The 144,179-nt window shown below is 33.7% G+C and overlaps 4 protein-coding genes and 1 non-coding gene across 6 annotated transcripts; 3 read left to right on the top strand and 2 right to left on the bottom strand.

The window, feature by feature from the left end:
• Positions 1-5,592: 5,592 nt before the first annotated feature.
• Positions 5,593-11,131, bottom strand: LOC136990898 (uncharacterized). Its single transcript, XM_067289352.1, has 2 exons — positions 10,742-11,131; positions 5,593-7,085 (listed from the first exon to the last, which is right to left on the bottom strand). The coding sequence occupies exons 1-2, from the start codon at positions 10,988-10,990 to the stop codon at positions 5,793-5,795; spliced, it is 1,542 nt and encodes a 513-aa protein (XP_067145453.1). The 5' UTR covers positions 10,991-11,131; the 3' UTR covers positions 5,593-5,792.
• Positions 11,132-41,149: 30,018 nt separating this feature from the next.
• Positions 41,150-47,419, bottom strand: ash1 (histone-lysine N-methyltransferase ash1). Its single transcript, XM_067289343.1, has one exon. The coding sequence runs from the start codon at positions 47,114-47,116 to the stop codon at positions 42,014-42,016; it is 5,103 nt and encodes a 1,700-aa protein (XP_067145444.1). The 5' UTR covers positions 47,117-47,419; the 3' UTR covers positions 41,150-42,013.
• A 173-nt stretch (positions 47,420-47,592) lies between these two features.
• LOC136968073 (DNA-directed RNA polymerase III subunit RPC4-like) lies at positions 47,593-125,826 on the top strand. Of its 2 annotated transcripts, none has more exons than XM_067262047.1 (9): positions 47,593-47,611; positions 59,097-59,225; positions 75,671-75,775; positions 89,581-89,738; positions 100,699-100,826; positions 121,040-121,166; positions 123,834-123,968; positions 124,045-124,185; positions 124,521-125,826. In XM_067262047.1, the coding sequence occupies exons 2-9, from the start codon at positions 59,140-59,142 to the stop codon at positions 124,778-124,780; spliced, it is 1,140 nt and encodes a 379-aa protein (XP_067118148.1). In that variant the 5' UTR covers positions 47,593-47,611; positions 59,097-59,139; the 3' UTR covers positions 124,781-125,826. The 2 variants fall into 2 exon arrangements, with proteins under 2 accessions (XP_067118148.1, XP_067118138.1); XM_067262037.1 differs by lacking the exon at positions 47,593-47,611 and adding an exon at positions 47,637-47,775.
• Positions 125,827-137,064: 11,238 nt separating this feature from the next.
• LOC136968126 (U6 spliceosomal RNA) lies at positions 137,065-137,171 on the top strand. Its single transcript, XR_010879610.1, has one exon. It is a non-coding gene; the product is annotated as a U6 spliceosomal RNA (small nuclear RNA).
• Positions 137,172-139,936: 2,765 nt separating this feature from the next.
• LOC136968089 (inositol-3-phosphate synthase 1-A-like) lies at positions 139,937-142,300 on the top strand. The gene is made up of 6 exons (XM_067262053.1): positions 139,937-140,015; positions 140,138-140,260; positions 140,336-140,497; positions 140,577-141,110; positions 141,186-141,509; positions 141,608-142,300. Exons 2-6 carry the CDS (start codon positions 140,150-140,152, stop codon positions 142,139-142,141), a joined length of 1,665 nt encoding a protein of 554 aa, XP_067118154.1. The 5' UTR covers positions 139,937-140,015; positions 140,138-140,149; the 3' UTR covers positions 142,142-142,300.
• Positions 142,301-144,179: the final 1,879 nt, after the last annotated feature.

Genomic DNA, 144,179 nt, shown 5'->3' with positions numbered 1-144,179 from the left:
TGTACTAGATGCAAGATGAGATAAGCAATAACAGATCCAGAAATCTTTTAAAGTGGGGTGCAGATGCACCCCTTTTACTTTCCCGGTTGTTATATATAACAGAGGAAAAGTATAGCGAGCGGTCAAAAAATCATTCCCCCAAAATTTAAAAATTTTTGGACTCGGGACCTTGAAACGTCGAGAAATGCAAAAAAATTCGGGAATAATTTCTGTATGTATGGATGTTAGTTATTGTGTGTGGGGGCACGATTTTGTTCACCCTGTTTGAAGCTTAATAACTCCTGTGCTTTTTGTCGAAAATTTCTGAAATTTTGCAGAGAGATTTGTGTATTAGGCGTATTGATGATATTAAATTTTGGTGGTTTAAAGGTCGACGGGGTGGAGAGATAAAGGGGGTCGTGTGTATCTCCAGTAGGGTCAGATATAATGATGATTTTCCTCGTTATTAGCATTTACAATTTTTTTTTTTTTTTATAAAACCCATCACTAGTCTGAAAATTAAGCTTTTTGCCATTTTATAATAGTTAAAAATTACTTTAGAGATTTTAAAATTAGATATTGTAACAGATGGCGCTCAAAATGTTGCCGAAAAAGTTAAGCAACTCGTTGCCGGATTTTTTGTTTCTCGATAGCATTCTTTTCTTTCTTTTTGTTCACTTGTCTACTGCTGTCAGCACTGTTGGACATAGATGTTTTAAAGTGCTTAAGATAAACACGAAGTAGAAACCCAGTGGAGAGTTGCTGGTTATGTCCTCTTTCAATACATGTAGATTACGTGTAATTTGTTTTCCCACTGCAGTAGTACAATAATGGTATCGTGACCTTTGTACCACTCTTTCCCAATAGTAAAATGAGATACTATTGTAAGCATACGTATGTAAATCAAGTGATCACTCCTCTCTAGAAATTTTACAAATTGCACACGTGAAGAAAACCCAGAATATTCACGTGGCCAGGCCGTTGATCAGACCCAAATTCACGACTAACCTTCTATCCATTCAGGCAAGGATAGTGAAGGATGGGATTAGTATATCCGGGATAAAAAAAATCCCGGAATACCATTTGGAAAATCCCAAGATTCCTGATCCGGAATAGACCGGAATATAAAACAACATTAATGTATATTTCTAGTCATAAATTTTAGATAATCGGGTTTTCTTTCCAATCTTGGATTTTCCATAGGGCCTCACAATTTTTTAAGACTCAGACACAAATAAACATATTCTCGTCGAAATTCGATCTTGGTTCAATATTCTGAAGCTACGATTCTAGACTTCGTACAATATCTAATATTATATAATACATCTATATATATAATCGAGACGAGTTGATAATAATAATAATAATAATAATAATAATAATCAGTGCAGAGCCAAAACGGTAAGGAGTTGAAAGTTGAAATTTGGTACACAGTTAGGGTACGTCACCAGGACGCACACTAAAAAGGGATTTTTCGAAATTCCTCCCCACGGGGGAGTGGGACAGGATTAAGTCTTAACACTTCCATCAACAATGGAAGTGTCAAGTAACAATGGAAGTGTTAAGTAATAATGGAAATGTCAACAATGGAAGTGTTACGTAACAATGAAATTGTTAAGAGAAAGCGGCGTGCAAGACGCAGATGCGGTTTTTTCGTTTTTGCGGGAAATCGAACATATTTTTAGACCCATCTAACAATTTTCTAATTAGTCTAGAAACAGGGGGACCCAATTCTTGCATTCTGTGAAAATGGGTAAGGTTGACTATAACGTAATAATCTTAATCTTCGCTACCGTTACTGTTGCCCGAGCAACGCCGGGCCTCCCTGCTAGTATTATAAACGTTATAAACTTACAGTGTGTAAACTTTCATATTGATAAAAGGGGCCCCGAGTTACGCTTATCTCGGATTTCTCACATCCTAAACTGTGATGGCTGATAAAATTTTCCTCGTCCGAATCGAAATTAAAATCAAACAGAAAGTGACATCACAGTGTAGTTGTGATATAATTATATTACGTGCTTTGTAAATATCAGTGCATAGAACTTTTATATACTGATTTATAAAATAATGCGCAGTATTTTAATTCTATAGAATAACATCGATGTTGGTATTTTACAATGCCGTAGCTACGGGGACTCTAGGAGTGGCTAAGCTTTCTAAAAAATATAATAGTCCACAGCTTAGTCAGCAGTGACTATATACAATGATATATATTAATACTTTCTCATACAAAGCTACTGTTTCTCTTTCACACATGAACTGTAGTTTGTGGTGCTGGCTGTAAAAAAGAAAAATACCAGTCATTCAAACAAACAAAATCTAACACCTTATCTTCGCTGAGAAAGTTTAATTTTAAACAAACGTTTTCGGCCTATTCTATAGGCCATCATCAGGCTAAAAAATCGAATAGTATCGTTCCATAAGAACGAATACAAATATTTAAACTTTAAATTAACAACGGATTAATACAAATATTTAAATTTAAAAATTAACCACGGATTAAAAGATGATACATAATAAACTAATATCGTATAGAATTAAAAACAAAATAAAAAACAAAATAAAAATCAAAAATAAACTCAGAAAAACTTTTAAACACAAGCATAGAACCATAAAATAAACATGTAAATTAAGAGTTCCTTGCAGAGTTCTTAACCATATACTTCCAGGCCGATGGAAGGCCCTCAGCGTCCCTCGCATTTATACACGCCCCTACCAGCTTGCTCTTGTAAATCTCTATTTTCTCAGCGGTCCTCGCCAACGTTGGGGAGCTCACGGGTTTTATAATGTCCGCTTCATCCCATTTAACTATCGAGCTTTCGGTCTGAGCCATTTGGGATAGTACCGTGGCGTTGGAGCTTTTTCTGATGTTATACTTGTGCTCCTTGAGTCTTACACTCAAACTCCTTGTCGTAACGCCGATATAATCTTTCTTAATTCCCAGTTGTGCGTTCTCGTATGGTATCCTATACACACCCGCTTTTTCTTCCTTCCTAATGCTATCCTTGTCATTCCTTAAAATCTTAAAATCTCAGGGATTCTGCTGAACAATAATTCGAGTAGTGCTTCCTTGCATGATAGAATTCTTATGGACGGATATAAGCTTTCATAATCTAATACCGTTCCTACTTCATTTTCCATTAACGATATGTGTTGAATTTCCTTAACCACAGTTCCAGGATCCTCTGCCACTAAGAATTCTATCATGAATTCTATCACTGTCCATAAGAATTCTATCATGCAAGGAAGCACTACTCGAATTATTGTTCAGCAGAATCCCTGAATTGTTACATTACAACAACGAAGTAGTAGAACTGGCTAACCTGATATGCTACGAATCTATCTTCAGCTATGATGGACAAGCATATAGACAGAAAAGAGGGGTTCCAATGGGAAGTCCGATCTCAGGAATTCTATGTGAGTTGGTTGTGAGAAAGCTGGAGAAAAGAGTTTTGTTTGACTTCCGTAAGGATATAGTATATTTTAAAAGATATGTAGACGACATCTTTATATTATGGAAGAATAACCGTAAGATTAATGAGTTCATTGAAGGCATCAATCGTAATAACGACGGCCTAAAACTGAAATTAGAACAGAAAAGTTCCGTAACAATTCATTTTTTAGACATCAACATCCAGTTCAAGAACGGGCATTTATCTACCAGTGTTTACGTTAAACCAACGCACAGTCCGCTTTATATCCCTTCGCAATCAAATGATCCGTATCATTATAAGATGGCGGCATTCCGGGCTCTAATCCGAAGGGCCTTTCTATATTGTGATAACGTTATGGACAGAGCAAAGGAAATTAACAGAATTCTACTGGTAGCCGAAACCTTAGGATACAGGAAAAGCGCAATAACAGGAATGGTTAAAAGGTACGAGAAGAACGTAGCAAGAGGCTCTAAACAACGTCCCGCTAAGATCACTAAATTCACTTATAACAGATATGCCAAAAGCATTATGAAAGAAATTGCGAACCGCAATGAGACATCAATAATTCTGAAAAGAGCCCCGAACCTTTATAAGATTTTAAGGAATGACAAGGATAGCATTAGGAAGGAAGAAAAAGCGGGTGTGTATAGGATACCATACGAGAACGCACAGCTGGGAATTAAGAAAGATTATATCGGCGTTACGACAAGGAGTTTGAGTGTAAGACTCAAGGAGCACAAGTATAACATCAGAAAAAGCTCCAACGCCACGGTACTATCCCAAATGGCTCAGACCGAAAGCTCGATAGTTAAATGGGATGAAGCGGACATTATAAAACCCGTGAGCTCCCCAACGTTGGCGAGGACCGCTGAGAAAATAGAGATTTACAAGAGCAAGCTGGAAGGGGCGTGTATAAATGCGAGGGACGCTGAGGGCCTTCCATCGGCCTGGAAGTATATGGTTAAGAACTCTGCAAGGAACTCTTAATTTACATGTTTATTTTATGGTTCTATGCTTGTGTTTAGAAGTTTTTCTGAGTTTATTTTTGATTTTTATTTTGTTTTTTATTTTGTTTTTAATTCTATACGATATTAGTTTATTATGTATCATCTTTTAATCCGTTGTTAATTTTTAAATTTAAATATTTGTATTAATCCGTTGTTAATTTAAAGTTTAAATATTTGTATTCGTTCTTATGGAACGATACTATTCGATTTTTTAGCCTGATGATGGCCTATAGAATAGGCCGAAAACGTTTGTTTAAAATTAAACTTTCTCAGCGAAGATAAGGTGTTAGATTTTGTTTATATAATTTTTGCTGGGCATGTTTTATTTAATGATACCAGTCATTCGTCATAACCTTGTTCCCTTTGTGTCGTGTTTAAGTCTTAATTTTCGTATTGTGAGTCCAAAATGTTTCTTGTATTATTAGGTAATATAAAACAATTTTTATCCGGTAAACTTAATACTAATAACCCATTCCAAGCTTGGAAAAGAGGGAAATTAAAATAGTAAAGTTGAAGGTGTTCGTGTAGGCAGTTCTACTAATACCGGAGCTATTTATAGGTTTATATAAATTTTCTCAACTTGCCCCATATTTATTAATATAACCCCATAATTTATTCATGGCTACGGGACTCATATTTTACGGTCATTCAAATGGCAGATCCTTGTATCTAATCAGTTTTTAACATGGATGCGAGAACAAAGATGCATTGTTTCTGCTAAGCTCGTGTATAATATTTCGAAAGTCATTTCTCCCGAATGAGTAATCATTAATGTGATCTATGCTGGCTTTTTGCCTATTGAAATACTTTAAGGTCTCCTTCAATAGACTCATCCATCAAATTGTAGGATAATCAGATGCGTGCTCCAAGTTGGCCTTTAATCAAGACACGCGATAAAATTTCGAAAAAATATTGTAGCAAGGTCGATGTATCTTAAAACTAACAAAATATGGTGTAGTGTATGTTACAAGAGGTTGCTCATCATTAATATTTTGCCACGTATTGCCTACCTTATATATTTTACGTATCTGGATTTATTTTCCTAGAAAAATAGGTAAAAATACTTAAAATTTAATAAATAATTTATTTAAAACATAGAATAAAACAAGAGAGAATTTAAAAAGTTAAGTATTTGATTGTGTGCCAATAGTTTACAAGTACAATATCAATCAACATAATTGCATTTTATTCTCTATAAATTAATTGTGTTATGTACTGTAGTACAAGAATAACAAGATAAATGTATACATATATAATAAGTACAGTAACATGATTACTCATTAGATAATAAACAATAGAAATATATTAAAAATAGATCAATGTCTACTGACTTAAACACACCCTTTAAGGGATAGCTAATTTCGAATTTTTAACAAGCATTTGCACCATTTAACGACGTCAAGTTAATATCCATGCGAATTATTCGACGACCATTCGCAAAATTGCTTTCATTCACTTCCCAAGTAATGTATGGTAGAAGAGAAGTCGAACACAGTGCCAAATCCATGATTCTGTTACCGAATTTTTCATCGGAGGTTGGAATAAAGTTGTTGAGTAACTGAAAATCAGATATCTTTAAAAATTCTTCCACGTTTTCACCAATAGAATTCGTGAAACAATCGCCCAAATTCTTGGAGAATGCGCTGAAGTCTCCCAAGACTATACAATTTTCACTTGAAATTAACGGTAATCGAGTTATATCAAAGTTCTCATTCAAACAGTATGGATTGTAAATATTAACAATAGTCAATTCGTATTCCTTTAATTGTAATTTTAAAATTTGATAATTTGTAATTTTATCACGAAATGAATTAGGACACTCGAGTTCTTCGGCATTACGACATACATTTTTACTGAGAAGAGCCATGACGTTTTCACCGGAGTTTCGGAACACGAAGTAACCAGGATAGTCAAATTTATTGAAATGAGTACCTTGAAGAAGAAAGATATCCAAATCTTCCTGATTCATGTATCTTACAAATTTAACTTCTTTATCTTGTAACCCCCAACAATTCCAAAATGCTATTTTCAAATTATTTCCTTCATTAAAGTGCTCCTTAAAAGGTAAACAGCACTGTTTGATTCTAAAGAAATAGTCTATAAATTTCCAAAAGCAATTCGCGAATTCTTCATATTCGTATGGAATTTGCAAAGCGTCTTTAAAACTATGTTGGCGCATAGATTGGTCTATAGAGTTGAAAGATATAAAATTATCAATGGCAGAAGAAAAGTTAAAAACAAACAGTTCTTTCTTTTCATAAATGGAGTATTTATTCATTTCCACAAAATTATCCACAAAACTTTCATGAAGTGATTTGAATTCTTCGTATTCTTTCACGAATTTTCTGAGAAGTTCGTTGAGTATATTACAACCACGAACAGTGTATTTGTTTTCTGTTAAGTGTTTGAATTCTTTCTCCATCCAAATGAATAAGTTAAACATGGCATCTTCGATATTATTCATGATTAGAATGTTATCTTTCAGTTTCTGGTAAACCTTTTTGCTCTCTTCTAAATCCAATTTCTCATGGTCTTTTCTATCTATCACTTCCAATTGTTTATAGTCTTCCATAAAGTCCTCTACTTCCAACTTCTCACACTCCTTTCTATTATTTACTTCTGACTGCTTATAGTCTTCTATGGAACATCCCATTTCCGATTCCTATAAGCATTCGAAATGTTCAAGGTTCGAATTTTTCGAACGTTGGATTCGAATTATTCGAAACGTTTGAATAATTCGAATCCAACGTTTTTAAGTTTCGTTCTGACATAAAGAATCGTTATTTTGAGTATACTAAAATATTTAAGAGTAAACTTATTTTACTGGCCGTTACTCCTTCAGTGGGGATTGAGCCTAGGGCCAACAACCATACCTCGGGAAACAACAACAACGGTGTTATGAAACCGAGAAAATCGAAAAACAGGACTGATCAAACGACAGCGAAATAGAAACATGGAAAAAACGTGGGACATGGAATGTACGAAGTCTATGTACTACGGGAGCATTAAAAAGCACAATTGAATAACTCCAGAAATACGACATAGCTATTGCACTATTTTAAGAAACGAGATGGACAGAAGAGGGAAGTCTCATATCTGGGCAGTACACAATATTGTTTGGAAGAAGCAACAGACATGAGTTTGGCACAAAGTTTGCATCAAGAATGAATTCATTTCCGGCATCTGGTTGAACTTAAGCATAATTAATATCCATGCACCGACAGAAGACAAGACAGATGAAACTAAAGATGAATTCTACAGTACTCTAGAAAAGCTTGTTGACAGAATACTGAAATATGATATGACAATGATAAATGGGGATTGTAACGCAAAAATAGGAAAGTTTGGAATTGGCCACAATGGCAGACATAACTTACATGCCGAGACCGATGATAATGGAATGAGATTAGTAACCTTTGCAACATCCAAGAACACGATTTTTAAGAGTACTATGTTGCCTCATAAATCAATTCACAAATAAACACGGGTTTCGTCTGTCGAATTTACAAGGAATCAACTGGATCATGCACTTTTTGACTATAGATAGCATTTATCCATACTAGATGTTACATCATACCGAGGTGCAGATAACGGATCAGATCACTTCCTGGTAGTAGCGAAAGTGAGAAGCGAAGAACAAGTAAAAAAAACTAAAAAAAAAAACTTCCCATAACTTAAAAATATGTACAAAAGCGCTAAGGGAGAAGGGAAAAGAGGGGGCATACAAACAGACACTGAAAGCTAAACTACAAGCTACATCAACAGATGGCGAGAATATTTAAAAGATCTGCTAAGCGTCATAGAAAAAGCTAAGACACGAAAGGACACAGATACTGTAAACACGCCAGTAGAACCATCGATCAACGAAGTAGAGCTCGACTGAAGAACTACAAGGCGCCGGGAGATGATGGTATACTTGTCGAGTTGCTCAAATCGAGAGGCAAATGTCTCCATAAGGAAATCCGCAAGCTCTTACTAAATATTTAGAATAATGAGAAGCTTCCAAGCGAATGGAAAGAAAGTATCATTTGCCCCATCCATAAAAAGAAAGCAAAGAGCTATGTAATAACTACAGGGGAATATCATTACTGAATACAACATACAAAGTACTGTTGATGCTTCTCAAACAGCTAACATCTTATAAAGATAATATCTCAAGAGACTATCAATGTGGGTTTAGAGAGAATCGTTCAACCATTGATCAGATATTCACCGTAAGATAGTTGCTGAAAAAAGTATAAGTACAAGCAGGAGTATACCAACTGTACATGTACATAGACTTCACTAAAGCATATGACAGCGTCAATGCGAAGAACAATGGCAAATAATTTGAATACCCAAGAAATTAATAAAAATGACAAGTGTGTGTATATAAAAACTAATCAGCAGAGTCAGGATTGGAAACAAACTGACAGGCAAGGAGACGCTCTCTGTCCCATGTTGTTTAATCTAACACTTGAAAAAGTTATTGCAGCAAAGTGACAAAGTAGTAGAACTGAACGGCCACCATCAAGCATTGATATATACAGACGACGTTTGCCTGATAAGTGAGACTCGTGGAGACCTAATCGAAAATGCATCACTATTACTCTCAGAAGCAGAGAGGGCGGGCTTGAAAGTAATGAATCAAAAACAAAGTATCTGCTACTATCAAGAGGACATCAGAAGTGAGGGAGCTAACAACCTTCTGGTGGAAGAAGTACACATTAGAGAGGGTCAACGACTTCACTTACTTCGGACCGTAGTGGACAATAACAACTCCACCACAACAGAAATTTACTCAAGGCTCCATAAGGCTAACGCATCATACTATAGCTTGCAAAAAGTGCTCTAAAAGAATCTAAACAAGTTTCCAGAAAGGTAAAGTTAAGATCGTATGAAACCATTATCCAACCAGTGTTGCTTTGCGGCTGTAAAACATGGCCCGTACATAGTCAACGAACACAAATTGCGAGTGTTTGAAAACAAAGATCTCGGGAAGATCTTTGCACCCGTGCGAGAGAGTAGAACCTGGTACTCGGAGAAAGTTGAATAACGAGGAACTACATCGCAAAGTTGACGACTATGTTAATACAAACTATAGCCGAGAGACGCACCAGAACTGACACAATCGACATATACACAAAGTGCTGACTGGGGAGCATCAGGGTAAACGACCTATTGGACATCCTCTAGTGCTATAGAAAGATGAACTGAAGAGGGATCTACAAAGAATGGGTGTACTGCCTAGGTGAATGCAAGAGGCACAAAACGGAAAAATGGAAGGAAATTGTCGAGGCTGTCAGTGCCGTAACTAGGCAGATGCAACAGGTGCACCCGCACAGGGCCCACTTGGAAGGGCAGGGCCGGATTTACCAATCCAGAGGTCCTGGCACAAATTCGGTGGGGGTCCTCCCTTTAAGAGTAGGCAAATTTGATGATTTAGAAAATTTGCCTACTCTTAATCCTAAAATACTGTACTTTCAATTAGATTTGAACTAGGAAGTTGTAAATTTCATTTAAAAATAAGGTTATTGTAAACATACATATATTTTATTGTGTAAAACTAATTATTTTAATTTAATTGAAAAATACCTATGTGAAATTTTTTCCCGAAATTTTCCGATGTTTCATAGGTTTTCTCCCGGGTTTAGTTTTCTCTGCCTGTTGCCCTCATGATTAGGCCACACTAGACTGTTGCGGTAATAGAAAAAAAATTTTGTTTAAACATAATTTTTTTTTAGTTTTGTGGGGCCCTGGGAACAGGCCCCAAATGCCCTTATGTAAATTCGGCCCTGTGGAAGGGGGGCCCAAAATGCATGTATTTGTTTTATTAATTTCCCAAACTAAATTAGTTAAGGGGCTTAAATGCAAATTCTTGTACAGGGTACAGGAATGGCTAGTTACGGCACTGGAGGCTGTTAAGGGCCAGAGAATCAAATAACCATTGAATGATAAAAGCATTTAAAGCTATTTTCTACTTCTGATTTCTCAGAATCTTTTCTATTTAGCATTTCCCACTATTCATAATCTACGTCATCCTCTATTTCAGATTCTGTAAAGTTCGTAATGTGACGGCCGGATGGCCGAGCGGTAAAGGTGGCAGCCTACCGCTCTGGGGGACCCGGGATCGAATCCGAACGGGTCGAATAATCCCCAGGAATTTTTCGGGGGGTGGTCCGTTCGGATATGTCGGGCCCCGTCCCTCACCACCCCGTCGCCCCATTGTGGGCCTGGCCGAACCCATAATGGGCCTACTAAAAGAGGCCCTCTTAGTGCCCACAGGGCGGAAAGAGTTAAAAAAAAAAAAAAAAAAAAGTTCGTAATGCTAGTTATTACCTTCGAGTGTTCACAGGCTTTAATAGCATTCTCTACTTCCGCTTTCTCATAATCTTTAACGCTGTCTGATTTCTCACGAATTTCTTTTGTAGCTTCTACTTTTAATATTTTATTATCCTCGCTGCAATCCTTTCTTTCTACCTTCACGTAGTCTTCAATGCTGTCTTCAGCTTCCACTTCGTCATAGTTTTCGTTGCAATCTTCTATATCCAGTATTTCAAAATCTTCTGTGTTTTCTACAGAAGCCATACCTCTTTTCTATTCACAACTACAGTAACACCATTTCGAAATTGTAAACGCGTCAGGTTTCATCGATTATTCGCATAAAACATCAAATTCGAAACTACAAGTGTTTAAATATTCCCCATTCCAAAACCGAAACTATTTACGCTTAGTTGCGCAATCAGTTATTTCTCATCATCTCTTACAATGTGAGTCATCGAACAATTTCCATTGGCACAAAATTAAATCTTTTGCTTGTAATTATTAATTAATTAATAAAATTACTAATTAATAATAAACTTATTAATTTTATGTTATTTATAATATTATTCTCCCTAGTAAGCTATAAAATACAAGCAAATTAAAACAATATATCTATCAACGTAGGTAAACCCGGAAGCTATTTTAATCATGTGACCAATAGACTGCAGCGATAGTCAGCTTTATTCCGATCTTCGTCGAAGTAACTTTTACACTCGACAAATTAAAATTATCGTCAACATTTACTAAAAAGTAAGACAATTATACCCAGTATGCAGCAATTTTATACGTAACATACAATACATATTCGGTCAATAATACAATAAAATCTCGATAAACGGATAATTATTAATGAAATACTGTATTTTAAACAACTGTTTTAGGAAAAGCTTGTAGTTTTCTCTTGCTTTCGAAAATGTCTGAAATTGTCTGCTTATTCATAGAAATTTCTTTATCATCTTGAGATTTTCCATCTTCAGAAAAAATGGATTGAAAGATTTGTGCAAGGATCATTTCTAAATGTTGACTATTATGAGTTGTTGCACAATGGAATCAATCAGCATAGATATGGTCTGATAAAATGGTACAGCAGAGATATGGTGGTTAATGTGGTAGATGATAATGACTATAAATAATTTTATTATACCAGGTGTTCTTTTTTTTTAACTCTTTCCCCTTCTTTTAGCAAGTAACCCACACCTTTGACCATAGGACACTTTAGGTGAGTTCATTAATACAGGTCACTGAGTGTCTGCACTATTATGGGTGTGAGCTGCTGTTTGTAGGCATTTGGAAACGACGGTAAAAGAAAAAAAAAGGTGGTGCCCATACCATAGATATTATTGTGATGGATCCATGATTTTAAAATATGCGTTTTTAGAGAGAAAAGTTAAAAGAAGGATCCCAATTGTAAAATTTAACCATAAAATGGATTGTATTACCGACAGAGCATTCAGAGTAGCCAGAAAAAATTAGAATGCCTGCTATCATTCAAAAAAATTTGATGACACATCACCATGTGCTTTCACAACTTCTAAATTTTCATTCATAAAACTACCCTGAAAATGTGGGTACTAGAGGGCCTCTTTTAGCAAGCCCATTATGGGTTCGGCCAGGCCCACAATGGGTGAGGGACGGGCCCAACATATCCGGACGGAACACCCCCAGAAAAGTTCCTGGGGATTTTTCGCCCTGTTCGGATTAGATCCCGGGTTCCCCAGAGTGGTAGGTTGCCACCTTGACCGCTGGCCGTCCGGTGGAAAATTATAGGGGATTGTGTATCATATCTCAAGTATGGTCAAACTTAATCAAGATTTTACTTGTTATTAGCATTAACATTTATATATATATATATATATAAGCCACCATCCCTACCATTAAAATTAATATTTTTGCCATATAATAATTAATTATATAAAAAGTTTTAAAATAAAACATCATAACAGATGGTGTCTTAAATGACATTACTGGTAAAGTTAAGCAACTCGTTGCTGGACTTTTTGTATTGATGCGATACTGTATTCTATAATATGCTTAGGAAAAAACCTAAAAATTAAATAAAAATTTATTGATGTCATTATTTTTTTCTAACCTTTGCTCTCCTTTGTTTTATTTGATTAAAGCAAAGTGACACATGAGCGATCTGCCAAGGGAGAATGTCTCCCGGGAGGCCTTTAATGGGAAACTGGCCCCTATTTAGGCGCTACTGACGTGAAGAAAACCCGGAAAACTCCACGTCGCCAGCCCATTGGCAAGGTGCGAACTCACCACCAATTACCAGAGTTCTTACCCTTCCTGGCAGTAGCATGTTATAGATTCATGGGTCCCAGGCAAATTTGAATTAGAGGCCCCATGTCCAATGTTGACTTCAGACAGAATTTTTGGGAAATATTTTCTTATAAAAGATTTGTTTGAGGCCTCCTATTGGAGGAGGCCCCAGGCAGTTTTCCTTTTTGCTCATAGGATAATGCACTACTAATCTCTGCAGACACCTAGAATGACTCTGACATACTCTAATGTAGAGTATGTCAGAGTCTTCTATTAAACAGGATGAAGTAAATTGATATCACTGAAGATGCCAGAATATGTCTTTTTTGCTTTCTTACATTCATTTCTAAAATTAAGTCAGTCAATATTAAGTACTGTACGTACCTGTTACTTCTAACAAAATTGCTACATATTTATGGATCCATTTGTCATTTAATTTGTGAACCAACACACCCCATCATATTTAGAAATGGAAAATGCATGTCATTAGACTAAAAAGTTTGACTTTGGTTCAAGAGCTGGTCTGATCACTTTACTTGTTTCGTTCTTTGTTCACATATCAGAGATGGAACATGACAATACCTATGTGGTTCCCATTCCAGCTGATATTTATGTATTTAGTGATAGCTTATGATGTGAATAAAATTTACTTTGTTTAGACCCATCTTGATTATTATTTGTATAGAATCAGACAATCATTTTGCAGATGCAAGTGGATTGCTGTAGTAACCTACCATAAATTATATTAAAATAAGCCTCAATCTTTTCCTTAAAATAAGAAAAATAGTAGTGACAATATTCAGGGCTGTTCCTGGTAGAGGTGCAAAAGGTGCCCCCTGCAACTGGGCAGCCACAGATTGTTTATACATAAAACTGGCTAGTAAAAATATAAAACTTTTTTGATGATTAACTGTTTAAAACTATGTATATGTGGATTTAAAAGTAAAATATCTATTCATATCAAATTCTAAATTAAATAATACTAAATTAATAAGAGTGGTGATATTGTTTTCACACCTGGGAAGTCAATAGCCCTGACAATATTTATATCAAATTGATAATCTAAATTTTAAGTATAAACATTTATTCATTGTTTTCTAAAATAAATGCTAAAGAGATAACTGCAGACTGTTTGGTTGTAGCATAATTAATGTATTCCTTGTGTAATTATTGGATCTAACTGTCTTAATGACAACTGTCGTATTGTTGTAATCATGTATTTCAGTATGGTTCTGGGTTAATTGTAACTTACAAATATGACTAATGTATGAACTGTCATAAACAAAACCTTTTTCACCAGTATTGAACTAACTTCTGAATGTTTTCGGCCTTCACCAAGGCCTGCTTCAGGTGAACTAAACTGGCTTCCTACTTGTACCATTGTATGAGTATGGAAAGTTTACAATAAATAGACTAACTTAATATTCATTAGATGATATTAGAAACTATTTATGTAAAAGTATTTTTAGCAAAAAGTTTAAAGGAAGAGAGAGAATATATTTAGCTGCATATATTTTTACTTGTAAAGTGCAATGTTTTAAGTTGTTAGGTTCAAATGAAAGTTATATGTTCTTTGTTTTTGTTAACTTTCTAATTGTAGAAATTAATTCTGCAAAAGATAACACAACTAGAAAATACATTATTGAAATTTTACTGAGTGATTCATTACCTATATGAAGCAAAGGATATATGCAATCAACAACTGTATCCATTACAAGAAATCTGAATGTGTTCATTCAGCATGAATAAAATATGGGAAATGACACTAATTCATGTTACAAGGATAAATTACAGGGATCTGGTCAGATTTGAAACCAGATTCTTCAAACATAAGCAAACACTTTTCTATGCAACCATCAGTCTGACCATTAAAATTTGATATTTAAAATGCTCCGCCACTATTTGTTCGTTTTTTTTTTTTTTGATTGTATATATTGTATATTATTAGACTTAATTTCGCGTCACTGTATCGGGTTATTATCGCGTTATTACTGTATCGAGTTATTATCGCGTTATTGTGTATCGGGTATTATTTTATCGCGTTTTCTTTGTAACGGGTTATTTTTTCTTTGTTTCGTCATTCTTTGACGACACGTGTCCCTTTTTGTTCCACCTTTGAGGGACGCGCGCAAAAGGGGCCTTTGGATTGGTTGCCGAAGGATCACGTGGGAGACGGCAACAGCGAACGGTATATATATAGAAGGTCCTGACGTAGAAGGGCACCTTTTTTCCGGATCTTTGGAGGCCGAATGCTGTCCGTTGGGGAAGACCTGTGTCAAGCACGTGAGCGAAGATCGGGAAGCCCCCGGAGAACAAAGGAGAAGTGTTTCAACAATCGAATTCCATCGGAGCCGTATGAAAGATTAATGAACTAAAGTGAATCAGCACAGACATAGGACAGTCCAAGGTACAATCTTGAACGATTATATATGTTTTTTTTTCTCCACGCGAGAAAATTGTCGGTACACTTGAGGCTGGAAGGGAATTTGTATGTACGCTTTCTTTGTTCACCAGTTGGTGTTAGTTACTAATAAACACGTTTTCTGTAAGCCGACTTATTCCTTTTTTTTTTGTAGACCGGTAGACCTCGGTCTAACCTCAGGGTCTTAACATTGGCGTCCGCGACAGGATAGTTGTTTGCATTGTGTGAAGTCGGCCGGTATTATATTCCCTTCCTCTCAAACCTTTCTAGTTCGGGTTAGTGCTACTATTTTTTTTTGTGTATTACTGGTTGTGGTGTTTTCCCTGGAGATGAACGGCGAAGTTAGTGGATCGGTAGCAGAAATATGCAATGTTCCCATTGTTACGGGGTTCATGGGAATGATACCATGTTTTTCAAATTTGCCGGGCGATACCCTAGACATCCATCGGTTCTTCCAGACTGTAGAAAATGTAGCGGCTTTAGCCGGATGGGAGGAAAGGGTCAAAGTGACCGTAGTCCAAGCGAGACTAAAAGGGGAACCGTTATCGGTATTTTTTGACTTGAAGGATCAGGGGGTGACGCTATATGACGAGATAAAGGAAGGTCTCGCAAAGTGTTTTGATCGTAAGGGGAAGGAGCAGGACCCGTTTGATCAACTTTTGAAGATGTCACAGAAAAGAGGGGAAAAGGCATGCGAGTATGGTATACGCATAAAATCCTTATTTTCTCGGGCCGTAGCGCGGAATCAAAATCTGTCTACCTTACGTGATAACACCATCAAGGACTGCTTCATGAAGGGCTTAAACCCCGACATTCGGAGATCTGTTATACAAGGTCGTCCTGAAACTTTGGACCAGGCTATCCGGAGGGCAGAAGAGGAGGAAAAGATCGAAACCGCGTGCGGAAGAGGGCCCGTTAGTGAAGTATACGCTAACTCTGACCAAAAGAATGCACCTTCCGAAAAGGAGGATGAGACGCATAATCGCATCGTAAAACTTGAGAATCAGGTACAAGTTTTAAGTGAGTCCATTGCCTCACTGGTTGAATGCATAAAGGAGAATGGGGGTTTTAGGAAACGGGAGAAAGGGGATAAAAGATGTTATTCGTGCGGCGAAAAGGGCCATTTTTCCCGACAGTGCGGTAAAAGGAAGGATTTAAACTAGATGAGGGTCATCCGGGAAGTCAGGCGGATGACCCGATCGTTAGGCTTAACCTGACAAGAGGGGTACGATTATCTGAGAAAGGGCTACCCTTAGTGGAAGGAGAGATTGGTGGCATAAGAATTAAGGGGCTGGTGGACACGGGGGCCGAGAGGACGGTGATTAGGAGCAAACTGACCGAATGCATGAGGTCGAAGAATAAAGGGTGGGTGACATCGGATGATTCGCGAATAAGCGGGATGTCAGGAACCCTAATCGAAAGCCATGAAGCCGTTATGATTGAATGCCTTTTCGACAACGGTAATAAAACCCGAATTAGAGCACCTAGTGTTAATTTTCCTGGATACGCACAGTACGATATAATAATAGGCATGGATGTTATCTGCTGTAATCCTGAAGTGTTAACCGAAGTTAAATCTGTGGTTATACCGAACCAACAAATTGTCCAAGGAAAATTTCTCATTAACATCAACAGTGAAATGGGTATTAGCAAAAACGGGTGGAAATTAGATCACCTTGATAACGACGTTAAGAAAAGGGTGCTTGAAGTTTTGAATAGGTATCCCGATTCCATTGCTAATGAATTATCCGAATTACCCGGTACAAATAATTACATGCATTCTGTGTCCCTAACCACAAATCAACCTGTTAATGTTAGGCAATACCGGATTCCTTTTTGTTATCTTCCTGGCCTCAAGAAACAAATCAGTGATTTAATGAAGGCGGGAATATGTGAGGAGAGTTCCTCCGATTGGAACTCGCCTATACATATTGTCCCCAAAAGTTCCGGCGAGATCCGCATCACCCTAGACCTGCGGAAGGTTAACGACATAACGAAATCTCAAACGTTCCCCATGGCCAGAATCGATGACATCCTGGCCCAACTTAACGGGAATAAATACTTCTCCGTGTTGGATTTAAAAGCTGGCTACTTTCAAATCCCTCTTGACCCCAAGGTGAGGCATGTGTTTGCGTTTACCACGCCTTGGGGTAAATACCAACTATGCAGAATGCCCCAGGGGGGAAAGAACAGCGGCAGATTTTTCCAATACGTGATGACCAAGATTCTGGCTAGGTTCATGGGGAACAGCTGTTTCGTCTTTCAGGACGATATAGTCTTGTTTTCGCGGAATTTGGGGGATCACCTTGAGCTGATAGACCGCGTGATTAGCACCTTAACAAACGAGGGATTAAAGTTGAACCCGGATAAGTGCCAACTACTGGCACACGAGGTTAAGTATTTGGGCCATATTATCAACAGTGAAGGGGTGAGACCTGACCCTAGTAACGTCGAATCTATTGAACGTCTCGACGCACCTAAGAATACGAAGGGTGTCCGCAGCTTTCTTGGCATGATGGGTTTTTTTAGGAATTTTGTCCCATCCTTTTCGGAAATTGCAGCCCCCCTCACCGAACTCACAAAAAAGGGGAGGAGGTTCTTGTGGGATGCAAAATGTCAACGGAGTTTCGAGAAACTAAAAGAGGCGATAATCAATCCTCCCACCCTCGTGCACCCTGACTTTAATAATCAATTTTTTTTGCATACCGACGCTTCCGAGACCGCAGCGGCGGCCGTGCTTGAGCAGCGTAAAGAGGGGGGGTTGGCCCCGATAGGGTATTTTAGTAGACGGTTCCAAGGGGCGGAAAGGAACTACTCAACAATCGAAAAGGAATGCCTTGCCATTATCTTAGCCCTGAGACATTTCAAATTCCTGATATTGGGTCAGAAGACGACGATCCTTTCTGACCACAAACCTTTAGTGTTCCTAAGTAATATTCAGAATGGGAGCAAACGGTTGACTCGCTGGGTTATGGAATTGATGGATTTCCATATTGAGATCGAGCATGTTAAGGGCATAGATAACAAGGTGGCGGATTTCTTATCTAGGAATATTGACGGGGTGAACCAATTCAACGTAGAGTTCGCCAAGACTGCGTGCGTAAGCCGTGATGAGATTCGTTCATCCCAGGATTGCGACGATACCTTTGGCCCCATCAAGAGGGACATAACGCGAGACCCCGATAATGATGTTTTGAAACGGCATCTGCCTCAATATGTCATGCTAGATGATTGTCTTTATCGAAAGAAATTTCTAAGGTCTCGTGACCAGTACGTAAACCAACTATGTGTAGGGAAGAGTCTCGCCGAAACGTTGGTCAGGGCGGTGCACGAGAATAAGTTATCTGGGCACTGGGGGGTGAAAAAAACTATCAGGAATATCGAAAAACACTATTATATCCAGAACCTGAGAACTAAGGTAGAGCAAGTCGTCAAAGTATGTGCTAAGTGCCAAAAACATAACGTGCATAAAGGCAAATCGCCCTTCCAAGAAAATGAGAAAGCTGAGTCACCCTTCCAGAAGTTGGCAATCGATATAATAGGGCCCATCCGCACGACAAGGAACGGGAACCGGTACATCCTCGTCATTATCGACATTTTCACCCGTTTTGTTGAGGCGCACCCCCTAAAAGATCAAACGGCTTGGTCTATTAGCAATACCATCTTTAATGAGGTGATCTGCAGGTATGGCGCACCTGAAGTTATTATCTCCGATAGGGGAACAAACTTTTTGTCCTCACTTTTCTCAGATTGTTGTAAGTGGTTGGGGATCCATCGTAACATTACAACTGCTTATCGGCCATGTTCTAATGGTATGTGTGAAAGGGTGAATAGATCATTAATCGAGATGATAGCTAAATCATCCGCCAGCGGGGGAGTGGAGTGGGATGAGATGGTTCCCTCAGCTTGTTTCACTTATAATAATTCCCATCACTCCGCTATTGGTGAATCGCCAGCTTTCCTCCTTTTTGGCCTCGACCCCCGCGTCCCGAATATTGATCATGTTTCCGAGCGTTGGACCACCGACGAGCGAAGGGCATACTTGGTAACCAAGCTTCGTTCGTTGAGGGATTGCGCGAACATGCGGGCGAGGAATCATAATCGTAAAGTAAGGGACTACCGAAATAAAGGTAGGACTTTAACAAAATTTTTAGAAGGGCAAAGAGTCTGGGTTAGGAAGATGGGCGTTAAGAAAGGAAAATTTTCCAGCAATTATAAAGGCCCGTTCCGGGTCACAAAAGTACTAAGCCCAACGACTTACCGTGTGGAGAGTTGCGACTCTAAAGATGTGGAGACCATCCACGTCGATCGTATGAAGCCCTGTTACGATCGGATAATTGTTAGCAAGAGGAAGGCAAAGAGAAAGAAAGACAAGAAAGTTGAATCGGAGAATGAGGAGGAATTGTTTGACGACAGATTAATGCAGAGACGCGGCGAGACGGTCACTACACAGAGTGACCAACACGAAGCGAACGAGGTGACTAACATCGAACCGCGTGTTAGGCCGTATAACCTGAGGGAGCGGGCAATTGACTTCCGTAGATTACACTACGGGAAGTAAGTTTCTTTTGGTGGGGAGATATGTAGTGCTCCGCCACTATTTGTTCGTTTTTTTTTTTGATTGTATATATTGTATATTATTAGACTTAAGTTCGCGTCACTGTATCGGGTTATTATCGCGTTATTACTGTATCGAGTTATTATCGCGTTATTGTGTATCGGGTATTATTTTATCGCGTTTTCTTTGTAACGGGTTATTTTTTCTTTGTTTCGTCATTCTTTGACGACACGTGTCCCTTTTTGTTCCACCTTTGAGGGACGCGCGCAAAAGGGGCCTTTGGATTGGTTGCCGAAGGATCACGTGGGAGACGGCAACAGCGAACGGTATATATATAGAAGGTCCTGACGTAGAAGGGCATCCTTTTTTCCGGATCTTTGGAGGCCGAATGCTGTCCGTTGGGGAAGACCTGTGTCAAGCACGTGAGCGAAGATCGGGAAGCCCCCGGAGAACAAAGGAGAAGTGTTTCAACAATCGAATTCCATCGGAGCCGTATGAAAGATTAATGAACTAAAGTGAATCAGCACAGACATAGGACAGTCCAAGGTACAATCTTGAACGATTATATATGTTTTTTTTTCTCCACGCGAGAAAATTGTCGGTACACTTGAGGCTGGAAGGGAATTTGTATGTACGCTTTCTTTGTTCACCAGTTGGTGTTAGTTACTAATAAACACGTTTTCTGTAAGCCGACTTATTCCTTTTTTTTTTGTAGACCGGTAGACCTCGGTCTAACCTCAGGGTCTTAACAGATATTTAAAATGAAGCCATTGGCTTATAAAGTTTGATAATGTTACTCTGAAATTCATTAAATGATTACAGCAGAACCTTGATTATCTGAGCTTCAATTAACCAGGGTTCTGCATTATTTGAGGCAAATCTGCAAATGAAAACAGTACTTTTCTTATAATTTGTAAAAGCTTTGCTGTGAATGCACCAAGTGTGTAAATACTGTACTAGTTTTTATCTTGACTGTACTGAGTGAATGACTTATTTAAAACACTTCATTTTATGATTACTAAGAGAACTTTTTTCATGTCCATTGTGGATTTAGCCAGATCTGCAATGAGGGAGGCTGGGTGGTTAGGGGCAGAGCCACAGACCCTGACATATCCAGGACAGACTGCATACAAAAATGCTGACATGACTGCAGAACATTGTGGCAAAGGGAGAAATTTAAACCATATGTGCAATGACAGTTTACAAATTATTTGATCAAATGCTGTTTCCAAAAATTTTGAATATTAACAGACTCAAATACAAAGATAGATATATATATATAGAACAAAGTATTATAAAATAAAATATAAATAATAAATTAAAAACGAAAATATTAACAATAAGTACTCAACTATTAGTGCAGGTTACAAAGTCTTTGTTATGTAACCAGACAAGGTTTCAAAAATTTTTTACATTATAACTGATTATGATATAATGATAGATAAGTAGATTAAAATATTAAAAAATAATTATAAATAATAAAGTTTCTTTCAAAGACAGGAACTTCTACAAACCTAAAAACACTAAAGGACTTTTTAAAGCAAGTTTAAAATGATAACAAGTGTTACAAAATGATTTCTTTCTGTTACCTTTTATCATTTAACTTCAATGTGAAATAAATCATACATTTTAAAATGTAAAATGCAACTTTCAATAATAAATATTTTATTCTTAAAACTATTCTGCTTTTCAGTACATAACATCTGTATAATCAATGATATATAACATTTTATATATGATTAAATTCACTAAAGACTCGTTCAGACATGTCCAATAATTTGGTTGAGTGGCAATATAGTAAGTTATTGTATGTGGACAGTGAAATTTAGTCTAGTAGTTTTGTAAAAGGATTTTGTTTAGTAAATCAATTTAAGTCTATTTTTCTGATTCTGGTCCCCATCACTGTCACTAACCAACTAAACACGTCTGGATAGAATTGCTTTTGGTCAAATTCATTAACATAATCATGTGAGGGGTCGACTAAAAGGGACGAAATTGGAGATTTCCATTGTTTAATGGAAGTTTTTTTTTTGTATTTAAAACAATGAAAGATGCGAATTCGAGAAACGCGCACCGCGAAAGGAATAAAGTTGACCTCTCCCGCGCCCTCCATCGGGTTTTGAATTGGCACCAGGTGACAATGAGAGACCAATGGAGAGGCGATTTGGGGGAGAAAGATTATAAAACCGTCATTTCAAGGACATAAAGAGTTCTTGGATGCGCGAGTTTCCTCCAGTGGTGGTGTGTGTGCCCGTAACATCAGAAAGAAAGGATCCCTTCCGAACCCTGAGGAAGCACCGTGGATGTGTGATAGCCTAGCCATCTCTAGATCATTGGATCGCATCGAGCTTCAGCAGCCAGAATATGTGCCATCCGCCCCGGGGCCTATCGTCTTCTCGTTGTCCCGTCGAACTGCCGGACATTGGAACACGAACTTTGGACGAACTCTTTTGGGGACTGTCAGTTGCGCAGTTTTGTGTGGTGTTACCTCTTCGAACAAGAGTAACTTGTAAGAAAACTTTTATGTTTATTAAACGGTTTTTGATTGACAACCAGTCTCAGTGAGTCATCCACCCCCACATGACCGTCTGACCGCTCGACCGCCTTTGCTTTCACCCCCTCCTGTCGGCAAACCCTACAATCATACATGAGCTTAGGATTATTTTTATTTGAAAAAATATTTTCATAATCAAAAATCAAGACAATACAAACAATGCTCAAGTCCTTTAAATCCTCTTTCACTCTACAAATTCATTAGTTCAATATTTACTATAGCATTATTCAGTCCCATATGAGTCTGTCCATCTTGAAGCTTGCTGCATGCTCAATTGTACTAGTCTAGATCATGGTTAGTTGCTACTAACCATTTGACCAAGTTCCTGGATATGTCTGAATGTGCTTTAAGGTATAGAAAGATGTTTAAAAGTAATATTTCTTTGAAATCTTTTATATTCATAACTTTTAATCTGAAATTGCTATAGCCATCTGTTTTATCTGAATTTTCAGTTACTGAGATAACAGCAGTCCAATCAGAGTTCTAGTCTACTTCTACACAGTAGGCTCTTGTTTTGTATGTGGTTGATATATCTCACCCCATCAAGAAAAGTGACACAACTCAAAAAATGGCAGTTTGAGATTATGTCATTGAAAAATATGTATGAAGTGCCCCAAGATTTACAACAAGCATACATCTCTATCTTGCAAAATAACAAAATTTTTAGAAAAGCAAGAAAAGTCATAACTCAAAGACCTCATCTATATTTAACTGATAACACCTCACATTTGACGAGAGCAGAGCTACAGATCCATAATTACTATACTATAGAATATAATAGAATTTACCACCATAAATACCTGAAATTTAAAAGCAGCTTATACTATAAGTTTTATAGTATTCTTTAAGTAGAGTTTTCTCAAATACTGCATTTTTGAGTTATGTCACTTTTCTTGCCTGGGTGCAATATGTGAATTATGTTTATGCAGGTGATGAATTAGTGTTGCCATCAGACCACTTTTCACTTGGACAAGCCGGTTTTTAAATTCATGGTCCAGATTAATTATTAATTTGTCCAGTTTTTGTAGAAATTATGAAATTATGATGAAACAAAATAAATTTATAAAAATATTTGTATCTTATTTTAATGGTTAAAGCCTTTAACTTCATACCCCCACCCAAACTTATCCCTAGGCTAAGAGTGACAGAAAATGTACTTTTAAAATTCTAACTTGCAAATATCTCTGGCAAATATTAAGTTTGTTCCTACACAAGTCCCTAACTGGCTTAGAACTAGCTTGCACATTATTCTTCACATGGTAAAATAACATTGTGCATACATCAGGGACTTCTGTTCGAACAAACCCGACCTGCCATCTGGGTCAGCAATTTTGAAAAGGTAGCAGCACTATATAAGTATTTTTTAGACGTTACAAATTCTTTGAAAACACATTTTAAAATTATTTGTGACCCTTTCAGGTTAAACACATTTTGAAAATACTAGTTTACACAACTACTTTTCATCCATAGAATCTAGACAAGTATCTTTAAAAAATCATACTGATGTACAATTAATGAAATAATTAAGACAACAATGAATTTCAACATATCTGGACAATATTTCTATCTACAAAAGTTAAAAATTCATCCAAGATGCATAATATGTATTTTATTCAATTAAAATTTTATTTTCTTCATTAAATCTTAAAATATTAAATTTTGAATTTGTAGAATTAACAAAAGATAAGCAAAATTTTTAAATTTTTAAAATTTTCGCTTTAAAAATTTTTTAAATTTTGAAAAATTTTTATTCAGGAATTTTATCTATCACACAGAATTTAAAGTAGAAGGCATTTACAGAAAATATTTTAAAAATTATCTTACATAGGATTTTATTCTACAGAAATTTACACTGAACCTTTTATTGTCATGTTGAGATATCATACTACCTTAAATTGTTGCATATAAGTAAACTTGGTATGTAAGTTGATTTCAAAACTCTAGTTTAGGCTTTCATTTGTTGTCAGGGACAATGCTAGGTTGGGCAAGGACAGGCTCTAGCCCATCCTAAAATCTCCTTGTCCACCTTGAAATAATTTATTCAAGTCTACATATACTGATCATTATTAGAGCTTCTTTAAATATGAATTGATATTCACCAGTAATTACACATTCTCATTAAATTTTTCTCAATTCTATATCACTGAAAATCAATTGCTAAATTTTAAAAATCAGTTTGTTTGAGGATAAAATATGCAAATATCCACCCCCATTAAATCAGTATTCTGTCCCACCACCACCTTTCCAAAATGAAAATCTTAATGAATCTGACTGTCTTATAATTCAACTTTCAAACATGTAGTAAGTTACAACTGAAATGTGGATATAGTACACAGAAGTTTTGTTGGTTAAATATTAGAGATTTTTCAGGTATGAAAAGTCTGCTTACATATACACTGCAATTACAATAACTATCACTAGGGAGATAATTTTTTCTCCAATATATAGCATATCAGATTATCATTTTGTTTTTAAGAAATAGACCATTGTGTGAAGCCCAAGCAATACTCAAGCTCAAGTGTTAAAAATATCATAAAAATGTCAAATCAAGGGATCAGGCTTTGATTCTAACGCTCATAAAAATTGGAAGAAACCTTAAATGAAATCGGAAAATAATAAAATTATTAATTGAGAGGAAAAACAGTTTTTAAATAACCTTAAAAGGAGATGCAGTGCTGATATTATGTGTCACACTTATAAGAATTCGAAACAATTAAATACGAGCAGGAGTTTCAAGTTGTGATTAATTTTCCTTGATCGGATTAAAACACAGTGTCGAATTAAACCTTTGGTAGCCTGAAATGGTCTGTCATCTGTTTAGATACAGAAAACCGACCAATCAAAAGCTGGAGATCTGGGGAAGAGAAATCTTATAAAAACCAGGATCACAAGGACAAAGGAGACTTTTTCCCTGCTTCCCCTAGTAATGTTAAATGTAGAGACCTCTTCCAGATTTCTCCCAACTTCTGACAGCGTCGACCACTGTTCAGACTTTTCCCCACCTCCACGAGTGGACACCATCCTGATTGAACTTCAATCTTCCTCCCTTCACCACAACCTCCCATACCGTCGAGCATCAACTGACTGCCCCGGGACCAACAACTGAACCATCCGGAGCTACCAGAAGACAAGACACGCAAGACACACTAGATTGTAAGACAGTATAAATAAACGGGTCTGTTTGTCACTGTAGCTATTTGCCTCAAATTCCTTCATCCCACATATGATAAGTCCTGACATTTGGATATAATGAATTTGGCAACCTCATAATTGCTTAATTAATAAAAATATGCTAAAACGATGCTTTAATGTTAATTTCAAACTGAACAGAATGTGAGACAATGCAGTAAATGCTATTAAATTACAGAACTTATTCAGGAAATGTTAAATAGTTTTATGATAATTAATTTTTAACATAAATGTGTCATTTACTTTTTTATTAAAAAAAATTTGATGCATTAACATTAGCATCTCAAAATACAATTAAAGTGAAATTATTAAAAACAATTTTTAAGTGCTATAATTTTATTCAGTAAAATCAATTGAAATAAAAAACCCAAACTATTAATAGACTATAATAGAGTTATGTAGTTAGCTAATTAGCCAATAACTTATTCCAAAAGATAGGTAGTTAAGTTTTTTAAAGTAGTATTTTTAAAAGAAATTCTACACAAAATTTATATTTAAATACTCTTATTAAGAACATTTTGGGGATTAAGATGAGCCATGCAGAAGAAAGATTCTATTGAGTTCAAGTTTTGAATGGAATTTATTTCAATAATTTGAATTAAACTTTAGTTTCTTTTATTTAATTTAATAAATTATGACTTATAGTTATTTGTCTATCAAATTAATTTAAAAAGAATCATATAAGATAGTGTAAATGGTAGAGTTATTGATCACAAGAAAATTTTTATTTTAAAAGTTCTATGACATAACAGAAAGATTAAATTAGGAAATAATATTAATATATTTACTGATGAATTTGTTTCTTTTTTATAGTCTTTTTACTTCCAACATTTAGAAATTACAAATGCCAATTATATAATCCAAAATGTACCTTGTTTTGCAAAATGCTAAATTGTGTAGTCATATGCTTGTGGCTAATAGCAAAAATTTCCACAAGAAAACCTGTGAGAATTTTTGCTACCTACTGACACTACTGTATTAATACTGCCATGCAATATTTCTAGAGTAGCTTTTATAGAACTCTTATTAAAAAGATTTGAATTTGAAATGGCCAATAATTGTACTACTTACCCTACTTTTGTTACTTTATTTTATAAAATATCTTCCATATGATTTTGTGTGTAATAATACCATAGACAAGATCCGAAACAAAATATATTGGATGTTTCATTATAACTATAGCAGAAATCATCACTTTATAAATGATTTGTTCATTATCTGTGATTTATTATTTGTTAAACAAAAAACTAATTGAAAATTACATGAATTGAAAGGCTTGTGCAATTATCAAATTGTGGAGTTAATTTAGAAAGAAATTACCTTTTCTTTTTGATAAAGTCAGTAACTTTGATGTCTGAAATCTAATGAGTGATCTTAATATTAGTTATTTATATAAAATTTGAAAAAATGTACAGGGTATCTGAAAAGTGACTGTGCAGTGAAAAAAGTTTTAAGTGAAGTTTTACATGATATTGCAATTTCTCCTACAATAAATACTGTAAATGTTCCCCAGGAGATTATGCAATTGGCAAAGAAGTCTTCGAAAAACTGTAGTCAAAAAACCAGATCATCTGTGATGCAGCAATGTCATATACCACAAAATAGAAATGCTGGACATACAACTTGTGGGTCCCGTAAGCAATGCTGTATGCATACTTTAATGTCATTACAAATTCCTCAATGTACGGTAACTGTTTGGAACCCTGTATTTAAGGATCTGTAAATTATATCAAGTTGTTGTAGTGCCTCATTTTCTCAATCATCATTAAGAATGTTTGGAAAAAAAATTTTGACTGTTGTGGAAGTGGGTTGAAGTAATTCAACCAAAAGTAGTTGTTGAACTTCTCCTAGAAGAGAGAATGGTCAATAACTACTAATTAATACTGGTCTACTATTAATATTTGAAAAGTGATCCATGTTGGATGGGTTGTGATGGCCCTGCATGTGATCAAAGTTGCTAACCTTAATGTCCGAATGACTTCATATAAAACTTGTTTAAATAAAAAAAATCTTGTAAAAATGCTAGAATAGTTGTTTTTATGTGATAATAAAGTGTTTAAATTTTGGTAACAGATTGTATAAACTATGTGCAAAGTATGTTTTTTAAATATTGCATTTATAGAAAAATTATTGGGCTACAATTTGAAAAAATTATAAACCTATAAATTCCGTCTGTCATTCAGGCTGTCTGTCCTTCCTTAATCTCAAGAAAAGAGGTAGATAAATGAAAGTCAAAACCAGATGTGGAAAGCTTATGGCAGGAGGCCCAGATTAACTATATAAGAACTTCCAGTTTGGAAGTTACTTAAATTCAAAATTTTCCCTTGGACAGAATTAGATAGATGACCGACATGACTATTGCTAACAGGAAAAGTATGATGTACAGGGACAACACCACCACTAAAAGAATTGAGAACATTGTGACAATGTCACAATAAATAATCCCTTGTTGGAAATTTAGTTTGGTTTATTTTGGTTACAGCAACATGACATGTAAGTGATCTATGGAAGGGATGCATCCCAGGAAGACTTTTATAGGAAGATGGACCCTATTTAGGTGTTACTAACTTAAAGAAAATCCAGAAAACTACACATACCAGCCTGTTGGCCATGCCCAAACACATGAATAACTACCAAAGTTTGGTGATTTTATTCATTTGGCTACTGGAGGGTGCTTATTAGAATTAAAAATTGATTCCATACAGGCAATAATGATATATTCCACACACCTGTCTCAATAATGATATAGCATGTCTATTTTGTGCTAGATCATTGTTGCAGTAATTAAGTGAATATAATATATATTTTTAAAAATAATATCCTTTTTATTTATAAGAATTATATTTACTTTATTATTTTGTTAAATTTTTTATCAATAGATGGTACTACGTATAAATCAGCAAATCAAATGTAGATAGAAATGAATTGATTTACAGAAATCCAATAGATATTTTGGGGTGGGATGTACGATATTAATTAGAAGTATGAAAATGTAACTGCCAAGTTTTGTAGCAATTGATTGAACAGCTTAGGAGTGTGTAGAGCAGTGCCATCACAAGGTGAAAGGTGTGACATGAACTTTTACATATTCTATTAATTTCTAGTTTTATTTACGTATTTTTATCACCGTTCCTGTTTTTCTTATGCTTGTATTTCATTCCCTGCTCGGTGTCAACAGAGTATAACTCACAAACAGAGTAAAACCCAACATAATAATAATAGATTTATGGCATTATGAAATTCTGTTAATGGTATCGTATCATATATTTTTGAGGGGAATAACTTATTATTGTGCCGTGTTGAGTCATAGGTGTGCCTGAGTAGAAAATGGTTGTGGAACACTGGTATAGAGAACAAACAAACAAACATCTTCATTTTTATATGTTACAGTTAAAACCCATTTTAACTAGTTGAAACTAGTTTATACTGGACGTCTTTGTTAAAACCCGTTTTGTCTAGTTAAAACTAGAATTTACTGCTGTACATGTTTTGATTTTAGATAAAACTAATTTTAATTTTTAACATTAGTTAAAACTAATTTTAGCTACATAAATATGTTTGGGGAAATAAATAAAGTTATGTATAGTGATTCGGGGAAGCTGCCTAACATTTTGCTTATGAAAGAAATTATAGCGATAATTTGGGTTTTGGAGGCTGTAACGAAAATATCATATTCTTGAGCATGTTTTTCAAATAAAACTTTGGAGTATATGAAAAATAATTGTATATTGTGTTTGCAATGACAACTTTTTTACTGTCTGGCATTTTAGGCATCTCACCCCAAGTATCCAGGTGAGATGCCAAATGCCATTAGGGTAAGATAACAAATATAATTGCATAAAATTAATTTTCAAATATCTTAACCAAATTTAATTTATTGCATATGTAGTACAAAGTACTTCATAGTAAGTATAACAGCACAGTATAAGTATTGTTAAGTTTCCGCCAGTTCTAACGTGCTCTATAGCTAGCTGAAAGCTTTTTTCAGTCCAAAAACCTTTTTGAAAAGTCCTTATATAATTTCTATGCATATCTTGCAATAAAACGACAAAACAAAAATTTATTAAAAATAGGCATATTGGAATTCAATTAACAAAAAATAGGCATGTTACCCCAAGAAAAATGTGGCATCTTTTCCATTTGTCAGAGTAAGATGCCTAGTGGTGTCACATGTTCTAGCATGTCTAATCAGGATCAGCGGTAGCTCACAATGGAAACTTTAGAACCTTAACTACATCACACATTAATTGTTTTTCACAATTTTTAATAAATTTTATTTTAACTTTTAGTTTTAAAATGACTCTAGAAACATTTCACAACAAAAACTTCGTTCTTATCTTGCTTTTATTCTTCTCAGATGTAGAAAATGAGATAACGGTAGCAAACTACAGCTTTCTGCACTCAATATTGGCCCAACGATTCATCATACAAACACATGACAATATCTGACGTCACCGTTTGAAAATATCAAAAAGTCAGCATCTTCCCTCTTACCATCTTATCCCAAATCACTCTATACGTTGCAGTCAAAACCAGTTTTTAGTTAGGATGCATTTTAACTAGTTGAAACTAATTTATACTGGATGCCTTTGTTAAAACCTGTTTGTCTAGTTAAAACTAGAATTTACTGCTAGTCAAAAATGAATTTGAGTTAAAACTAGTTTTAACTAGACAAAACAGGCTTTAACAAAGACATCCAGTATAAACTAGTTTCAACTAGTTAAAATGCATTCTAACTAAAAATGGGTTTTGACTGTAACATATATATATATAGATTAGCAAATGTGAGGTGTTAGCTTAAAGCTTTTTTTATTGAAAGTCACATCCGACTTCAGAAGAAACTTGTAAGTCCGCATAATGTATTTGAAAGTTGTGTAAGTGTATGCTTTTAGTATATATTCACTCACAATACATATAAATTGTACTTTGAAAGATGTCTTTATTGAGGAATTTTACCATTTTATATTTTATCAGTCCATGCTAGAAGCCACAAAAAGCCATATGTGTTTTAAGGTTGCAAGTTTCCCACTCCTGTACTATACTATACTCCCACTGTGTTCATTGTGGATTCTATACTAGGGTCAGCAACCTGCAGCTCTGGAGTCACACAACTTTCTGAGAATTATCTGTGGCTCCCAACACCTACTGTCCTATATAGGACTCATTTGACAAGACAAATCATTAAGCCAAACAAATACTAAGTCATAGCACAATGCTTTCTATGCTAATTTATATTTTAAAGAACATAGATAAAATAATGCAGCACAATATTTTTTTCACTGGTGGCCATTTATTGTTTTGTCTTACAGGATTAGCTTTCTAAAATTACATTTAAAAATGTATGTCACAGGAAAATCTTTATTTTTTTCTTTATGTACAATCATGACTAATGTAAAAACTGTATAGATATTATAAAGTTTGTGATCAGTAGATGTGCAGACTTTAATGGCTTAAAACTTCATTGTTTATCACAATGAATTTGAAATCACCAATATGGAATTTTGGAAAAGGCACATCCTAAACTTGTAATTAATTTTTAAAATATAAAAGATCCTGCTGAGGAAGTTACTGAAGCTGTTACTGATATGGCAAAGCAAGTGGATCTTGAAATTGAACCAGAGGATGTTGAATAGATGATAAATTCTCACAACCAAGAACTAATCAATGAAAAGCTCTACCTGACAGAACTCAGAAAAGTTGAATCTAAAATTGAAGATTCTTTTCCTCCACATATAAACATTCAATCTGTAATCTGATTGGGCTGCAATTTGAAAAAATTGTAGACCTATAAATTCCCATTGTTGTCTGTTTGTCTGCCTTTCCTTAATCTTGAGAACGGGGTTAAATAGATGAAAGACAAGACCAGATATAGAAACCTTAGGGGTAGGGGCTCTGATTAAGAGGTGGGGTAGGGTAGGGGCCCTGATTAAGGGGGAGTAGTTCTTATACAGGGCCCCTACCCTTAGGGGCCCTGTATAAGAACTACTGAACCATTAATAAAAAAGTTGATAAATCTCTAATCCTGTTTGGTTATACGGTATGGAAGTGAGGGTAACATGGCTATTGGAGTGGTTTTCCCAAACTTAAATTTGCATGCTGTGTAGATGAATTCCATATACAAAAGCTATAATACAGTGAAAAGTTATCTGTGAATGATCATTTGATCTCCCTAAGAAATCTTATAAATTTGTAGAATTAAAATCAATATAAAAATACATTTCCACCTTAAGCAAATATAAAAACTTATAATAATTAAATATCAAAATGAATAATTATTTGACATGATACTCTAATTTTCCATCTTTCTTATATAGGCCATTCAAGTATTACATCAGCAAAGATTTGCCATTCTGATCTCTCACCTATCACCACCAGTCATCAGAAATCAAGATACCCTCTGCCTAATTACATAATCAGGCTAGAAGTTAAAACTACAGTAAGACTTTTGAAAGTTAACCACTCAAGGGACTGAAAGAAACTGGTCAACATATGGAACAATTGTACTGATATGTAGACCTGCTTTGTTTTATTGTATAGATTTTATTAGAGAATGTCATACAGAAACACACTGTGAAAACACAGGAAAATCATTCATACAATACTGTATCATAAAAAGTCAATACATTTACATGTGTATTATTTCTTGTAGTTTGGTCATCCTTTCTGAAAAAAAAAAAAATCAATTTTAGTCTGTTTTTTATTATTTATATGAAGGTAAGCAGAGAAAGTACTCTCAATACTGGCTACACTACTCAGCATACCTGGGCATTTTTTCAATGGCAAATGACTAACTGCATTATCAAATAATGACTGACATCCTCTTCTTTCAGAATATCTGCAATTTCTGCATTCGCCTCACTTAATTCTTCTGTTTCATCAGTTGCTTCAGACACTTTTCTGCTGGATTGTAGTTTGATCAATACTGAGTGGAAAATTTGCTTCTGTGCCAGGTTCATTGCAGGTTGTCATGTCATCATCCAATGGAACAAAATCTTCAAAATTTACTCTCTCAAATTCTATCATAGAGGTGAGCTGTCTAGTGGGGCTGCAACACCTTGCTCTCGGGTTGTAACAAATTCAGCTTTCTAAAAACAGTTCTGAATTGTTACAGGTTGAACTTTATTCCAAGCAGAACTAATATAGAGAACAGCATTCAGAGCTAGGGTTACTCTATTAGAGTAACCCTAGCTCTGGATCCTGGCTGTTTTTTTAACCTGGGATATTCGCTTCATCCCAGGAAATCCTGCAAACTTCTTAAATGTTCAGTTTTTTTCTTATTTTGTGTTAAAGTTGAGGAAATTTTGCAAGTAGGAAGTATAATTAATTCATAAACTGTCAGAATACATTTGTATTTATTAATTTTAAGCCTGCTTATTTGTTTTTTAAATTTTTACTTGTTATGGCATGTCACAGATTGTCAATAATCAATATGTAGTCTATTTGTGGAAAAAGTGAAAATTCTTTACTTGTCAGAACTTGTAATATCTGGAATAATTGTGCTTACACTGTCTTAATTTTTAACCATGCCCAGTAGTTTCAATAACTGTGTAACACCAGGGTGTGCAAATTGCGCTAGGATACAAAAAAGTATGAAGTCTGAAAGTATGAAGTTTTTCTTCACAAACCTGATTATTAAATGAATTATCGGGGCTATAAGCTTGATGCCACTATTAAAGCATCTGAGGTAGACAAATCAAGAATACTAGAGAGCAAAAGAAGTACTGTAACACATTTCAAAAATGAACTAGAAATCTTCAAGGCTATGGGTGAAAAAACACACATCATCTGTCTTCTCTTAAATGCATTAAAGACGATTCCACCCTCATCAATTGAATCGGAAAGGGCATTCTCGGTAGCAGGACATTACAAAAATAAGAACAAGATTGAGTGATCAGAGTATTGATCATCTTTGCTTTTTAAAATCTTATTACAAATTTTTATATTATGTTTTATTTAAAAAACAAAAATTGCCTTCTAAGTTAGAGGTTTGATTCAAGTTCATTTTTTTCTTTAAATTTTTCAACTCAATTCAAAGGCTTTTTTTGTTGTTATAAGCAGTTTCCAACAAACTTTAATACATTTTTTCTATTTGTGAAAATTTCTACATAATTCAAAGGGAATTTTTAATACATATTTTACACAGCATATTATTATTTTGGAGGTTGCAGGACATTAAATTGCTTAAAAAAATGAAAATTAATTATAAAATAAATCTTGAAATCGAATGATATATCTTAAAGATAATTAATTATATCCTAGGATCCAGGGAGACAGTTCACTTTTTTCCCAAAATTCCAGGACAAGCAAAGAACTGGGAGATGAGAAACTCTATTCAGAGCAGTAACTGTTGCAGCAGATGAATTTGTTTCTATAGATGGACCATAAATTTGAGTTTTAAGCAATGACCCACTGCAGAAGGTGAGCTTGGTAGTGCATTTTGAATGTTTTAATTGTGCATTGGTTGAGAGTTTGAATTTTTTACATACTGTTTGGAGGCAGAAATTTCAGTTTTATATTTTTAAGATGTTTCACTTGAGGATGACTAGGACAATTGTCCACTACCAGGAGAATGGACTGTTTCTTCATTTCTTGGTTGATACTTCTTACCCACTCCTCAAATAGGGCACAAGTCATCCATGCAGATTTGTTAGATTTCCAGGTGACGGGACATTCTTTGAAAAGTTTTCCACTCTTACACTTGTCACTGTTCATAATGAGGCTCCCATCAGGCATTACCTTGAAAAAGTATCCACACTCATCAGCATTAAAGATGTCATCGTCTTTGAAACTTCTGGCAAAGTCCAGAAACTTTTCAATGACTTCCACTGGAACTTCATTAGATTCATCACACAATGCTTTCTGAGATCTTGTGTCACATTTTAAATTTTTCAAGCCAATCACTCGATGCTTGGAAATCTGATACCCTGAGTTCCTTTGCAAACTTTTCAACAATTTCTTGGATCATGGGCCTGAGATTCAGGCATTAACTGCCCTCAATTGTTTGAACCAGTGCAATATGGCTTCATTAACTTCATCCAGTGAAGCTTTTCTCCATTTTCTGAATTGAAATCAAAAACTGTCATATTCTCTGATATTCTTGAAGAAATTCACTACTTCCAATTCTGCATTTAATTTTTCTTGCCCTTGGTGCAGACTGGACTCAACTGGTCAAGTTTTAGAGAGTAAATTAATACTGTATGTAATGTCCAGATGATCAAGATATAACTTACAGAAATGGTCAATATAGAGAGGTTGGATTCCTATTATGTAGTGTATGTCCAGTCTATTAAAAATCAGGTCAACTTAGAGAGATGGTCAACTATGGAGGTTTCACTGTATTTGCAAATACACAAAAATTATTTTCAGGCAATTTTCTGGTGACAAGAGAAAAATAAACAATGGATGCAATCTCACATCATCAAAGAATCATTCTATTCCCTCCCCTCAGTGATGACTTAACTACCATGTAATGCTCCTAGCTTTAATAACATTCGTGACCTTGCCCTCTGTCCCATCCTTTGTTAAATAGAATAAAGTGACATTAAGTTATGTTAAATAAATTAAATAAAAATATCATTGTAACAATGTTTTCTTGTTTCTTTTGCTCTCAGGCCTCTTCCCTTCTGAGTCCCTAGGTACATATGAAGAAATTAAAAGTAAGTGTTCTTTGATCAAAACAATTTTGATTGCTATATTTGCTCTATGCAAGTATTTTAATTAAATTTTAAAAAGTACTTTTAATACATTCCAAAGAAAAATTTGTCCAGTTGCAGAAAATAGTCTTTAAAAACATAACAAGCAAATATTTATTGTGACATTATCATAATGCCAAGCTGCAATTTGTAATCATATTTTTAATTAATTTAATTTAAAATATATGATCTCTACCTCAAATTTAGTGTCTTGCCCCTGTACATTATACTTTTCTTGTAGAATAGTCATGTTGGTCTTTTAACTCCTTTCATGGGTAAATTTTTGAATTGAAACAACATGACTTCCGGTTTGCATTGGAAGTTCGTACATACATACATACAAGACATCGGCTGTACACAAAGTGTTTAGCTGGCAGAAAAAGGGGTAAGGGAAAGGGGAGAGGAAGGAGAGCGAGGAGATAGATAGTAGAGAAAAGTAGGATTCCTCTGAATGGCATACATATCGCTACAGTACCCTCTATGTTTGATGTTGGCGTGCAGTTTTTGTGTTTCAAGGCCATAATCCCCCAAAGGGTCTAAAAGAAAACCTGAGTGTAGCAAACACCAATAATTGAGTGCTGCCATGAATAGCTAAGTATAGAAGTTAGTGCCAAGTGGCTGTTAGTAGGAAGACTTATATCTACTTAATACTAATAAAACTGAACGCGATTGCAAATCTTAATACTACTTAACAGCTAGACAGACAGTGCAAAAAGGAAACGAACACAATGAGAAATTAGACGAGACAAACGGACCGACAGAGACAAATGGGCAAGACCCCAATTTTTTTATTATTATTATTTATTTTATTTTTAAACATTAACTTACTCACTAACTAAACTAACCTACCATAACCTAGGACAAACCTAACCAGAGGACTAAAGTTAACAAACCCTAATCTAATTTAACCTAACTTATCATATCCTAATTGGAAACCAAGCTAAGAGTCCCTAATCTAACTAACAATTAGGACTAACCAAATTTAGACTGAAAAAGAAGACAGAAAAAAAAAATTAAAATAAAAGTTAAAAGGCAGCTAAATGCTGACAGTTGAAAAAAATTCTTCACTCCACGAAAAACCTTTATAATCCAGTGATAGTTGTAAAAAAGAAAAAATAAGGAAAAGCTAATTGCCATCCATGCCCCTGGAGTGAGTGCTCTCAAGAGCCCCACTAAGGGATATAAATGTGAGATGATGGAACATTGTACGTATATGAATGAGTTGGTGTGGATTGCAAGGCCAGTTGTACCCTTCAAGAATAGCAGCTCTCATTAAACTATCCCTAATGTGATTGTACAGTACCTATTGCAGCGAAAAACTAAGTGAAGTGGTGTTTGGCCCTCCTGAATACCACAATTACATTGTGGATTGTCCCCAAGGTTAAATCTATGCAAGTATTGTTTAAAGTTGCCGTGTCCAGTAAGTAGTTGAGTGAGGGTGTAACTTGGGTAAAAGTGACCCTACTTTCAGTTACATTCCTACCTCGTACATCAACAATCACGTCAAGAAGCAAATCTTCATTCTCTGGCCTGACACCACTGGTAGATTCATCTACACTTTCATCCCCAAGGTTGACAAAGAATCGCAGTAGTGTCAACCTTGGGGATGAAAGTGTAGGTGAGTCTACCAGTGGTGTCACGGTCCCAGCTGTCTTGCCAGAGAATGAAGATTTGCTTCTTGACATGATTGTTGATGTGCGAGGTAGGAATGTAACTGAAAGTACTAGTGACTGAAGACTTTGCAGCTTGTTTGGCAAGACGGTCAGTGGTCTTGTTGCTGGGAACCCCTGCATGACCCGAGACCCATTGGACATATATTCTAATGTTGTTGTCTAAGTGTCTGAGAATGTGGTGTATGAGATGGACAAGTTTTAAGCAGCTATCAGACTTCGCAATCCTGTGTAAAGCTACTCTGCTGTCAGAAGAAATAAGTTCGTATATAGTTAATCAGGGCCTTATGCCCCTAAGGCTTTCCATATATGGTCTCAGTTTTTATCTATGTAACTCCATTCTCTAGATTAAGGAAAGACAGACAGATGGACAATGGCGGAAATTTATGGGTCTACAATTTTTTCAAATAGCAGCCAAATAACTAATCTTGTTTCTCAATTTTTAAACTCTGTAAATGCTAACTAATGTCGGAAAACATTAAAATCATAGCATTAAATTAATGAAAAAACCACGAATGAAAATTTGAAATTTGAGACAAAAATAAAGCAATATCTGAAAGTAATCAGTTAAATAATTAAATGCTGGAAAGCATAGATTAGTTTTATATTGAAAAAAATTTTAACCACAAATTATATAAAATGTAGGAAGGTCAATCATGTATAAACCACATTACTGAATACTTGCCAGAGATATTACAGTGCATCTATGGATTAAATGAACTAAGCTTTGAATCAAATTAAAAGCTTTGTTCAGTCAACATATTCTTCAGTCAGTTTCTCAAGATCAGCATTATAAATCAATAATCCAGTAGTCATATTTTATCTTTAACAATTTAATAATTAACTAATCACTTATGACCTTATATTCTGCTTTATAATTGATATGAATTTTCTACTGTGACTGTATAAAATGCTTTATTTTTCTACTTCCATCTCTGTATGATATTAAATATTTAAAACTACATTTTCAGCAATTTAATTTCAATTTATAGTATTAAGCATATGGAAATTGATGTATTGTTTTACAAGTTTTATGCAAACCAATTATGTTGTAAAAGTAGAAATCTATTATATATCACAGTTCTATACCTCAACTGCTGCTCCTTCAAAACAAAAATAACAGTTTAAGCATATTGGAAAAATCAGTGGATACATTCCAGTACACATCAAACAGTGCATCAGTGAACCGCAATGTACTAAAACGTGTTCCAGTGAGTTCACTAGTGCAGTGACCAATGTACATGTACTGTACATTGCACCCATCAGGCTGTGGGTACAGAAAGTTCTAATGAAGCAATATGGTTACCTCCAAGGTTATATTATTAACACCATTTTGTACTATTTGTTGTCTGAATGAATCCAAAGTTATTTTGAAAAAATAAGTTTGAATATGCCAATACAGCATTGTTTGCATCCACCATCTAACAGGATGGTGCCAGATGTTCTAGATAAGCTTATTAATAAAACTTTCATCAATGCATTGGTTATGGCTGAAACTGATACACAGTGGAATGTACCAAATATCTTTTAAATAACAGTAAAACATGTTATATATATATATAAAATAATAATTTACAAAAAGTATGTTACCTTTTCACAAGATAAAATTATGATGATAAAACTAAAAAAAAATTCATTACAGAATCTCAGAATCGAGCATTAAAACAACAATGAAGATAGAATAATATAGAAAATAATAAACAAATCTCCACTAAATATTTCTATTTTTTTTGTTTTGTTTTAGAATTTATTCAAAAATTAATGATTTTGTACAAATAAAATGGATTAGTTAACAACACATTGATTAGATATATGTAAATTTTTATCTTATCACAGTCAGTAAGTAGGAAATCTTAAAAGACAGAATGAATTTCTAGAATTATTTAAATTTGTTATTTTATGTACGTATTTCTTATATTTTATTGTTTCCACATAATAGTTTGTAATGTAGACTAGTGGTATCCAAACTTCGACTCCAGTGGGACAAATCTGGCCCACTGGAGTCGTTTCACACATCACTTATGATAGAAATAGACCTACTTTTTGTATAGTACTGTACATAAGGATATATAAAATATTTGTGGACCACCTACAGATTTATGTGCAATTTGGCCCACCAATTGAGAAATTCAGACACCACTGATGTAGCCCATTAAAGATTCTGAAAATAATATTGAAAAACATTAGACTTGTAACCAAAACTAACTTTTCATTTAGAATATTTTTGTATGTTTACATATTAAGATTCATTGGTAAACTAAGTTGTTAGATAAGTTTGGTTCATTCAATAGAATTCAATTAGCTTCCCAAAAATTAATTGAGATCCATAACTCAAAAGATGTACCTGAAGAAGAACTGTTAAGGTTCGAAAACGTTTGTAACTAATTGGTTTAAAGTGACGCACACCGGTAAAAGGCTTTTAGATACGTGAAACTGTATCCCTAACTCAGTCGTTGCTATTCATCTTTAATGATTTGGTAAATAACCAGTTGTAACGTTATATGTAATCTTTATGCATACAATTTAATGGAAAGATCTGTGGAGACTCAAGGAATTTAGTACCTTGAGGCTGCACAATGTTCTACTAAATGTTTAATTTCCAGTAACACATAGAACACTGGTTATCTAATCTGGTAGTTTATATATTTAGTACCTGAAGATGGCCAATTCAGGTTCACATTATGCAAAAAAAATTACTTTGATTGTTGTTTCTGATATCATATCACTCACAAAGTGTTCACACTAAATGATTTTACCAGTTCACTAACTGGAAACAAACTACTATTTATGAAGTGTTTTATAATTTCAGTTAACTAAAGAAATAAACAAATTTTTATTAATCAATTTTCTTTTGAATATTCATTTATATATTGATAAATGAATATTCAAAAGAAAATTGATTATATTGTTACGTTATTATATTGAATAACGTAACAAAATTTTGAGCTACCATCAATTTTACTCAATTTTTTTGTCCTAGGCCATAAAGAGAAAAATAGTGATTAATATTAAATAAATGGAAAATGAGCATCATGTGGTTTATAATCTTAATGTTCATTGTATCTATTTTCACATGTAAATAGGGTTCAGCTGATTCAACTTTGTCACTTGTTAGGCAATTTCTGTGTTGTTTATAGAGTCAAACAACAAAAATTGTAGTATGAATGTAGCTTCAGTTAGCTAAAATTATTTGTTCATTTGCAAATTATACATTGAAAATTAAACATTTAATTTCCTAAGTTAATTTCATTTGGTTGTTGCTTACATTAATCCACAATGGCAAAGCATAAAATCATCACCACTAAGTTAGATTGGTCTTAAAACTTAACTATGTATTATATATACATACATACTTGCCTAAAACTTAAGGACGAACACAATTGCTAGTGGTGATAGCTAGAAAAAGTCACTTGGTGATGAGTCCACTATGACACAGTGCTGCATCACAGTTTGAGGTGGACATATGCCATATGACAGGTCTCCCTCTGCCTGAACATCGATAAGTACTTTCCATCTTCCATGTATATCCAACTCTGTATGTATCTTTTTCACCAAAGACTTACTTTTATTTCTTTGATTTGTAAAATCCTACAAGTTGTTAGATGTTTGGTAATATAGTTCTTGCCATAGTTATCTGCTTTCACCTACAGTTCTCTCTATTCATGTACAAATGTCATCAGTCCTTAAGTTTTGGACAGATGTATATTTAAATTAATTGTAATATATAACTGTTTTTTTCAAAGTTAAAAATAAATTATCTGCAAAATAACTTTAAATTAAATCTTAAAATTCAAACAGGCAAGTAAAATTATCATTCTAGATTTTATTAAAAGAACATTAAAAAAGAAAGATAAATATATATATATATATATATATATATATATAAATATAAAAAAAGACTAACTCCATCAAATACAATAATTTTATTTTACATTTTGACTTTCAGCCAATTTGTTTTTATTTATTTAAAATTTAGCATAAAATTCAAATCATTTGATTACTTTCTGGTGTTTTTTCTAAAATAATAATAATAATTAATAATAATAAAAAAAGTAAACCAACAAAATTTAGAATTTTGTTTATAAAAGTTTAATGCTCTTGGGTTAAAAATTCTATTATACACTGTATAACAAATGTAAGGTGGAGGACACAAACACAAAACTGACAATAGATGGCGCAAGTGCAAAGCTACACAATGAAGTTTCGTTTTAAATCCTTTACCGAGAAATGGCATAAAAGTCTAAACAATTTTTAATATATGCACAGTCTTCATTTTAATGTTGTCACTATACTGGACAGAAAAATCGTAACAAAATAGTTTCCCCTTTTCCTTGCCGCATAAATATTCTCTCGGAGTCATTCTTGGAATATCATTTCGGACCTTGAGATTCGATCGCTTTCCCGTGCGAATCGGTAAGCACGAGCCTTTGTCTATTCTAGTTTCGACCGTAAACTGCCAGGCCAAACCAAAGTATATTGTACTCTGGTTCAGATGAGGGGAGAATACTGTTTGTATTTCATATATATATATCTACTATACAAAAAACCAAAATATTTAACCACAATTTAAATAATTTTATAGCACACTCAACAGGTTAGAAATAACACATTATACTTGGAAAGAAATGTAACTTTCCAGGTCCCCTGAATGATGGCAGTAAAGTTATATATTTATATATATATAATTTTTTTTCTTTGTAATTCATTTCTTACATTGGTTTTAAATGGCAAACAGAACAAATGGTAAACCATATATGTGCAAACTGTAGCTATTATATCAGATAATAAAAATTACTACATTCTGTACATAACACAACACCGAATTTGCACGCCAATTTAAAACAGCGTGACACTCTTGATATATGGCCGTTAATATTTTATGGAATCAACCATGTTTTTAATGCCTTTCGTCCTATTGTGTGCTATAAATTAAAATGTCAAGTTTCGGAGGGTGTCCGGGAATGGATTTTTACTAAACCCGTGCTTTGTAAAAGTGCCATTTCTTGTTTTGTGAGCTGCTTTCTATTTTTCTGTGAAAGCATATGTAGGTGCTCCCGTGCATATCTTACTTTTTGATAATTTCTTAACAAAAAGCAGCGATGCTTCTGAATGAAACATCTTTGCTGATGAGATATAGGTTTTAATGATAGTGCTGGCGATGACTTGGTTGTTGGAACAATCTTTGGTTTCCGTTTAGTCGCTTGTACTTTTTTCCTAGATCCCAAAGGTGGTCTTCCTACTTTTTTCTTCTTCTCATTTCTAGTCTGTGGCTGCTGGACCTGAGTTGTAAATCTCTGTGAACGGCCTCCAATGAAACCTCTACATTTTGAACTACCGCATTTGCATTCCTGTAATGTTTCCATATTGAAATTATGGAAATTGTAATCATAACAAAGTTCTGTATCGGGAGGTATATCTTTAAGTGCAAATAATCCTATCCTGTAAACTCCATTCACAGACCATTTTTGCATTTCACAGTTTGGTTCACAGGAGTGATTCACAAAACGTCCTTCTCCACCCATGCGATAACCATCAATCACCATCCCACTATCTAAATTCAGACAGTAGTGATGACGATCATTTGAGTAACGTTCAATCATGCGCTGTCGGAACTGCTGCTCACTAACTACTTCACCAAGATATTCTAAAATAAAACTTCCTGCTTTTATTGCTTCTGTAGTGCGAATTCCCCATCCACGATCTGCAGTCATAAAACGTTCCAAGCCTGGACTCCATTCATGTCTTTGTATTCTTTCATTGGAACACTGGTCACCACATGGACAGAGTTGAGGATTACATTCTACATACATGATCCTATTCAAACAATCTGGTCCACAACCTTTCTCAGTTGCTTCTTTGGGTCTGATACAATTGCAACTCTGTACTTCAAAACGGGAAACAGGTTTGATATCTACATAAACATTTGTTCGTGTCTTTTTATAATTAGTTGATGGATCAATTTGGTATAGGAGTTGTTTATGTTTATACAGCCACCACAAATCATAAGGTAGCAGAAAATCTGATTGCCTTTCACGTAAATATCTTCCAACATGAATAGGTGGTGGTAATAAACATTGTTCACATTCATTACTTATCTTATCTTTAAATTTTGACTTTTTGCCATTTTTCTTATAGATTTTTCTTGAATTTGCTTGTCTTTGAGACCATTCTTGTAGAATGTTCTGATCATCAGGATTTAAATTAGCAAATTCAGCATTTTCTCCCTGAGAAGATCCATCTTGTTTAAAATATGAAGAATAAAGACCAGCTTTTAAATATTGCTTTTTTGGCATGCGAGGTTCTTTCTTACAAAGTTTTTTACCTTCACTCTGCCCAGAACTACGACCAGTTGAAGATTCAGTAACAGTGATAACTTGAGGGTAATCAGGCTGTGTATGTGTTTCATTTGGATACAGTTTTGGTCTTTTTACAATTGATTCCTCAACCTCATCTTGTACAAAAGATTTTTCGGTAACCTCATTGTCATTTGTAGCTGATTTTACTACATATTCAATTGTTTCTTCTATTTTATCATTTTTTGAACAATAAACATCAGTGCTGTTTTCATATTCTACATCTTCAAAGTCTAAAATACTTGAGTTGGGAAACATATTGGAATTTTCATCAACTGGCTTTTGTCTCTTTATTGCACGTCGTGTACGTTTCATTTTTCTTGTTCTTAATTTAGGTGGAGGTTTTACTTCCTCTGAGGAAATCTTTTGAATGCAAATCTGACTTTTTAAAAGTTTCATTTGCCTTTCTTTTAATGCAGCAACTGTTTTATTAAATTCTCTATTATCAGTTTTAGGAGATAAACATGCAGAATCCTGTTTCTTTTTACTTAATTCAGCTAGTGTTGAAAGAGGAAGATCATCAGAGTCTGAATCATCAATTTTAGTATCTTCATTAGTTACTTCAAATGAAACACTTTCAGACTGATCATAAATTTCAATATCATCACAAGAATATTTTTGAATGCAGCTTTCAATTGCTTCTTCTATAGAATTTGAATCTTTATCATTCATATTTTCATTTACTGAATCTTCTTCATTTAGAGAGGTAGTGGACACCACATAAGGTTTTTGTGAGACATTACCTCTTACAGATTTTTGTTTACATGATACATAATTATCATATATTTCATTTTCATTACTAGTCATATTTTTTACATATCTATTGATACATGCTTCTATTGCTTCATCTACAGAATTCTTATCTTTAACCATCTGAGTTGACTTTCGCGACGAAATGGATTTTATAGACTTACTGTCTAGCCGAAAATTATCTTTTCGATTACACTCACCATCATGTTGCAAGATATCAATTCGATGATGTCGCTTTTTAAGAGGCAAACAATTTTCACTAACTTCTACCTTTTCCTCAGATACTGGAAGCAAACTAGAATGAACAGAATTTGATTTTCTTCCATTTTTCTTAGGTTTTTCTTTAACTCCTTGTTCATTTTCAATTGTATTTTCCAAAGAAACATTTTTGTTGTTACCAGTTTTATGATGATCCTCTTTATTTATTTTTACTAAATTTTTAACCCTGAAAATTGACGGCAGTAGGTTTTCTTTATGTTTGAGTGAATTATTAAGCAAACTTTTGGATATATAACAAATCTGAAGTAAATTTATTAATTCATCTAAATCTGCTAAAAACACAGGATCATGTTTTGTTTTAATGTGCTTCATTTTCTTTTTCTTCTTAGTTCCTTCGGATAGTTGTGTCACTTGTTCTATTTCAGCAGAATCTTCCAAACAATCTAACATATTAACTTCTTTTTCATTTTCTTCTGTCTGATCTGTAACTTCAGTTTGTTTATTTGTAACAACTTCAGCATTTTCACTGGTATGATTATCCAGCTCAACAGTTTTTAAACTTTCAGATTTCATATTTACAGTACTAACTAAACTTTTATTTTCATCATTTGTTGAATTTGGTGAGGCAAGACATATAGTTTCACTCCAATAACCTGTAATTGTTGCTGGTGAAGTGCTAACATCAAAATCATAATCATAAGAATTACATTGTTTATCATCATATTCATTCAGACTTGATTTTCTACTTTCTACATTCTCAAAAGGCATATTGCTACCATTGCTGCAGTCATCACTCTGTGCTGAACACATCACTGTATCGGCACTGAACTGAGTATCGTCTCTGTCATACATTGCCACTTTTGAAGAATCTTTATCATCAGTAAAAGACTTACCTATTGAATTGTCATTAAAATCTAAATCACTTAAATCATCAGATTCTATATTTTGAAACTGTAAACTAATTGAATCTTGTACATTTTGAATTAATTTTTGTAATTCACTGTCAGCTTTTCCAGTATCAGCATGTCTTTCATTTGAAGAATTTCTATGCTGTTTCTTTTTAACAGAATTTTCTGAGGACTGATTATTACTAGCATCACACAAATTTAATTTTTCACTATTATCAAAATTGATAGATTTTTTTTCTTGGTTTGAAATTTCCTTTGATTCATATAACTTATCGTCGTCATCTACAGCATCACTATTATACTGATAATCACTTGGAGATTTTACCTGAGGAGTATGACTCATCTGAAAATCTTCTGTGGAATCTTGAAATAATTTATTTTCATTAACATTAAAATTTAATTCTTCATTTCTCTCTATGGACATCACAGGAGATGAATTTATATTATTACTTTCTTCGGATCTATATTTACACAGTGAATTTGAAGAATAAATATTAGAATAACAACGTTCCGGAGTGCTTTCGCCCTCCTTTACATGTTGAAATTTACTTTCTGTACAGGTTTGTGATGATAAATCTGCATTAGTATAAGAAGAAACATTAAAAAGACTGCATTCACTTGTCTGCAGAGGAGAGTCACCCGAAGATTGTATTCCACTGTCCGGAGAAACATTTGACATTGTATTTACAAGAATAGTGTCACATTCTAAATTCGAAGAATGGCATGCACTATATGCCAATACATTCAAAGGTTCAACGACAGACTCGGATTTGGAATGAAATTTTCTATTATTCGAACAATTGTTTTTATCAGAAGTAAAATTATCATTATCTACATACCTTTTAATTACCGAATTATGAATGTGTTTTCCCTTAGACGAACTTGCATCACATGCTTTATAACCAAAATTAACAATTTCTATATTTTGAAGATAATTCTTTTTCTCAGATTTTCTCTCTTTGGCACTCTTCCCCCTATTTTTCTTCCCCAAATTGTATTTGGCTTCCGACGAGAGAATTAACTCCGTGTCGGAATGATGACCCATCTCCTTAATGCCGTGTTTGACAGCAACAAAGTCAACCGTCTTACTTTCCGAAAACACCGGGCGTTCAAACTTGGAGCGCCTCTCGTTTAACTCACTCCTAACCGTTTTACAATTCTCTCTGTTGACGACCGGAGAGTTCTTCTTCTCTCTCTTCATGCCAAATTTAAATAAAACCTCGGAACACTCTTTAGAATCAGATCTATAATTTTTATAATTCGCATTTACATCATCACTATAAAATTCGCCTTCCCGACTAACGGCACTGCAGTTGATCACCGAAGCAAACTTCTTACCGGACGACTTGGCATCGCCTTCCAAATCGTTTCTGTCGGCGTCTTCGTGACGGGAATCTCCCATGCTAGCCTCGAAAACCCCCGCACTCGACACGTTATACTGCGAATGCTTTATGACCATCTTCAGAGACGGCCTGGCATTCTCAGCGGTAGATTCGACGACGTTAGCGTCTACCTCCGTAGACATTTCGAAATTGGCCGGATGGCAGGTTGTTTTAATCCTCCTTTTAGCGATTTTTAGTTTTAATTGGCCACTTGAGTAGCCTTCACGAACAATGGAGAACTCACGTTCGTCCGATGAACTAGAATAAGTACTCTCACCGTCCGATTTTCGTCCAGTCGACGTATTTTCGTAACGTTTCTGTTCTCTGCCTTTTTTCTGATAATGTTTTTTGGTCGAGATGCCAACTTGCTGTACAGTCTTCATGGTAGTACCATGCAAACCTTTCTGGGCGATCAGGCTCTGTGCCATTCTGAATCATTACCTTTTATTAACTTCACAAATATCTAAACTCACATCAGAATCGTCATCTTTCGTCGTCAAAATTTCCCCTTTCCTTCAAGTTGATGATGGCTAGGCTTAGCACCAACATCTTGAATACGCAATATTCTCGATTAATATCGAGCTAAACTTACTTATAACAGTTACCGTATGCATTTTGGATCTTTATCTTATCACTGTTATAACCATGCACATAAACCAATTCATCTTTTTAACTCAAACGAAGGTTTTTTTACTCTACTATCCAAAATGGACGACATCGGCCGAAAGGTGGCGTTTATCGTGATGTATACCACTTATAATTCACATTATCCGCATTAAATATTCGTTTCTAATTAAGAAAATTTCGTAACTTTTTATGAAAGTTATTAAAATATTTTAACAATTCTTATTGTTTTCACCTATCCGTTTTCTAAATTATGTCACGGGTTTTACGAAAGATGCTATCAATAGATGGCGCTTCCGGTAATGTCGTTTGGTCGCTTTTAAATTTAATCGTCTGTAATTGTTGACAATTTACTTTATTTATTTATTTATTTTTCTTAATTTTATTTTATTTTATTTTTAGAATAAATGAGTAAAGTCTCTTTAGTACTTATTTATCGAATAATTCGAGGATAAATAAAAGAGTAAGATTAAATTTCATTTTTATACATTTTAATCACTGAACGATTAAAAATAATTTGAAAATTAATATTAAAAAATGTGAAAAATCTACAATTTCCACTGCAGATGATGCTTTGAACTTTACTTATTTGGGGTATTGCCATGCCAACAAGAGCAATTATTAATTAAAGTGTATTGTCAAACTGTCTTATAGTGTTAGGAACTTTGAAGAGAAGAAAAATAGCTTAAATTTGTTGAAAAATATTAAAAACACACAGGAGAGGATTAAGATCTGGGGCCCCCTAGTCACTGAAGATTGGGCCTCTCTGCATAATCTTACATTATAAACTCTAACTATAACATCTAGTAGTAGTGAATGTTAGGTGTGATGATAATTATGCTAATGTGAATTGACCGTGTCAACAGGATTTGTCTATGTCCATTATACTATATGGTAAAAAATGTATATAAATGTCACTTTCTGAAAAAAAAAACTTACTTTATTCAATGTTTTAAACCATTTCTGCACCAGTTATTACTTTTATAGCATTTAGATTGAAAATTCTACAATTCACTATCTAATTTTCATTTCTTTGATGCGACTAGACCCTTGTATCAGCATATTACTTGTTATTTTACATTTAACATTTTAAATAATTATTTATGCATTATAACATGTTTGCTGTAAAAAAACTAAAATTTTCTCATATTAATGGGAGATTTTATAATATTTCTTTTTAGCTGTCTGGAAACGGAACTCCCACTATAGCATGTAACTCTATTGCTAGATTTTTAAACATTTAACTTTCATATGCTTTTTTATGAACATGTTTACGTTCCAAAGTTGTATTAAATATCTACATTAGTTTATAGTTCAAATGAAGTTTTGGAATTGTTTAAGTTTTCATTTTAAATCTTTCAGAATTTGATAATATTTTTATTTTATATTGTTTAATTGTTTGTTAATTATGCTTGACCTTTACTATATCAGTTTAAGCTTACTGCAAACGTACTACACCATTTAAGTATCCAGTAGGAAGTTTTATTAGAATAAAAATGTTTTCGGCCGCATTAATCAGCCTTCGTCAGTTAACGAATAACAAAAACGAACAAAACCCGCTTAAACCCGTTAATGCGCAAGCGCGGTTGTTTGTAAATTTCGAACGCTTTTTTTTTGTAATTTTGAATTTTGTTCGTTTTTGTTATTCATTAACTGACGAAGGCTGATTAATGCGGCCGAAAACGTTTTTATTCTAATAAAACTTTCTACTGGATACTTAAAAGGTGTAGTACGTTTGTTTTACAGTCCAGTAAACGTTTCTCTTTTAAGCTTACTGCACCATATTAATTAATCACTATGAAAATTATATTAATTAATGTTATATATGATATTTCCAAATATTTGTTTAAGATATAATGTACAAATACTTACATATGTAAATGAATACATCTGATTAATATATGCAGTTATATTTACACATGGTTTCTATTTGCTGCTAGTAAAATAATTTTTATGAGTAAAACTGTTAGTCAAAGTTGCAATATGATAAATGTACAAGGACCATGTTCCAAATTCTTGTCTATTGGTACACAGTAATTGACAACTACTCCCTTTTGTTCTGTAAGTTGGACATTGGCCATTCATTAGTAAGATGTGAATTGTCATTTCACCACATTAAGACAGTTCAAATCAGTAATTGTTCAAACAAAAAAAAATATTAGTAGTCTTTGCATCTTCCAATATAATTCAAAAGAATGTAACAATGATTTTGTATTATTGTATTATAAAAACTAATAGTTTCTACAATACAATAATACAAGTTTATAGTAGCTTCTGTTCTCAAGGAATGAGGATGCATCAAAATAATGCTATTTGTCACATGTAACAAGCCCTAGACATACAAGAACTTGTATCTGGTTTAATGCATCTGAGTAAGCCCATATTATAAATAAATTGCAGTTAGAGAGTTGCACAGAAAAATTCTGATCTTTGCTGCAGTGTTTCTCACTTCAGCAAAAAGTCAAAATACTCCCTGTATTTCTTTCTTCCATGAAAATCCTTGACAATCCAGTGTTAGGTGTTTACGCAACTGCTAACGTTTTCAACCCCGTTGGGGTCTTCTTCAGGCACAGCACAAAGGTAGTTTCATCACAGCACAAAGGAAGTGGCATCACAACATGGTTATGATAGGAACATAGTGTACAACATAGCACGCAAGTACACACGGGGAAATACTCGTAACAACCCACAAGCTGGGGTAGCATCCATTGATAATAGTGCTAGAAAAATAGTTGAGTATAACCACCGTTTAGATGCGATATACAGAGAAATCGCATCCAGCACCCGAAACAAAATAGTTTACAGGAGGCCGCGGTCAGTATACAGCTTACTTCGAAATGAGAAGGACAATTTAGACATGAAACACGCACCGGGCATATACGCGGTTCCCCTGTGGGATGACAGATTTAATAGAAGTCTGGTCTATGTGGGTTCTACCAAACGCTCCCTCCATCAGCGCCTCCAGGAACACAGGTACGACATTGCCAACAATAAACTATCTATCACACTGGCAACGTATGCCACACAGCAGGGAATCATGGCCAACCTCCAAAATGCTCGTATAATCAGAATGTCACACCACACGGACCAACTCAGAACGCTTGAGACCCTAGAGATATATAAAGCGGTTTTGCACAACACATGCATCAACTACAAGGATGCAATCAACATCTCGCAAGCCTGGAAATATTGCTATGAGGGAAGTGCGCACCCACAAATAACTTAATATTGCATTAATTCGTTTTACATCCAAAGATCAGCAAACGTAATTGTACGCATGCGTAGATAACATTCCAGCTTGAGCATAATGTTTCATCTTATCTTCCAATTCCATGATTCCAAAATTGGAATAGAATTCGCTTTGGTTTCTTGGTTCCATTCACTGGCATTTGAAACTACCTTTGTGCTGTGCCTGAAGAAGACCCCGACGGGGTTAAAAACGTTAGCAGTTGCATAAACACCTAACACTGGATTGTCAAGGTTTTTCGTGAAAGAAAGAATTATAATTCATCCAGTTTACAGTAAGAAGTATAGTTGTTACTCCCTGTATGATTTTAACTTCAAAAATTAAACTTTTACCTATTCATATATTATTCTGAAACTTTAATCAAATTTGTCTACATTCAAAAGAGAATAATCTTTTATTAAATTATGATTTTATGATCTGAAAATGGAAATGTTTGAATTTATGGTATTGTTTCAAAACATATTTTTCACTTCCTTCAATTATTTTTACCTCTTTAATTAAGTGATAATAAATCGATTCAAAATAGAAATTCTTTTGATCAATTATTTTTAAGATAATAATTTTGATCTCAATATTTAATATTATTTTAGAAAAGTTTTAATTGATCGTAACATCTGTAAATTGTTTATGTTTTGAATAATAAACTATGACTAAAGATTTTTTTTCATTTTTGATATCTCTGTTGTAACATATGTAACAGATGCACTTTTTAAAACAGAAAAATATTTTAATTTACTTTGTAAAATTAAATATTAACCCACTGTTACTTGGTGATGGTGAGCACTGCACTCAGTTTCATTTTAAAACATTTGTAATTAGAGCTTCATGGAAGTTTTATGACAAACTTTTGTCTACCTTCTTTCTTGTGAATTCTCTTCAACAAGATACTGGAATAAGAAATAATAGTCATCACTAACATTCTCAGTGTGCCTTTGTTTTAGTCATGTTGAGAAGCCAGTATGGTGTTCATCCACGAGCAATTGTGTGTTTTTTTCTCATTCAAAGTAGTACAATTCTAATATAAAGAAAATTGCTTTTTGCCCTTGGTATAATTAAATTAATTAAAAATCTACTAATGTGAGGTAGATAATAAGGACTTATCATGTGATAATAAGCACAAACACCCAGGTAACAACGGAGTATATTTAATAAAAATGAAAAGGGTTGTACATTAAAATTAAGGTGACCAAATTTTTATAATGAAAAGGAGGACACATAAATTGAAGGAAAAAATATTGTAAATAAAAGAAACATTTTATTCATTGCAATAATAATACACTATAATAATCTCTACTGCATGCGCAGTGGCGTAGCTAGCATGGGTGACATCCGGGGCAGATATCGTGGTGTCACCCCAAGTCATACCGTGGGTGTCACCCTTCTTAACTGTTTTATAAAACAGTATCGGATTATTGAATTGTAACATGCCCGCACTCGAGCAAACTTGAACGCTATATTGAATAAGTGATATCATCACATAGGTTTATATTGACTAGCGTGAATCCGCTGACCTTGTTTTTTTTTTATATTTTATTTTATTTATTTTATTTTATTTTATTTTTTTTAGTCATGGGTTGTTGAGTCAGTCGAACTTACCATGACTTAATGTTAAAGCGCATTGTCAAGGTTTATTTTGCAACTTATTTTTTCACAGTCGGGTGTCGAGGGAGGACAGAACTTACAAAAGGAGGACATTTAGGAGGACACTTTTCTAGGGAGGACAAAACTTACGAAAGGAGGACGGTTGGTCACCTTATTAAAATTGTGATTACATGAGCAATTAACATGAAATAACCAAAATGCATTTTGGACTATCAGAATAGTCCCTCTTCAGTTGGTATACATAAATAAAAAAAGGGAAGGCTATAATACTTAAAACTATACAATACAAAGGAACTGTTATAAAGGTATGATCATTTAACATTAAATGGGTGTAGAGAAGACAGGCTTAAGGTGGTTTCATAATGTTATATGGTAACTTGATGTAAGGGTTACTATTATAAACAGTATTAAAATTAGCTGAATAATAAGGTAATGATGTTATACAAAACAAATTATATCTAAATACCATAACAGTAGTAAGATGGAGTTTAAAGGTGCAGCATAGTTATGAGGGAGGTGTGGCACAGGCAACATCTGGAGAACAATATATTTTATATATGTATACCCACTGAAGAGGGACTATTCCGATAGTCCGAAATGCATTTTGGTTATTTCATGTTAATTGCTCATGTAATCAATTTTAATGTACAACCCTTTTCATTTTTATTAAATATACTCCATTGATACCTGATAATAAGCACTTGTTTGTGCTTATTATCACTGTTGTGATAAGTTCTTATTATCTACCTCACATTAGTAGATTTTTTAATTAATTTAGTACAGTTCTAATTGCAAGATGATATTGTATGTATGTACTGTACTTTCACAGAACATGACGAAATCATTCTGAAATGGCTTGATGAGGAGTCTGAGGAAGAAGATGTAGGCTCTTTCCTTGCAGACATATCACATTTTTAAAATTTACAATTAATAATGATGGGCATAACAATTACTTTAAGAGCTACTTTATAAACCTGGGTGAAGCTGGGCATAACAAGCTAGTTAAATTTAAATAAGACAGTTTATATTAATATTGCCATGAGTTTGACAAAGAAGCCTAAATACTTCACATAAATATGCTGTTTTGTTGTTTAGGAATTAATAAAACTCTATACCGAAAAAATCATCATCATAGTTTTCTCATAAATTTTTCAACAGGATCTTATATATGTGGAAAACATGTAAACTTTTAATTCAAACAAATTTTTTCTAGTAATTTTTCTGGATTTTATGTAGACTAAATGTCACATTCATTTTCTTTAATAATTTATGTTGACTCTGTGTGTTACTAAAGTTTTACTTACAGCAATCTGTAATAATGGAAGTTATAACAAAAAATTTTTTTAATTAAACATATATTATGTATTTTTTAGATATGTTATTAAATATTACATAACACATTAATAATGCATAAATAGCAAAAATATCAGTTATAGGCTAATAATTAACTTGTAATTTGAATAAAGGTGTTTCTAAAATCAAAACCATTCACCCTTTTCTAGCAAATGGGTTTAATCATTAAATGAACATAAAAATGTTTTGGTTTATTTTATAAAGCTGCCTCAGGTTTCGAAATACAAAATTCTGAAATTCCAAATTAGAATGCTTCAAATATTTGATGTTTGTTTGTATGTTCATTGTATTCAATGTTGTTTGTTGTATGTAAGTTGTAAATGGTTTTGATTTTAGATGTTATCTGTTCTGGATTTTGAATAAAATTGTTTTTACTTGTATTATTCTTATATTTGTTGCTTATTTATATATAACAGAGATAAGTTAAAGTTAATGCTTTTATAAATAATGTTTTAGTCTTGTTGCTTTTGAAAACATCATTCTCAAACACTCCAGCAATTCAAAGCATTATCATGGTTACCAAAATATAAACAAAACATATACTGTGACAATCGTTACATAAACAATTTGTGAAACTTGACTGGTGTGAAAATGTAATATTTGGGAGTCATGTTTATATAGTCAATTATCATAGTTATAGTTGATGATGAATGCTTTGCTATTTCTGGAAACACTGTAATATTTCAAGCTGTTATAGCTTTTCAGAATAGATATATATGAAGGCTATTTTTTAAATGAGGTCCGTTTTTTAATAAGAAGAAAAATACATTAAAATATATTTTTCCCATATTCTACATACTTTTATCTACTTTTCTACATAATTCCCATTTTTGTTCAAACATTTGTCATACCACTCAACAAGTTTTTGAATTCAAAGTTCAAAGAAATCTGCCACCTGTGAAAAAGCCCAATTCATGATTGCAGTTTTCACTTCTTCGTCGTCGATGAACCGTTGACCTCCAAACAACTCCTTTAAGTATCGAAACAAGTGAAAATCACTGGGTGCAAGGTCTGGACTGTAAGGAGGATGATCTAGTTGTTCCCATCCAAAAGAACTGATTAGACGTTGTGTTTGTGCAGAAACATGTGGACTTGCATTGTCATGGAGCAGTAATGGAGCATAATTTAGTTTCTCTGAAACAATGGTACACAAAACTGATCTTGAAACCTGTGGAAATTCAATTGATAACATTGAAATCATGAATTGTCGGTCCTGTTGAATTTTGTTATCAACATCACAAACCAAATCTTCAGAAATCAGAGAAGGTCAGCCAGGGCGTGGCTCATCATGCACATTAACCCATCCATCCTTGAACATTCTCACCCGCTTTAGAATTTTACTGTCACTCATAGCATTATCACTTAAACTTCACAAATGTGATGTTGAATTTCCACTGCTGCCAAGTTTCTTGCACTCAAGAATTGAATAACAGATCGTATCTCATAGTCAGCAGGTGACTCAACTTTCTTAAACATTATAAACTTTTACAGTTCAACACACAGACAGACGATACAGCTGAAAATGGTGTCTAAACGTGCACAAAGCATGTTCAGAGCAGACGCACATACGCACTGCCGCGATCGTGTGTCATTCTCATTCACAAACGGACCTTATTTAAAATATAGCCCTTGTATAATTTAGAAGTACTTGGATTACATAAGTGATTTTGTCTGTAAATTTGAATTTGTAAATTCCAATGTAATGAATTTAAAAAACAAATTGATTTAGATTACTCATCTAGCTGTATATCTCAGAGAATTGGTAAATAAAATGAAATAGCAAAAGTTATGTCATTAAACGATCCAGTGGATTTTTTTATGGCATATATTAAAGCTAATTAATAATCTGATACAAAGCAATTTGACTAGAAGATACATTCCCATTTCAGACTCATTTTTTTTTCAGAATATTCTGAATTGAAAATTAATTTATTTTTAATTATTAAATTTATCGTAAGATGACAGCTTAACCATCTATGTCTGGCCAAATTCCTTTGTATCTGATTATTAGTTAGCCTTAATATAGCACGATAAAAAATTATGCAGATTTTTTTGGTACTACAAATGTATCAGGTTATTGTATATGTTATTATGTCATTACAATGTATCTGAGAAAGCAGATAACCTCTGAGGAGATATACGACGTACATAAATGTTTAAATCACCCTGTATATAATAAATATTTTATTAATGAATCTGAAAATACTTCAGATGATTGCAATGACAGATGAATGACTAGTTCAGAATGTTACTGATGACTCGTGCACTAGAAAGAGTAAACTTTTTTAAAATTGTTATTATCTATCTCTAAGTATCATATTTTGTGGCATGTAAAACAACTTTTGTTTAATAAAAAAGGTTGAAAAATCACTCTGTGTTTTATATGTGAAATTGCAATCTCATACAGGCTAATGAATTTTCCAAACAACCTTCAATAGGATACAGGTAATTTCTACCTAGCCCAATTATTGAATAAAAATGTTATTGTTTAATTAAATATATTATTATTACAGCACCTAGTACCATCTGTTAGTGTACTACAGAGATTGATAGTCATGTTTAATCACGTTTATGGACAACTACCATTTCCTGTTTTGGAATGATACCTTCTACTCAAAACAGTTTTTCAGACTGGAGTGAAAGAACACAGTACCGAAACACCTTGCAGAACCAAAATAATGTTAGTAAATAATCACAGACAGAAGGACTAACATTTTATATCCTTTCCATGGATCTTCTTCAGGCCAAAGGTTTTGAATCAGAATGCTATTCAAATATCATTGCAATCAATGCAAATATTCAAATATCATGGAAGAAAATCCATGGACAGGATATAAAATGTTAGTCCTTCTGTCTGTGATTATTTACTAACATTATTTTGGTTCTGAAAGGTGTTTTGGGGATGATATCATAAGATGAATATCTTGTTGGTACAATCAGTAATGATCATAACAAAATGGAAACATCTAAGCTATATTTGTTTGTTGCTACAACTAAGCAGCTTTTACATATATTCATATATTCATGTAGAATATTTTAATGGAAAATTTTAATTGCAAATTAATTTTACGTTTGTTTTTAACCAGAATACAGTAAAAACTTTTGGGACTGAGTGCCAAGAGACTAAATACTTCTTCCTAAATAAATAACTTACTCTGTACTGAAATAGGGATGTGTCTTATATGCCATAAAATAGAATTAGTGTTTCTCAAACTATGGGTTGCACTAAAATTTTAATGGCTGCCATTTCCATAAAATGTAATATCAAATAAAATAGGAAGATACTTTTTAGGGTTAAAAATAGTAGTAAAGGTTTTAAATCAACATCTGGAAATATGCCTCTTTTTTATATTTGTAAGACATTAATTTTGAGTGTAGTTAGCAAGCTCATACTAATGAGCAAAATTAAGATATTGGAACAATGAAGATATTGGATTGAGGCATCCAATTTATTGTAAAGGGTGTATCAGTACAGCGGTTACAAACTTTCAGGAGAGATAGAGTACGCCTAGATGATGGGAAATCACATAGCAATGCATGGTCAGAAACGCTTTCCTGGTGCAGTAGTGACGACACAAAACACGAGAAAGGAAGGACATGAACAGGGTGAGAAAACATGTTTATTATTCTTAGTACAGCAAAAATGCTGGGACGTCTTTGGCTGGTGTATGCAATAGATATCGCTATGTAAACTGAAGCATCAGATGACGTTGCATGTGTGCATGTGTGCATGTGGTTGTTGTGGCCGTGCTTGCTGTGAAGCTTCATTTCGCATGCCGACAGAGTGGTAGTAGGATGGCATTTTACACGAACGCAGAGTTTGCTGATATGCATCTGGCATATGAGGCTGCTGATTGCAATGGGTGAGCTGCACAGTGGTTGTATGCCCAATGTTACTCCAGGAGGCAAACTCCCTGCCACATCTTCTTTGCATGCTTGCATCAGAGGTTGTCCTACAGAGGATCCTTCAACGAGGACACACAGCAACGTGAGCGAAGAGTAAGAATGCCAAACAACGAGGAGACTGCTGGGTCGGGCAGCGTGGTCCAGTGCATTGGCCTGCTCAATCGCCAGACCTCAGTTGCCTTGACTACTTTCTCTGGAGTACATCAAGGCATTGATGTACAAAACTCCCATTAACAGTGCTGAGGAACTTCTTGCACACATTGTGGCAGCTGCTAGGGAAGTCTGGGACATGCCTGGTATTTTCGACAACATTAGATCTTCAATGCACCGGAGATGTGAGGCCTGTGGTCATACTTTTGAACACCTTCTTTGATTTTTGCTGTACTAAGAATAGTAAGCATGTTTTCTCGCCCCGTTCGTGTCCTTCCTTTCTAGTGTTTTGTGTCATCACTACCATGCCAGGAAAGCATTTCTAACCATGCATTGCTACGTGATTTTCTATTGTCTAGGTGTACTCTGTCTCTCCTGAAAGTTTGTAACTGATGTACTGATACACCCTTTACAATAAATTGGATTCCTCAATCCAATATCTTCATTGTTCTCGAGTCTTTATAATAATTTGATTGGTCCCTCATCTCTTTTCATGTGAAAATTGATATCATCTTGGATTGCAAGAAACATTGACATCAACATGAATTCAATGCCAACTTCAATCTTAACCAGAAATGTCCTAGTACCTGATCCTAGTACCCTCATTGTTTTAAACCAGACAGTGTGTATGTCTTTAAACAACAGTTGTTGTTCTCAGAGACTAAATGCCATCAATAAATTTTGTCAGGAAAATTTTTAATAAGGGAGATCCAAAGGTGTGTCCCTAGAATTCTCAAGACTGAGGTCTCCCATTACTGTTTAGAAAATATTTAATGTGTTTAAAACTGTTATTAATAATAATCCGTAATTCATTTAAATGTAAAGTGGATCTGATACCAGGAATAGTAAATTCCAAAACATTTATTCTAATTATAATAATTATTCAGACTGCTAAAAAAGATTAAAGTATTTGTTTTTTGTTTGTATTTGTGAAAATTGTTCATAATTTGTTCTGATTTATATAAAATATATGTAGAATATTGGTATCAAAATTGGAACTATATTTGGTAGAGATTTATTTGAAATTATTACTTTGAATTTAAATCATTTATGACATTTAATTAAAAATTTTTTATAAGAGTAATATTTTAATTTTATATTTAAAAAGTTAATAATTTGAAAATTATTGCTAATTAAAACATTTTTTGTTTATTATTTATAAATTGATATTCATACAATAAAAAATTTATACAGAAATCTTTTTGAATTTCCAATTAGTTTATTATACCAGGTGATCAAGTGAGAAGTTTTCTTGAGGAATAGATTTGACAATGCTTTGAATCAGTCCAACTTTTTGTCTTGTTACATATTGTGAGAAACATTTAAATCTTGAATTGTATAGGCTTACTTGAGGAAATTTCACCAGCATTGCCAAATCTCCTCTTCAGAAATAAATGTTCTGTATGATTGCCACATATTTTCAGAATTTATTTTAATGTCTTGAGAGTATTTTTATTATATTAATTCAAAATACATAATTATGAATATGTATGGTATATATGGTAAAATTTATTTTTTAATTTCAGATGTAATATATGATGTTTAGACTTGTCAGATCCTGATACAGATATGGAAACTAATCCAACTAATAATTTAAATAAATTGCCAAGAGGTTTAATTGGAAGAAGAGGATTACCTATTGCGAGAGGAACCAGGTAAATACTTATCTTGAAATATATATATGTATGTATATCTATATATATAATCGAGTCGAGTTGATAATAATAATAATAATAATAATCAGCGCAGAGCCCAAACAGTTAGGAGTTGAAAGCTGAAATTTGGTACACAGTTAGGGTACGTCACGAGAACACACACTAAGAAAGGATTTTTCGAAATTCCTCCCCACGGGGGCGAGGGACAGGATTAAGGCTTAACACTTCCATTGTTGATGGAAGTGTTAACACTTCCATTGTTGATGGAAGTGTTAAGTAACAATGGAAGTATCAACAATGGAATTGTTAAGAGAAAGCAATGTGCAAGACACAGATGCAGTTTTTTTCATTTTTGTGGGAAACCAAACATATTTATAGACCCATCTAAAAATTCTCTAATTAGTCTGGAAACAGGGGCACCCAATTCTTGCATTCTATGAAAACGGGTAAGGTTGACTATAATGTAATTATCTTAATCTTCACTATCGTTACTTTTGCCCAAGCAATGCTGGGCCTACCTGCTAGTATATATATTATGATCAATGATGTAACTGTAAAATGATATGAATGTCTGTTCATTTACATGAATAAGCAAAGTAACATGACAATGACATCTTTGATTAAACATTTATGTCATTGTCCAAACACATTAAACGTTCATGTCTTGCATCAGATATGTTCTTTTCAAGTGACTGTTGTCAACAATGGCAACATTTATGTGAATGGTAGTAAATTATGGATCATTATTATTCATCAATATGATGAATTGTTTTTTGTGGTTAATTTTTTTTTATAGAGCATCACACACCTATGATTAACCCTTTCCATGCGGAAAACCTTTAGCAATAAGTAAATAGGTGGAATTCATTATGCGGCGCATTTTTGCGTTTTTTGGATAATTTTTTGAATCGCGATATTTCGCTTCAATATTGCGCTATATTCAATCTGTTTTTTGTGTTTGATTAAAAACATATTACAGTTTATGATTGTATAATTTTTAGTTTTATACATATTTAAAATAATATGAAGTTTACAAACAAATTTGAAGGTTAGAACAAAAAAAAAATTAATTTACAGAGAATGCTGAACTTTGTACATCTGTTAGATAGAAACATCTGTCCTCTATTAAACAAAACAAACCGCAGCTTTCTACCTAGAGCGGGGGAGAAGTTATTGCCATTATTCACACTATGTCTCTAATTACTTAGCTGGGAGAGTAGTCGATTGTTATCGTGAAGCGACACCGATTAGTCAGCTGTACGACTGTGTCAGTCGTAGAGCTTTGCTCTTACTTTTGTAAAATAATTAAATGTATTCAAAATATATATGAATTCATTTGACAAAAATTTTAAAGCCAAATTAACAGCGTGAACACCTTCCATAGACTTACTATAGGAAGCTGGAGTTTTCCGGGAATATTTATCGCTAGATAGTTTTAAAAACGTATTTACTCGCCTAAATATTGTCGAATTAGCTAATTTAATGTCTATGTGCATTAAATTAGTTAATTAGAATTAAAAATTGATTTAAAAAGCGAATTTACAGTGATTGTTTACATTTTACTTCGAAGGTTGGAGGCGGGGCTTTTGCGGCAATTTTTTTGTTTCATAAGTCTGTGATTAGTTAAAGTAACGTCAACAAAGACAGAAGAGACTCAATAAAACTGTAGAAAGAGTTTCCCTTTGATTGTTTTCAGCCAACTGTGTAGTTAACTGCGAAGATTTACTGTAGAATAGTAGGGGATGTATTTACCAAAATATTTATGGCCCAGGGTGGTAACAAAACGTTTATTGGCTTAAACAAAGTCAATTGACATACAGAAGAGCGAATCAAAGCTAAGATCTCTGGAAAACTCGAATATAGCGCAAATTAATCGAATTTTTTAATTGTTACCGACCGGTAAGTTTTGCATCACCGATAAACGAAGAAGTCACATGATACACACCGATTGGTAGCTAACCGTATGGAAAGCGTTAAGCAGATTTATTTAGTTGTATAATGTAAGCATATGCAATATATTTATTTTTTGGGATGTACTAGGTTCCAACATTTAAAAAATTAATGAATGTAATCATAAATAGGACATAAACTCTAGTATAGGGGCTTATATTATTTTTCTACCTCCTCCTTGATAAGATGGTATAGGCCAGGGATGGCCAACAAGTTGATCATGATCAACCAGTCAATTGTTGCATTATTTTTCATTTATTGCAGAAAATATGGCCCATTAAAACATGAAACATGATGTAATTTTAATAGGAATATTAAATCTATATTTTTTACTGAAAAATTTCTTTCAACTACTTGCTATGGGTTAGTAACTCTCCATAAAGATAATGTGTGGTTGATACAAAGAAGTGCTCTTTGTGCTAGGTTATATTGTTATTTTAGTAATTATTTTGTTGTGAGACAAGCAATTTCAATTAAGGAGAGAAGTGCCAAAGAAGAGCAAAATTTATTTGTGCAATAGAAAGAAATAAAATTTTTTTTTGTTATGGTGAAAAATAAATGATGTTCTTTACTTTATGTTTTAGTGTATTTATCAAAAAGAAATAATCTGGAATGTTAATTAGTATACAATAAATAAGTATAATTATGTTTTACAGCATATAATTAAGGTGGATTATTAAGCTTTTATAGATGAACACGAATGTCAAGTTCATCATTGGTGCTTTTAACTCATGAAAATATACTATAAGTTGGCCAGGACTGGAATAGGCCTACATGATAAATAAAGCCTACTGTAAATTAATAAAATAACAAAAACCAAAATAAGGTTATAGCCCTTCAAAGTTTTAACTTGTCAGTTGTCAAAACAGACTAAAACCACTTTTCATCAGATTGTAGGAGGAGATATGCAGAACAGGGAAAGTGGTACTAATAAGTTTCTTATTGTATGTATTTATAGAAAATATTTAATATACATATTTAAAATATGTTTTAAAAATACATTAATTTTCAGCTGATTTGATTTCCAACTGAAGGTAATATTTTCATTCAGATGATATAATTATGATATGAAATATGAAACTTACATAAAATTTTTTTTAAAGAAACTGTTGTACCCACTCATTCTACTTCACTAAACACCTGAAAATCATTAACTGTATATTAGTAGTGCTTTTTCTTTCCTGCATACCTTCCCCTAAAACTTTGTGAAAAGTGGTTTATTATATTTTGACAACTGCAAGTTAAGTTGGAAAGACTTTACATTATATTGAAGGTAATGGCTGCCATGACAGTTTACATCAATACACAAGCAGCACTGGGGCATTGTTGTTTTAACACATTGCAAATATTGCCCACTAGAGTGTTGATTGATGTTCTGCTCTGTCTAGTTGCAACACAATGTCCAAATTAGTATTGCCACCCGCCTGGTTTTCACCCGGACAGTCTGGTTTTTATTATTTATAGTCGTCTACGTGGACATTCTTTATTAATAGGACTTTATACTGGTGTTTAAAGATTGGCACAGTAATGAGAGTTAATTCAGGAAAAGTTTCTTTATTATATCACCTGTAGTAGCAATATCCGTACACATATTACTCGTGTTTCGGGCTAGCATGCCCCTCATCAGCAGTATTACTACTAAGCACTAAAATTAACAATAAAACAAATAAGTTACTATATAATCTAAAATTTTTCTTATTAATAAAATACAATTTAAAAAAAACCTACTGTAAATACATATTCCAATTCTGAGTATGAATGGATATTTCTCGTTTTACAATTAAAGATATCGCTGTATAAAGTAAAATTAAATAAATATAGTAAGTAAAAGCTGTAAATCATTAAAATCTAACAAATTATACATTCTTAGCAATAAAATACAATTTCAAAACTCACTGTAAATACATATTCTAATCCCGATTGATATTCCTCGCTCTACCACTGAACAATTTGCTGTATAATTAAAAAAATTAAACGAACATAATAAATAAAAGCTATAAGTTATTACAATCTGACACAATGTGTAAGAAAGAAACTTACATCAAGGTTTTACCTGTCACCATTCAACCGTGTTATAATAGAGTGACTTAGCATACTTAAGTCACTCTTAGTAAGAGTGACTTAAGTATGCTAAGTCACTCTATTATAACACGGTTGAATGGTGACAGGTAAAACCTTGATGTAAGTTTCTTTCTTACACATTGTGTCAGATTGTAATAACTTATAGTTTTTATTTATTATGTTCGTTTAATTTTTTTAATTATACAGCAAATTGTTCAGTGGTAGAGCAAGGAATATCAATCGGGATTAGAATATGTATTTACAGTGAGTTTTGAAATTGTATTTTATTGCTAAGAATGTATAATTTGTTAGATTTTAATGATTTACAGCTTTTACTTACTATATTTATTTAATTTTACTTTATACAGCGATATCTTTAATTGTAAAACGAGAAATATCCATTCATACTCAGAATTGGAATATGTATTTACAGTAGGTTTTTTTTAAATTGTATTTTATTAATAAGAAAAATTTTAGATTATATAGTAACTTATTTGTTTTATTGTTAATTTTAGTGCTTAGTAGTAATACTGCTAATGAGGGGCATGCTAGCCAGAAACACGAGTAATATGTGTACGGATATTGCTACTACAGGTGATATAATAAAGAAACTTTTCCTGAATTAACTCTCATTACTGTGCCAATCTTTAAACACCAGTATAAAGTCCTATTAATAAATAACGTCCATGTAGACAACTATAAATAATAATAGAATTTTAAGGACGGTAAGGCTTTTCTAATTAATAAGTCTGGTTTTTAATTCATTGTCTAGGATTTCATAGAAATTGTGAAATTATGATGAAACAAAGTACTAGCAAATATTTTTATAAATTTACTTTATTTTAACAGTGAAAGATTTCACACACTCACCGAAAGTTAATTTGCCATCTTACGCTGATGTATGTTGCAATCTGTCGACCCCCCCCTTTGTTTTTGCTTCTCAGCTTTTTAAAACTAAGTTATTTCATTTCTTAATTTAAGATGCTCCTACACAAGTCACTAACTGGTTTAGAACTGGCGTGCACGTTATTCTTTCCATGGTAAAATAACATTGCACATGCAGGGACTTCTGTTCGAACAAACCTGACCTGCTGTCTGGGTCAGCAATTTTTAAAAGGTGGCAACACTAGGCTAAACGTCTTGAATGATTGGCTGTTTACATGATTTCATATACTCACATCATATATATACAGACAGTAGACTTTGCATATTGTAATTATGGCTATTGTTATTGTTTGGTTCTTGATATCAAAATTAGTACATTCCAAAATACAGTTGACCTGTCCACCTCAAACATGTTTATCTTAAAAACGTCTTTATTTCAAAATTTATTTTTTCCCTGCATTTTCAGCCTAACTTCAAAAAATTTTCCTTGTTATCTCAAATATTTAAGTTTCTCCTAGTATCAATTGCAAATTCAAAGCTCAGCGACTACATTTGTTAGCATAAATTGTAGTTTAAAAAGATCTTTTGCAATACAGTACATAATTACAATTATTGCTGCTTTTCTCTGATTGGTTATGAGTTTGGCTTGCATCTTCAAAGAAAGTCATGCATTAGATAGGTCTTTTGATGCTTTTTTTTCTATCAGTCTCAACATGTGGCTGAGAATATGTAATTATTATCAGTTATTACTATTAGTGCTTTTAAATGCTAAACGTTAATCATTTTAATTATTACTTGCTTAAAATTCAATAATTTAAATTCCTATTATTACTTTACTGTTGTTAAAGTTAGTAGCAAACAAACGTTACTGGATGAATTATATATTATTTAATAATAATAATTATTATTAATAAATTTTTAAATTATTTTAATGTGTCTTTTTAATGTTAGAGTTAATGAAATCAGATTTCTTGTATAATGGTACCTTGTACTTTGAATGACTCTAACTTTGAACACTTCAGAGTTTGAATGGAAAATTTGACAATTTGGACAATTTGAAAATTTGGGCAAAATTCATTTTGGACTTTGAATATGTGTGTAGTGAAAAAATGTGCTTGAGGCATAAACGTAATATGGCCATGTCATCTCTCTCTCTCTCACCTTCCATTTGTATATTTTTAGTGCTTTTTTTCCCTTTATTTTTAGTGGTCATATATACTGTATTATGTGTTATTTATCAATTTTTAACAATATCTTCCTGCAATTTTTCTTTGTTGACATCTTTTGGGTGCTCCATACATTTTTGTGTACTAGAGTTCAAAATTTCCTGAATGGATCTTTTTAAACCATATTTGATTTGAAGTTTAGGAGCATCTTTTCCATACACATTATAATTATTTTTACTGTTTGTACAGCATTATATCCTTTTCAAAAATCATAAAACATAATATACCTGATATGTTTTTTATTGGAAGACATTAAAATTTGATTTTATTCAAACAATATGTGAAGTAAAGAGTTTAAAGTAAGATTCTAAACAAAGGATAAAATTTCACATTATCTATAATATGTTAAATTTCACAACTGTTATAATTAAAAATTAAATCACATATCTATGTTAACCATGCCATGCCATGTTAAGATGCTAAAGTCCACAGTGACCAATAATTGCAGTTTTTATTTTATTATACAGTATTATGTATTTTATGGTTTTTGTGTTTTAATTTATTATAAAGGCATATAATTGTGTTATTTTTACCTTAAAGTATTATCATAAATTATGAAGCAGCCATCTATATATCTATTGTATTCTATTGGGTTGTTTGGAAAGTAATTTCGTTTTTTATTACTAGAGGAATTAGTTGTATTTTTATCAGCCAATTTCATTTTAAACCACATTTTCATTATATATTTTGACAGCTGACATTTTAAGGTTTATTTGTAAAAAATTTTGTTTGATTCTGTACAATTGTTTTTTTTTTCGGTGTCCTATGTCCCATCAGATATGGAAAATCAGAAGCATCATTTTTGGCATATTTTGCTTTTTTATTACCGAAAAATCAAAATGCTGTTTAAGCAAGAAAAAAATTGTGGTACATGTATGAAGAAGATGTGTTGAGAGAAAGACAGTGACAAAACTGATTCACAAAATTTCATTCTTGCAATTTCAATATTGAAGATGCACCACAGTTGAAGCCAATGAAAACAAAATAAAGGTACTGATTGAAGCAAACTGCCGAATAACAACACGTGAAATCACTAAGAGATTAAATTTGTTGAATTGAACCATTTATGATTACTTGAAACAAATTGGTTTCATTTCAAAGCTCGATATATGGATTCCACATGTTCTTAAAGAGAGATGCTCTCTTTGGTGGGATTTTAAGGAAATTTTGTTTTGAGCTTTCACCAGACAATTTAACAATCGATTCAAAAGTGTACTGCCATCGAGTAAACAAATTGAGTAATATCATCAAACAGAAAAGGCCAGAATTGATCAACAAAAAAAAAGGTGTAGTGTTTTACCATGATAATGCCAAATTTCACACAAGTTTGATAACTCATCAGAAACTGTTACAGCTTGAATAAGATGTACTACCACACCCACTATATTTGCCAGATTTGGAACTCTTGGATTATTACTTGTTCTGGTCTTTACAAAATTTTTTAAACAGTAAAACATTTACTTCAAATGAGGATGTCAAAAAACACTGATCAGTTTTTTGTAAGCAAAGATCAAAACTTTTATGAATGTGGAATCATGCCACTACCAGAAAGATGGCAACAGATATTTGATCAAAATGGTCAATATATAATTCAATAAAATATTTATATATTATAAGAAAATTGTTTTTCTTTCTCATTAAAAAAAACAAAATTACTTTCCGAACAACCGAATATTATGCCTCTGAGGTATCTAATAATACGATCTATTTTTATCATTCATAATTCAGCTAATTTAGGGTCTATACATTAACCCATGAAGATATCATCTGATTGTCTAAAAATTTTTATTACAAGTAAAATAATTATTAATTAAAACAAATTGAACAGTTCAATTACCCTATTATCACAGGTTAAATTAGTTAATGTATTGATTATAAAGTTTGCTGTATAGATGGATACATATTTTTAATATCTGGGCTTAACATTCTGTTGTTAGTATTAAATGTTGAATTTTTGAGGTTTCTATTGAATTTGTCTATATTTTTAATGCTATAATCAGAATTGTGATATTGATTTAATTTTTTCTTAAGGAATTTTTCAAGGTTGTATAAGATGTAAAATTTAATATCTACTAATGGTCTGTATGATTCTTGTAGTTTATGAGTTTTAACTTTAATATTGAGTGTAAGGATTCTTAAGTTGTAATCTAAAATATTGTTAAAACCATTTGTATTAATATTATTAGATTTTTTAAAAATCTTAAATGTCGGTACGACAATATTCACGCCAAAGACCGTATAAACGATGCAAAAAGTAAGTGAACTTTTTGCATCGTTTTACTCAGTGAACTTTTTGCATCGTTTAAAAATCTTAGTTATTTTTTCTAAGTTTTCACATATATGTGATGTAGGATCTTCATTTAGTTCAATATATTGATGTGGAGTGACTAAATTTAGTTTAATGTTTTCATATTTTTGTTTATCCATTATAACAATTTGTGTTGATTTATCAGTGGGGACAATAATTAATTGATTATCAGTTAAAAACTTTTTAAATTGTGTTATTTGGTTATTGAATTTAGCATAGTTAAGTTTATTTTTAATTTTGTTATTTATTATAATATTTTTAAGATGAATCCTCAATTGCTCTTTTTGATCGGTTTGTATTTTACTTAAAATGTATTCTAATGGATTTTAAAGAATTAAAAGCCACTAGCTTTTAATACTTGAATAAAGACTCAGAACAGAAAGACTTTTAAATATTATTACTCAAACACCTTATGCCTCCGAGAATTAGTAATTTATAATAGTTAAATTGCCTGAAGATGACCTGTTGAACAGGTGGGAAACATTTGTAATATAAATTACTAATTCTTGGAGACATAAGGTGTTTGAGTAATAACACTAGCTTTTAATTCTTTAAAATCCACAACAAAACCAGTAATGCAACATTTAACTTATAAATCTTCCTTAGAATAGTGTTTTCTTATGCAGAATGCTGCTCTAAAATGCACCAATGGGGTTTATGTTTAAATGGACTGCTCTACTATTCAGTGCTCTGTTAACAGAAGTCCTGCTAATGTGAAACATAGGAGAGAAAGTCTCTTAGATGTCAATTTTGACTTCATAAATATTAAATTACTATAAATAACATTAATAAATTTCAGGAGTCCATTTTTTAATCAGATATTACCAGGATGAAATGATTAAAGCCAAACAATTTCCTGGTTACATCAAGCTATATTAATGCTAATAGTGATGTAATTTGGCTTCATTCACTGACATTCATTTGGCTTTAATCTAAAAATCGAGTTTATAGATATTTATATTTTCAGGATTAAGTGTTTTTTGGGACTGTTTTTAAATTCATATAGAAGGTTCAAGCATATTGAACATGTGTAAAAAATTTACAATGGCTTTGGAATGCATAATTGAATGTATGTTTGAAAGTTGAAAATTTTGAGAGGATCTGAAAATGGAACAAAAAAGGATCTCAAAAAGTTTAATCCTTGTTATATCTGTTTAATATTTGGACTCCTAAAATTTGTTAGCAATGTTTATAGTAATTTAATTGGAAGAAAATCAGAAACTTGGGAGAGTGTTCTCATAAGTGAATTTCTCCCTTATCTGATGGTTTGTTAAGTGAAATCAATTGTATTTGATTACAACAAAAGTTAAAAGCACTTCTTTAAATAATTTGGTTAAAATGATATCAAAATTTACAAAATTAACGTGATATCAAAAAAACGTCAAGTTTACTTTCTTATTTAGTACAGATATCCCTTGCTTAATGCAGGATTTGATTAATTTGTGAAATTAATTATGGCAATCTTTATATATACAGCAAAAGTTTTAAATAATGCAGCTTTGCTAGTTGTCTTTACTTAACATAGATATCGTATTTGATTAATGTGAATTTGATATACATGATAGCATCAAGGGATTAATTAACCATGTTAATTAGGATACCTGTAATCTGTGATTTTACAAGGTTTAAAACATTGTTAAAAAATATTTAAAGTGATATAGCATTCCTTTACTGACAGGTGAGGTCAGAACCTACTAAAATTTTCTTTCTTTGAATTTTGACAAAATGAAAAAAACTCCATTGTTGTTAGTTTTTGGATGTTGATTTTAGTAATTTTTGTATTGTTGGCTATTCTGATGGATGGTGACAGTTTTTCATGTGCTAATATTTTAACATAAACATATCAACAGATAAAAATTTTTACTGCACTTGAGGCAATCTCTTATACAATCAGAACTCGTAAAAAGGAATAAAATTCCACAATTGTATCTAGATCTGTAGAGAGAGAAATATTACTGATACTAAGTCTGTTTCTGTTCTTTAAGTAGGGAGGAGTGCATTCAAAAGAAAGTAATGTCCATTTTATCTTTGTGGCAGTGACAAAGATGCCAGAACTGATTATGAGAATGTGCAAAAAACCATTTTGTAGGGTTTACACAAAAATTCTATGAGAAGTGCATGAACTCAACAGTATAATTTATAACTGAATAACACTTTGTTCATGAAACTATCATATTGAAAATGTCTCCAATATCTAAATGACATCAAAATATGCACTTTTCAAATTATTATTTATGTAACAATGCTAAATTTAGTTAAAATTTCAAAGTTTTAAATGTTTTAAAATGCATATAATAAGGAATGCTTACTGGAACTAAGAATCAGAATTAAATATATTCACACCTTTAACATGTCCAGCATAACGTTAATTTCCATAAAAACGTTTTTGATCCCTTTCAGAGATCTTCATCAGTTAAGGATTACCAAGAAACGAACAAAAAATTTGAATTTAAAAAGAATGAATATTTCAAAAATTGGTCGTGCATCTAACGGTGAAAAACGTAAATGCGTTCCTAATGACGTCACCACTAACGTGAAATTTAAACATCTAAAATAATTCTAGTTTCCGTATATAAATTACCCAATAGTAAAAACAATATTAGACAGGAATGAAGTGAAGCGGCTTCTGTGGAGACGTAAAATTACGTCATATTCGTTTTATAGAAAGACTTCCAGGCAGTTGATAAACTGTCAAGAGTCTCTATGATTGATGCACTGTTTGCTGAGATGCGCCTTGTGTATCTCCATTTTTTCTATGTGTTTCACCGCTTGTGCTGATTTGGTAGGTTTAATAATCTCCGCCTTGTCCCAATAAACCGTGACATTCTGCTCCTTGGCGAATGCAGCAAGTACCGTACTATCAATGTTTTTATTGACCGCATATTTATGTTCCTCGATCCTTTTTTTCAAATTCCTCATGGTAGCACCTACATAAACTAGGTTGGAGTTAAATCTATTATCTCTCAACGGTATCGAGTAAACTCCTGTGAGGGTATCATATCTATATCTTTCTTTATCATTTCTCCCTATAGACTGTGGGATTATGTCTATAAACTATGCGGATATTCCTTTTTCTGGCCACTTTCTTAGTAACTTGGTTTAAAAACGGTATGTAACTAAGGACAATCCTTTCTTTCTGCTCGTTCTCCTTTATACGTCGGTTGTGTGGCCGAAAGGTCTTAAGAAGGGTATCCACCGTTTGTCTTCTGTAACCATGTTGGAGCGCTATTTTGCGTATGTAATCTAACTCTCTGTACGTATCATATATGCTGGTACAGTGCATGTGAGCTCTCTTTATCCATGATTTAAAAGCCGTTAATTTTAGGTGTTGCGGGTCTGATGAATTCCTGGGAATGATGTAAGGTTGATAAGCTGGCTTGAGGTATACTTTCGTTACTATATGACCCTCTCTACATATAATCTCCAGGTCAAGGAAATTAACCTGTCGCTCACTTTCTTGTTCTAGCTTCAGTGTGAGGCCATAGGAGTTATCGTTGACCATGTTTATGAAACGGTTTATATTCTGCTTATTCTTCCACAAAATGAAGATGTCATCAACGTACCTTGCGTAAATCACTATATTTTCCTGGAAGTTAGGTAGGATGTAGTTTTCCAATTTACGTAGGACAAGCTCACAAATTAAAGGCGAAGTGGGGCTACCCATTGGTACTCCACGCTTCTGTAAGTATGTCTTTCCTTCAAAGCCAAAGAATGACGTATGAGAAATTAAATGAGCCAATTCTAATATGTCCTTATGATGTTTCGATGGATCTCGATGTTATTGAATAGAAAATTTCTCAGTTCACAGAAACAAGGCGGTAATTTAATGGATGGGTATAACGCTTTATAGTCTAGTACAGTCATGTATTCATTATCCATGAGAGCAATGTTCGCAAGTTTCTGGAGTAGTTGTATGGAGTTCTTAATTGAAAAAGGGGAATACGGTATTCTTTCATGCAAGAACTTAACTGGAAGGAGCACTGCAAGCAAGTGGTGGTAAGGATGTTGAAGACAAGAGGGACAAAAATTTGTTTTGTAATTAAAAAAAATATAACAAATGTATGCACTAAAAGGGATGGTAGGCCAAAAAGTTTGGGTAACACTGCTCTAAAACTTATTGTTAATTTATTCATTCTAAACTGAAGATGCCCAATTAATAAAAGAAAAATATTCCTATTGCTATTTTTTATTTACTATTTTTGAGCTAATTTACATTTGTATCATTGACATTGCTATTCTTATCTAATATAGCTGATGTTTCAACATTGTAGAAACTTAAAATTATCCGATAGGAAATTAAATTTGTTTAAATGTTGTAGAGGGACATTTTGATTATTGGAGATTATTTGAAACCAATCACCTTACGCTTTTTTGAGTTGTAATTTGAAAAAATTGTAAACCTATAAATTCCCACTGTCATCTGTCTGTCCTTAATCTTAAGAACAGAGTTAGATAGATGACAGTTGAGGCCAGATATGGAAACTGTAGGGACTGTTTGCCCTAATTAACTATACACAAACTTCTGATGCAAACTGGAAGTCACATTTTTTCAATTCAAAATTGTTTCCCTGAAAGGAATTAGATAAATGACTGGCTTGACTCTATTGCTAACAGGAAAAGTATGATTTACAGGAGCAAGCCACTACTAATTTGAAGAAAAGAGCATATATTTTAAATTAAATAAATTAAAAATATGATTAAAAATTGTAGCCTAGCATTGTGATGATATCACAATAAATGAGCTGTTGATTTTGAAAGTGGGGCAAATCTATTTTGTGAAAAAAAATGTTAAAGCTAATTCTTATTACAAATTGACATAAAATTTATGTTTTTAATCAATTCACAATAAATATCTTATAATATCAGTACAAATTTGTTACTAGTAATTTATATCATCAATGATATTTATTGTGAGTTGATTTTGAAAGTGAGGCAAGTCCACTTTGCTGTATATTCCCCAAGATTATTACAAATTAATACAAAAATGTTGCAAACATAATGCGTTTTTTGTACATGAAATGAAAAGTGAAGACTTCTATTCAACTAAACCTCTGGAGGAGGCAATTTTAAAGAACAAAAAATACTGATGGAGAAACTGTCAATTGGTTTAATATTTTCTTGATAAGATTTTCAAGAAATGTGCCAGATAAATTGTTTTATATAACATCAATAGAAAAAGATTCACAATTAAAAACTCTTGATTTATCACTAAAACAAGGTAGACCAAGTAGTTTCAGAAAAACAGTATTATCATCTTAAATGCAAAAACTGAAAGAAAAAATACTACTAAAGAAATATATAAAGATATGATGTATTTATTACACTATGTACTACTCATTCATCAAAATACTTTAAAAATCTGCACCATCTAAACTAAGAAATATAATTATATGCATGCAACTTATTACTGAATATTTTTTCTTATGTTATCCACTTTTACCTGTAAAATTAAATTTATTTTTTGTTTTATTGTAGCTTTTTGAAATATGAAATGTTGACATAAAATAAATAAGTAAATAAATAAAATATTCAATTTTTTGTTATTATAATTATATTTTATTCAAAGAAAATCAACATTTTCAACAAATCATTGCTTTTGAAAGTGAGACAAGTCCATTGGCGCATACCAAAACCATGATTTTTTTTACCTAACACTGATAACCATTATTACATATTAAATTTACATGAAATAAGACAACAAAAAATATAAAATAAGTCTATTACTGTTTACGAATATTTTTAAACCCATTCAAAACCCATTTTTAAACCCATGCAAACCATTAAACATCTAGCAATAACATAAAATGGACTTACCCCACTTTCAAAATCAATGGCTCAAATAATTGTTTGTTGTTTTAAGAATTTGTGTAAAGTTGTTTCTAATTTAGACAATTCTTTTAGCAATAAATAAATAAACAAAGCTTACTGGAATTGTTTCTATACAGTAAAATAACAACCTTTTTTTCGTTCCAGCAATATTTTAATTACGTAAAAACGTTTTCAACTGCTTTAAGCAGCCATCATCAGTTAAACAAACAGCAAAAAAGAACGTAGAATTATAAAATTATGAAAATAAGAACGAAGAGTTCTAAATTTACGAAAAATTAAATGAAATTCTATTGCGCTCGCGCAAATTGTCGGTAACACGCTTGCATGTTAATTCAAACGTAAAACAAAAAGGTAGTAACATATCTACCTAGGCATCGTAAAATATTATATTAAATATTTACATTAAATATAACGATAAACTAAAAGTGGCATTTTAATGATGTTCTGTCGCTTTAACAATGCTCCGTTAATTTAGGTTATGAAAGAAGGATTTCCAGGCTGACGCTAAAGTGTCCGCATCTCTATGGTTGATGCAGTTCGTGGTTAAATGAGCTCTGTGTATTTCCATTTTTTCAATGTGTTTAACAGCTTGTCTTGATCTTGCTGCCCTCACAATCGAGGCTTTATCCCAAAATACCGTTATCCCTTGCTCTTTCGCAAATGCTGCCAGTACCGTAGAATCAACATTCTTGTTCACTGACTGCTTATGCTCGTATACTCTCTGTTTTAGGCTCCTCATTGTAGCGCCGACATAACGAGATCAGTCCCAATTAGAGATTAATTGATTTAACACTGATCTAGTATATGTCGGCACTATGATGAGGAGCCTAAAACTGAGAGTATATGAACATACGCAGTTGGTGAACAAGAATGTTGATTCTACGGTACTGGCAGCATTTGCGAAAGAGCAAGGGATAACGGTATTTTGGGATAAAGCCTTGATTGTGAGGGCAGCAAGATCAAGACAAGCAGTTAAACACATTGAAAAAATGGAAATACACAGAGCTCATTTAACCACAAACTGCATCAACCATAGAGATGCAGACACTTTAGCGTCAGCCTGGAAATCCTTCTTTGATAACCTAAATTAACGGAGCATTGTTAAAGCGACAGAACATCATTAAAATGCCACTTTTAGTTTATCGTTATATTTAATGTAAATATTTAATATAATATTTTACGATGCCTAGGTAGATATGTTACTACCTTTTTGTTTTACGTTTGAATTAACATGCAAGCGTGTTACCGACAATTTGCGCGAGCGCAATAGAATTTCATTTAATTTTTCGTAAATTTAGAACTCTTCGTTCTTATTTTCATAATTTTATAATTCTACGTTCTTTTTTGCTGTATGTTTAACTGATGATGGCTGCTTAAAGCAGTTGAAAACGTTTTTACGTAATTAAAATATTGCTGGAACGAAAAAAAAAGGTTGTTATTTTACTGTATCTTTTAGCAATGTATAATTTATATAGACTTCTGAAACTGGATAAAATATTTTTCTGACTCTTTTAAAAAAACTATAAGAATCTTCTTGATTTCATTATGAAATTTTTTTTTTTCTTTCTTTTCTTTTTCCTCAGAATCTGAGAGATAATGTGCAATTTTTTAAACTTATGATTGATACGGCATAATAATAATAAAGTAAATGAGATATTCTAATTTTCTATTTGTTTTATAGTATTAAATAGATAATTTTAAATGTGCAAAATTTCAAATTTTTATTTGTAATTACAGTAGAGCATCGATTATCCGACTTAATTGGGGACTGGGGTTGGTCGGATAACTGAAAAGTCGGATAACCGAAAAGTATGAAAAAGTACATTATTAGTATAGTGTATTAGGCCTGGTTTAAATACTAGCCTCCCTTTCATGGTCGAGCCAGTGCTGCCAGCTAAAACATGCAAAAATTTAACAAAAATAATATTAAAGTAGCCAAGACATAACCAAATACTGTAGCGCCACATCACTAGCGGACATTTGAATTTGCCGACTAGAACGCGGTCGGTTAACCGATAAGTTGGTTAATCGGGGGTCGGATAATCGATGCTCTACTGTATGTATAAAAGTTTGAAAATTCACATGTTATTTCATAATGAAAGATATTAAAATTTGAGTGAGATAAATATGATGTTGAGAATTAAGAATATGAAATTAACTAGTTATGTGAATTTTCTTATTTTCAGATTACCATCACTCCGTGGCCCTCGTGATTTAACCCTTGGTGGTGCTGTTAAGAGAGTATTTGCACCAAATATTCCACAAAGAAGAGAAAGAAGTAAAGATAATGAGTAAGTTGTTTGTATTGTGCAGAAATTTTATAATCTTTTACTTACATCTGTGTTCGTTTGATCAAGAGAGAATTTTGTCTTCGTTTTCTAATATATATTATATTTATATATTGAATTTTTAAGACAATATTAAAATTTATTAATAAAATTTTTTTGTTATAAATTCTAATTAACAAGCTTAGTTTAAATTGAAAATTTTGCTTTAAAATATTCCGAAATATCAAACTTAAAAACGTTCTGTTAAAAACTGTTTGAACTGAAAAACAAATATATTATTTGTATTTAAAACAAAAATACAATGTCAAACATTTCAAGTTTATTCATCTATCGTCAGGACTCAAATAACAATATTTGAATTTTTCTTCTGTTGTGATTTCTGAAAGTAGGTAAATGAATTTAAAAAAATTTGACTGTTATTATTATTGTAATTGTTTTTGTTTTAGTTAATGTATATTTTAATAAATTGAAAAAGTTATTATTTTTATTCAAGTTCATTTACCTATCTTTAGGGTTTACAACAGAACAAACATGCAAATATTGTTATCTAAGCCCTGAAGGTGGGTAAATGAACTTAAAAACATCTCACTATTATTGTTTTTTGTTTTAACTAATACTTTTTTAATCAGTTAAAGCTATTTTTGGTTAAATTTTTTAAAATTTTATTTACATTTTAATCAGATAATAATAATAATAATAATAAATGTTGAAATAAAGAATGTTATAATCAGAACTCTACAAAGAGCTCCATATTTTTTAATTAAAGTAAAAAGCAAGTAAAGTTGATAGAATAATTTTTATACTTGAATTACTTAGAATATTTTGTTTCAAATATCCAATTTTAAAAATATTCATTTAACACTTAAAATTTTTGTGATAAGGATTGCATTAGAAGTCAAAGTATTGCTTTTATAAATACAGTGGTACCTTGGTACATTGAACTTCAACATTTTCTGGTGGATCAGCAAATCCATCAGATGTCACAGCCTCTAGAGGATCAGACCAATTACCACATCCAAGTATACTACAAGCTTGAACTTTTAAATATATCTTGCCTGGATTATGTTCGAGTACCTTGGTACTCGAACATAATCCGTTCCAGAAAGAGGTTCGAGTACCAATATGTTCGGACTCCAAATCATTTTTTCCCATTACAAATAATGTAAAATGGATTAATGCATTCCAATCCCCAGTTGATTCGCTAGTATTTTTTTATTGTTTCTTTATTTTTTAAAATAGTCGATATTGTCGACTTAGCCATAGAATATTGGACAGCAAGATCCGAAACACGCACTCCATTTTCGTGTTTAGCAATGATTTCTTTTTTCAGTTCGATTGTTGTTCTCACTGTTTTCCTTTTCACTTGACCACTTTCACTTTTATTCTTCTTGGGACCCATGTTTAAGGGCTAATAAATCAAAAGAAAAGGATGCTAATCCAAAAAATATAGCACAGCGTAAGTTAATGTGCATACGAAACAATGACTGTCTCGTAAAGACCAACAACTGCCATATTATCGGGCTAGCAAATGGCTATAGTAATATTAATAATTTAAGATAATTTGGTACTAGAGTTAGGCGTTAGGCGTCATCTCTTGCTAAATTTAATAATTAGAATTTTAATTAAATAATTTAAATAAATTTAGGTTTAACTGGACTGTCTCGTAACTGACGCCGCCGCTGTGGCGTCGGCGTGGCGTCGACTTGGCGGGCTTTCCCGTTCAAGTACCAAAATTTTGTTCGGGAACAGGGGCATTTTTTTTTCGAAACTTTTGGTTGAGTACCGATTTGTTCGGGCTCCGAAACGTTCGAGTACCGAGGTATGACTGTATTATATTAATGATGAAAATTTAAAGTTATGAAATTAATAATTACACTTTAATTGAGGTTGATATCGTTTACACTTTAAGTCCACATAAAAGAAATTTATTTACTTAATTATTAATATTAGTTTGAGAACTGAGTATCAGCATATTAGGGAATTGGAAATAGATTTGTGCATAAAACTATTTTTGTAGATAAATCTAATGACTTATATACTTATGTGTAGAATGTTTCATTTATTTATCCTTGAGTCAATTATAACAACTGGATGAATAAATCAACAAATTTGCATCTTCTTTCTGGCAATTTATTAGGTGAATGTTTCCAGTCTCTTGATAGGCCATCTTCAAGCTAAAATCATTTCTTGGGGACTATCTGATGTGAAATGGAAAAACTATTCTAATTCAACACATACGAATATATTCTTTTTCTGACAGACATTATTTAAAATGAAATTTATCTTCTTAAAATATTTGTAATTAGAAATGTAAAGTGCCTGAACAACATATCACACATTATTATAAGTTGTAAAGAACAATGTGGTACTCTAAAGAAATGTTTCACAGATTAAAATAGATGTGTAACCTTGTTTACCTTTATTTTACTAAACTAGGTTATTAAAACTATAAAACCATTACTAATGTACTAAAAAATAATTACTTATCATTAAAGAACATATTGTGTTGGAAATGTGTTTCTCCTAGCTCCACTTCAACAAGGATGTTAGGTTCTGGTAAAAGAAAATTCACTGAGTTTGGCATTAAAATAGTTCTGCACATTCGTTACATTAAAATCGTTCTTTTCACCTGAGGACAACGATTATAAACTCGTCGAATACTAAAGGAACTATTTTAATGCCGAACTCAGCAAATTTTCTTTTACCAGGAGCTATTTAAACCTTGGCGTGAGTTTTTAAATTTATTTTTGCACAAGGATGTTGCTTTAACAATGCAGCATCTTCCAATATCCATTTTCTAAAACACATTAGAAGGATGTTTAATTGTTAAAGTGTCTCTAACCCAAAACAAATTTTTGTTTGGGAAATTTTACTAATAAGAAAGCAATCCCATTAACCATCCTGTTTTATCCACCAGATCATTGGTTAATCATATATGATTTAGTACATTAGAAATTTTACTTTAAAAATAAAGTGAGAAAATTTAATCAGTCATGTATTGGTTAAGAGATGTTTGCTAATTGGTTATTGTTTTAAATTTTGCTTGAAGTGAATTAGAAAAAATTATTTAGAATATCTAGATAATTTTTTGTATGTTTTAACATTCTTTTTCTGACAGACATTTTGTAAATGGCAAAAACATTTGAAGTATTTCGTTTATTTTTTTGTAAACTTGACACCAAAGAATTACTAATTGTCTCTATATTATCTTAACTAAGACAATAATTAGCAAAAACAAATATATCAATGTGATTGGTCAAAAACAATTTTATGGACATTTATTCAGTTTCAAAATTGCCATATCTGTTGTTTTGTGTCCCTTTTACTTTTCTTTTTTTTCTATCATTGTATCGATGTGATGGATTGAAATTTTTCTAAGTAACCAATTAGTGATAAAGATAGCTATGTTTATTGGTTGAATATAACTGCCATGTAAGCTAATGGCACTACTATGTATTTGTTGCTGAACTTCCTGTTTAGTGATCAATCTAGCAAGTACCATTTCAGCAATAAAACTGAAATGACACCTGCTACAGAGCCACCAATAGAGTCATATAAACAGGCCCTAGAGTCTAGTGCTTAGACTATGTGAACAAACTCGAGCAGTTTTACTTAGAAAAGATACAAATGGTACAAAGCTAATGTGTTTATTTGCACTTCATCCAGTTGTATGAGCTGTTTATTTACAATGCTGACCCTGTTATGATAATTTATCTTTTGTTATAATGTGTTGTATTACTATTTTTGCATAGTATATGTATTATATACTCGTGTAGATCTGTGAGATTACTGAAGTATACAGGTTTGGTGAGAGGTAAGAGAATATAAAGGCCAACAAAAATAAGAGGAGAACCACACAATTCCTTGTTGTACAATACTAATATATTCCTTAAGAAAGCATCAAACATATTCACCTGAGTGGGCTACAATAAGGTTACAAGGGTAACAATAACAAAGAGATTGAATGGTTCTATAACTAAAACACACTAATTACTTATATGCTAGTCATTTACAATATTTACACAGGATCGTATTCACTTGAGGGCTATTTTCCCCCCTTTTTTTTACTCCAATCCAATAGCCTATATCTTTCACTATATATTAATTGATCTGCTCATGGGCCAATTGTTGAGCGCCAGTTTGTTGAAAATAAGTCTCTCTACACACACACTTCCTAGTCTATATTATATTTCAACACAGCAGTTGTCCCCCTTAGTCTTCATGACGTTGATGGAAATGGATTTCTCTCTCTCTCTCTCTCTCTCTCTCTCTCTCTCTCTCTCTATCTCTCTCTTTCTCTTCCTGCTCAAAACCATCACCCTTTTCAAAAGATGGCGGTAGCTCTTGCCTTCAATCTCTTCTCCAAGACTCCGTCCTTCCTGGCTTATGGAACGTCTCATACTCCAAGGAAAACCCGAAAAAGTTCCTCTCCCGTGTAGAAGAGCACCTTTTATACCACTTTCTACCTGAGATCACGTGATCCACAACATAACCCGGCTACGAGCCAATCACGACACATTGGCATGACATCCAAAATGCGATTCATGACAAAAGGCGTATAAAACGAAAAAAAACAAAACCTGATACACGATAATAATAATACAAAAGAGTAACTAATATAATACAAATAGTGTTGGAGCACTACACTCTTAAATAAAAATAATGCTGGCTATATTTTAGGGATGTTTCATTTAAAATAATTTTCACAAAACCTATCTTGGACAGACATCTTTCCATAATGAACAATCTTTTAATCTTGCAATTGTCTGTCATAGAAAGGATTTACTATATTTTAAGTTTATTCATAGCACAATGTAGAACGATTATGATACCAAAAGCCATTGTTATAATAGATGAACAGCTTGTTGGTTTCATTTATTCAGTATATTTGTAGAAAGCCAGATGATCAAATCAGAATTTATGGGATAGATGGAATGTCAGTTTCCACCATCTACAAGTGTGAAGGATCTGAGTGTTAGTTACAATGTATGTAAGCAAATATTTTACAGGATAAGATACAGTGCATGTCTTTAAATCCAACTCAGGCAAGAGGTGACTGTACAAAGTACTAAACATTTCTTTAAATTGTACTAATGTTTCACAGGAAGTTGTTTATTTTGCTATTATATTGTAATTATTTTTACCATTGTCATTACAAATGCACTAATAAAGTGGTACTCTATTCAATGCATCCTTCTTAGTAACTTTTTGTTGTTGAGAGTAAATCCAGTCTTTAGATATTTGATTTCAAAGATTTGGACTTGAATCTTGTTATATGCTAAATTTGAAATTTAATTATTAAATGAAATTAAGAATAAATTTGTTTTTATGTTTCCTTTACTTCAATTGATTTCATTATAGTTATAAAAAAGAAATAGAATGCATTCTTCTATTTTTCTAAATCAATGGTATCCAAACTATGCTCTGGCCAAATCCAGCTTGTGGCACACATTAATCTGGCCTGCAAACATATTTGATACATCACTAATAAATTATAGAAATAGGTCTACATTTTGTATAGACCAGCAGTTCCCAAAGTGTGTGCTGTGGCTTTTTCACAGGGGTGCTACGAAATGTTATAAAATTTTTATAATGTTAGAATTTAATGTACTGTACTTGTTAGAATTTGCCTTGGAAAAAATCTGCATTTAGTAATGGCACCGAGAATCAAAAAAGTTTGGGAACCACTGGTATAGACTATATTGAATATACAAAATATTTGTGGACTGCCTATGTTCAACTGATATGCAATTTGACCTGCCAGTCAGAAAATTTTTGGTACCACTGCTCTAAATAATCATTGTATAATTGTTCATATTGTGTAAAATATTTTTTCTAGTTTGGTATGTAAGTTTCATTAAGAATATTTAAGAATTGTAAGAATTTATGCCAAAATAAGTAATACAGTCCCATCCACATAAGTCAACACCCCAAGGGGAAGGAAATGAAAATCTGTTGAGTTATCCGATATGACGACTAAAGCGAAGTTGAAAAAAACCATAATAGCGAGGTTGAGGCCAAAGTTTTAAACGCGAAAACATGTACGTTGGACGTTCAGCGCTGCTTTCTTGTAAGCCTAGAAATTTGACAATGGCGTTTGGAAAGTCAGTGGAATTATGCTCCACACTCCAAACGCCATTGTTAAACTTCTAGGCTTGCAGAAAAGCGGCACTGAACATCCAATGTACATGTTTTCGCATTTAAAACTTTGGCCTCAACCTCACTAATACTACAATTAGGAAAATACAGTAGTGCAATGTACAGTACCTCTCTGACCATCCATCACTGGCACTAAAGTTGGTTTCTACTCCAAGTACCTCAGCAATTTCCATCGCCTTTTGTTTCAGTATCGGTCCTGAAACAGGAAGATTCAACAAACGAATTTGCTTTAGCCAACGTACAAGAGCATCTTTGACATCTTTGTACGGTGACTTTCTCTGGTGTTTTCGAGACAGCCACAACAAAAACCAAGAAAAAGTTTCTTAAATTCCTCTTTTTTCTTCAGAATTCCCACCAATGTTGTGTTTGGAAGGTTTTTTTTTTTTTTTTGTATTGCAAATTCGGTTTACGAAGTTTTATTATATTCAATTTCAGACACAAGTTTGTGTTTTTCCTTCAGCTTAAGCATTATTAGCTTTCAGACACTCATTTCTAACAGAAATGTGAAACACGTGCTACAAATAACGCTTGACTTGAGAAAATGCAAAATCAGATTCTGCTGTGATGTTCATATGGATTGTATATTTTCTTTTTGTTTATCTGTTATTATTTTATATATAAAAATACATAAAATGTTAAGGCCTTTTTATTAATATGTATATACAGTAGACTCCCCTATAACATGGGTTCATATAACAGATTTGTATAACATGGCGAAAAAATTGTGATCATATTTCTATAACATGCTAAAAGAGACTCGTATAACACGGTAAAATGTCATTGCCGACTTGTGTTGCGACAGGATTGGTTGAATCTGGACCAGTAGCGTATATTGTACAAACTGTTGAGTTTAAATGAGCTTTGGACCTACTAAAAAAACATTTATTATTCAATGGCCATAAAAATTATATTTTTATTAATGATGTCTCCAAAGTTAAGTTATTTTTCTGCGAAAAATTCGCTGATCAGGAAACACGCGTCCGCCATTCAATAAGCTGCTCCGCGACGAAAACAAGCTTAAGCAATGGCGTCGTCAAATGGTGCACACTTGGTAAGTAATCCTACAATTTTTTGTTTATAGCATAGTTTATATGGATTATTCCCAAAAAATTATACGTGATTTGGAAATGTTGAGTCAAATTAGTCTAGAATTGATTAATTTTATGGAAGAAAACCTTTCAAACAGCCATACCCCCTAAACTGCACAAGTGCCGGGCTGTGATTGGCTCATGTATTTAAGTGACTCATACAACACGGAACGTATCTACCATGTTATAGGGGGTCTACTGTATTAGTAAATAAGTCGACTCCCCTCCTGAAAAAAATGAGTTTACACCGCACTGTGAGGTGTGAACTCAGTTTTTTTCAGGAGGGGAGTCGACTTATCAGACGTCTAAACGAGTGTGGGACACCAAAAGTATGTTGATTTATCCAGTGGTGATGAGTTAAACAGTGTCGAGTAAACCGGAGTTTTTTAACATTAATGCTTATGTAAGTCGGCCGGGAGCACAGAAAACTGACTAGTTAACCGATGGTGTCGAGTTATACCTATGACGACTTATGCAGACTCAACTGTCTATCAAGTTTAGAAACATGTGCTAGCCAATCAGGGCCCCTAGTCTCAAGTTTTTCGTGTTGTACTCGAATTGACGTCATTGAACTCACTCATGTTACTATGACTAACATAATTGGTAGTGTGAGAATCTAAATTTAGAATTAATTTATTTTATAAAATTATAAAGTTTGATGTAATATTTTATCACAAAATTATACATTTTCCCATTTATTTGAGAGAAAAACAAGGAAATACAGTTGCCTTTCCCACCAGTTTACTTCCTTTAGAAAAGTTTATTGCATTCTATGACTAAAGTTTGATCTAACTTCATCTTGGTCAGATGACAAAAAGTTCAGCTCCTGATTGGAGAATATTTTCGGTGTAAAAGGTTAATACATGCCAAATTCTGTACGGATTAACCATATAGTGTTGGTGTGTCGAATTTATATTATGCCTGATCTCTTTTGGTTCCCATACTTCCACCTAACATATTAATTAACATATCATACTACAGTCCAAGCCTTGGATGAATGTATATCATCCCATAATAAGAAAGGCTTATATTAACCATATAGAGGTATTATATATACAGTCAAACCTGTTTTTATGCGCTCTTTTTATGTGCGATTTTTATTTGTGCGATTTTTTTAATGCGAATTTTTAATTTGTGCGGTATAGTTGGCGACTAGTCTCGTGCGATTCGTCATGTCTCACGTTGACTTATTATAGCTAAATAAACTTATTATAGCATAAATGCACTTATTATAGTAATATTATTGCATGAATATGCAAAAAATGAAATAATTTACTTTTTAAGTCAACAAAACACCACCTGGACAAAAATATGTAAAACAGACGATAGACCAGACGATGCAGTCAAGTGCTGACATCTGTTGTCAATAAATTCTATTTCGTACGGTTTTGAGTTATTTTCTATGTGAGACTTTTTTTATGCGGTCCCTGTTGACCGCATAAAAAAATATTTTTTAATTGTGTCGCGAAAACTATTATTTAGAGCCATTCGTGAAGTTTCGTGAGATTTTTTTTTATGCGTTTTTTTTAATGCGGTCCCTATCCCCCGCATAAAAACAGGTTTGACTGTATATTATTATTAAATATTATTGTTATCTCTCTCATCTAGGGTTATTTTTAAGGTGTTTTTAGCTTATTTAGTTTTTGTTTATACTTAAGTCAATTTCTTTGTATAATATACAGACATATTAAATTTTATTTGTTTTGTTACTCAATTGTCTATTCCTACCATTGACACCTGTTGACTTACCCACGATTCTCCCCACTCATTGATAATTAGTCCTCTTTTTTAGATTTATTTTATAACTCTTATCGCAAGTTAGGACGCATCATTCCTATCCTAACTGGTGTCAGGTCCTGATAATTACAAGGATTTCTCAATCCTTGTTATAAACATAATTAGCCATCCTTTGATGACAGCAAGTTGGTCTTATGACTGTACGATTAGAAGGTATGATACCTTTGCACGTATTCTCACAGTAGTCTCGAGTTAGATCATCAAGCGAACTCAAAAGGCGAGTGGAAATACATCATACTCACTTGGTTACATGTGTCATTAAGCATGATGGGATTATTTACAATGCATCTGGGTTTGGGACTGTAATGATTCAACCAATCAACTTAACTGTAACAAGTTGTAAACAAATCAATGTGAATTAGTTTTATAGCAATATAGTATGCAGAAACAAAATGGAAACCTCCAATGTTTTATTGTAAAAAAGAAGCAAAGAACAAGAAGAAATATTAGTAACTTATATAGAAAATAATAAGAAAATGAACAGTGGAAAATTCGATAACAAATTTACAAGAAAAAGACAATTCGATTTGTGAAGAGAATTAGTTGAAAAATTAATTGCATGTGTTTGGAGCTAAAAAATCTGTTGTGTAATGGAAAAAGTATTTTAATTTAATCCTTTCTTCATATAGTTTTCTTCCTTGATCTATTTCTTAAATTGTTTTGTCTACTAAGATTATTTATTAATTAGAACATATCTTCCTCATACACACTGGGGTGTATATTATATAATTAGAACTCACTTGTGCCTGTGACCGGTGTGAAATTAATTAATTCAAGTTAACGAACGTTTTCTGGACGCCTTCCGTGTCCTTCTTCAGGTTAAACTGCTGGATTCTATTATTTTTTTAAAAACGCTGTTCCGATCTGTAACAGCGTTTTTAAAAAATAATAGAATCCAGCAGTTTAACCTGAAGAAGGACACGGAAGGCGTCCAGAAAACGTTCGTTAACTTGAATTAATTAATTTCACACCGGTCACAGGCACAAGTGAGTTCTAATTATATTATTAATTAGAACTTAACACAGTGGTTTCCAACCTTTTTGTACCTGCGCCCCCCTTTAAAAAAAAATTGTTGTGCCCCCTTAATTTTTCTAACAATCTAATTTCATAAATACTCAAAGCGCGCTCGGCTCCAAACGCGAAAGCGAGATGTTCTCGTTCCAGCAAGAGTATGAATGGATGTTTTAGCATTTGTACCCGAAAAATTCGCGGCGAGGATTGTGGATTACGTATACCTATTTTGCTGATTCATTTTTTTGACACCTATTCGACTTTTTTGGTTTGTATTCGAAAATGGTATTTTGGAAACAGCTGCATGCCCCCCTTGCAACAGTCTCGCGCCTCCCTAGGGGGGCGCGCCCCACAGGTTGGAAACCACTGACTTAACACTTCTGATTAATAAATAATCTTAACACTTCTGATTAATAAATAATTTTAAGATTATTTATTAATCAGAAGTGTTTTAAATTTAAAGTTAAAATAGTGTCTATGCTCTTAATAATTTATACATATAATTTACTATCATTTTAATTCTTTTTTTGATGAATTAGATACTTCTTTTTATTTTTGGAAAAATTTGCTGTATAATTTTATCAATTATGAGTTAAAATTTTTTTATTAGTGTTGACTTAACATGAAAAGAAATGGCATCTGCTTGTGGTTGAAAAATTTGTTGCCTTCTTAAACAATTCTTTCGGCTCTTTCTAATGCTTCAGTTGTGATCAGAATAGCATATCCATCAGCCATTTTCACTTTTGTGAATAGATCTCACATGCTCAACTCAAAGTGAGTAGGAACTCACATGGTGAGATGGCAAAGCACATGAGTTAAAAGACTGCCAATTTGACGTCAGAGTGTGAGATGGTACCACATGACACCTTCAAGACGTTGGGAGTTGTAACACAAAAAACTAGAGACTAAGGGTCCAGCACTTGTGTCTGAGTTGTACATGTGTATTGCATTTATTATTAAGTTTTAAATTCGTGTGGCCAATAAGTAAACTTGTGCAACATTTTAATTTTATTTTTATTTCTTAAAGTAATGTTTTCTTCTTTGAAAAAATAATGATCATGCAGCAATCATTAAGTGATTTTAACAACCTCTTCAACAACTAATTAAATGAGCTAATATTAGCAAATGTCATCAGTCTTAATGCTTGAATAAGTAAACTGAAGAAATATTTAATGTTTTATATACTTTATACCAAAAATGACATTTCAGAAGTTTCCTTTCAGAAGTTCCCTTTATACATTTCAGAAGAAATGTATAAAGGGATGGGAAGAAATGATTGAAGTATAAATTTGTTAATAAGACTTTTGTTAACATTAATTAATACAGTTAATAATAATTACTTTTAAAAAATCGCATTTTTAAAATACTTTAGAACAGTGGCGTGTCGTGACATTTGATGATAGGGAAGCTGTGTTTCTGTAAGAAGCCGAATTTCAGGGGACATCAGTTAATTGTGTGTCAGTGATGGCCTAGGGTCCATTCGTATGTGCGTGGTGGCGGAAAAGAATTACCTGACAAAAACCGACAAAAAAGAAACATAAAATAAACATACTATGTACAAAATAGTTTGCTTTAGGACAATCAGCCGTTCGGACATCCTGGGCATTGATGTGGTTCTTTGATGGTCGATCGAAGGTGGCCCTGGGACAGTGGTGTTAACAAGTCTGTAGGGCACAGGGAGACTTTCTCTGTTAGTGTCGGGGACACGGTCGAAGTCCAAAGTGGCACAGGTTACAGGTTGGCACAATAGACAAAAAATTGTTTTTTTTTTTTTTTTTTTGAGCGTTTACACATGTGTTTTGGTTATTCGGAATGTTAACTGAGTGTGAAGTGTCCTCAATTCTCGGAGATTATATCAATCTCCGTTCTTTCTTTCATCCATTTGACTGGTCATTCTCCCTCAATCACGCTTCCCGAGTGGTTGGTCCCTGGTTACTAAATGTAACGAGACTCTTACCTGGAGCGGGAGAAAAGTCAAAATTGAAGACGAATTTGATCTTCCACCGATCATAGGACAACTTTTGCAATTTATGGTTTCTGCCTGGCAGTTTGATATAAACAATGGGTGTCTGACTACAAACGACTTTTACCTATGTTTTTTTAAACTAATAAATTTTTCTCTAAATTAACCGTTTTTTCGCGTCTTTCGTGACGGGTCAGACCTGTCCGGTACATGACATTTCCATAAAAGTTTTAAACAAATACTGGAAATGACAAAAATAAACAATTTATGTATTTTAGTTCTAAAACACAAATAATACATACATAATACAAATTGATATGATAGAAACAATGATACAAAAACTTGTTTTTTTAATTTTTTATAAACTAACTCTATTCGGCGATTTTTTTCGGCAAAGTCGTTAATTACTTTATCATAAAAGTTGCTGGTCATCGACTCCATCAATGTATTTAAAAGCTCTTTTTCTATCGAAAGCAACGCTAGCGTTGACAATTTTCCCTCCGACTGAGCAAGTGTTCTTGGCCAATGTATGAATTTGCTTCATGGTCGAAAAACTGCGCTCAACAGACTCACTAGTAGATGGTTCTGTAAAAATTAATGATATTAAATCATATAATTCTTTTAGTATGTCTTTGTTTAGATCGACATTAATTATAATATGTTTTATGTCTAAGAGTTACTTGTCAATATAGTCCGGATACGAATATAAATATTGCGATTCACTACGTAATTTAGATAAATCAAAAAATTTTCCATAAAATTTACTTAATTTAAAGAATTAAAACACACTTGGCAAAATTGTTAATAATTTTAATATTATGAAAACATGTAAAAGTGATAAAAATTCTAAAGATTTTATGTCTGAAAATCTGTCAATATAATTACAGTATAATTAAAAGAAAATTATAATTAAATATAACTTTGCAAAAAAACATACATAAAAATAACATTGAACACTCTTTACTTTTTAAATCTTAAACAATTCACTTAGTCAGATAGCTAAGATAGCCCTACCCAGTGGCCAAGGGATAGAATCGTTGGAAGCGTGATACGTGTGTAGCTTCCACCAGCTAAACCGGGTGAAGTTGGTGCTCTGTAAAGTGCATGTGCCAATGCCCTCTGGCTGCTTTACATCATTCAGTTATTCTCGCCATGGAAGCTGTCTCGTAAGCGCGTCCATTTCGCCACTGATATTCGAATATACAATATCAATCTTATCATTTTTTTCACATGTAGTATAGAAATTTGTAATAAGATACATAATGCAATTATAATAAAATATTAATTTTAATTAATTTAAAGTATGTTAAAATGTGAAAATTTATATTTTAGAAACTACAAGGGAAGGTCATTGGAAGGTGGAAGTGGCACTTTCACCACTTCCAATGACAGCACACCACTGCTTTAGAACAATTCACAAAAAATAAATAATTCTTAATGAAACAGCGGAGTTTCTTTTTGAAAATCAAATTTCCCAAAGGAAATGTAGCTTTATTTACAATGTCTAGTCAATTTAATAAATTAATCAATATTTATCACGCTGCATGGCCATTTCAGTTATTATTCATAATGGCTGCGCATTATAAATGATGCCCTATTAATCACTTGGCCCATAACATATATTAATCCTTTGAAGTTTGTGTGTATATAACTTTGAGAAATTGTGTTAGATATATCTTTTCAAAATTTGGATTATTTATATAGAATAGTATACAGTATGTCAAATATCATCATTATTTAACAATCATGGTTCCAAATACTATAAATAAATGAAATTGTAATATTTGTAGAATAAACAGTACAAACAAAAGTCCTGTGAAGCCCACAAGACATAGAAGATGTAGAAGTGGTGAACATGGCCGAGGAAGAGGTAGAGGCAAGGTGGAATTAATTCAGACGCAGGGAGCCGTGTTTGGGGATGGATTAGCTGAGATTCCTTCGAAGTCAGGTACAGATATAACATTTTCTATTTATTTTTTATTTTGAATATTTAAATATATAATGAAACTAAATTTTTAATTTTTTTTAACATAGATTCAATAATACTTGTATCTATATAGCATTATATTTTTAATAAGTTATATATGCTGTATACAGGGTTCATATAGACCTGGAAAGTCAGGAAATCCGCAAATACTTGAAATCCATCTGTTACTCTCACTTGTTTTTGACCTTAATATATTTTAAAATTTGGTTTAGTATAGAGGGGTCTACAAAAACTGGAGCAACCAAAAGAATGGCAAGATTTGTCATGCTTATATCCCATAAACTATAAATGATAAATGATAATGTGACAATTAAAATTTTGTTGAATAGAGGGTTCTAGGTAATAGTATTTAAAATGGTGGATACTGGTGGTGTGCAGCTGTGGGGTTTGTAGTTGCATGTGAACACTAGCAATGATGAGGCCGCACTGCGTTTGAGAAGTGTATAACTTTGGATTGCAAAGAGATAGTGTTGAAATTGGTATTGATTTGTACAGAATGACAGGATCTACAATATTATTTAGCAACAATAACGGATAAAATAGAATTTGTAAAGTTATAACCCAATAAGTATGCAAGTTGAAGAAAATTTTCACAATGTTGAAGAAATTACAATGGAAATATGAACAGAAATGTAAGAAACATATGTCATTGGAAAGAAAAATTTTAAAGGAATCAGAAAAGTCCAAAATGGCTAATGCTGAATGATGCAGATTGCATAGTGTGTAAGAAAACTGAGTGCACAACTTCGACTTGAATACTTTGAGTGTGCTGCTACCTAAAACCAATAATTATTGACTTATGATAACCACCAAGACTTTATTCATTTACATCTTATCCTTCCTCAAATATTGCGATTGTCCTCATACACGACTCTCCCAAATTTTTGCTTAACCCTTTGCATTCAGTTGATGCCATGGGGGGAGGCAAAGAACTATCAGTTGTCTTAACAAGGTTATTATGTACAGAACATTTTGGACCACATGGTGGACCTCAGGCAATTCATGTATTTTAATTCATTGCATTCTTTGCTGCTCGCCACATACCAGTATGTGGAGATAATAACTCTGCCAATTTTGAGACTGATGATTTGTGATATGTCTTCTCTCTAACTGCAAATTTTCATCTTCAGATGGCCCACGGAATTTCAAAAAGTATACAAAATATTACCATAGAGTTAAAGTTGGGTTCTCAAAAATTCCATCAACAATGACCCACTTTCTTGCCAAAACTCCACCACTTCCATTATAAGTTTCGGGGAGGGATGGGAAGAAATGTAAAATAACTGGACCAAAAATAACTCATGATAAGTGATTTCTCTCACACAGAGTGCACAATTTATTCTGTTTAAATTATTTTGAATTTCCCATCTCCTTGATTTAAGAAAATTTGATTTATGATGTAACGTGACATCTTTTTCTTATTTAAATAAAATTTACAAATTAATTTAAATAAAATCATGAAATTTTTTATATGATGTAGCCAATTATATAATCAATTTTATGCAGTTTCCAATGTTTGTAAATGACTATATAACTATAAAACATTATACATTTACAAAAAATTTTTATATAGTTGTGTGCAAAATGGGCTTAAATAAACTTGACCAAATATTACATAATGGAAAGGAGAAATGCAGAGACCTTAATAGGTCACGGAACAATGTCATAATTGTGCAGGGAATCACAGATGGAATTACCTGTATGAACCCTGTATTGACTGAAAATGAAATACAGAAATAAGTAAATTTCATAACATAAGTATTATCAAGTGATAGCGACTGCTTTTTTAAAAATTCAAATTCACAAAATGCTTACTTTATTACTTTTGCAACTTCCTTTTTGTTTACAATATTGAAATACTATAATTTTAATATCTATAAATTTAAAGGTTATATTTTTTAAAAAAAGGTAATAGTTAAAAAACTTTAAAAAAACTACTCAAAAGCAACCTTGAGCATGAGAAAATATCCTTCTGTGTTTACCAATTTTCGAGGAGACGTAATTAAAAACTATAAACTACAACTTTCTTCTAACAAAGAACAAGTTTTATTTAATATTACCTCCAAATGCATTTTACCTTGAGTATAACAGGGCCTCTTCAGTGGATAAAGCATCACAAACATCACAACTTTGATAACAAGCTATCTCATGCAAAGATGTATTTATATCCCTAACTACTTTTCTCATGGTTGCTTTTTTTGAGAAGTTTTTTAACTTATACAATACACCAATTCCATTGTTAAAATTTTTATAAATATTTAGGCCTAATATCTATAAATGTCCAAAGATTGATGTAAAGATTCATCCATTTGTTCACACAGAAGTACTCTGAGCTTTTATATTCTGTCTTATTGAAAGCATATTTCTACTATATTCCCATATTTCTACTATATTCCCAAATATGAAAGCATATTTCTACTATATTTATTTGTTTTTAATATTTATTAATCTATATTTTGTACAAGTAGATTTTGCAATATATCCATGATGAAAGTATGGTATGTCAAAATTTTTTATGCCATATGAAAGACTATTCCTTTCAGTTATTTCAATTTAGCAAATTTTTACAATTACAATATACAGAAATTAATCTTATTCTAAACATTTTTTTTCCTCCTCATTCATTGTTTGTTATCAAATGCTGTGTATGCTACTTGTGAAAGAAGTTCTAAGGCTGTTCTCTTCCATCATTCTTGCTTGGCAGTCTTGTGCTGTTCAAAATGCAGCTATCAGTGTTAGGGAAGTGAGATACATGACTTATGACAAATCTCATAGGAACCCTTTTTTTCTAATTCTCAGCCCTTTCATTCACCATAAATCAGTTTTCAGGTGGGCAACTCTGTCTCACTACTCAGTCATGCCCACTCACCTCATTGAAATCTTTATATCTTATACTTGAAGCTATGCTTTAAGATGAGCATTAGTGGCATGCATCTTCGCCACAAGTTCCAGTCATTTGTGGCTTTCCAGATGGAATGCTTTTGGAGGCTGTGACAAGTGGCTAATCTGAGATCATTAGATGACCTTGAGAAAGCTATCAGTTGGTTATGTGAAGGCTTAGAGCTGTCCATGAATGATGGCCACACTGGAAGGGAGAGAGGAGATTATGACAAGTCCAACAAGGAGGGTTGAACTTCAATGGATGTCCATTTTGTTTTATTAAATTTTATACAGTTTATCATTTTATGAATAATAAAATGCAGAGAGGTTTTGAGGAGGGTTGAGTTTTGTTGGACATCTGAAGAAGGGAGGGGGTTAGGGAAACTTGGACTAACTGGGACACTGGGAGGAGTAAAAATTTGAAGAAAAATGCAGATGTAATTTATGGACAATTTCTTATGTGCTCTGTCATTAGTTGGTTGACATTTTTGTTTGATTGGATGTTTCTCTGCACTATTTTTTAATATTTTTTTTAAACTCAAATAATACTATTAAGAAAAACAATATAATTTTCTTAAATACAAACTTATAGTGCTGCATTAGAAAAGTGTGAGTTCCTATGATGCAAACATAGACGAAATAGTAATGCCATCAGAGACTCATATATGCCACTAACCCCGGTATTCACCAACACGGGTTAGAGTTAGAGTTAAATCTTGAGTTAACCAATCACCGTTTGCTTTACTTTTAGTACGTGAATGCTCATTGGTTATCTTTTAACTCTAACTCTAACTCTTGTTGGTGAATATGGGAGTAAGTGGCATATATGAGTCTCTGGTACATGTGACAGAGTAGTCCATATGAAAGCAACTTAAGTTTCTCAATATTATTGTGTCTGATGATATGATAAGTAAGACAAAAACTTGTCACACTTTATTTCTAGCAGTTTAATCACTAAGTACTTAAACTGCTGATTAAATAAGTAAGTGATTTCACATTAATCACATTAAATCACTAAGTGATTAAATGCTAGAAACAAAGTGTGAAAGGTTTTTTGCCTTACTTACTTTAAGTAGTTCTAGCTTTGAGTGCAGAGAAGTCTGATGATATGATTATAGAAACCCAGAATGCTTATCTAGTTAGTCTTATATATTGAGTTTAGTGTTCTGTAGGAATACTAACCTCAATATATAAGAATATATTTACTCAATATATTTAAGAATATAATATAACTCAATATATTTAAAAGATATTTGTGTCTAATTTTATTAAAGTTATATTGTATTTTCAAAAGATAAGTGTTTTGTCTGAAAATAATTCAGTCATATCCTTTATATTTGATGCAAATCAATTGTTACAAAGTAAGTTATAAATTTATATTAGATTATAAAGAAATACTTTTGTTTTTGCTATAATTATATATATATATATAGTTTTATAATTTTTTTAAGTCAAGCAACTTTAACTATTGGTGAAGAAAAAAATGAAAATTATGATATGGTAGAGCAGTGTTATTTGTGAATGAATAACAGTTGAATTTGTCTATCTCAAACATGTTTATCTTGAAAACTTCTTTGACAAAGTTTATTTTTTTCTCTCTGCATTTTCAACCTAAATTCAGTATATTTTCCATGTTTATCTCAAATAATTTTCTCCCAAAACCTCTATCTAAAATCTCAAATAATGGACCCTGAAGTGTCAATTACAAATTCAGTTTATCAATTATATTTTGATAGCATAAATTGTAATTGAGAAACATCTGTGAGAAACCGCAGGTTCCTGGGATGTCCCTAGGAACTTACTTGGTAACAGTCTGCAAAGACCGCTCATGCTGTCATTTCAGATGATTTAGGAGGGCTATTTTGAGTGAGGGATTGCGTTGATAAGTCGACAGGTGTTCCTTTGGTCAATGGACAGGAGACAGGTTGTCAACATAACAAAATAAAAGTTTATTATATAATTAACCCTAGGATACATACAATTCTGCTAATTAGGCTAATTTCTATTGCGATTACTCAACCCTCCTCTATACTCCTATTGAGTGGAGTGACAAAAATTTGCTATTCAGCTCACAAGGCGCGTGCTTGACCTATTGACTTAATTTTGGGTGCTAAGCTCGCGGAGAGAGAGTTTACAATAATCTATTGATACCTCAATATTCGATGATCGATTAAATGACATTCGTTTGATTGGAGAGAGAGGGATTCAAAGTTGATGGGCTGGCATATGGGGCTGGGACTGTCCGTTCATGGAAGTCCGTTAAACTTGGCACCTTATTGTCGTCTTCCCTTGGCAGTAATGAACTTCTGGGTGTGGAGTTGTCTTCCTTTCGACTTGGTTTGGGATGAACGCTTTCCTTCCGACTTTGTAAGGGACGAATGCCCGGAACTTCGGTGTCCAACCTTTTATGCTTTTGGCCTGGGAAAATGATCACATGATCGACTGTTGATGGAGTGGAAGTTTAATTCCCAGGTCCAGGCATAGGTTTCTTCCATTGACTTTGATGATGTTTAATTGTAGCTGTCCCTCTTTCACAATGAATTGTTTTCTTTTTGACACCTTGTTGTTAAAATTCCTCTCTGTTTGTTTACTGAGAATATCATTAGCCCTTCTAGTGTAATGTTTTTTTATAACGATTGTGTTAAGAAATTAAATTACAGAGTCGTAATTTTGCACAAAATTAGCTCATTCTTGCACGCAGGGTCACGCTTGGGCTCGCGGTCAGGCCCATAGGCTCACACATCTCTTGCAATATAGTATGTAGTTATAGTTAGCACTTCTTTTCTCTGATTGTCTATGAGTTAGGCTTGCATCTTATTGGTTGAAGAAAATCAGGCATTCAAAATTGTTGACAAACTATTTCTGTTTAAGATATGTCAAAAATGTTTTATTTATACCTAATACAAGTAGATACTGTACCTGCCATTGTATTAATAAAATACTGTACTTCTTATTAAACCTGTAATTGTTTACTGTGTAGGTACAGTACCTCTATACCTTGAAACCTGTTTATCTCCAATTTTTTTCTCTTTTCCATGAGATTCAAGATAGACAGATTCAACTGTATTTGAAACTGGCATGAAAAAACTGCTAAGAAAGAATCTTAAAAAAATTACTTTTTCTGATTTCAACTGTTAAATATTTCCTTTCATAAGTTATAAATGGAGTTTGAAATACCACTTGACTAGAAACAGTATAAGTTTGCAAGTAAATGCAGCATAAGTTTGAAAATGAGAGTATGGAGTGAAGCAACTATCCTCAAGATCATGCAGTCCCTATCATTAGCTTTGCAACAAGAAAAGATTGAAATCTATAAAAGTAAATTAAGAGCTGGCTGTATTAACGCAAGGGATGCGGATGGATTAGCTTCTGCATGGAAATTCTACATAAAAGAAAAATTAAAATATAAAAATTCTTAGTCCATATCTGCTCTTATATTGTGATGTCTTTTTATGTATTTATTTTATTTTATTTATTTTATTGTGGCTTTAGCGTATTAGTATATTTTATTTTGTTAATTTATCTATTTTTTCGTTTTAAATTTGAATATATAATGATCGAACGTTCCATTTATTACAATTTTGAAATACATTTGAATGCCAGTTCACCTGAGGATTGCCTATTACATTAGGCTGAAAATGTTTGTGTTTAATTAAATAAAGTATTCTCAGCGATAGAAGGTCTTAAATGTTTTATTAAGTGTTTTTAAAAAAGCTGAGTTTGATATTTAATTAATTAATGAGACTATGTTTTTTTTTTTTTTTTTGATGATACAAGGTATCCGAAAAGTTATTGTGCAATAAGAAATTTGTAATAACATTAAAGTTATAGATTTGGCATTTCATACAGATGTTTTGGTTTTTGGAAGACTTCATTGCCAATCACATAATCTCTGCAGGATCTGGCCTGCTAAGTCTCTAGACCTTATTCCAGATTTGGGTTCTCTGGAAGACATTTCCAGCATTTGCTATAGGTGAAACTGGCATATTGTACGAAGATCATTCAATAAGTCCTTAGAAAATCCAATAGATGGCACTCGTAGCATTGAAAATGGTTTGTTTTTAGTAAGCATCGTGACTCACTAGACAGCTGTGAAAGTCTCAGTCATATCTATCACATAGTTTCATTTTTATTGTCGATTGAAGCAAGAAACTTTTGTTTATTTAGAAAAATGAAAAAAGTGAGTTTCGAGCAGTGATTAAACACTTATATTTAAAAGGCTTAACACCAAAAGAGATCAAAGCTGAGTTGGATGAAGTTCATGACACATCTGCTCCTGTGTTTGCAACTGTTTACAATTGGATAAATGAGTTTAAATGTGGCTGTACATCCACAAAAGATGAGCATTGTTTGGACATCCAGTGGAAGTGACTACTCTCAAAATGATTGACAAAATCCACGATATGGTTTTGAGTGATCAACGAATCAAAGTGTGTGAAATAGTTGAGGCCACAGGTATATCGCAAGTTACGGTGTTTTCAATTTTGCACAAAAAATTGAGTGTGAAAAAAATCTTGGCGAGATGGGTGTTGTGTTTGCTCTCAGTGGAGAATAAACGTATTCGTGTGGTCAACTCTGAGGCAATTTTGGCGCTTTTTCGTTGCAATCCTGATGAGTTTCTGCATTGATACATAACCGTGGATGAAACGTGAATATATTATTACACTCCAGAGACAAAGGAACAGTCAAAACAGTGGGTTTTTGAAGGCAAAATGGCTCTGAAGAAGGCGAAGATGGTGAAATCGGCCGAGAAGGTGATGGCCACAGTTTTTTGGGATATACGCAAAATCATCTACACTGATTACTTGGAAAAAGGAAAAACAATAACTGGAGAGTATTATGCATCGTTATTGCATCGGTTGAGCAAAGAAATCAAGGAAAAACATCCTCATTTGAAAAAGAAAAAGATCCTCTTTATCAAGACAATGCACCGGTGCACACCTGTACAGTTTCAATGGCCAAAATCATGGAATTAAAGTTCAAATTATTACAACATCCACCATGTTCACTGGATTTGGCCCCCCAGTGACTTTTTTTTTTTATTTCCAAACTTAAAAAAATGGCTTGGCAAACAACAGTTTACGTCAAATGAGGAGGTCATCATCTAAACAGATGCCTATTTTTAGGGCCTTCCAAAATCTTACTTTTTAGATGGCTTAAAGTTGGAGAAATGCTTGGAAAAGTGTATAGAGCTTATAAGAGATTTAGGTAGTTTCTTTTTTTCAACATAAATAATTTGTTTTTTTATCTTTTTCTAAGGACTTATTGAATGACTCTCGTACATAAAACTTTACTTAAACCTTTTCAATTGCACAGTAACTTTTTGGACACCCTGAGATTCATTAACAACATAATTATGAAGTCTAAGTAAGAGATGAAACAATCACTGCTGATGAAACACAACTGCTTAATCACAGAATGTAAAGGAAAGATTTAAATTTCAAAATTATAGTTATATTTTTTTTCATAAATTTAAATAATTTTAATTCATTTACAAATTTAAATAAAAATTATTTTATACAATGTATGGCTTCATTCAATAAAATTATAATTTGAGTTTTTCATGTTTTTGTTTGTTAGAATGTAGATGTGCACTTCACAAAGTTTGATATTTATAAAAGAAATGAGGTTTTATTCAACTATAACTAACAACAAAAACTTCAATGATTAAGTAAACTGTACATCAGACTGAGCACATCCTCGAACCACAAAGTTGCTTCAGTGGCATTGTGAATGAAAGTGACAATATGGCCGACTGGTACTACTAAAGCACTCTCAACATCGCTCTTGGTCAGAGCCAATGTAGAGATATAAAAATTTATTTTATTTTACTGATTACCTCTACAAGAAAACTAATTTTGTATTAAATATTCACTTAAGATTGTCATGGTGGTTATTGCCGTATTTGCATCATTTATGTAAAAACATTGATTTCCAAATTTGTATTTCTGGAATTTTAGAAATTAAATCCAAGATTCTAATTCCAAAAAATTCTAATTTCAGAATTTTTTATGTAAATTTATATAAAAGGACTTTTTTTGAAAATTAAATTTATATAAAAAGTATAAAGTTAATTAGAGGATGTCTTTATAAAATTACAACAAATATAGACGTATTGTGTCTAACAGTTGAAGAAAAAATGATTTGTCTTTCATAAATATCGAAAACCTATTTTTAATAACATTTGCTTTAATTAATCTACATTTTTTTGTAATATTTTTTAAATAAGAAGTCAATTGACATAAGATATATATGTATATGTTAAAATATATAAAATATTGTTTGTTAACCTTTCAGCAGTGGGAGAGTCAGGTATGGTTCTATCCCTTAGTAGTGGAGAATATACCTGGAAAATTTTTTAAGTATTTTTTCACGCAATTTTTCTCATTTCTGTTTCAGAAAAAGTATTTGTAAACAGTTATGTCTAGTAAAGAAAAGTCTTTTTTATTGTTACATAATTCATTTTTTATGTGAATTTTTTTTTTGCGGTAGTTTTTGGCGATACCCCCCAAAAGAATTTATTAGATATATACGTCCCTCACCACTGCCACACAATTGCCCTCGACGTATATATACGTCCCTCACTGCTGAGTGGTTAAGTACGATAGAAGTTTGTTAATCAAGCACTCACTAGTCTGGAATGTCTGGTAGTTTAATAACTGATAATCTGACATGCTAGTATTCTATGATTTGAAATTTGTTTGTACATGTGGTGTGCTAAAGACCCTGGATGATGATAATGTGTTCACTAATGTTTTTGCAGGTTATTCACTCAATCTACTAAATCAGGTTATTCTACAATCTACTATCAAATTAGACTAATTAAAGTGCATGCAAGAACAAACCAAAAGAATGTAGCAGTGTTAACTAGCACAAAATGCACAGCAATGTCTGCAACATTCAGATTACATATACATTATTGAATTTTGTGGGAAAAAAGTATCCGTTAATTCAGCACTTGTCTGATCCTGTAGGTGCCAGTTAGCAAACTTTTACTGTCTTTATTTTTAAATTCATAAAACAGGTTTAAATTATTTTTGAGATTTGCAAATAGAGTTTCAGAATATTTTATATTTCAATGAATTATATTGGGTTGTAAAGGTAAAATTTAGATATTTTAGTATTTTTCTAGAAATGACTGAACATTTTAGAACATTTTTCCCAATGTAGCTATATAAATAGAGTAACCAAAGGATGTTTCATCACATATTTCATTGGAAATAGATGCATAAGCAATATGAAACTTTTGAAAGAACACATTTGCATGCTGTTGTTTTATCACTTCAAAAATGGCCATGATGGCAATGAAGGCTCATGATGTCATCTACAAGGCGTTTTGCAAGGACACAGTCAACAGGTAGACATGATACAATTGGTTCAAGAAATTGAAGGATGGAGATTTGACTTCAAGGTGAACCCCATCTAAGCAGTGATTCCATCATTGATGATGATGTTCTGGTAGACAATAATCCAAGGTTGACCAACAAAGAGTTTGCACAACTTGAGTGTTTCCATACACTCCAAAAATTGACAAAGTCCAATACTACTGTGATAGCACGTCAGCACATAGAATAAAGATGACTTTAGAGAAGCTGGCCAGTCTGGCTGGGAGGTTTTGCCTCATCACCATACTGCCAGACTTGGAGTCAACCATGTATTTTGCATCCTACAGAATCATATTGCTAATATATAGTTCAGTGACAATATGTGACACTTAAGACTTTCTTTAAAGAAAAACCCCAATCATTCTATGCTCATGGGATTGAAAGTTTACAGTAAAGATGGCAAGATGTGATTGAGATTTATGGTGATTACCTATAAGACTGAACTATAATTGTTGTTAATTGCCAATAAAGTTTTTTTCAAAATGTCTTAATTTCACCTTTACAACCTGATAAAATTTTAGATAGCATATTATCTTCAATATGTTTTGCTAACTAAATAATGCATGTTAAAATTATTTCATGCTACAGTTAATAGATTTATATTTAATAATGTTCTAATTGAATTACTATAATCTTTTATTTATTTTTTGTTTCAGGATTTAATCATGAGAATTCCAGCAGAGATCGAATTGGTTCTGGTAAAATTTCAGGCTCAAAATCAAAGACAAAACGGGAAGAACGACAAGATGAGGAAGAACAGCTGCAGGAATTACTCAGAGATGATGTGAGTCAAATTTGTTTGTTTGCATTTCTATTTGTTAATTTTGATTAGTTTCTTCTATTGTAAATCTAAATCCAGTGGTTCAAATTTATAATAAATATTACCAAAGATGGATTAATCTTACTACTTTCTTTTGAATTAGGAACTTAAATTTAATTTTAAATCAATAACTGTTTGCTTGTTTTGGTCTAATTTTGAATTTGTTGATTTTTATTAATAAAAGCACACATTTTATTGACATAAGAATTCAAAACTTGGAGAAAAAAATTTTTTTTGTTTTAGTTTTTATATGAATTTTTTAAAATGATTTTAGTGGAAAGTATTAAGTTAATACTTATGAAAATAAAAAGTTAATTTTTTCGTTATGTGAAACCATGTCAATCGTCTTATTTGATTATTTCTCATAATAAAGAGTAATAGAAATGACACAAGGGTTTAATTCTCTTTTTTCATTTGCTGAGACATGTTTTGGGTCTTATTTATATTTATTTTATTTATATTACACTGTGACAATTGTTCGCCATGTTCTTCCTTTATCAGACAATACCCTTTGTTTGTTGCTTTCTCATGTTCCATTGTCCATTAGACCCGGAAGGGATGATGAAACAGCAGGGGGGAGGAAGGTGTGTATAAAAGGGTGATAAGGTCGACTGAAAAGGACTTTTGGACGGACAACTTTGGAAGCGAGCAGGACAGACATTGAGGTAAGCAGCGAGAAAAAGGTGATCAACGATTGAGCCAGAAGGTCAACAAATAGTGGGAAGAGAGCTTCTAGACAGTTTGCCCATGTATAAAATTGTATAATATATATATATATAATTCGTGTGTAACTTATGTGCATCGGGAGAAATTAATTGTTGCGAAAACTGAGAAGTTATTGTAGTACTTATTGAGCCAGATGTTAACTTATTTTCCTTTTGAGAAAATAAATCTTACAATGGCATCCATGACAGGATCTGGTGTGTAGACTACAAACGGGTTTTCTCGACAGTTCTCTGTATAACAGTTATACGTTCCTTTGTTTGTACCCTGTGAAAGAACGCAATGAGCAAACCGGATAGTCTTCGTGGAACCCCTCTCGATAGGAGCTAGTATGGTGTCTTTTCTGGTTATCACGGGTTTCCTTGGAATGATCTCCACTTTTTCGAATACTAGTAATGACTCTGTAAATATACGCCAATTTTTCCAAATGGTTGACAACATTACCTGCCTCGCTGCATGGGATCCAGAAGTAAAGAGTGCGATATTGCAGGCCAAACTCAAAGAAGGACTACTGTCTACATTCTTCTCCTTACAAGACTTGTACCCCCATTCTTTCGACGATGTGAAGGATAGCTTAATCAAGAGTTACGACAGGACTGAATTCCAGGAGAAGAGTGCATTAAACCAACTGCTGGGCATTCGATAAATAAGGGAAGAGATGGTATGTGATTATGTTATTAGACTTAATGCCTTATTTTACGGGATGTATCTAAAGATAACCAAGTTTTGTTGCTCCGTGACAATGTTGTGATGAAAAGATTCATAAAAGGGCTACATCCCCAGCTCCGGGAACACGTCCTTTGTGGCGGACCTAAAACCTTAAATGAAGCTATTGATATCGCGGAGTGTGAAGAAAAGGTCAGTAATGAGTGTGGGAACTTTGGGAATAATAGAAACATTTCCGTTATACAAAACCCCAAGAATGATTGTGACGATAAGGGAGAAAACAATAGTGCTGAGACTGAGAAAAACGACAAATTGGCTCGTTTGGAAGCCGCAGTGAGTTCACTGTGCAAATCTGACGCTCAGCTGGCCGAGAATAGCCATGCGGGACAGAAAATAAGACAGTTGGAGAGTAGACAATGCTTTATATGTAATGACCTGAACCATCTAACGAGGAAATGCCCTAAACCTTCAAATGTAAACTGAATATGGAACAGAATAAATGCCAGCACTCTGTTCCCAGTTGTAAAATAAGTCTGGCTGGGGTTGCGGTATCTGAGAAGGACTCCCTGTTATAAAGGAGACCATGGGCAGCTAGATGTGGCACTGCTATGTGATATGGGTGCTGAGAAATCAGTAATAGACACCGATTTACTGGGTAGATTAGAGCTCCAGCACGAAAAATGACCCTATCTTAGAAAAGAGGTGAGAATTTGGGGGATTGGCGGACATATTTCTGTTTCTGAATGGGCCCTAGAAGTAAAGGTTAGTAAGGGCTATGAGGCTATTGATTTGTTATTTTCATGTATAAGGCTCCCTCCTGACCTTGATTATGACGGCATATTGGGGATCGATTTTCTTGGCAAGTTTCTGTCCATTCTGAATGAGGTGAGGGGAGCGTTGGAGAGCAGGAATAATTTGTACAAAGAACGTGGGGTTTATATGAGTTGCGCTAGGGTAAATATGAATGAAAGCATCATCTGGATGATAGATTTTTTCCAAGTGGAGAATCCTTACTGTGATAGGATTATAGGCTTAGTGAAAGAAAGGAGCGATGTCTTTGCCTTAGATGTTAAAGACCTTACTGGCACTAATAAATTCGTGCATAGACCAATAGTCGATGATACCAAAGTTGTAAATGTGAGGCAGTATCGTATCCCTAACTTTGAGCAAGCTAAAGACAATGATGCAAGCTTTTTTAAAAGCTGGCATCTGTGAGGAGAGCTCCTCAGAATGGAACTCCCTTATACACGTCATAGCTAAGGAATCTGGAGAGATAAGGATGACTTGAAACTACGAACTAACCAACAATGAACAATGGACAATGAACTAACCGAAAATCAAGACTTTCCAATGGCCAGCATAGACGGCATCTTGGAAAAATTCCATGGGAGCAAAATCTTCTCAATATTAGATCTTAAGTCTGGATACTTCCAAATCCCGATCAATCCATCAACTTGCCACATATTCACTTTTCCACTCCCTAGGGCAAGTATCAAATGTGTGGACTTCCCCAGGAAGCTAAAAATAGCAGAAAATACTTTCAATATGCAATGTCTCGTCTACTGGGGAAACACATAGGAATAAACTGTTATGTCTTTCAAGACGATATTGTCATATTCTCCCCATCAATTGATGAACATATGAAAACATTGGAAGATGTGCTTGCCATTATCAGTGAGGCAAACCTAAACTTAAACCTGAAAAAGTGCAAATTCCTTGTAAACAAAGTTTGCTATTTAGGTCACCTAATTCATGGAGAAGGGATCAGTCCTGATCCCAAGAACACCGACGCTATAGCATGCATGGGGGTACCTAAAAATGTAATGGAAGTCGGAAGCTTCCTAGGAATGTTAGGATTTTTCAGAAAATTCATTAAAAATTTTTCTGAAATAGCCTTCCCACTCACAGAATTGACCAAACAGAACGAAAAATTCAGATGGGAGGAGCCCCACCAAATTAGCTTTGACCATTCAAAGGACTTCATCGTTAAACCACCCATTCTGGCCCACCCGGATTTTAACCAACCATATTTTTTACACATGGATGCTTCTGACAAAGTGTTCCAGTGCTGTCCTTGAACAATGGAAAGAAGGCACTTTGCTTCCTGTGGGATACTTCAGTTACAAATTCCACGACGCCGAATTAAATTACTCCACAATTGAGGAGGAGTATCTCGCCATTGTCTTTACTCTCCGTCATTTTTGCCCTTTAATCTTAGGCCAACATGTGCTGGTATATTCCAATCACAAGCCATTATCATATTTAAAGAACATGAAGAATCATAATGGCCGACTGATGAGGTGGGCAATCGAAATATCTGATTTTGACATCGAAATTAACCACGTGAAGGGTCGGGATAACCATATGGCAGACTGCTTATTGAGGATATATATTGACCCTCGATCCTATGAACCAATTGTTATAAATACTAATGGCGAAAACACGAACTTATTAGAGAAAGTTATAAAATCCCAAGATAGTGACAAATTCTTTGGCCCAATAAAAAGAGATTCTCCTGAAGGATCATCATCAAAGTTGGGAGGGAAGTCGAAAGGAACGATTCCGCCCGAGTCCCAATTAGATGGATATAATCTTCTCCACATGAAACCAAATTTATACGGGCTAGGCAAAACAAGAAGCACTTGTGTTGGTAAAGATGCCATACAAGACATTATAAGAAATTTTTATAACAACTCTCTGGCAGAGCATTGGGGATGGGATAAGACGAGAAAACTTATTAGCCGGTACTATTACTTCCGAGGGATGAATAAAAGCATAAACCAGTACATAGAACATTGTAGAGAATGCCAAATGCACAACCTCCACCAAGGCAGAGCCCCATTCCAGGAGACTGAAGTCACAGAATATCCATTTCAAAAGATATCTGTCAACATAATAGGCCCCCCTCACAACTACACGTAAAGGAAACCGTTACATCCTTGTCATGATTGATGTGTTTACCTGTTTCACTGAGGCCTCTCCCTTACCTGACCAGTCTGCTAATTCAATAGCTGACACTATATTTGACACCATTATTTGTTGCTGCGGTTGTCCACAAATAATTATTTTTGATCAGGGTGCAAATTTTACCTCTTCTCTGTTTGAGAATACAGTCAAACCTGTTTTTGTGCGGTCTTTTTCTGTGTGATTTGTTTTGTGCGATTTTTTTTTGTGCGGTATATGAAAATTTCAATCAAATTGGAACATAATTGACTCCTGTAAAATTTTTAAAAACTCTATTGGTTGTTTTCTATGACATCAGCAGGTTTTTTCATTTTTTATTCAGTAAAATTTTTTTCTCATACGTTTATTTCGGTCCCCTCTTATTTTAATAAATTTTAATAGCATAAAAACCATAAATATTATGTTATATTTGAACAGATGCGGTAAGTTAGCTCCCCTCCAGCTTTAGACTGCAGGTGTGAAATTTCACGCCTTGTTAAATGAAATAACACTTCCTGCAGCTATATTTATCAAATAAAATCATTATTTAACAATTATTTTTAACTTTTTAATGTTAGATTCATATTTAAGTGGAAATAATTAATTAATATAAAAATTAAAATTCTTAGAGGATTTTTTTCCCCATTAGGTGTTGCAGAAAAAGGCCCAAGGAGTCAAAAAAGCAATTCCTAGTTATTTCGTACGGTTTCGAGTTATTTTTTACGTGAGACTTTTTTTATGCGGTCCCTATTCACCGCATAAAAACAAGTTTGACTGTATGTGCAGAGTTCTTGAGATCAAGAGGAATGTCACTATCGCGTATAGACCATGTTTGAATTCCATCTGTAAACGAGTCAACAAATCTATAGTAAACATCATCGCTCGTATATCAGACAGAAATAATGCCCAGTAACTCTCAAGATACTATAGACCAGTGGTGGGCAAACTTTTTTAATGGGGGACCACAAAGTTTAAGAAATTCTAGAAGAGGGCCAGAATTATAGAAAAAATGTATTTTGTGTTAAAGCTTTTAATCATAATATTATAAAAACATTATAGCATTACACACAAATGTTACAAATTACCTTTTACCTTAAATAATAATTAATTTAACTTTTATTCGAAGGCCCTGCCATGGTAGGCGTGTGAGACATATGGAATTGTTTTTGATTTTCCATAATATTTTCGAAAGCAGGTTCCAGCTGTGACGAAGCAACTTTCAGCAGTGCGAAAAGGTGTTCATCAGTCAATCGGTTTCTGATTGAGTTTTTCCGCAATTTCATGGTCGAAAAAGTCTGTTCGCACACATAAGACGACGCAAACATCGCCATAATTTTCTGGGCGTGAGCAATCATCTTTGGGAATTCAGCTTTCCGCAGTGCTCTATAAAAATCTAGTTTTGTGGAATTCAAGAACAATTGCTTTAAATGGGTATTGCACTGCATTTCAATAATTTCCAACTGCAATTCTGCAGATACATTTTCCGGATCCACATTAAACGGCATCGAGAAAACATCTAGCGATGATTGAATGTTCTTAAAATCTTGAAACCTAGTTTTAAATTCTGTGTGAAGTTTTTTTAATGACTGACTGAATTCTTTTAGTTTGTTCTCACTCACTGGTGACATGGATTTTAAACGTAGAAAGTGAGTTAAATCGTTCTTTGCCATGCAGTTATAAAACAGAAAAAGCTGAGTTTTAAATGATTTCAGACAACCCCAAGTCTCATCTATAAATTGGTTTTTTCCTTGCAATTTTTTATTTAATTTGTTATATTGTTCCAGCAAATCGGTAAAAATGCAAAATCAGTACGCCAATCTTTGTCTTCGAAGATTTGGAAATAAGACCATTTTTCTCTTTTATTCTTTAAGAAATCTTGTATTTCCTCTTTTAAATTCCAAACCCGTTCAAATGCATATCCACAACTTAACCATCTTACTTTCGTGTGGTAAAGAAGGTCAGAATAATCTGCGTCGACTTCAATCAGAAATTCTTGGAATTGTCGGTGTACCAAGCCCCGAGATCGAATCGTATTAATTAGTATTAAAACCACATTAAGTACATGGGTAATATCTATTGCAGCTTTACAAAGGACGTCCTGGTGAATTACACAATGTAAAAATACAACATCGTGATTAGGATTCTGGTTCCGAAAAATACCTGAAAATCCCGCGTTTTTTCCAACCATATTTGGGGCTCCATCTGTAGTTATATTGCATAATTTTGAAATAGGCGCATTTAAATTTTGAAGACCTTCAGAAAATTCGTTATAAATTATTTGCCCCGTCGTTTTTCCTTTTATCGATTGCAAACAAGCTAGCTCTTCAGTAATATTAAATTCGTCGTCAACGCCTCTAATGAAGATTAATAATTGAGCAGTGTCACTTCTATCCGTACTTTCATCCATCGTCACGGAAAAATATTTAAAGTTTTCTATACGCTGCCTAAATTGAGTCGACAAGTTTGATGCAATGGCATCAATTCGCATTGTTACTGTTTTTTGCGATAAGCTGACAGACTCAAACTCTTTAATTTTTTCTGGACATAAAATTTTACTCATACTCACCATACAATCTTTTACAAATTCTCCTTCCGAGTATGGTTTGTTATTTTTAGCTATTTTATAAGCCACAACATATCCAGCCAGTGAAGAAGCCTTTTGAGCAGTGTTTTGCTTTATAAACACATTCCATAGAGCAGATATTGTTTTTTTTTAGGTTTTCCGCATTTACCTTTTTTTCTGCGTCATTCATCAAAGCATATTTGGTTTTTGAATGTTTGGTGTTGAAATGACGAGCAAGGTTAAAATCTTTAAATACCGCCACTGCTTCATTACAAATAAGACATACTGGCTTACCGTTGTATTCCGTAAAAAAGTATTTCCAAGCCCACTCTTCTTTGAACAGACGACACTCGGAATCGACTTTTCGTTTTTTATACGCCATTATCCCAAAAGCGCAGATTTTTTTTAAACGATTATGAATGTAAAGCGTTACGCGAACAAGCAAGAACAAGAGACAAAATTAACGTAAAACGTGCGGCTCGGTCAGTGACAGCTGGCGAGTGGCGAGTGGCGAGTGGCGACTGAGTTCACTCACCCCCGCCGTCCGCGCCTCTCATTTCACCACGCTTTGCGCCACGTATTACGCAACACATGACCTACGTGGCTAGTTTAGCTTCACCTATAGATTATGCATCTATTATTCTACTAAGTAGAATCTACTTTATACTTCTCGACTGTCAAAACATAATTATAGCGGGCCATATGCTATCCATGTCGATGGACCGTCGGCGGGCCAGATTAAATACTTTCGCGGGCCATACTTTGCCCATCACTGCTATATACCCTGGCAATTATCGCGATTTTTTACTGAGGCAACTAAGGGTCATCCGGGACACTGCATATGACTTGAGTCAAGAGAAGAACTGCAGTAATAGAGAAACAGAACAGACACAAAAGCCCCCGCAAGTTTAATGCGGGGAAAAGGGTGTGGCTCTTGAGAAAGGCAAAAGGTAATAGGCATGGAAAATTTTCCCCTAAATATATGGGCCCTTATCGAATCAGTCGCATTCTTGGACCCATAAACATTGAAATTGAAAGAGGGTCTAGAGGTGACAAGAGTATTGTTGACCATGTTAAACCGTGCTTTACTAGTGTACTTTTCCCAAACAAATCCAGGAAGACCTGGAAACACGAGAATAATGAATGTGAGGATGACGACGACCTAGCTGATATCCTGTACGTCCCAGCCGTGCACTATAGGGTGGGGAACACATTGATTAGAGGCAACTCTGAGCATGAAACGAGCCACTCAGATAATCGTGAACAACCTACTCATAATTACAACCTCCGGGGTAGAAAAATAGACTTTTGCCGCTTGCACTATGGTAACTGACTTTTAAGGGGGGGCATATGTGACGATCGTTTGCCATGTTCTTCCTTTATCGGACAATGTCCTTTGTTTGATGCTTTCCCGTGTTCCGTCATCCGTTAGACATGGAAGGGATGATGAAACAGCAGGGGGGAGGCAGGTGTGTATGAAAGGGTGATAAGGTCGACTGAAAAGGACTTTTGGACGGATGACTTCAGAAGCGAGCGGAAGGACATTGAGGTAAGCAGTGAGAAAAAGGTGATCGACGATTGAACTGGAAAGTCAACAAATAGCGGGAAGAGACAGTTTTGCCCGTGTATAAAATTGTATACTATATATATTAATTGTCACGAAAACCAAGAAGTTATTGTAATACTTATTGAGCCAGAAGTTGACTTATTTTCCTGTTGAGAAAATAAATCTTACAACACTTCATTGTGAGAAATAATTAAAAAGTTAGTTTTTGTTAAACTAAATCAATAAAAAAAAAACCAAAATGAAAATCTTGCTATTACTGATCAAATGTTAGTCCCTGATTCTTAGATTGCTCCTAGCATTTCTGATTTCAAACTTTATGAAAAGTAGCACCAATATGTTATGAATGAATTTTGTTTCCTTTTGAAGCCATTTTCTATAATATAAGTTTTTCTTATATAATGAATGCAATTTGTATTTGCTATCTGCTCTCAGAGTCTTCCTGAGCCACTTTCATTTTTCCCTCTTTCTTCTTTCCCTTTTATGACCTAAACTTCTGGATAGGTTTTTACATTCTCTTCATATTTAATGGGAATATGTACTGTACACTTTAGACAATCAGCGTTATTTTTATATATAATAATACATTTAACTTTGTCTCATAAATCTGGAGCTAGGGATTATGCTATTGTAAAGAATTTCCAGTCAGTTATTCAAAGATTCTTTGTTCTAGATTTGCCATGAAAATTGTCCAAGTCTCTTCAAAGTTTTAGTATACAGTGGGACTGCTATATCTGTAGATGATATGTTCCAAAGCTAACAATTGATAGTAGTGAACTACTGTATCTATGAAACCTATATTCATGCATGCATATAACATCATAGATCAAGGAAAAAGAAAAAAATAAATACTGTTACACATTATTATGTATTTATTGTTTCATATATCTACACTTAACCTATAATAATAAAAAAATGATTGAATTAAAAAATATTTTTTACATTTAAAAATTTGCATACTTTAATGTAGTAATGAGATCATAACAACAGCAAGCAATCAACTGTAGTGATGTATTAGCTATAGCTATCAATAGCTACAGGTAAACTATTCAAATTCTGACATAATATCTGAAGAAGCTAGAAAAAGCAGAATACATGACGTTGGAGCTGGAGATCATCAATAGTAGACACTTTTTTGATCTTATGAAAAAATAATTGAGATGAAAAGGCAAAAGTGGATCTATTTCATGAAACATATGAAGATGTTCTAAAGCTGTTATTAAACAGGTAACTTTAATGCAACATTCCATCATAAGATTGTATCTTATTATCTTTTGCTTCAAATTCTGGGTCATCTGAAATACCATTAAATTTTTCAAGTGTTCATGTTGCTGGTTCAATGTCTTCTTCGTCACCATTTTCTTCCTCTGTAGATGATATGATGAGGTCTTCTAACTCATTGTTTGTCAACACTTCACTGTTGTGAAGTGTTGACAAACAATGAGCTAGAAGACCACTTTATATGATATACCACTTTTTCTTCTATCATATATGATATACATACCACAATATGATATACCACTTTTTCCTCTATCATATTGACAAATCCCTTGCCAATTTGTCTGATTGTTGGAATTATCTCTCTTCCAGGGAAGTTTTGGAAATCATGAACACCATCACTCCAAAAATTCTTCTAGCATTCTGTTACCATTTCTGGTTTTAATTCATCCATTGTATTTGACGAAGTCATTTTCATCAGCAACAATGAATAATTTCCAACAGTCCATAAATCCAACATAAGTGGTGACCTCAATCATTGCTTGAATCATGTTGAATACCTGTCAAGTATATGAGTCTTTGATGCATCTAATGACACCCTGGTTGGATGGACAAAGCAATGAGGTCATGTTTGATGTAAAAATAGTACTTGAATATTTTCTTCTTTGATGCTTAGTGATTGAGGGTGACGGGTGCATTATCTTGTGACAATTGCTCGTCATGTTGTATATTAATTATATTTGGTTATAGAATTTTTCATTTGTGTGATTCTAGAATGTTCTGTCACTGCCTTTTCACATCTTTCTCAAATAAGTTGCCCTGAAAGGCAGTAATCATAGTGGGGGAGCAAAGGAAAGTGGTAATATATATAACATGTGGATTGGAGGACATTTTCCTTGGATACAAGCACAGAAGGATGATGTCAGGGGATCTTCTTCCTCTTCAAGTCCAACAGGATTTGAAGAGGAAGAAATCCAGTCATTTCATTCATTTTTTCTATAAATTTTTTAAAACTTTGTTCTTTCAAATATTATTTCTGTAATAGATCAGATCAAACTAATTTTTGAATTAAAACGTTGATTATTAACCATACAGACATACAGTTGTTAATACTGAACATCATTAATTTTTGATTATAGAATTCTGGTTTATATACAAAGACCAAGTTCTGGTAAACTAAATCTGAAATTTAATCAATTAATTCTGTTTTTATATGCAGTTTTATGCTCTCTAACTTGGATAATAGATCAATTCAATTTTCATGGAGAGTAAACTAATGACATCTGTCATAAATTTTCCATTATTTGTTTAGTCTTTTGGTTGTAAATTACATGAATACTCTTCTAGCCAATAGTTTAGTTATAAGAAAATTGCCTTATCCACAGTGGCATAGCGTGGATGTCAGCCGCCCGGGGCAGAGTAAAATTTTGCCGCCCCCTTATTTGGATGTAAGTCATGAAAAATTCCGTACTCATTTCAATCGGTCCGAATCGTAGGTGCAACAAAAATATGAAATGAAATGGTTCAAATTTTTACAAGATATTATTGTTATTTATTGTGAAATTTTGCCGCCCCCTAAAAGTGCTGCCCGGGGCGGACCGCCCCTGCCGCCCCCACTACGCTACGCCACTGCTTATCCAAAAATTAAATAGAAAACCAGAAATCCTAAACTGTAGATCTTGTGGTTTATTTTTATCAATTTAAGGAGGACTAACTCTTTATAGAAATGTTTCAGAATTAGAATAAAAACTAACCCATTTTTTTGTTAATCTCATTCAAGAGTTTTAGATAGAAAATAGCCTCGAATAGTGCAGTATTAATATTGAAGATATAAAGATCTGTTTGAAGTAGGTGCAGTGTGAAATTTAATAATGGGTTAGATATATACAATACAATGGGAAAAAGTTGTCAAACAAAAGCAAATAAAAATAAATCTAGTAATTTTGATGAAAGAAAATTAAGTGGAAATGTAGAGAAAATAAAAAAATTGGATATGAAGGATTAGAAAAAAGACTCCACACAAAGTTTCAAAGGAGGTCACAAATCTTATTAAGTGGAAGAAACTTTGATTTTTTTTTTTTTTTTTTGAGAATTTTAGAATGAGACAAGTGTTATTTCTTCATCTGTTTGCATATGTTAAAATTTATACAATCAAGCCAACTATAATATTTGTAGATGGTTTCCTATTTATTTATTAGAAAAATATCTTAACCTAACTGATAGCTAGAAGCAGTGGCAGGGCAAGACCTAAATTTGATGTGGGCAAGGTACATTTTGCAAGGCCCTCTGGTGGTGCAAGAAGACAGATTTTATAAAATAAAAAGCAGTTGAAACTGTCAAATTTTTATTCATAAAAATGCAAACTATTTATCGTTTTGTGACGAGTAAAATTTTTTTGTTGCATTCATGGCTTTTAAGTAATGCATAAACCCAGGGCATGAAAATGACTGAATGATGATGAAGGATAAAGAATCCTTGTGTTTTCTTCAATTAATATCTTGTGAAAATTTTTAAGACTACTTTGTAAATTTTTTAGAATAATATTAATTTAAATCCTTTTAAGTTTTATAAATGCACTGTTCAATAAATTTAAAAAAAAAATTAGAAATTTTTATATATTTTAGTAAAAGAATATGAAATATTTAGGTTTCATAGTTGCACTTTATGTATTAAAAAACCAAAATTTAGTAAGAAAGATAAAAATATTACAATTACAGTTTGTCAATTTGTTGAAAAGCTTCAGTTAAAATACTCTATTTTCTTGAAAATTTTCAAATGTTATATATGAGACTACTAGTAGACTACTAGACTACTATGAGTAGAATAGAAAAGACAAGTATTCTAGCAGTCATTAGAACGTTCAAAAAATACACCAATCATAATTGTAATGGATTCATTTAAGATTACTCTGGAAATATTAAGAGAATTTTAAAGATTCTCCAAATAATAAAGAAATATTTCATTCATTGATGTGTATGCACCATTTCTGCAGATGCAGCCGTAGGCATGATTTGTTTTTGAGACCCATTAAAAGAGCAATGCAGGTAGCGGGTAGATAGTAGTACACGCAATAAAGTAATAAAATTGTGTGCAATAGTTTTATAATGATTGTTTTTACCTCTGTGTCCTTATTGTTTTTACTTTTTTGTTTATTAATAAGATTTATTATACTGGTGTAGTTTCTGATTAGCAAAGAAAGGAAATATTTTGTTTTGACTTTTGACTAATATCTTTATTTTCACCTGTACCCTCTTTTTTGTGTGTTTTGGACCTGAAGGCCCATCTTCAGCAGGTTTACAACATTCTATAACAATTACATAAAAACTTTTTAAAACAATGATATTACTCCTGACAATAATATTTAAAATAAGATAAAATTACTGACAAAGTATCCAAAAAACAGACCATAACATACCTATGTTAATGTTTCTTAATTTATACCTGTATAAAATTACAAAACTATTAAAAATTTTTTATACTCACTGATCTTGTTTGATTGTTTTTCAGTTCTACATCTTTTCGTATTCTTATTTCCTTTTTCTATTTAGCTCAAGCACTTTTCCTTCAAATGCTGTGACCTCTGTCAATTAGTTTAGGCATTCTGTTCTTCAGATGTATTGTTCTAAGGCTCTCATAATCCAGCCTCTAGGTGCATCAACTGTTGGCCAATAGATTAAGGTCAGGCTGGATTTCTCTAAGGGGTTACTGAAATGTGTTGCACAAGTCATTCCAGATCTGGATGTAATGTGGACATTCTAGCCAAAATTGATGCATAGTCATGATGTCCCACAATGGGGGCACAAGGGTCCTGGTGTAGAGAAAATAATGAAGCAGCATGGTATCAGTGCATAAACAGCAGAGCAGAGTTTCCATACATCTGTAGGGACAGTGTTTGTACCCTAAAGGTCCAGCAGATAGATATGGTCCCATCCTTTTGGTCTAAGAGAATTGCCTACTTGTCTGCAAGTGTGTACCATGTCTGCTGTTTTCCATGAATAAAGATGTCATGTTGGAGGATTGACTGCCAAAGCATTCCAGTAATTTCCCATCCTGGAAGCCTTATCTACTGCTTTGTTATTCAGAATTCCAGTGTGCCCCAGTGTCCAGCACATGTCAACTGGGGTCTGGTAAGAGGTTAATTTTGCTGCCAAATTTATCAGGGAGAGGGTGAGGCACTTCGGTGAGGGCTTTAGGGTGGACCAACTGTCCATGACAATAACTATCAGCAACTCCCAGGTGTAGGGCTCTGTATATGCCCAAAGCTTCTGCTGTGAAGATGCTATACTGGGTGTTTTAGTCGCATTGGTCCCTATTAGGATCCAGTTCAGCCAGTTTTCTGCCATTATTGCTCGATATTGGGCTGCTACAATTTGTGGGGAGGTAAGGCTGTTCCGAATGAGCAGCTCTAGACAGATCTTGTTCCTGTAGTGGGAGGGTGGTGGCGCACTGTTGGAGGTGATTGTGGAAGACGTTTACAGTTGTCTTGTGTAAAAGGGGCTCTGCCTTTATGATGTATGGTTGCTGAAACTTCCTCTCCTATATGGTCCAAAACAGGTTTGTGATGTGGCTGAATTTACCCTGCGACAGATGGGAGATGGCAAAAGACAGTACAGTACATGGCATATTTGTCACCTCAAAGGGATGTAACCTGCTTTCATGTGTATGTATATTAGAGAGGTGAATCACAAAGTCAAGGGCTGTCCTGAGCACAGTGTATATCAGCGGTTCTACTCTATCCCCTACACTAGGGAAGCTCTTTCCGGTAAAACTGAAAGTGACCATCTAGCTTAGTATTGATTTCACTAGATTCAGCAGATCCTTGGTCTGGGCGCCATTCCTGGGTGTTGCAAAATATTTTAGAAAAAAGGTTGCTCAAGCCAATTTTTGTCCATATGAAGGTCATGTGCATGTTCCAGGTGAAGTTGTGATGAAGGGCATACCCAGGATTCTGAGGCCTGGGACCTGCGGGATGGTACCTGTGGTTAGATTCAAAGTGAGGTGAGGGTAGTGTCTGGTACGAGAAAGCAATGCAGGCACTTTTTGGTGCTGAGAAATGGAGACTCTGTGTTGATGCCCAGTGTTCCACTGAGTTGAGAGCCTTTTGTATTCTGGTTGCTGTCATCTGTTGATGGACTTGTCATTAATAGGTAAAGGTCATCTACTTATAGGATTCCTGTTACATTCGGCAAGAGGATGTTCCACAAGTTGGACATGTAGTACGTAGAGAGTATCGGAACTAGGATACTACCTTGTAAAAACTGCTGGTGGTGGGAGAGCGTTCCTTGTCACTGCAACTGAAAGGTCCTGTTTGTTAGAAAATCTTATCTAGTGTATAGTTTTCCCTGTTATGCCCAGGGTAGACAGTTTCCAAGCTAACCCTAATCTTTGTTGACATAGAGTCACAGGCACCTTTGAAATCTAGTGCTACCAGGTAGACCCAATGATGGCGACTTCATTCCACTGTGATGTGATGGTATATTGTGACCAGGGCCTCTTTCACTTCTCTGTATGGGATGAAACCAAAGTAGTTGTTGGGTTGTGAAGATTTGCCATTTGAGGCGTGTTAAAACTATGGTTTCAAAGGTCTTTGTGACAGTTGATATGAGGGATATTGGGTGGTAATTTTTGGATTTTTCTTTTGGTTTCCAAATCAGAATGATTGTGGCATGCTTCCAAATACCTGGGCTCCAGCCTGTATCCCAAATTTGATTAAAGAGCATTAGCACTGTTCCCCCTCTGGCAGAAGATGCTGGAGCATCAAGAAGTGGATACCGTCTAGGCCAGGAGAGTTCTGTTTCAAGGTTCAGATGGCTGTTTTCAGCTCTGACAACTGTATCAGTTCTTCTTCCTCCCTTTGGTGACTGCTGGTTGCTGGGGGTTGTGGGGTGAGGTTTCCTAGGTCTGTTCCAGCCAAAATACTCTACTAAGAGATTTGCTTGGTCTTCTGCATCAGTGATTGTTGTCTCATTTGATTTCAACAAGAGGTGGAAGCCTAAGCCTACAAAATATCTGGTATACTGTGGAGGGAGTTGAGAGGAAGTGCAAAAATTCTACCACCACTGTCGTCTTTCTTGTTGTAGCACTCAACTTAGTCTACAAAAAGACAAGTGTCCAATTATCCACCAAGAGGTGGAGGCGAGTCTTTGGACTCATTTAAACACCTTCATTTCCTGGCTTGCAGTAGTTTGCATGGTGGAGTCAATCATGGCAGTGAGGTTAGGGCTCTATCATCCACCTCATGTTTAAGTCTGTGCTGTTGTTATGCTATTTATGAAGGTTTCATTAGGTGGTATTCTGAGTTGTCTCCCATCTTTCCTAAGTCTATCGTGTAGTTTCTCCACTCTATTTGGCATCTCTCTCTCTATTGTCCGGGATAAACCCTTGATGTGGTCGATTAGATGGGGTGTGGTCGCTGGTGAGTGTGTCTGCTGTTATTGTCCAGTAGATCTGAAGTGCTCAGGGTCATATCCACAACAGTCCTATTGCTTACCTACAGTTAAAAAAAGTTTAAAAGCACTTACCTAAAAATGTTTAAATGAACTTTACTAAATACAAAGATTAATCTATAAAAAGAAAACACAGTGACAGTATCAAGGACTAAAGTTGAAAACAACAACAACACCTGCTTGATAGGAAAGCTAGGACAAAGAAGAAATTGAACTATCAGTCTTCATTACAGTAAACTTGATGAAAGGCACAAAGCAAATTGAAAATTTCAATATTCTAAAATCCATAGACAAACATATCTCCATAGACAAATTTGAGACAGTGCATGCTTCTTGAATAAAAGAATATTGAATAACAAACTTTGCATTTAACAATTGTGAAATTTTGTATGGAGGATTTCCAAAACTGTGTTAGAGTGAAACTGGAAGTTGTGTTGTATGGAGGATATCCTCAAGTTTTGAACCATGTTAGGGCAAACCATGTTGTACAAGGGATACCTGTATTTTAAGTTTTTTTCTTGTTTCATCTATGTACATTTTTTCTTGTCCACAACTACATTGAAAATAATATACAGTGGAACCTCACTCAACAAGCATAATTCATTCCAGAGTCTTACTCATAATGCGAACACTCGAAGCGAAACAATTTTTTCCATAGAAATTAATGTAAAATACAATAATGCGTTCCACACCGAAAAATGCTCAAATGTATAACGTTTATTCAAACAAATTGTACAATATAGCCTACACTGTTAAGGAGCATGAATCATCATCATCTTTTCTTCTAGTGCAGAATGAACCATCCTGGAATGAGAATTCAATTTGCGGAAACAAAAAAAAAATCACAGCTAATATGTTTGATAAACACTCCAAATGGCATGCCAAATTCTTGGGTTATGTAAAGGCTATAATTAAACATTAGAAATTAATTAATTTGACTAGAGGTAGGCAGTTATGTTTTCCATCTCGTATTAAATTTAATAATTATAAATAGTTAATTTTTAATTCAGACATTTCTAAAATTTAATTGGAATTGGTCATTAAATTTAATCACCCAAGAATTTGGCATATCGTTTGACGTGTTTATTATATATAACGGGCTATGGTTGTTGATGTTTATAAGTAATATGTGTGAACACAAGTTTGGAAAAATATGTGATTACAAGTAACACTATGATGCTAGCGGAACAAGTGCTAAACACAAACTGATGGAGCATGCCACATGCGCACAGTTTGGGACTTCCCTTCTCCTCATCATGCGAAATACTCATTGTGCAAGGTGCTCGTTAAAAGAGGTTCCACTATACTTCTACTTTTTCTTCTATTATTATTATTACTATTATTTTTAACATTTTGTATAAAACTAAAATGAAAATGTAAGTAATTTTATCATATTTTAAATATTATTGTCAGATGTAATATCATTGTTTTAAAAAGTTTTTATGCAATTGTTATAGAATGTTGCAAACCTGCTGAAGAGGTGCATTCAGGTCTGAAACATGCAAAAAGAGTATACAGATGAAAATAAAGATATTTTATTTTGACTTTTGACTAATTCATCTTGAAGTTTCTTGCATTTGTTTTGCACCTGGAGCAGACAAGACTGGAGATCTTGGTTTAGCAGTTCTGTTGTGCCCAGTCTTCTCTCTGTTGCAGACAGTTCCTTTTTCTTTTTATTAATCTTAACTTTGAGTTCGTCGACTTCCAACTTCCATCTTCCTGCTTCTAACTGAAGTCTGGCTTTATCCTTGGCCATGTCAAACAGCAGTTTCCTGGCATCAGACAGTTCCAGCATCAAGTCCGTGTACTGGACTTGATGCTGGTCATTTCTCTGGTGGCCATCTCCTCCGTGCTCTGCAGCTGCACGCTCAGGCGACTGTTCTCTGCTTCCAGGCTCCTCACCTTTTCGATGTACGTGGCCAAGCGGTCATTCAGATTCTGAAATTCTGCCTTCTCCTGAAGCCTGGTCATTCGGGTCAGACTGACAGCTCTCTCCTCCAATGGATTGCCGTGGCCAGAAGAAGCCACTCTTCTATGTTTAGAAGACATTTTGCCCGCAAGAAATCAGGACAGATCCCAACGGTGACGACGGAGATGTTAGACTAAAACCGAGCAGAGAGGAGCACACCCAAACTAACTGCTGACTAATATTTCCTTTTTTTTCTAATCAAAAATTACACTAATATGATAAATCCTATTAATAAACAAGGGCCAAGTAGAAAATACAGAAGAAAAAAACCATTTCTGCAGCAATATTTCTTTCAGTGGACAAGATCAAAAGTGAAGAAAGTCTTTTGCACATTGTTGATATCAAGAGAGAAAAAAATTGATCAAGAACTATCTTAACTGTCTACGTGATCATTCTACTGAAACCAAGATACCAGTACATTTATATTTTCAATAATTACTAATTCGATAATTTAACTACTGAAATATACTGCCAAATTTGCAAATCCCCAGGCATTGCCTTTTTTTCAGCCTTTGTAAAGTTTCCTCTGCTTGTAGTGTTTTTGTGTACAAGATGATTAAAAAATCCACTTAAGATTTCTAGAACAAGATTGAGTAGTTTTCAATTATGAACAGAATGTGCCAAGGTTGTTTAATTAACAAAAATTTATTAATCCAAAGATTTGAATCAAGTTAATTGTGAGAATAGAGGGGTCATTACTGAGACCTTGTAACGTGTTCACCCTGTTGGAACTTTCAGTCCGCTCACTGCGTCGAAGGATAGCCTTTCTATGAATGGTAATGGATGATCAAGATCGTGAAATCCTAATCAATGTCAGGATGCTGACACCAGATAGTTGATTTATCGTGGACTAACACGCCTATATTAAAGATGATTTCTAGGAGGGCTATTTAACAATAGATGTTTTTAAGATAAAGAATGAGTGGAACTCCAGATATAATATATATAAATTCTATTTATTGGACTAAAACAATATGGTATATACCAGGGGTGGCCAACAAGTCGATCGCGATCGAACCGGATCGATCGCCAAGCCAATTTTGGTCAATCGCTAGTGATGTCTTCACTTAATGTATTATATTTGTAACCGAACGCAACTGTATGCATGCAGTTATGACTCGACTCATAAGCAGTGAGTGCACTTCGTACTGAAACAGTGTATAAACATAGTATGTATTTCGCACTTCCCCCTCCCCACGTAGACTATGCCTATGACAACAAGTCGATCGCGACACATTTTTACGATAAAAAGTAGATCTTATGTGCACAAAAGTTGGCCACCCCTGGTATATACAATATTCTATAAACATTTTAAACAGGCAAGAGTGTCATATCAAAGGATCTAAAACTAACTTATTCCTTACATCTAACACAGATGCTACACAAGAGAGAGAGCTTACAATTGTCATTCTAAATATTATACTACCTTCACTTGAAGTTTGATCTTCTTAAATATCAACACGTTGATAAGTATTCTGGAGAATGCAGAACGGGAGAATCAATCATCTATGCACTCAGTATACATTATGGTTTATGTCTTCTATATGATGCCTTCAAGCCTATGGGAGACTGCCTAGTTATTATGGCAATTTCTGTCTTCTAAGAACTGCACTTATGTGGCCAATTTGGATCTCGTTAAATGAACTGCACGAGTTATTATGGCGAATTCTGTCTTCTAAGAATTGCACAAAAAGGCAGGAAATTTATTCCTTTTTATAGGGACGGCTGGGTAACTGACTCAGCATCATAGGACAGTGAGTAGTTTTTAGTCAACAACAAAAAAGAAGTTCGTTTCCTTCTTTTCTCGGAAATGAAAAATGTTCATCCTTTTTGTTAAAATTTTATCAAAGAAATAAAATATTTAGTTATAATATTTTATAATAATTAGTCCCTTAATCTGCAGATTGAGATCTGCATAATTTTTCTTGTTCAGAATCTCATTTTATATTTTATACATTATTTAAAAATTATTTGTTGTTGAGTGTATCAAACTTATTGTTTTAACCAGTTAATTTATAAACTTTATATGGTATAAAGATTCTAATGGCAGAATATTTAGACACGATTTATAAAATTTTCTTTCAGTTTATTGACTACGAAGACGACAATAAAGAGGACGATGGAGATCACCTCTATCCAGTAGTTTTGCCAGCTGGTTCTGGTATCGGCAGATTTCAACAGAACTTCAAAAAGAAAAAACAATGGATTAGAAGTAAGTTAATACACAAATAAATGGCAATACTTTTATATACTTTTCAAATATTAAGATTACTACACCATTTTATTGAACTCATTTTTGGGCATTGGCAAAAAATGCTTAGTCTTGGGGTCATGGCAAAATCCTAAAATTCTACCAAAGAAAAAAATATGCAGGGTGTTTGCTTTAATCTTTCCGCAATTTTGAGAGTAAATGAATTTGTTCAAAAAAAAAAGAGAGAGAAAGAAAAAAGTATGTTTAAATCACAAGGTAGTTCCACTGCAACAGGTAAACATGTCTCTCCTGGAGCTCTAGTCTGCTGCGTGAGATATGACTTGTGATGCCTGATGGGACAGGTATGTCGTCATCTCACTAGAACTTCTCACTGTAGCTCACTGTAGCTAAGTCCGTAGTGCAAAAGGTGACTTTCTAAGCATCACATTCAACTCTTCTCACCTACACACCAGTGTTGTGGAGTCAGAGTCAATAAAATTCTTTCAATTCCGGCAACTCCAACTTAGAGTTTACTATTGGTAAAATGCAAAGTAAGAAAAATACTTTTTAATTATTTAGTATCTAAAGAAATTTCTGAGAAAATGGACAGTTCTATAAATTTAGATATCAAAATGATATTAACTCATAAAGGCCATTTCATAGCAAAATGTTATGTACATCTTGTGCAACATGCTCTATACTTTCAGAAAATAGCTTTTATTAATTTAAGGCCCTTATCATGGGAACTTATAGTTAATCATGGGATTGCCTGGAAAGTAAATGCTTATCTTGCTTTAAAGTGCCAAGCTTATCTCTACCAAAGAAAGATAAACTTGGTGCTTTCCCAAGAAAAAAAAAATTGACTTTCATTTCAGGTGCTATAATTTTTACTTGGCTCAATATCTTTTTACATCTCACATGTTTTACTTTGGATAGCAATTGTTTTTTGACTAATTTCTTTTTTAATCCATCACTCTCTTATAAACTATCGTGTAATGTAGAGACTCTGCTCCATATTTTCTGTATTTCTACTATAAAGCAGTTTTTTTAATACCAATTGGGAATATGACTTAAAATTTGACATTTCTAATATTGCACAGTTTTTCATATTTTGTGAAAATGAATCCAGATTTATCTCTAATAATAGTAATAATTGTAATATCTAAATAATTAATTTTATGTGTTTTTTGAACTCAAACTTTATCTTTATATTCCTATTAATTTTATTTACTTCCTTAAGCAACTGACCGAGAATCATTAGATTTGCTTTTTCTTCCCCATAAAGTGGAAAAAAGATGATCTAAACCTGGTTCCTGTATCAGTTGATCCTTAATCTGAATAAATTACTATTCAATTACACTAGTTACAATTGGAAACAAACCTTTAAAAACTAAATTATATGCATTCCTGAAATTTTATTGAATTAGTTTAATATGCTTTGTGAAAAAAAATTTGTTTCAGTTAATCATATAACACAAGGGATACCTGTAATAATATATATTATACTTTTCACATTGAATCAAAATATTAGGTAAAAATGACATCCAAACAGTCAAGGTAAAAAAATAATAATGACAATGAAATTCTAATTTTAAGAAATTTAATAAAGTTTTCTTGTAAGAAGAAAGATGATTGGGTGATCAATGCATCATTCTGAAGTAGCTAATTGAATACTCAGTTATGAGAGTGTGATGAATTTAGGTAATTATGTAATAAATTTACCATCAGAATAAAGAGAATTGATAAATGCTTGAATGTGACATAAAATATGAGAAATGACAATAACAAAAATGTTTTGTATAAGCATAAACAGTTTGATGTATCAAAGTTTGTCATAAATTTTACATTTTATTATATGCACTTAGGTAAATTAAATGTTTCAAAAACAAACACTCAAGCATGTGCCCATTTGTTGGTGATGAGAAAAGTTTAAAGAAATAATTCATATTCAAAAACATTAAATGAACACCAAAATGTATTACTGTAAGTATTGTACAGTCTTACAGTATTGTAACTGATGAAATGAATAAAATAAATGCAAACAACAAAAAGTTAAGTATAAAAAATTCTGCTACTTTATTTTTATCAAAAGGAAGAACATTTGATAAAAATAAAGTAGAAGAATATTTTATACTTAAGGAAGTAAATAAAATTAATAAGAATATTAAATTTGAGATCGAAAAATAACTTAATAATAAATGATAGTATCGTTTATCAAGGGTTGTACTCTCTCTCATCGTTTATGAGAGAGAGTACCCTACAACCAGAAGTCAGTTATTCTTGCTTCAAATATTTAAGCAAGTTAGACCGTTATTTAAAGAATCCACCCACTTAAAATCAGACTGTCCGTGCCTTCGTTAAGACAAGACGTAACGAATGCAGTCAAGATTCAATTTGGCGCTATCTTGTTGCCCTCGAAATTGGCATCTAAACCGAAATATTTGAAAGAATGAAATTTATAAACGAGTTGTTTGAGAGCCACGCGATTAGATGTACTGTACGTTGTCATTTGCGATGCGATACGTTTAGTCGTTTATGGATACGAAAGGTTCTCCATTTACTTTATGCTATAGACCCATTCTCAGGTATTCGTTGGTGCTGTTGGGTTTGGTTTGACTAAATACGTATTTATTTGAAATATAAACGATGATAAATAATAAATTTTTTTTAAAAAATTTTGTAACAAAGTCAAGGTGGAGTCGGACGACGAAAGCGACAGCGACACTTCGGAGGCCCGTTCGAAAAAAGGAGCGTCGAATCGATCCGGTCAAGAAGATCCTTCACTGGAAACTGCCAAATTATTTTCATCAACGGAGCTACCGAGTATTCTTTCTTATCATTTTTCCCATATTCCTCACTCTCTTCTTCGAATATTAAACTTTTTCAAATTATTCTTTAGAGTGCGGTAAATTAATATTTTTCCAATTTCCGAACTGTCTACCCGGTCTGACGGATAAGGACGAGCACAGAAACAGGACAGAGACCAACGCCGAATCCTCCTCTTCTCAGAGGAAAAGCGCACACTCGAAGAAAATGGCAAGTATCTTCATCGTTTATAGTTTAAATTTATAGAAATCTAGAGGAAGATTTTTCTCCTTTGACGTCGTCGATTTGGTCTGTTACCGGCGGGTTCGATAAGATTTGTTTTGTACAGGTCTTTCCGCTGGCGGATAATAAAATTTAAAACAAATAATTTTCGAACTTTTAAAAATAGCGGCTTAGAAATTCGAATGTCGGACGGAAAGTTTTCGAGCGCTTATTGCGAGAATTTTCGTCGGATAATAAATTATAATTTAATTAGAAATTAATTTTAGTTTAATCTTCGATTTCTTCCAGAAACTAATTTACTTATTTTGAAATTTTTAAACTAGAAAGCGACCGGCAAGTGCGGCACGTTGGCTGACTGGCCGGAGGGTTACCTGGGAAAACTGCGGATACGTCGATCGGGGAAGACGCATCTGGACGTGGGATCCTTAGTGTTGGACGTGGAGGTGGGCACCTCCATCGAATTCCTGCAGGACCTGGCATCAGTGGTGGTGGGAAGGACCGGAGGGGCCCTGACCCTACTGGGACAGGTCCGAGACAAGGTGGTGTGCGTGCCCGGTACAGAGAGTCTTCTGGCCGCCTGCTCTTGAACCTTTTCCTTCCCCGTTTGACATTTATGTACCGGAGATGGTGCCGCCTCCAATTTTTTCCTAAGGAATTGGCCGGATTTGTATATTTTATTTCCATTATCGAACACTTCCAACAGCCTTTGACGACTGTTGGAAGTGTTCTTCGTTTTATTATGCGTGTCTTTTTTGCACGTTTTATTTGTTAATAACTGTAAACGACAATAAGTATCCGACATTGGGTGCGTTCTTTAATAGCGGTCGTTCCGCGTCGCCGCTACTACGGGAGTGCGCTGCTGTTTGTAGGCATTTAGGAATGACGGTGAAAGAAAGAAAGATGGCGGCGCCCGCACTATCGATAGTATGGTGATGAGGAATCTATAATTCTAAAATATGAGCTTTTAAAAGCAAAAGAAGGGTCCCAATTGTAAAATTTAACCATAAAATGGATTATTTGTTGAAAGAGCATTCAAAATAGTCACAAAAAAATTACAATGCCGGCTACCATTCGAAAATTCGAAAAGACACATCATTGCGTGCACCAATTTGCGATTTCACAACTTCTAAATTTTCATTCATAAAACCACATAATGGACCTCGAAACGAAACTATCTGAGCCATGGAGGACGCCATTTTTCTTTCCACCGTAAACTACTGCTACAAACGGCCGTTTATGCCGTTCCACGGTGCGCACTCCCACCGGAATTTAGGAACGCGTTCCGCAGGAATTTTTAAACGGATGTCGCTCGCGCGGAGTTACGCGGAGGAATAAAAGAACGCACCCATTATTATTCAATTGTTCGTAGTTATACGCCTCTTAATAATAATCTCGCCCGGTTTACCGAAAGAAAAAAAAAACAACAGATTTTAGGAATTTCTTGGTATGTTCTTTAAAATTTTAAACAAAAGATTTTAAAATTTTAATTGTAAATATTGTGTTTAGATAGTCCCTTGTACGTAAAACGTAGCTTTCGCATTTGCCGTTCGAGTACGCGTTTCTGTTTACATTTATTCTTATTACGCGCACAAATTAATTTACTGCAGCAATAAAATATAAAATCGATATTTAACGTTTCTTGTAAAGCGTTTTAATTTTAATCTTCCAAAATCGTCTTAAAACAGAATTATTTTAAAAAATTACAATTATTCTTCTTTTCATAAATGCAGTAAATAATAGGCTAAGTAATGATCGAAGCATTATTTATTGTAGAAATTTTCGAACATCTCAAGAAAATACGTTGCTTCATATCTTTTTATTGTGTATCCTTTATCTCTCACACAAAAACACACAATACATATGAGGAATATATAATTATAGCCTTATATACCACTATCTAAGGAATGCTCCATACAAAATTATTTTTTAATATCGAGAAATACAAATTAAGAAGTGGAAACGTGTCGACTCTAATGGGTTGGATGCAAATTTGGCCAAACATTAGGCCAAACATTTCAGCAATGGAACATAAGAGGAAATAGCGAGGTTAAGGCCGAAGTTTTAAACGCGAAAACGTGTACGTCGGACGTTCAGCGCCGCTTTCCTGTAAGCCTAGAAGTTTGACAATGGCGTTTGGAATGTTGAGCATGATTCCACTGACTTTCCAAACATCATTGTCAAACTAAACTTCTAAGCTTACAGGAAAGAGGTGCTGAACATCCGACGTACACGTTTTCGCGTTTAAAACTTCGGCCTCGCTATTGTTATGCGTAACAATTTCGGCAAGTTGTTACGCATAAAACAATTATTATTTCAACAAAGGGTATTCGCATTTTTCACCCGATGCTCGCCCTCTGGTGTTTAAAAACAAAACTATTTTATCTGGGTAGTTTGAATCATTCTTGGGTATTGTCAACAGTAAAAATGAATAGCAATAAAAGAAAGCAAAGCTTTCTGTTGCATTCCAAATTGCAATTTCAAAGCCGTACGGGAGCCACAAAATAAGTTTTCGTCTATTCCCATATGAAAAACATGGACGGCCGGATGGCCGAGCGGTCAAGGTGGCAGCCTACCGCTCTGGGGGACCCGGGATCGAATCCGAACGGGTCGAATAATCCCCAGGAATTTTTCGGGGGGGTGGTCCGTTCGGATATGTCGGGCCCCGTCCCTCACCACCCGGCCGCCCCATTGTGGGCCTGGCCGAACCCATAATGGGCCTTCTAAAAGAGGCCCTCTTAGTGCCCACAGGGCGGAAAGAGTTAAAAAAAAAAAAAAAAAAAATATGAAAAACATGATTATTCGGAAACCAGGCTTCGGAGAAGCTCATAAATATAATCGACAGAAAGAGTGGACAAACTGTTAAGAATTAGCAAAAAAGTTTTCTGATTGTCCAGCTTTATGTAAAACTAGTTATGCTGTCAATTTTAAAGGATTTTTCCGTAAAGTTTAAAATGCCAGTAATTTCGTCTGGGAGACAGGGCTGAATTTAAGCATTTCGAGGCCCTAAGCCAAAGCCCGTGTGATGCCCCTACCATCCCCTTCACATTTTTAGAAGTCAATCATAAAAAGAAAAGAGTTAACATAACATTTTAGCAACTTTTTTGTGTAGTATACTTTAAATACTATACTTTACTTACAAAATATACTTTAAATATTTTGTTGGTTTGTAAAATTTTTATTACAAAATTTGACTTCAATTTTCTTTCTTGTAGAAATTTTTGAGGCCCCTTGAAACTAGAGACCCTAAGCAAAAAGGTAACATAGCTTACTTGTGAATACTGCCCTGATGGACAGATGTGAAAACTAATGTTTTTTTTTTTAACACAGAGCACAAATGTATAGAACGATTTCGCTCATTTGTTCTATAATACCACATGTAATGACGTGTCCCACTAGCAATAATTATTATCCTATAAAATTTCTCGATAAACAGCTACAAGCAGAATATATCATTATATCGGACAGTAATATATGATTAATTTTACGTTGACTAGTTACAAGCGACCCAGAAAAAGTAACCATTTTGTAAAAATGCAGCGCCCTCTATAGTTCATGAAAAACGCGAATACGATACCTGCCAACAGATTATCTTGGCGGTAGCCTTTAGGTATCGTAGAACGATAATAGTGCTTCGTGGAGCAATTGACCGCAATGGCTTCAGTAGTAGCAAATATACTTGTGTAAGATACCAAGCAAGGTGACATTCCTATCCCATTACAAAATTTTTAATTCTTTCTGCACGTACGCAAGCCACAGTTGAGGAGAGAAGCATTTAGAAACAGCAAGCGTATAAAAGAAAAGAAAGCAAAAGTTAGTGTCTAAACTGAAAGTGCAGGAATTTCAAGCTAAGAAGCAAAAACTGCTCTCAAGTTGCAAGTACTGTAGCTGGGAATAATGAAAAAATGCAGCAACTAAGGAAATAATGCCAGTGATAACTGTTGTAAGTCTCACCATTAGAGGTAGACAACTTTTAATTGAATTGAGTCATTTGGAAATTGCGACTTCTCTCACAAGTGTTTGTATTATTCGTTTAAATGATTACATGCTTTACGATATTTCATAATAATATATTTGTTAAGACTGCCTTATAAACGAACAATAATTTTCATTAGGAAACACAAGTCGACCATCATATAACAAGTGTTTGAGATTAGCCAATACAGCCGTTAGTGTCGTGTTATCCAACGACGAATTAGGAATTCACCCTCCTGAGGGTTTTATCCCGAGTGATGCCGAGTACCTCGCGTAGTAAAAAATTTTCTAAGACAACCAGATGTGCTTAGAGACGCTTTCCCTTCTGCCGGTGATTGATATAGACGAATTGGTCTGGTGTTTTGCGCGTGCACGCAGTGCCGTAACTAGGATTTTGGACGCCTATGGCCAAGAATAAAAATGGTGCCTTTTTAATTTTTGTTATTAAATAAAAATAAAAATGGTGGTTTATTTCTGAAATATATGTTCGTAGAAATTACAGATAATAAATACTATATAAATATAATTATAGAAGTTTTTGTGTTGTTAATTTCGTATACATATTATTCCGAAACCTTCTCATTGGCGCCTTTATTAAATCGGTGCCTATGGCGGGAGCCACATTGGCCATACCCTAGTTACGGCTCTGCGTGCACGAATATGTTTGTTTAAATGATCCGAGATTTGTCGCACCGTCCGACACTCCATGGCACTCGAGGACCTCATGAATTAGTCGAAACGATGAAGTTATGGATCAGGGAGGTATTTTTAACCAACCTGAAACTGCGCGAGCCAGTGTTCCCACCATTGGCACGAGCGGATCCACTAAAGATAAAGCTAATCGGGCTGCAATTTGAAAAAAATTTTAGAACTAAAATTTTTACTGTCTTTCCCACTGTCGTCCGTCTGTTCTTAATCTCGATAACTGAGTTACAGATGAAAGTCGAGACCATATATGGAAAGATTAGGGGCAAGAGCCCCGATTAGCTATATGCGAACTTTCGATCCAAACCGGGAGTCACGTTATTTCAATTCAAAAGTTTCCCCTGAAAGTTGTTAGATAGATGACCGGCACGATTCGATTTCTAAAAGTATGACGTACAGTACAAAGGCAAGACACTACTAATATGAGGTGGAGAGCATATATTTTAAATTAAGTAAATTAAAAAATATGATTAAAAATTGCAGCCCGGCATTGTGACCACGTCACAATAAATATTTGCTCGTTTACAATTATGAAAGTTTTAATAATGTAAAAGATTTCGCTAAAAAAGTAGTTTAATTTCATATAATAATAGTTTCCATTCAAAATTGAAACAAGACGTAAAAAATGTTTTCAAAAATTAGGAGAAATTCTATACCGTGTTGGATTTGTTATTGATTAATTATAATAAAAGACGCGTTTAAAAAGTTTCAAAGCAATGGAACTAGATGTTAGAACGAGCCAATAGTTAAACGTCACAATACAAAATCTTGCATCTGTTTTAGTTACCAAAAGGCATTTCAAAATCTTTTGTGATATTGTTATACCATATCTAAAATCAAAAAAAAGGTTTAAATTATCTTTTATACTTCTAGTTCTCGTTTACAGCTATAGTACCTAATATAACTATGAGTGGGAGTGCAAAAAGAACACCACCAATTGTGTGTTCACCTCTATAGTTAAAATGCACTTAAATGAATGGAATGTCAGGCTCTATAGACGTATTGCACTTTAATGTCATAATATTTAATAAGACAGACATAAAAAGACAACAGAAATCCAAAAGTATAAGGACAGCACATAAAACTTTTTTTTTTTGCTACATCAATAACTTGTAGTGTCAGCTTCCTTTTCGATACATTCAACTAAGCGTTTCGGTATGCTTCGAACTAGTTGTGAAAGGTACTATGATGTAATACTGTCCCAAGCATCATACACAGCAGGTTGGAGGCCATTAAGGGGTGAAACTACTTGTCTTTGTTTACTGTCTGAACTACATGTCCCTCAGACGTTTTCTATGATGATAAGATCTGGGTGATCTTGCAGGCCAATTCAACAATTGAATGTTTTTCTGCCATCCATTTTTGATCGCTCGAGATGTTTGGAAAACTGCGATATTCCGCCGAAAACTAAAATTATTTTTCCTAGAAATCATCCGTAAGTGCATAACTGCGTATACGATATATTTCTGTGAATTCGTTATAGGAACAGCAGCTAAATTAGTTTTTGTTCTTGATGATTCAACCTACATGTTGTTGTCTGTTCATTTGAAAGTTTAGTTCTTTCCTTAAATCATTCCAGTTTTAACGCATGCCATCAGGGCCATCTAAGTTGAAACGCTTTTCACCAGAGAATAATCGTTATCTCCATTTATTTGAGAATGGCAGTTCTTTAGGCAATGGAGTTATAGCAGGTCTGCTCTTCAATTTTGCATATAGATTGCTAAATAACTCGGGAAATAGTCTGGCGAGAAACAGATGTTGAATTTGAGCAGAAATTTGGCTAACGGATATTTTGTCATTGGTTGTTAGTCTAGATATCCGTCTAAAAACATTACAATGTAACTTCTTTCTCCTTCCCAATCGTTTCTTCATAGTTCGTTTTGTTCCTTTTAGTAAATTTTCAACTACTACTATTGATTGGATGGTTTCCTCAACAATGGTGCTAATTGATTAAAAGTGAAACTTCATTAAGTCTGACTCCATTCGAGATAAGACACACGATCCCCCTCTATCTTCCCAACTCCTTGACTTTTAACATCAAAATTTAATAGCATCAAAGCCCGTAATATCCAAAATTTCCGAAAATTTCGACGAAGGGCACAAGAGTTATTAAGCTTCAAAGTGGATAAACAAAATCAAATGCTTCCCACACACTTACATACATACACGCAGGAAAAAAAAAAACTCAAGTTTTGGGTGTAAGTTTTGTTCAAGTATTACTACAGGTGATATAATAAAGAAATTTTGTTCTTTGCTGAACTAACTCTCATTACTGTGCCAATCCTTAAACACCAGTATAAAGTTCTATTAATAAGTAAAGTCCAAGTAGACAATTAACAATAATATTAAAACTCAAGTTTGTTTGCATTTCTCGATGTTTCAAAGGTGTCCGAGTCCAAAAGTGTAAAAATCTGTGGGTCATTTTTTGACCGATCTCCATACTTCCCGTTATAATTATAAGTAACAGCCGGAAAGTAAAAACAACAAATCTATTCTAAAACAATTGATTTTTGTTATTTATTTATTTCCACGTACATCGCGATTTTTTTCAGTTGCGCTCAATATTTGCATACTCGTTCTAACTGATTTTTATACATTGGAGATAGTCGTGTGACTAGACAGAACAGTTTACAACATGCAAAATGCCACGTGACAAACAGCTGGCAGAAAGCGAGATTCGGAACATTTGGAATGGTGCCAATTGATTTAAGTGCATTTTAGCTGAAGAGAGAAAAAATGGAGGGGTTCTTATAATTATGAGCGGGAGTCTATACCTTTCCATGTTAAAACTTGTACATTTGTTTTGAAGTAGTGCTCCTCTATAAAATATTTCTATATTATTCTCTCTGTGTGTTCAAAGAGCCGCGATATATTTTCTTACTGCATGTTTGTAACTTTATTTCTACATTTTATTTGATCCGTAAAACGATCGGAACGACTTCCTCTCGATTTCTTCACATCTAAAATATATAAGGAGGTTGAAGAAGAAAAAGGTTTGCATATTTTGTCGAGCGAAACGTTTTTATGCAGAATAATTTTCGCGGTGAACAATGGCTTGTCGTTTCTTTCGTAAAAAATGTAAAGAAACATCATAATTCGATTTAAATTTCAGTTGCCGACTTGTAAATTTATGTAACGATTTCAACTTTCTGACTATTCGTTATTAACTGAAAAAAAGTGGTCGTCCGGAAATTTTACTCTTGGGATAATTGTGTATTTTCCTGTTTGAAAAATGTATAGTTTCTAAGTGAATAAATCGATATATACATTAACAATGTGACTAGTTCCTGTATGCTATGGAATCTCGATATACAGTCATTCGTAATGCCAACAACATTCTCGAACAGATCTTCTAACACTATTTATGGACATATAATTGCGGAATATAGTGCCGATTTTCCCGTCTAAGTTCCTAAAAACACTCACCATTTAAAATAAAACTTTTATAGTACCGGAAGAATTGTTTTGGCGACAATTTGAAAAAATTGTAGACCTATAAATTCCCACTGTCGTCTGTTGTCTGTCCGCCCTTAATCGCGAAAACGGAGATGTCAACGAATAGTTACTATTATATTATATTTATATTGACACAGCAGTGGAAGGCCAGAAGAAGCCGAGACGTATTAGAGCGTGTTCTTGTGTGTGAGCTTGTACGGATGCTCATTGCTACATATTTGTCCGAGATAGTTCGGCTTAACGCTAAGATTTAGTGCCCACTTCGGAGGCGAACAAATAGCGGCGCTAAAACGAAGTTTCACCGTATTTAAAGTCAGCTACATATGATTAGCCTATTTAAGATGCGCGTATATTACGAATTTCAGTCCAAGACACTAATGCCTATCTTCCGTTATAATCTGCATACGTAATGACCGGATATGCATTCTGTCGAGTAATGTCTTTACAAGGATCTCGAATGTAAATATTTATTATTTAACGACAGCTCCTGAAGAATATAAACGTCCTCAGTTCGTTACGGAAGAAAATAATATACATACACTGTAATCGCTAAATGTTATTGTCTATAGTAGAATTGCTCTGGAATAAAAGAAGTAAATACTGCAGTGTAAGTAGCATATTTGCATTTATTTCTTCTGTACTAACAAAGTTGTATGTAGGAAGAAATAAAAAATAAATAAAGTTTTCCTATTTAGTTTTTTTTTATTTTTATCTTTTTTATTTCATTTTTCAATACGATATTCGGTTATACATCAATTTTCTTTTTATTATATTCTGAAGGAAATTTTGCATTATTTGGCGGCCCCTGTTAAGAATCACTGATCTATGGTACCGCTCAGGGGGATTTTCTATGGAAAACTGGCCCTTATTTAGGTGTTATAAACGTAAAAAAAAACCACATGGTCAGCCCTTTGACCTACGACCAACAACTACCAGTGTTCGGTGGTTTTATCCAATCGGTCATTGGGGGAGGCTCGGTTGGAATTGGGAATGCCATAAATCCAAATCACTGATTTACTTTGTATCAAAATCAATTGCCTTTTACTACATAAGCACATCATATTTACTGTACACAAAATTAGTTGTAATTATGAAAAAATATATCTGGCAAGAGTTCGACTTTCTCGGCGCTGGAACAGGAGGTTAAGGAGATCTTTAGGAAGACCGATCATTTTCAGTTGTACTAGGATATAAAATTTCAGTAATTTTGTTGAATTACGATAAAAAAAAATCTTCATTTAAAAAACAAACACTTTGACATTAGCTCAAAGTTAAAATTGTGTGTAACGCCATCTGTTACGAAATGTTATTAAAAAGTAACTTTTATATTATTATTTATTATAAAAAAGAGGGAAAAGCTTAATTTTGAGGGTAGACAAGAGTTTTTAAAAATGTAAGTACCAATTACGAGTAAAATTTCCATTAAGTCCGGACTCCCTCGACTTCCTTATTCCAAAATTTAATAGCATCAATGCCCTTTATTTATAAGTTACCACGGCAAATTTTGTTTCTTGATCTTTATCCCATGTATTTCACGAAATAGACACAACAAAGGAATTTTTTCCTTTTTTTACCTGACTTTTTGGATATCAAAACTATTTACATAATCTAGATAATTGATAAATGATGTCATACAACAATCGTTAAATATTTTACGCGCAAGGCATCTTATCGATAAATGAAAATCGCTTCTATAATTAATCAGGATTTTATCCGAACTTCAACCCGTCACTCTGCGATTGACTAAAAATAATCGCAGATAACATTACGCGTAAACTTTTTATCTGGCATTCCGCTTACTCCATAATTTAATTATCGAGTAAGCGGAATGTGTGGGAAAATGTTTACGAGAAATTTATTTATTTATTTGATACCAGATTTCACACGGCGTGCTATCCCGGAAATAAAATGGCCGATAAGTGGTGATTTTTGTTATGAACTTTTGGAACTATTTTTTCCATAAAATTCTCCCCATGGAGAGTTTTATGGGAAGCCAAATTTAACTAAGTTTAGCCCATTGGTTCTCCGCAGGAGACGCCCAATAGAGTAACTTTAATTTGAATCCCCTTGTATTTTGACGCTATTAGTGGAAAATTTTAGCATATAACACGAAAGAAAATTGAGTTTTCACATTTAATGTACGAAAGTTAATCGCTCGAATCGATTATTCCTAATCAATCGAAGTATTCCGTTTTAACAAAGTACACGTTATCAATTTATATCGTCACGCGAACCTCGATAAATTGATGATACGGATACACGCTCTCTCTTAAGCTTAATTTTAAATAAAATCATAGCAATTTTTCGAAAGTTACACCAGTAATATTAGAAAATATTTAAAACCAGTTACGTCGCCCCTAAAGTCCGATTCACTGACGAAACTAATTTAAGTTACGAGGTGCCAAATGTCACAATTTCCCTTTCTCACCCGTATACTAACAACGATTTCGAGAATGCCGTAACTTTGCGTAACTTTTCAATTATTAAATTACGTTAGATAAATTTTCATACGAGGAAACCCAGAATAACGAAGAGAAATGTAAATACAGTAAACTCTAATTATAGACACGTTGTTCCACAATACATGAGAACAATTTAGAGAAGCGCCTGGGATGGAGAGATGAAGAAGGTAGTTTTCCACTTTCCCTGTATACGAGAGACCGTCTAAATTGGACTAAGTCACCAGCACGAGCGTATGGAGACATTTTGGTTAAGGGGAGCAAAGGAGGTCAATTTTCCCCAAAGGTTTACACAAACAAAAACACAAGTATCAATTTTTAACCCGGCAAACTCGACGTGGCCAGGTGCGAACTCGCCACCGAATATTGTTATATAGTTTTATCCATTCGCCCCTGGGAAGTATTTAAAATATTTTAGTGTCTTTTGCGTTTTAAGAAACGTTAAAACTCGGAATCAATTCCGAAACGTTTCTTATTCAATTACAAAAAGAAGGGGGGCAACAACGAAACGAATAGGCTGCCGATTTACTCGAATTCTTTAAGAAAACTGCATAATTCGAATAACGAAAATCATTATTACGTAAAAAAACTAAACGTAATAATATTTTGCCACATTATTACGTTAAGTTTTTTGTTTTGTTTCCATATTGTTACGTTTAGTTTATTACGTCAAAATTTGTTACACTTTCATTTTCTGATGTAATAATGATTTTCGTTATACGAATTACGCAGTTTTCTTAAAGAATTCGAGTAAATCGGCCGCCAATTCGCGTTTTTTTTCCGTTTCATTCTTTGACGTAACGATTAACTTTTGAATTAATATAAATGTTATTAATTACAAAAAGTTATGAAACTTAATAAATAAACTTTATGATTTTGCCACCCGTCGAAACATTTCAAAAATCATTATGACGACAAAGAATGAAACGTCAAAAATGAAATATATCGTCATAACTACAAATCAATTTTTTACTGTTTTCCTCTATTTGTTATTATTTTTATAAACGTCGGGCGTAACGCGTAATTGCGAATTACTTTTGGTTTCCTTTCCCAAGTGTCATCTTTCCTATCACGTGAAAGACACGATACATCGGCTAAACGACCATGTGAATGACACAGGACGATTGGTCGCGTCGATCACGTGGACAACCAGAAGTCGTCGGTCACGTCGCGCGGATGAAGGAAATCACGTGAATAGATTGTGGCTTCCGGAAACCGGAACCGACCATTTTATCATGACGTCTACGAATTGGAAGGAAAATTATCATTGAAGTATCGCTCTTGTCTCGTTACATGCGTAATTAAATTAATTTCCGACGGTGCCATTTGGAACTTATTGTTACGCTGAGTAATACAGCCAGGCGTTTTTCCCCTCTTCTAGTGCCGACATCACGTGTGATGGGATGGAGTCGACTCGTCTAGTCTATTGTTACGTCATACTGGCAGCAGTTCAAGACGAAGAGAAAAAAATTACGTAACGATTTATAACAAAAAAGGCGTAAAAAATTAATTCACGTATCTTGTTATCGTGTAAATTTTTGAAGTTTGTCTTTACGTATGTGGCGATCGAATTACGTTGCAACGTTTTTTATGTTAGCAACAATTAATGTTTCTATTAAACCTTTCGAATCAATTATACAGAAAGCCAAAATAAACAAATGAAAGGCTTCTATTGGTTGGTTTTTATATGTTTTGGTAAAGACGACCAATAGAAGCTCCTCTTATTATTAGTTATAAAATTAATTTAAACTAAATACGATAATTGAGAATTGTTAATACAAGAGATGTCAAGTCTCGTGTCTAATCAAAAATTATTCATTTATTTTCTAATTGAATGGAGTAAATTTTTTCGCTTCCAAAATTAGACAAAACAAACAAATGAAAACAATTTAATCCATTATTTTAGCAAAAAAAAAAAAAATAATAATAATAACAGCGTGTCAAATCTTGTTTATCGTCCACAATAATTGGATTTTATCCAGTCAAGGCTACTTTTGTAAAGTATCTCCTATCGAATTTTCGACGCTAAACATATCCTAATGCCCACCAATCAAAAATACGACAAATCAGCAAAAAAATTAAATCGAGTTAATTCGGGGATTTTTTCAGATGTTTTATATAAAAACCTCCGTTCTATTATTTAGTAATTCGATTTACGTTAAGAGTTTTAGATGTTTTTCAACAATAAATTAATAAATCGTCGTTAATTGTAACGACACCGCCGATAGTGGCGACGTCGAGTGGAAGCATATAAAAGCGTCGGGGAATCGTTACCAAGTGTATTCGCTTCGGCGGTACATATACTAAAATTGGAACGATACAGAGAAGATTAGCATGGCCCCTGCGCAAGGATGACACGCAAAATCGTGAAGCGTTCCATATTTTTTTTTTACTCTAACACTCAAAAATATTAAATACTTGTATGACGTCGAGTTAAATACGTAATTAACATAAAGGTACGCGTTAATATTATCGTGACGTAAAGGTGAAACACGGAAAATCTCGTAAAGATTAAAAGCACACCGAGCCCAGTGTTAATAGGGACCAAAATTAATACTAATTAATTAATTTTTAGGAAGATTTAACTCTGAATGTATCTTATTGGCGACGATTGACGTCGTCATTGGGATACACGTGACAGAACTCGAATTCTTTAAAGTTTGATGAACCTCTTTGTTGTGGTTAATAAGGCACAAAGGTATTAAGTACTCGTACACAGGGCTTAACGGCGTAATACTTTGCTTTAAATAATATTATACTATTTATAAAATACGTAACGAGGAGTTTCGTATTCATATCCGACACTCCTTATTTTATTTACGAAGCTCCTACAAAAGAAATATTTTTTCGTTACTTAAACGAGCATTAACTAGGCCCTTCCTCGTTTTTATTTACTGTTTTTGATCGGGTTCATTAAACCCTTCACCAGCAATTTCGTATACGAAATATAGGTTTCTATTTCCAGTCGTAAAAATAATGTTTAGATAAAAGGGCGAGTACCGAGATAAGGATCCTTCACCCATAAACACAATTATTGCAATTTCTGCACGTGCCTGTAATTTGTTCGGACATAAATTATGCAAGTACTTACGGGGGCAATTTCTCGTTTAAATTGCTTCGAACGAGAGATTTTTTCCGCCCGAAAATTAAGCTTTTCTTCCTTCCTTTCGGAAACAACACATTCATAAGTATTTTCGAGTCATTACCATAGAATTAAACTGCATTTCCCTAATCATCATAAAACGTGTAGATTTCTCCAGGCCTGGAGCACCGATTACAATTTATCACGGGTTCTGTCATTAATCAGGCTACAATTGGGCGTTGACTGGAGAACGTTCGAGAAAATCGTGTAGCTCGATGCAACTGATAGCTTTAATATTCTAGAAAAGGCTTTACGTATCCACTTGCTATATTTTTCCATGGCTCCAGTGGAAAATTTTAGATATTTTTCAACAAAGCAAATCCGCCGCGTTATTATTTTTCTTCCACATCTTGCGATTTTTTGAAGGTCGTCCAGTTTATTTATAGAAACAGAATATCGATAAAATGCAATTTCGCTGTTGCCGTAACGGTTACAACAATAATTTTCTTTTGTGTAAAATTTAAAATTATTGGAGACAAAAATTTGACTATTTCCGAAACGAAATTTCTCATTTCGCTCTGGAATTTGAAATACGTCGACAATGGCAGATTTTGTAAATAGGGGTTATGAAATTTAACTGTAAAAATTGAATTAGTTAATGAGCGTGAGACCTAAAGTGTTAAGTCACAAAATCTCGCCTTTATAGTATAAAAAATTGATACATTAAAGCGAGGCACGACACTTAACACATTAGGGTATTTAATTTAAATAATATATCCGAACTTCTGAGGAGAGTCTTTCTTGTATTTAAAATCTGTTTGGATAAAATATTAAATCTCAAAGTTTAAACAAGAACATTTTTTAACCTGTCTTGCACACTCAAGCCTTACAAGTAGCCAGGAAATAGCCTTTGTGTCCCAATTGTTATAGCAGAGTTTAAGGTTTCTTTGTAAACTTTGAAAATTTCAACAAGAGAAAAGGGAAAAAAGGGAGCATTATTAACCCAATTCGTAAAATCTCGTGCAAAACCGAGAAGTCACTGAAAAACTTAATCCTTGGCCCGATTTTGAGAGCAAGGTTTTAAATCTTACAAGTTAAATTACTCGTAAATTATAAAATATTTAATGTGTTAGATCAGAAGTCCTTAAGGTCCGAAAGACTTCGTGATCTTAAGGGCTTTTCTAGATAAACCAATCGATCGTAGACTATATTGATTTCCTAGTATTTTTAAATAAACAATTAAAAATTTCCTATAAAGTAAGTTTCTTAAAGTTATTACCTGCAATTAAATGCATATAGCCCATAATTTTAACATTTCAAGTACTCATATATTCAAGAGCATTGTCACTTATCAGACAGACCATTTATTCCCGGCTCCATTCAACCGGTGCATACTGGTACCATAATATTGGAGAATGCATTTCCAGGAAGACACGAAAAATCAATACGAAACTGCTATTGTATCGATCTATAGTTAATGACAGGCACACGACCTTGAACTGGATGAAACTTCTGGAAAGAGTAGACGAGACTAAATAGCCTACACTACAATTCGGGATGTAATTTTGACATTCAGCAATTCAGCAGTTTTAATCGGAGGGTGTGAAGACAATTTGGATAATTTCTTATCTACTACAGGATGTTTTCGGCGGGGAAAAAATAAAAATAAAATTTACTAAGTCATCAAGAGATGGGGTGATTTCGAATCTAAGTGAAAACGGTGGCAGTAAAAATGTACAAGGTGTACATTTTTCTTTGTTTATTTTATTTTTAATTAAACTGAGTTTTCAGAAAAATCGCTTGAGACGACTAAATAAGTTTCATCTCATGACTCTTTCCGGGGCTGGGAAGTACAATTTGTTTCGTCTCCTCCCCTCTATAATAGTATCCAGGTGATATTTCCAGATGAAATGACAAGCAATGTCTGTCGAGGGGGGTAGAAACAGCCGGGCGTCGACCGTTGCTAAGCGACATCCCGACCAATGAAACGGCGTTTCTAACCTCATGATGGAAAATTCCTGTTCTGGAAACTTCTCTCTTAGAGCCATACCGCCTTTATAAGGGAGAAGAGAAGACAGTATTATCCATTAACTGACCCGCTACCTGCGATAAGAAAACGAGCATTACTTCTCTCCAAATCATTACAAAGTGAGTAGTCTATACTTTGATGTTGAGTGCGTTTCTGCATTGCAGTTTTCCTGTACATCACTCTTTTCTGCAGTGCGATGTCATTATTTTGGATTCGTTTCATTTGTTCTGTTTTGTTATAGACGTTCGCCAAGATGGTCCGAGTTAAGGTACAGAGTCCCAATGTACGATACACCAGTGACTATATTGAGGCCGATTATGCTTATCACACGTCCGATGTCAAGGTAGACAATGGAGAATATAAAGTAAGTAAACGGATTTTTAAAGCGTTTGATTATCCTCTTTTAGATTAAATATGTATTTATTTATTTATACTATAGATTTCTCCACGTACTACTGAAGTTACGTTTCGTACTCAGAGAAAAGTGCCTAAATTAGGTCTGATGATGGTAGGATTAGGAGGCAATAACGGCACTACGGTGGCAGCCGCAATTTTGGCAAATAAGATGAAACTCTCTTGGCACACTAAAGAAGGAGTAGTGGTAAGTCACACACTTCCTCATTCCGTTCCGTTCGTTTCTAAGATAAGGTTTCTCAACGACTACACTCCGATCTTTACAGAAAGCCAACTATTTCGGTTCCTTAACCCAGGCATCGACAGTGTGCTTGGGATCGTCGCCTGACGGCGATGTTTACGTTCCTATGAAGGACTTGCTTCCCATGGTCGACCCCAACGACATCGTCGTCGACGGATGGGACATTTCGTCCATGAACTTGGCCGACGCCACGCAGCGGGCCAGGGTTCTGGACTACAATCTACAGGTCCAGCTGAAAGAGCACTTGAAGAAGATGGTCCCTCGCCCGGCCATCTACCATAAAGACTTCATCGCCGCCAATCAGGAGAGCAGGGCCGACAACGTGCTGACAGGCAGCAAATGGGAACAGGTGTGTGCCGTCAGGCGCGACATTCGAGACTTCAAAGAGAAGCGTGGTCTGGACAAGGTGATAGTGTTGTGGACGGCCAACACCGAGCGATTCTGTGACGTCCGCCCGGGTCTGAACGACACCGCCGACAATCTGCTGGCCTCTATCAAGAAAGACGCATCGGAAATATCTCCCTCCACTCTCTATGCCGTGGCCAGCATATTAGAAGGGGTAAGTGTTCCGTCCGTTACTCGTTTCCGTTTCCGTAGCTTCCGACGAATAACCGACGATTTTGCATATTTGTAGTGCGCCTACATCAATGGATCTCCTCAGAACACTTTTGTTCCCGGGTGCGTGGAGTTGGCCGAGAAGCATTCGGTGTTTATCGGTGGCAACGACTTCAAATCTGGCCAGACCAAGTTCAAATCCGTCATCGTCGACTTCTTGGTCAGCGCGGGCATCAAGCCCGTCTCCATCGTCAGTTACAATCATCTGGGCAATAACGACGGCAAGAATCTGTCGGCCCCCCAACAGTTCCGTTCTAAGGAAGTGTCGAAGAGCAACGTGGTCGATGACATGGTCGAGTCCAACAGGATCCTTTACGAACCCGGAGAGAAACCCGACCACTGTGTAAGTCTTTTGTTTCGTGTACTTTTGTCTATATAAATGTCGACTCGCCGCCGAGGTTAAATGAGCAAAGTTTTAAAATACGTGACTATTATTTATAGGTGGTGATCAAATACGTGCCGTACGTGGGCGATAGCAAGAGGGCCCTGGACGAGTACACGTCAGAAATCATGATGGGAGGTCACAACACCATCGTGGTGCACAACACTTGCGAAGATTCGCTTCTGGCTAGTCCGATCATCCTAGATCTGGTCATCCTGACCGAAATATGCCAAAGAATAAACTTCAGAGTAGGAGACGATCAGAAATTCGAGAGTTTCAACAGCGTATTGTCTATCCTTAGTTATCTGTGTAAGGCTCCCATGGTTCCTAAAGGCGCACCGATCGTCAATGGCCTATTTAAACAGCGGGCCTGCATAGAGAACATTTTCAGAGCCTGCATCGGACTTCCACCTCAGAATCACATGGATCTGGAGCACAAAGTTTGCCATCCCGAAAAATGGCAAGCAAAGAACATGGACCCCATAAAGAAAGACGGAAATATTCCACTATATACAAAATTGCAGGATGTCGAATGTATTAACGAACTGCTCAGAACAGATAGAATTAACGGAGTTTTTAATGGTTACCATTAATGATATCGTTTTATATATAACTGTACATAGATCACTTCATTTATGTATTTAGATTTATTATTATTGTTATTATTATTAAACATGTTGCATGTTTTATCTCATATTATAATCGTGTAATTTTATAAAATAGAAAATAAAAGTTTATTTTTTAAAATATTATATTTGTCTCCTATAGTAATTTAAAAAATGGACTAATCCAAATTAATCCAACAAATGTTTAAATCTCTATCAATTAATACAAAATTCTACCCTCAAACCACTGTTCTTATATTAACTTACTACGAATGCATTTATATAGATTCTTCCTGTTTTTATTAATAGGAAAAAAGTGTAAATCTAGGCAGGCTGTTAACGACGTGACACGGCTTTTTTATGACGGCTTCAATGTCGTGATTTTCTGTGTGACGTGTATATGTTACAACATTCGCAGGATTTCGGTCTTTCACATATACACCTACAGTATAATATACGGCAGTGTTTCTCAAACTTTTTGTACCGCAACCCCCCTTCTGCACTTATAAATTTCAAAGGACCCCCGAAGAATAAGTATGTGTCAAAAAACATCCCGGAGGGAGGGGGTTAGGCTCGTATTTAAATATTTATATTATTTTTATTATTTATATGTGCAATTTAAGTAAAAATTATTTTATATATTTTTTATTTCTATTATTTCTAAACATGAATCCATAGTAAATTTATAAAATATTTGAAAAAAATTGATCTGGCATCAATTTTTCAGCGACCCCCCAAATATTTTTTACGACCCCCACTTTGAGAATCACTGATATACGGTAACACTGTAAATATTGTTCTGGAAATGCAGCCTACTTGTAATCAGATACAGCACAACATAAAGGGGCGTGAAAACACAAATATATAACATTTTACAGCAATCACGAATTTAAATTTTGCTAATTTATTTTTCTTTTCATCTGTAGACATTGACAAACAAATTTGATACACACTACTGTTAATATCCGGCTTGTGTTTAATGCAATAAGGATATATTTTTCAGGTGAGTAACGATACACTTTTGTTTTGATTCGTTTGTACTGGATTGCCTTTTGTTCTAGTTATAGTCGTTAAAAGTAAGCATAAAATTGCCTTAGAAAACGACTAAGATGGACACACAGGCTTTTATTAGTTTCTGAGGATATGTATTTTGGATGTCTCCTCTTTTAAATTCTACACTAATCTGGCTACAATATGAATTTTTACTAAAACATTGTAACTTTATAATTTTTTTAACAATGAACAAAAAAATAACTTGATAACAGAGATTACATGTATACTATAGAAACCTGACAACTGGATCAAATGCATAATAAAATACCTAAGTAAAATTCCCTGTGTGTATATATGTATAGGCCTACATACTGCTTCCCATTAAAATTTCTAGACCATGAATGCGACACGCAACAAACGCGAAATTTGCATGAAAGGTACAACATGCTGAGTGCTCTGTACCTCATGATTACCTGTCAATTTAATCGTGTCTTCCTTCTATTAAACTGTATGTGTACAATAAACATGATTCTGCTATTTGCTTTTCTTCCTGGCTGTGTTGGCATCTATTTCATTTAATATGTAAAAATGGGGTAAAGATTAGGAAACGAAATTTGGCCCCATAACTTGTATATAAATGGCATTGATACTATTAAACTTTGGAGTAGGGAACTGAAGGAAGTGGGGAGACAGAGGGGAGTCACGTGTCGTATCTCGTGTGTGGTCGGATATAATAAAAATTTTACTCATTGACATCTGCGTTATTTTTAAAGCTTTTTATTAACTTACTCTGTCTGATGTCTGTCCAGGTATAAAGTTGCAATTCATCAAGTTCCCAATTTCCGAAACTTTGAACACGCGTATTGCAAACGACAGTACATTTCACAGTATTTTTGGTATTCTTCGACCGAAAATACTGTGAAAGATGAGAAAATTTTTAAATTTTCTAGTACATTTATCTGAATAAAAACATTTACTTTAAAATGTATATATATACAGTCAAACCTGTTTTTATGCGGGGGATAGGGACTGC

Source organism: Centruroides vittatus, unplaced genomic scaffold (assembly GCF_030686945.1).
Source record: "Centruroides vittatus isolate TY-2023 unplaced genomic scaffold, ASM3068694v2 contig_1032, whole genome shotgun sequence".
Classification (NCBI taxonomy): Eukaryota; Metazoa; Arthropoda; class Arachnida; order Scorpiones; family Buthidae; genus Centruroides; species Centruroides vittatus.
Note: the sequence above shows the minus strand (reverse complement) of the source record. Positions and strands in the feature narration are given on the sequence as shown.

Coding starts and splice junctions, on each gene's coding strand:
- ash1 (XM_067289343.1), bottom strand. CDS start 47,116: ATGGCACAGAGCCTGATCGCCCAGAAAGGTTTGCATGGTACTACCATG.
- LOC136968089 (XM_067262053.1), top strand. CDS start 140,150: ATGGTCCGAGTTAAGGTACAGAGTCCCAATGTACGATACACCAGTGAC. Junction 140,498..140,576: donor ACACTAAAGAAGGAGTAGTG/GTAAGTCACACA, acceptor CGATCTTTACAG/AAAGCCAACTATTTCGGTTC. Junction 141,510..141,607: donor GAGAGAAACCCGACCACTGT/GTAAGTCTTTTG, acceptor TATTATTTATAG/GTGGTGATCAAATACGTGCC.
- LOC136968073 (XM_067262047.1), top strand. CDS start 59,140: ATGGAAACTAATCCAACTAATAATTTAAATAAATTGCCAAGAGGTTTA. Junction 121,167..123,833: donor GAAAAAACAATGGATTAGAA/GTAAGTTAATAC, acceptor TTTGTAACAAAG/TCAAGGTGGAGTCGGACGAC. Junction 124,186..124,520: donor ACACTCGAAGAAAATGGCAA/GTATCTTCATCG, acceptor TAAACTAGAAAG/CGACCGGCAAGTGCGGCACG.
- LOC136990898 (XM_067289352.1), bottom strand. CDS start 10,990: ATGGCTTCTGTAGAAAACACAGAAGATTTTGAAATACTGGATATAGAA. Junction 7,086..10,741: donor AAGCCTGTGAACACTCGAAG/GTAATAACTAGC, acceptor GAATGCTTATAG/GAATCGGAAATGGGATGTTC.